Source organism: Balaenoptera physalus (assembly GCF_965194825.1).
Source record: "Balaenoptera physalus genome assembly, chromosome: 1".
In the NCBI taxonomy this organism is placed as follows: domain Eukaryota; kingdom Metazoa; phylum Chordata; class Mammalia; order Artiodactyla; family Balaenopteridae; genus Balaenoptera; species Balaenoptera physalus.
Window position 1 is genome coordinate 183,224,199 of NC_138882.1, and position 139,602 is coordinate 183,363,800.

Genomic DNA, 139,602 nt, shown 5'->3' on the forward strand with positions numbered 1-139,602 from the left:
TTCTTGTCTGGTTGGCTCTACTTATGTTTTATACCAAAATATCAAGGTTTAATCTCCTAGATCTTTTTAAATACATGACTATTAAGAAGAGGCTTTCAAAGGGTGCTTCGCCTTTCTGAAAAATCTCTGAAATGTACCAGATGATTTCTCATTTCCAAAGTTCTTTTACATAAGTGCTCTTGGCTCCCTGGACACACATACACTTTTGACTCTGATCAAATATCTTAGATTTAGGCCTCTTGGTTTCTCTATCTTCCTTTAAACATTTGTTGCTTCCTGAATCCTGGTTTTTTGTTTTTGTTTTGTTTTTTTGTGGCACCACGTGGCATGTGGGATCTGTGGGATCTTAGTTCCCCAACCAGGGATCGAACCAGCGCCCCTTGCCGTGGAAGCTCGGAGTTTTAACCGCTGGACGGCCAGGGAAGTCCCATGAATCCTGCTTCTTCCTATAGTGGTTAAGGAATTAATTGACTGCAAAAATCCTAGTACTCTAGCCATCTTCAGGAAGTTGCCTAAAGTAGGAATTTCCTTGTGCAGAATGCTTAAGGAAAAAGGAAGCCGGTAAAAATATTTGGTAGGAGACCAAGTGATACTGAGATCATAATGTAGAAGGGGAGACCAGGCCTGCCTCTTCACCTCAAGCCATACTGTTCTTCTCTCTCAACCCCACGGGACACTTCTCCCAGGAGGCATGTCAAGACCCCTGGACTTTTGTGTGTATGGCTCCCTCCACCCGCCCTGGAAAGTCTTCTCACCCCTGTTTATCTGTTGAGTCTTACCCCCCCTGTCAGTCACTCAGCTCAGATGATTTTTCTACAGGGATGCCTTCCCCGACCCCAGAATAGGATGAATTCCCTTGCCATAATGGTCCTACATATGTGTCACTTTGCAATGCTTATGTAGGGGAGAAAAAAAGCTTTCCTTGACCCGGTCCCTGGTTGGGTTTGAAAATTATGCTGAAGGAGACAGATTAACAGGAGAAAAGCCTACAAATTTATTTAAACCTAAGTTTTACATGACACAGGAGACTTCATAAGGAAATGAAGACCCAAAGGAACAGATCTGTGTATCTTTCTGCTAGTTTTGGTGAAGCCTGGACAGTCTGGAGAACTAGGAGAGGTTAAGGAGCTTGAGGCTAAATGTAGTGGTGGGGGGGGGGCAATTTAACAAGGCTTGTTTATCAGGATTCTTCTTGGTTTCCCTTTGTTTTCAGAGATAAGGATGTCCCTGTCCTCCTAGAACAGGGAGGGCATCTCTCACCTGAGGGTTTTATGACTGTTTTTTGGGAAGAAGGTCAGAATGACCTTCCTGCTTCTGCCGTTTTCTCAAAACCTCTTCAGTTGATTCAATATGCCAAGGTGGCATAATTTGGGGTAGCATGTCTTGAACCCCATCACTTACACTTGCAATTACTTGTTGAATTATCTTTCTTTACCGTTAGACTGTGCATTCCACTAGGGCAGAAATCTTGTTCTCTAGCTTTGTTTCCCCAGCATCTAGCACTGTGTGTCTTGCATGTACTGGGGCCTCAGTAAATATTTGTAAAAAAATGAAAAATTTCCATCAGAACTAGCCTCCAGTGCCTCCTTGGCTTCCAAATTAATTACTAATTAATTCGCTAATACAGCAAACCTTTATGTATGTAACTCTACCGTGTAACAGCACCTTGCTACATACTGGGGCACATCCATAGGCAAATAAAATAACAGTTTCTCTCTGCACAGGAGAAAATTATTCAAATTGTATTCATCTTTCATTCCACTCAATTAGGACACGTCCCTTGTTGGCGGATTCGTGAGCGAAGTAACTATTTTCCAGCGAGTGTCCTCAGGTGACCTGTCTAGACATGCCCAGGAAAAACAATCTAACACTCTCCTAACCCCCAAAGTAATCTCTGACGCGCTGGACGTGCTGCGCCGCCTACGAAACGCGCAGGACCGGGGAGTGAAGGCTGGCGGCGTGGCGCCCAGCGCAGGCTTCGGTGGGCCGGGCTGCCCCGCGGGCGAGGGCGGGGGCCGGGCCGCCGCCGGGTCCGCCGGCCGGCAGGGGGCGCGGGCGCCCCGGGACCCGCGCCGCCGACCCCGCCGCGCGCTCGCTTGCCGCCCGGCAGCACATGTGTTTCTGTTTTGTGTTGTAGCATTTGTTCTGGAAGCTTGTATTTACATTTTAAGTGTATCTAGTGAGTAGGCTGGAGCCCTCGTCTGGGCTGGGGAAAAAAAAGCGCTTCGGTTCGTCTTTTAGTCTCTCCTCTTCCTTTTTCTCTCCGGTTTCTCATCACTCCACGCAGGTAGGGGCTGAAAATGAAATCGACAATGATCAGTTTGCGGGGTCTGGGAAAGTTTTTTTTAAAAGAGGAGAAAAGGTAAAAAAAGAAAAAAAACCTGGGGGAGGTTGGGGGAATTGAATGAATAAAAAGGGGAAGGAAGGCGGATCCACGTGGTTTAATCGGAGACAGACAGAGATCCCATTGTTCAAAATCAATCAAAAAAAAAAAAAAAAAAGCAGACAGGACGAAGGCGCAGGGACGCTGGGGGAAAGTAGCGGCGGAGCCGGGCACTTTGCAGCCGGGATCGGAAGGATCGGCTGAGCCGCACGCTCGGGGAGGGGCCGGGAGAGTGTCGGGCACCATTAAAGTTTTTATTTTTCGTGTCTGTGCGAGCAGGTGTTTGGGGCCGGGGGCCGGCTTTATTTGCGCCACCACCCACCGCACCCTTCCGTGGGGGGCAGCCAACCCTAAGGGATTCGGCTAATTAGAGCCCGAGGTCGGAACCCCCAGGCTGGAGCGGAATTGGGGACTCAGGCGGGGGGTGGAGAGAACTGCGTTTGAGTGGGCTTGGGGAGGGGGGTGCGGAGACAAAAGCAGCAGGTGGGGCCGCCGCGGAGGGGGGAGTTCCTTCACCGGGGTGCCAAAAGGGGGTCTTTGAAGTGTCCCAAAGCCTTCTCTAATTAAAGCCTCGGGGATCAGAGACTTCCCTTTTCTTTCCCTTTACTTTTTTGGGGACCTGGCTGAAATTATGATGCGATGTAGGCAAACCTAACTTGAGGATGGGCCCGGGGGGGGTCTCCATTTTTTTCTTTTCCTGAGCGGATTGCAGTCGGGGACCTGGACTCCCGTGCGGGATTCCCCGGAGGAGGCGCGCCGGGGCCCGGGAGGGGCGCGATTTCCTCCCGGCTCGCCCCCTCTCCGCCCACCCCGCGGCCGCCACTTTGGGGAGGGCAGGGGAGGAAGTGGAGGCCGGTGGCTCGGCTGGCTCCCCTCCCCCCGCGCAGTTTATAACCCGTCCATTGTGCGCCGCTGCCCCGTGTCTCCTCCAGCGCGACCATGCCCAGGAAGAAGGCGGCGGCGGCCTGGGAGGAGCCGAGCTCGGGCAACGGCACGGCCCGTGCCGGGCCCAGGAAGCGCGGTGGCCCGGCCGGTAGGAAGCGCGAGCGGCCCGAGCGCTGCAGCAGCAGCAGCGGCGGCGGTAGCAGCGGCGACGAGGACGGCCTGGAGCTCGACGGGGCCCCCGGAGGGGGCAAGCGCGCGGCGCGGCCGGCGGCAGCCAAGGCGGGCGGCGCGGCCGTGGTCATCACCGAGCCTGAGCATACCAAGGAGCGCGTCGTGAGTGCGGGGCCGGGGCTGGGGGCCGGGGGGCAAGGGCCGTGGCACGTCACCGCGCGCGTCCTGACCGGGGGCGGCGGGGCCGGCGCAGGCCGCGGGCTGAATCATCGCCGCCGCCGCCGCCGCATAACAAAAGGGCGCGGGGCGGGCGCGGGCCGGGGCCTACCCGACCCCGCCGCCGCCGCCGCCCACCCACGCGGCCGTTGGCCGTTGGGGCGCGCGCCCCGGGCCCCCCGCCGGGGGAGGGGCAGCGGGAGCCCGCGCCCGCCCGCGCGAGGGGGTCATGGCCCCGCCCCCGGCGCCGCTTGAGCCGACTCCCTCCGCCTCCCCTCCCCCTCCCGCCCCGGGAAGGGAGACTTTTGCAAGTTGTCTGCGGCCGGAGGAGGGGAGGCGCGCACCGGGCCCGGGGCGCGGCGCAGCGTGTCCTTGGTCGCCCCTGGCCCCCTGCGGCCGCCGGTCGGCCCCGGCACCGCGGGGGAGGGGGCTGCCGGCGCGCTGCGGGAGCGGCGGTTCACGCCGGGGCTTTGAGGTTCCCGCCGCCTCGGCTCCGGCGCTCCGGGGGGGCGGGGCTTGGCGGTAGCCGCGCATGCCCCGTGCGGCCCTGCGCCGTCTCGCGCCGCCGGGGAGGCGGGGGTGGCGGGCGCCGGGGCAGGGTGCGAGGGCGCATGCTCTGGAGAGCCCTCTCCCTGGAGGTCGGGAAGGGCCCCCACACCCCTAGAGGTGTTTGGGCTTTGTTCGTCGATTGTGGTCTGAAGGAACGGGCGCTTGGTGTGGTCTCTGTGCAGCGCCCCCCACAAACCCCCGTAGTCTGAGTGGGCTTCAATTTGCTCATTAGAGTTGGGCCTTCAAATCTTCATTAAGATCGTGACCAATTTATATGCCTGCAAAACCCTGCGGAGCCAGAGATCTTACGTGGGGTCAGTGATGCTCAAACCCCACGGGTTTAGTGTGGGACTTGTGTTTAGGGAGAGGGTCAAAGCTTTCACCAGTTGCTCAGATAGCTCCAAAAGAGTAAGAACTTGCACTTAGGGTCTAGAGTCTCACGGTCTGGAGGGATCCTTTTCTCAGTCCGTACCAGCGTGATTTCCCCCAGGGGAGTTCAGGCAGTATTTAAATGGTTAAAAATAATTGCACTTCTAGGTCCACTTTATAGGTGCGAAAACTGGGGCACAGAGTCTAAGGGACTAGCCCAAGATCACATGGAGCTAGATTTCCACTGGGCTCCGGGTTTTTTTCTGATGTCATCCTTAACGCCTCTGCAAATTGTTCATGTGGAGATGGCTTTGTAACTGCCATCTCAGTGGAAAGGGCCAACGTGTTAGATGGTGGAGGAGGGTGATGTTAAGGAGAGCCTGTATCACTGAAACGTGTCACCTGGGGTTGGGGACCAGGCCAGGGCCATGGCCACAGTATTGAGAAAAGGGAGCGCAGGGACTGTTTTCCTTTAACAAATGTGATCTTCTGTGCGGGACTCCAGACATTTTCCCTCCAATCCTGGTGTTAGGAGGGAACTGAAAAGAAAGGTCAGCTGGGCTCTGCCTCTGCTACATTGTCTCTCGAGTGTTTCCAGTCAACCTTTTAGAGTAATGAGTTTTGTTATCAGGAAGTAAAAGATTCTTACCGTGATGCTGAGATTCACCCAAGGAGGTAGTCACGGAGAGAGAGCATGTGCAGTGGACTGGCCAGCACACCATGAGGAGACTGAGGGTCCAACGAAGGATGCTGTTCTGTGCTTCATGGAAAGTGCACACCTCAAGCTTTAAGTAACTTTCACTTTTAGCATCCGTTGGTCCAGGGTCAAGGCCAGGCCCAGGCTGTCCCACTGCGTTCCCAATGCCTTGCCCTAGGTGGGCATTGCCCCCAGTCCTGGGTGTATCCCTGGTCCCAGGTTCCTAGACTCCAGGGGAAGCGCCTGGGAAGTAGTCCTGAGAATCCTGTCTGCTGCCACAGGCCAGCAGCTGTCCCCAGCTCTTTTCAGAAAGAGAATTTTTACTGAGAATTTCGCAAGCCTCGCTGCTGTTCAGGGCTGTTGGAAGGAGGTTTGTAGAGAGCAGCTGCCATGAGTTGTCTGAAGCCGTGTTGCCTTCAGTTACCTCAGAGCGGCAGATGTTGGGCTTGTGAAAGATGAACCCCAAGTACTTGTATGGTTGAGGGACAGAGTTGCCTTGAGAAAAAGCTGTGTATTTTTATAAAACATTCTTAGGATTTCGGTCTCGGAAAATGCTCTCTCCAAGGACCTACAAAGGTTTCCGTGTAGTTGTATCAGATGAGCATTTTACGACCCTCTAGGGTTGATGCAGCCTGAATTCCCTGTGAACTTCATAACGCTGTAGGTAAAGCGAGCAGCCTTGGCTGACTCCTAGAAGACAGGTGAGTGTCACAAGCTGTCCAGGTCTTTGTAGTTCTTCTAGTGTTGGGTTGCTCAGGTTTTGTGGACCCTGAGACAACTCTGTCCTGTCTGAAAGGACCAAATAAATACAATTGAAAACTGAGCTTGAAGCCTGTCTTAGTTGATAGCCCACTAGGGAGTTGTCATTGCGGCCCTTTCTCTGAGTGGTCTTCCCTCCACGGAGAGTGGCAGCCTTCTAAATGGATGTATGTTAACGATTGACTCTCAGCCTCGTAAACATGCTCCTTGCACTTGGGCAGTAATTCAAAAATCGCTTTGGACCAGAAACCCCATTTTGTTGATTGAAGAAGGTCGGTGCGTGTGTCCCGGCCAGCGAAATTCACCCATCCTGTTGGGAGACTGTTCTCCCAGCTTTTCTGCCACATGATATTTAGACATGGGCAGTATGTCTGCTGATTTCATCCAGAAAACAACCTCTTGGCCCATCGGTGAAGCCCAGGTTACACCTGGGAGGGTCCCGTAACCTCTGGTGCTCACAGCCCTGGCAGCTGTCCCTGGGGTTTCTCTGGATGGAGCCCCCCGCATCCGGGGTCTCTCCCACCTGTGGGTGGGTTCAGCTCTGTGACAAAGAGGGACATGGGCTGTGTTTTTTTTAAATTTTATTTATTTATTCATTTTTGGCCGCGTTGGGTCTTCATTGCTGCGTGTGGGCTTTCTCTGGTTGCGTCGAGCCGGGGCTACTCTTTGTTGCGGTGCGCAGGCTTCTCATTGCGGCAGCTTCTCTTGTCGCGGTGCGCGGGCTTCAGTAGTTGTGGCACGTGGGCTCAGTAGTTGTGGCATGCGGGCTCTAGAGCGCAGGCTCAGTAGTTGTGGTGCATGGGCTTAGTTGCCCCGCGGCACATGGGATCTTCCCGGACCAGGGCTCGAGCCCGTATCCCCTGCATTGGCAGGTGGATTCTTAACCACTGCACCACCAGGGAAGCCCATGGCTGTGATTTTTAAGTGGGTGTTAGGAGTTCTGGTCCTTACTTGAATTTTTTATTTCATATAAGGTGGAGGGAAGAATTGAATTATAAGCAGCCCACAGCAAAGAGTTATATAGATGATGACATCTAACGTGTGAGGAAATGAGGCCCATGACATAAAAACACAGTTAAGGTACGGCTTACCACCCTCCTTGGACCACTGTCACTGGAGGAAACACAATTGACCAGTTGATCAAGGTTTCCCACAAGGTGTTTACCTTGTGTCAGAAGGCTTGGGGTTTTGTATAAATGCTCCGCTGGCTCGATGGGCCAGTACACATAAACCCTTGTCCACTTGTGCAGGTGCTGGCATCTCCAGGTCACAAAGGAGACCCTGCTCGTGCCCAGGGTGATGGCAGCTAGTTCTGGCAGAGCTGCAGGTCCCGCAGCAGCCAGCAGCACTGCTGACCTGCTGCTGTGCTGCGCGCACCTTGGTGTGGAGTGGTTTAACCGTCTCTGCCCACCTAGGGGCCGGGGGGGTGGGGGCGGCCTGGCCTGAGGTCACGGCTATTCCGGTGTCCTCTCCCCACCGTCTGGCCTGGTAGCTCATCCCATGGTGCTTTGGTACATTCTGAGTCTCTGCTGCCCCTCCACGCAGACCTGAGGAATAGTGGAGAGCAAGTCAGTATTGTGGGCAGAGACCCAGGGCTGCTCCTTCCACTGGGAACTTGACAATCCCCTGATGCTGTTTGTCTCCTGCAGTAGACCTGTAGAATGTTCCAGCCAGGCCCGCCAGTTAAACAAAGAAGGGGAGATAACCAGGGGAAACTCGGCTCCCATTCAAGTAATTGGAGTCTGGGTGCCGTGGGGTTGGACTACCCCGATTAAGGTCATTCTCTGAATAATTGAAATGTGGCGAAGTCATCCTCCAGCCCTGGCTGCTTTGTCGCCCCTTTGCATGCTGACCGTGGGCGCGCCCTGTAGATGGACCGTCTGCCTCCAGCCCTGTACTCTTGGCCGAGCGGGCGAGCATGACGGGACCGGGGGTGGGGTGTGTGTGTGTGTGTGTGTGTGTGTGTGTGTGTGTGCGCCTGTGACATCGGGTTTGGGTTGCCCAGAGTTCCCTAAGAAACGGAATCCCCCCCATGAGGATGTGTTCCTCTTACACATGCATGTACTGGGCTGCCAGAACGTACCGCCAGGGCAGTCACTGTGTAGGGGTTAGAATGACTGGATTTGCAGCTGTGTGGCCTTTTTTCCCTCAAAGCCTTCCAAGAACGCTTCTGTAAACCGAAGGAAAACTCTTTCTTTGCTTTTAACGTCCTGGGATGCTGATGATGTAAAGGATGAAAGCAGAACGGGAAGTTACTGCTTCCCTTGCCTGTGTGGAACTAAGTGGGGCCTTCAGAAGTGGATCTTTGACTAACAGTCGACTTTAAAGAGTGTACTGGGCATCTCAGAATCGAAGGGAAGGGCTGAGCACAGGACGAGAGCCACCCGGAATCGGACAGTGGCCTTTTTAAGTAGTACATGCTCCCCCTGTGACAGTGAGAGCGTGTGGCCCTAGTGATGGAGGATGGGGACTGAGTTATACTGGCGGGGCCGCTGGCCATCAGTCCCCTGGCTCTCGGCCAGCAGTGGGGACGAGCCCATCGGAGGCCGCCCGGTCAGATCCGCCAGCCCCCCGGGGGTCTTCCTCCCTCCAGTGGAGGAATGAACACGGGGCTCTGCTGTTTTCTCCGCGGAAGGCTCCTGGCAGCGAGGGCAGTGCACGGGGAGGATAGGAAAGTCGACCGATGTGATCTCTGTGCAGAGATGCCCCGGGGCCCCAAAGCCTTCAGGTCCACGTGTGGTATGCTGGGCTTGCAGTGGGAAGATGCAGCCTTGGCCCCGAGGACAGCAGTTTTAACATTCACTCCCTGTGTGACGCGGCAGGCCTATTGCAAATACCTGTACAAGGCAGTCTGCAGAGCGGAGGGGAGGAATAGCATTTGGCTTCTTTTGTAGGGTTTTGCCAAAGACGTTTTTAAAGAGAAAGGATTAAAACGACCTGGGCTTAACCAATGAGCTGCCGGGGCAGGTTCGGGATTCCACATATGGAAGGGGCTGGCGAGGTGGTGCTTATTTCAGCTCCCTCTGTCTGCTGTGTGAACCGCTGAGGGAGAGCATTAACAATGAATTATTTTGTTTCCTGCTGTCGATGGACAGATTTGGGAAGCTAGAAGCAGCGTTACAAGCTAATTCTTTCTCCCTCTCTCTTTGTCTCTGTAGAAACTTGAAGGGTCTAAGTGCAAAGGGCAGCTTTTGATTTTTGGGGCAACCAACTGGGACTTGATTGGTCGAAAAGAAGTGCCTAAGCAACAAGGTATGAGAAACAATTTCTAAAGAATAGAAGACGCTACTATTGATTGAGTGCTTCCTGTGTGCTAGGTGTCCAGTGTGATTCTGGTGACTGTCCGCCAGGTAGGTATTCTTTTTACGGAAGTGCTCAGAGAGGCCAAGTGATTTGCCCAGGGCCACACAGCCACTCTAGTGGTGGGGCTGGATTTGAACCCGGGTCTTGGGCAAGTCTCTCACTTGGGTACAACTCTGCTTTTGAAAATTCCATTGAGATTAAACAGAAAAATCTAAGTAGTAGCCTCAAATAAACCTCGACACTTTTTTCCCATCTTCTCATGTCACTTACTTTCATTAAAATGAAGAGGCTGGTGCTGTGGAATGTCAAAATGTCCTTGATATTTGTCACGTGTCAGATGGCGAACTTGTTAGACATTTCAGAAGAGTCCACGTTTCCTTGCAAACTGCCAAATTGTTGCGGGAACTGGTTTGACAGAGCAAGTAGCAGTCTGGAGTGGGGGAAGCAGGGAAATCCTAAGAAGTATCTTAGTTCCCAAATGTTTTTAGAAAATTGGTGTCTTTTCTCAGGAGAATACTGGCCCATCCAAGAGAAATAAGGCTGGTACTTTGCCGTATTTTATGGCTTCTTGATTTCATTTGGAAAGATTCCCAAAGTACTTTCCAGCATTGCCCGGTGAACAAATATTTGCACGCTGACACTCCCTGGGGCCTCAGGATGGGCAGTGGAGATCATCTTATTCCATGAAAACAGCGGGTGGGGTTTCAGCGGCACTCAGGGTCCAGATGAGTTAGAAATGGGTTTGAGCCATTTTCTTCCTGTTGGGGAAAGTGCCCAGCCTTCAGGACCAAGCTCTCAGCCTGAGCTGCCTGATGGCTGGTGTCACCTGGAACCTCTCCTGGGACGTGATAACATCAGTCTCCCTGCCGGCCCTGGCGCAGGTGTCGCATTGTTTCTCCAAGCTGTTCTGTAAATGAGTGGCCCACTTGCAATTAGAGACACTCAGGCCCCAAGCGGGAAGTAGATTCCAGAGGGGAACCCATGGCAGAGCAGGGCTGCCTCTAGTTGAAGGAATTTTGCCCCACTTGGGCTCATTTTAAGAGTGCCTTTTTGTCTTCTCCGAGGCCCACCTTTGCTTCCCAGATGTTTCTCCCTCTGAATGAAGTTTTATGTCATTAAACAAACATTTTAAAGTCTTTCAGTGTCTTTCGGCTCTCCGTGAACTTGCCAGTAGACATAATGGGAAGGGAGGGAGAATTTGTTTTCCCACGGGTGCCAAACATGAAGGGAAGAAGGATTTCCCCTCCCGCCCTCACCTTTCCCAGTCCCTCCCATTCTCGAAGCTGCCTTCCTTCTGACAGCCCATTGGCTCTTGGGTACGCGTCACTGGATCTCATGAAGTCAGCAGCCTCCTTCGTTTTCAAGATAACACAGTGATTTTGTGCTCCACCTCTGACTGGGACCAGGCCATGGGCATTAACGACCTCCAGGCAGGCCGAGTGGCCCGGGACTGCTGCTCTGCATTTTGTATGACTAGGATCCCTCTGAAGAAGGTTCCTTGGGAGGCCCCGAGAATCCCTGCCTCTCATGAGCTGATGACATCTTGGGCACTGACATTCGTGGAGCTCATGCAGGGAAGATGCTTTGGCAGATCAGACCATCTACTCACCTGTGAGGGGGTCCACTTAGCCACTCTGGGTCAGCCGTGGTGTCCCCTGGTGCCTCCTGGCACCGCGTGTTGTCCACAAGCACGGCACACGGCAGTCATGCCACCGTGATGAGCAGACGTTAGCATAGGTGTGAAGGCTGTCGTTTCTGGTTTGCTCTTTCCCAGGAAATTGCTGGGTCTTCTTTCACCATTCAGTGGCAGAGGAGCGTCTTCAGGTGGAGAAGCTCAGGGGTGCCCTGAATCATGGTGGGGAACTTCCCTCTCTTGCCTGACCCGCCCCAGGTAGTTAAACGAGAGGCCGCGCCTGGCACCCTCTGCTGGTGGGGTGCGGGCAGGGTGGGGACGGGCGGGAACAGTTCTACAGACTTTCGCGTGGAGCCAGGTACTTGATGGAGAAGTTGACCTCTCAGTCCGTTCCTGCATCCAGGTCAGTCTGACACAGTTGATTTCGGCAGCAGCTAGCATTTCATAATAGTCACCACGGACCTAAAAATGGGCTCGTTTTTCTGTCCTTGAGAGGCCCAAGTTGAGGAAATTAAGCCCCAAATCAGCCACGCCCCGTCCACTAACAAGGTGAAGTGGCGGGTATGATGGAGGCCGGGTGTGATGGAGGCCACTGTCTCTCCTCCTCCCCATGCCCTTGAATGGTTCCCAGTGCCCTGCCCCAGGCACGGGGAGGCCCTGGCCCTCGGGGCGGGAGGCACGTGAACTCAGTAGGATAAGTGCTGTGACAGGATTCACAGGGCGCTGGGGTCCAGAAAGCAACGAGTTGAAAGGGGGATGCGGGCAAGGAAGGCTTCCCAGAGCAGGGGGTGTTTGACCTGAGGTGCAAAGAACAGAGGCAGGGGGCAGGGAAGGGCCTTCCGTGGGAGCAAATACACGGGCGGAGCTAGGGGTCATGACTCGGCCAGCATGATGGGACCCCTGAGAAAGATGGCATGAAGGGGTGCAGGCTCGGGGTTGGGCCCCAAGAGAGCCTCGTGGCTGCAGGCCCCCAGCCTCTCCCCACCCCCAGGTAGAGGGCCGGGAGGGAGCTGTCGGGAGGGTGAGGGAGACTGGGGGTCTGCTACCTGCTCTTCTGGGTCAGCCCCCAGCCCGGCAGGGCTGCAGGGCGGAGGCGGTGGCACCTGCTTTTCGGCCACTGGCTTTTTGGCACATTCGGCAGGTGGGTTCGGGCCAGAGACGGAGGTGGAGCAGTGTCTGTTCAGATGGCCACTGACGGGTCCACACCGCTGGTGCGCTGCCCCGGGGGCCCCTGAGGGTGTGCTTTACGTGGGGAGTGGGGGGGTCGGCCCTCTGGCTGGTGACACTGGGGCAGCTCTCAGCACCCACCGGGGCTCTGCGACTGTTTGACGTGTGTTCCCTTTGCCTTCGCAGCCGCCTACCGCAACCTCGGTCAGAACTTATGGGGGCCCCACAGGTACGGGTGCCTTTCCGGGGTCCGGGTACGGACGGTGGTGTCGGGGTCATGCGCTGCCCACAGCCTCCTCATCACCACGGAAGGGAAGCTTTGGAGCTGGGGTAAGTACCACGGGGACGCGGCGAGTCCCGTGGCGCGGCCCGCGGGTGGGCTCCCTTCCTCCATCCCCTGGAGGGGAGACCCTCGTCCGCCCTCCGGGGCTGTGCTGCTTGCTGTGCGTTTCCTCGCTTCCTGATGCCCAGCTAGTCTGTGCCCCGTGAACACATCACTTCCTCCCCTCTTCTGCCAGGTTTTGGTCTGTACGTAACCCCCGATTTCTCTGAATCCTCTTTAGGCAGCCTTTTCCCGAATGTTCTGACTGACTCTGGATCTGATATCGAGGTGTGCCTAGTATTGAATTCCTATTTTAGGTGTGCTGTCCCCCCAGCACACAGCACAGTGTGACGTAGACCTCTGTTCTTGCCACTTTAAATGCCACCAGCTTTTACATCTGCCACGTGGTGACACCAGCCCGAGTCTATGCAGTCTTGTTCCTCTGTTTCCTGTTCCATTGCCCCAGAGAGTTGAGCTTGCTATTTCCAAGGTGATCTGCTTGCCCTGCCGCCGGACTCCCTCGCCTGGGTGCTGGGGGGCGCTGTTCTTGTCTTTTAGCCTCCCTTCCCTTTCAGGGTCCCTTGCAGAGTGCTTCCACACCGTCTGCCCTGTTTCCTCTTCCAGATCCTTCACACAGGTCCTGGCTGGGGCTCAGTTTCCCCCACACCCTCTGCTGGCTCCTGGACTCTTCTTCCCGCAGGAGGTGTTGGCGTTTGTCCTCACCCTTTGTTTCTGGCCCTTTGGCTAGCTTTGGGTCCATAAGACTGCATTTTTATTTCGGGCTGTTTGAACCTTTTTTTTGCAATTTCATGAGTGGCTGTACCAAAGTCCAAATACATTAACATCTGTTGTCTTCCCTGCACTCTGCTAATTTTGTAATTCTGGTGAAAAAAAAGCTAACAAGTGTGTCTGGCCCAAATTTAAACTTCGTAGTTTCTTGGTGACACGCTGACATTGCCACGATTTTCGTTTGCTCCCAGTTGGCACGGGGTTGTGTCCCTCCCCCAAAACCCCCTCCGGCTCACTACGCCAGCACTGAACACAGCCTCCCACGTCGGGGTTCCCAACTTCAGGTGTCCTCTTTCTGATCTCTCTACTGAATGTCACTTCCGTGTTGCTTCTAAAAACGTCCCCTCTGCTGACCCCCTGGGCAGGGAATGATTCTAAAAGCTGTGCGTCTGCCCTGCCCCAGAACAAAGACGTGTCCCATGAGCAGACTCGCCGCTGTAGGGGGGATGAGACACTGGGAGTGTCACGAGTCCACAGTGAGTCCCCGGAAGGCTCAGGGCCCAGTCCAGTGCCCGAGAGCATCAGTGCTGCAGCCCGGAATTCACGGGGTCTGCACCCGCCGACCACCTGGGCCTCTCGAGCCGAAAACCCGCATCCGGTGCTCGTTCGTGCCTTTCACAGTGAACCTGGGCAGTTTCCACTAGAAGCTGGTGTCCGCCTGTCCTGCTGGAGCGCCATAATCAAAGCCTGAGGACGGTTTTCCTGTAGTAACGGCAGCTGGTCGCCCCTTCTCGAGTCCCATCCAGGACAGTTGAGGCTCATCTTTGTGGCTCTGCTCCCCCTCTTTCACGACTGCAAGGTCAAAGTTCATTGTTGGGGAAGGATGTGGAAACCTCCCCCGCTTTCCGAATTGCCTGGCTTTCTGGCCCCATAAAATCTCCCGAAATGTTTGGTTACAAGTGTGGTTCTTCTCTTAGAGGGACCTGGGAGAGGCCCACTGAGGTGCTGAGTTTGGAACCCTTGTAACCTGTGTTGAAAACTAGGTACGGTTTAGGGGGGCCAGCCTTCGGCCCCCCAGCTCTCCACACCTGCTTTGAGCCGCAGGGCTGTGTCGGGGCAGAGGGCCTGGCAGGTCTCGGCCTCCGGCACCCGAACTCCCCCCCACGATGCCACGCCAGCGCAGCCCCAGAGCTGGAGGTCGGCCCGTGGCCGGGGAGGGCCTGTGTTCAGAGCAGGCCTGGCCTTTGGCCGTCGCTGGGGTTCACGTGGCTAAGGGTCCTGCGAAGGCTGGTCCGTGGGAGGTGGGCTTAGAGAGAAGGAGAGAAATACAGGGTCCACGGTAGACGCCTGGGGCACTGAGGGAATCAGACTCCTGTGAGGCAGGTGTTACCGTCTTAAAATACCTCAGAGTGAAGCGAATGAAGGAATTGGCGTCTGGCAGGTGCGGTGAGAACTGAGAGCTGTGAGCTTCCCTGAGCTCATCCGCTCGTGTGTGCCATCCAGGTTGAACCTGGCTTTCTTCCATTTCCCTCGGGGGCAGAGAGCTGGCGAAAGTGCTCCGATCTGTCCCAGCCACTGCCCCAGAAACGAGGGTCAGAGCAGGTGAGGTGGTGGCCGGCAGCTGCACGCCGAGGCGACTCTGGGGACAGCCCTGCGTATCTCATCTAGTCACCCGACCCCACCGGCAGCCTTAAGGCTGGCATTGCCTGCGGAGCCGGGCTTGCTGTCCCCCGGCGCTGGGCTTGTGGGTTTGGAGGGTGCCTGCTGGGAGACCCAGCCTCGCCCGGCAGCTGCTCCGGCCGCCCTCTCTCCTCCTCCCCGCTTTATCTGTCCTGCTCCTGACCCGCAGGGCGAAATGAGAAGGGCCAGCTGGGCCATGGCGACACCAAGAGAGTTGAAGCCCCCAGACTCATCGAGGGGCTCAGCCACGAGGTGATCGTGTCCGCGGCGTGTGGGCGGAACCACACCTTGGCCTTGACGGGTAAGGAAGGGCTGCTTCCCTCAAAATGGGGTCAGAGGCCAAATGGTCCACCTGGGGCAGGGGGTGGGGCTGCCCCCGTGACCCATGGTCATGATCAGAAAGATGCCCAGGGAGCCCGGTGGGCAGCTGCTTGAGGCATCGGGAGCCTCGCCCACGGGCACCAGTGGCCGGGACAGCGGGAGGGTCTCTGCTGGGGAGTGGGTCTGCTCTGAGGTCTCCGCCCCGCCCCGTTTTGGAGAATTGTCTCACTTGCATTCTTCCTGGCAAAGGAGCTGTTTTTATTATTTTAGAGCCTTTGATTCCAAGTCTAGTTCCGAATACTCAGCAGTATTTTCCCTTTGGTGATGAATGTTGTTCTTTCCTTCCAGAAACGGGCTCCGTGTTTGCATTTGGGGAGAACAAGATGGGGCAGCTGGGCCTCGGCAACCAGACGGACGCTGTGCCCAGCCCCGCACAGGTGCCCGCCCTCCTCCGCCTTCAGGGCCTTTGTTTCTCGTTGCTTTGGGGTTGGATTTTCTGGGGTGAGATCAGACATTCCTCTCCATTGTTTGAGTTACTGGTCCCTTGTAAAAGCAGGATCTCGATGCTTTGAGTGGGTCAGGTTTAGTAGATGGTCACAGTTGAAGAACATCCTGGAAACAGTTTTTCATTCCGACTGAAATAATTTGTTCCAGAGGCCTGTTTGAAGCCTGTTCTATTCCAAAGTGAGAATTGTTACATGGATGTGATTGGTCTTTATCTGAGAATACTCTGAGTTTTGACTTTGTAACAAGTCACCGGCCAGGTACTTAGAACACAAATAGGAGGTCGGTCGTCTCTTATTCCTGAGAAACTTTGGAGTCATTTGGAGGAGTGGGATTTATACCTGAAAAGTGAACTCCTGACATAAGGCAGCAGGATGCTACAAGTGAGTGTCTGACGAGGGAAGGGACTTGGGTTTCTTGGTCTTAAAAAGAGACCTTGACCTTGGCCAAAACGTACCTGTAGTCTGGAGGATTTTCGAGGTGTTGCTGTTTTGTTAGCCACTTGCTCTGCAGCGGAACGTGACGGTTTCCGGAGTGAGCCGGGGCCGGACAGAGCCCGGGACTCAGCATGCCCTCCCCAGCCGCATCACCTTTCCCCACGATTTCCCGCGATGTCGGTACTTCACGCCCTCCAGTTCCTCCAGTCTGGCTTTCCCAGACTGATTAGTTTGCAATAGCGAGTCTTCTAAGCACTTTCTCAGATTTGTTTCCAAATCCCATGTTAAATTACTCAGGGCCTTTGCTGTCTTCCAAGTTCCTAATTTCGAACCATTATATTTCTTCTTCACACCTTCAATTAAGGCTAATTAGCAAGTGGCTCTTACAGTAGTAAAAGAGAGTGTAAAACAGTTCATTTTACTGGTTGGCAATAACGCTTATAAAAGCTTTTCTTTTTAAAGTTGCCTGACATCAAAACTAGTGACTAGAGTGGGATTTGGGAACTACATGTGATTAGTTCTGTTTTCTGACACCTTCGTGCCCACGCCAGTCAGTTGAATTCAGCATTCACTGGGCACCAGGATGTGTGAGGCACAGCGTTGTGCATTTTGAGGGTTACAAAGACCCGGGGACATGATTTGCTTGTCTGAACTGACTCTGTGCTGGGAGGTGTTTCTTTACATACATTCTAAGCCTTTGCCTTCAGCGTTGTTGGGTCCATTAGAAGTCCTTTGTAGCCTAGTAATTGTTTCACACCAACCTGTGGGGAGGTAGAGACTTTATCAATTTAAAAAAAAAAAATGTCTAAAAGTCTGCTGTCTTTTCTTTTCAGATAATGTACAATGGGCAGCCAATTACCAAAATGGCCTGTGGGGCTGAATTCAGTATGATAATGGACTGCAAAGGAAACCTCTATTCCTTTGGGTGCCCTGAATATGGTCAGCTGGGTATGCAAAGTACATTTTTTAAAAGCTCTGTAATCTAACTGTATGTTTAGAACCAGAAGTCAGTGTGGGGCTGCACACACATGGTAGCAATGTGGGTAATTGATCGCAGATAATAGCCTTGATCCATTAAGTGGATGTCCTGTTTAGTGGGCCAGCATGTCGTAATTCATGGGGTTGTGGCATCTGACAGTGACTTGCCGTAATGAAAGTCAGGGCTTGAGTCTGACAAAGGTTTTTCTTCTGATTTGGGAATTCATTTTTGTATAAAAGGATTTCAAAACTTTTTTTTTTTTTTTTAATCAAACCACCTTCATTCATTTTCATATTTAAAGATTTGCCTTCATTGAAAGTGAGGAGATTATACAAGAGTAAGGTTGTTTTGAAAACCTCGGCCTGGGCCATTATTTCAGGTATACACGTGAAGAGCCCAGTATCATGAAAAAGTGGGATTGTCTTCCGGATTTTCATCCCTAAACAGAAGAGATGAAATTTACTTATTATTCATTGAGTAGAAAAGTAAAACTCAGAAGGTAGTTCTCATCTGTTCTCAGTGAGTGGAAAATGACTCTCCATCCTGACTTTACAAGGTCTCCATTTTCTTTTCCCATCTGACACCGAAGTGGTTTTTTTTTTTTTTTTCCCTTTCTGGCGTCTTCCCACCTTCCAGCTCCTTCCAAGTGGGAGGTGAGGAGTGGGCGCCCTCTGCTGGCGCCTGAGTTTCACGCTGCTCCGGATCCTCTGCAGCCCCTGGATCTGGGTTGCCTGGGTCTCCACGTCACTAAAAGCAGGCAGATGGAAGATAGTATAAATAGAACAAGGAGCATCTCGCTGGCCTTTAGACTTTAGGGAACAGTGACTTTGTGAAACTAAATATACCTAAGTCAGAAGTGAATAAGAGAGAACAACCCCATGTGCGTTCAGCTTTGGTTGCCAGGGAGTTGCCAGAGACTGTTGGAGAGACCGTTTCCATGGCCACAGGCCCTGGTGCCGTCCCCAGCCCCGGTCAAAACACTGGAAGCAAGTTTCTGGTTTACTTCTGGAAACGTGCGCAGCCCCCCTGCTGCCTGTGGCTGCCCCAGATCTGCAGACAGGCAGCTTGTCGCGGCAGGTGGATTTTCCTTCAGGGAAATGAAATGCCCTTGGCAATGATGATGACAGCTAACATTTAGTGAGCAGTTACCATGAACTAGTCCCCGTTGCAGCACTTTATACCGAATCTCGTTTGCTTGGTTTACACTTGTTTAAAGGTATTTTGAGAAGTTGGCTTGATTTATATCTACAGAGTCAGTTAATCTTCCCAGCTTATTTTAAAACCAGTTTTCAGTGTGATTGTCCAAACCCAGAGAGATCCCTTTTCAGAATTAGAACTTGACCTCAGAAGGTGCATCCCCAGCGTGCACTAGCCCCCACGCTCGCTCCCACGACGTGTTTACTGGGTCAGGCAAGGCAGAGGCGAGAACGTACGTTGAGTTTCTGCTTTAACGACCACGATGATGTATTAGGTTACTGGTAATTCATAAAAAAGCAAGCTTGGGAAAGTGGGTTGAACTTTTTTGTCCGTTCTCGGCCCATGCAGGGCTCCTTGAGGCCCCCAGGTGGGGCACAGATAAGACCATTCCTTTGGATCTGGAGCTTCCCACTTTTTTGGCCACAGCCCAACCCAAACGTAGACTCGCAAAGAATTTTCACAAAAGTCCTCTTTACAGATGGTGTCCTTGGGTGTTTCTTACTCTGTTCTATTCATTTTTCAAATAAAGAAAAAACTCGTTTCAACCCACAACACCGATTCTATGCCCCACAAGTTGGGTCGTGCCTCAGGTTGGAGGACGCTACCTTGGTTGACAGGAGTCCCCACGAGGACCTGCCCAGCCAGGCTGGGCAGGTGCTCTGTGCTCTGGCCGCTGCTGACGGCCGGCCCTGTGGTCGCTGCAGGACACAACTCGGACGGCAAGTTCATTGCCCGGGCGCAGCGGATAGAGTACGACTGCGAGCTGGTGCCCCGGCGAGTGGCAATCTTCATCGAGAAGACGAAAGACGGCCAGATCCTGCCGGTCCCGAACGTGGTGGTACGGGATGTGGCCTGTGGCGCTAACCACACGGTAAGCCTTGAGCGTTTCTGGCCTTTCTTCTGGCTTCCAGGGTGTCACCTCAGTGGAGACCCTTGGCTTTGCAAAGCCAGGAACTGACCCTGGCCCCCTCGACATCCTGCCCTCCTCAAGGGCTTCACACCCTCAGTTGTCCCGGGGCGTCATTCTCACCTGACTGCTTCTCCGTGGCGTCCACAGATGTAGCTGAACGTGCAGACGCTTTGGGTTGGGATCATACAGTAAGAGTTTTCCTGCTTTTGTCTTTTGTCTAATAGAACATCACGGATGTTTTTCCAGGTCAATAGACAATATCTCAGACGGGGTGTTGAATAGATTCAGTCGTTAAAGGTGTTTCCTTAAAGGTCAATCTAGATAAACGGCAATAAAATTTTGTATGTGCATCTTTTTTTTTTTTCTTGGCCGCTCGGCATGTGGGATCTTAGTTCCCCGACCAGGGATTGAACCCGTGCCCGCTGCATTGGAAGTCTTAACCACTGGACTGCCAGCGAAGTCCCTATATGTTCATCTTTTTATCTTAGTTGCCTTCCTGTGGTTATTTTGCCTGAAAATGCCTGAGAGTCAGACTTGGTTCTCGTCTCGCTTGAAGGACCAGGGCCGGGGCTGAGAGTTCAGAGACAGGTCGGTCTCCTGTGTGCAGGCAACTGGCTGAGTGACCTCAGGACTGGGAGCTTTCAGTCCCTTCAGGTCCAACAACTGATTCTCCCTTGTACAGCGTAGTCAGGAGAAATAGATCTTACTTAGGCCTTTGGTGTCAAATCATGTTAATAAGTTGCACATTCACATGATTCAAACATGAGACATCAAGGATGCTGTGAAGAAAAGAAGATGGATTTTTAAAATTTTTTATTTTTTTAATTGAAGTATAGTTGATTTACAATGTTGTGTTAGTTTCTGGTGTACAGCAAAAGTGATTCAGTTATACATATTCTCTTTCATATTCTTTTCCGTTATGATTTGTTACAGGATATTGAATATAGTTCCCTGTGCTATACGCTAGGTCCTTGTTGGTTATCTATTTTCTGTATAGTAGTGTGTATCTGCTAATCTCAAACTCCTAATTTATCCCCTCCCTGCTTCCCCTTTGGTAACCATAAGTTTGTTCTCTATGTCTGTGAGTCTGTTTTTGTTAAATAAGTTCATTTGTGTCACACTTTACATTCCACATATAAGTGATAGCATATGGTATTTGTCTTTCTCTTTCTGACTTCACTTAGTATGATACACTCTGGGTCCATCCATGTTGCTGCAAATGGCATTATTTCGGTGTTTCTTCATGGCTGAGTAGTATTCCATTGTGTATATGTGCCACATTTTCTTTATCCATTCATCTTTCCATGGACATTTAGGTTGTTTCCATGTCTTGCCTATTGTAAATAGTGCTGCAGTGAACATAGGGGTGCATGTAAGAAGATGAACTTTAAATTGTTGACATGTCACTGCACACTGCACCTGTGACCAGGTGGAGGTCACCTGTGTGAACCCGCCTGAAGGAGAATCCAAGGTTGGCGGGGCTTTTCCTCTGGGCTCTGTCTGCAGTTTAGTCAGGATTGAAATAGGAAGTGGAGTGCAGTGGCCTGCTCTGGAGACATCACCCTTGTGCTTCTGATGAGGGAAAGGGGAAGACTTGCGGCTTTAATAATAATAATTTGTTAGGAATGGAAAATGGTGTCCCCGGCCAGGAAAACAGCAAACATCCTCGCCATGTGGACCCGCTGCTGGCGTCTCCCCTGTCCGAGGCCGGTGTGGGTCATCTTGTGTGTTTCTGCCCTCTGCCCTCTGCCCTCAGCCCTGGCCACAGGCTCTCAGAACGGCAGCCACCCCACTTGTCCCCCGTCCCAGCGCTGCCTTTTCTCTCTCCTGCAGCTGGTCCTGGACTCCCAGAAGCGCGTCTTCTCCTGGGGCTTCGGGGGCTACGGCCGGCTGGGCCACGCCGAGCAGAAGGACGAGATGGTTCCGCGCCTGGTGAAGCTGTTTGACTTCCCTGGACGCGGGGCGTCCCAGATCTACGCTGGCTACACCTGCTCCTTTGCCGTCAGCGAAGTGGGTCAGTGCTTCCCCGTCTGGGCCTCGGGAGGAAGGCATCCAGGGCCAAGTCTCGGGTTTCCCTCCCTGGCTGTGTGCTCTGGTGGGGAGTCCCGTGACCTTTGCCCTGTTCAAGACCAGGGACCTTGACTTCATCGACCTCCCGGATTCTTCGGACAGAGCTCCTTGTGGTCACCGGTGCCAAGCGCTGTGCCTGGCGGGTCCCGATCCTCTTCCCTTTCTCCTTTGATGTTGCTGAGGTGAGCATCCAGCTCTTAAGATGATGGTGACAATGGAGACGCGTTTGTCTTTCCCAGGTGGTCTGTTTTTCTGGGGGGCCACCAACACGTCCCGGGAGTCCACCATGTACCCGAAGGCCGTGCAGGACCTCTGCGGCTGGAGAATCCGGAGCCTGGCTTGTGGGTATGTGGCTGTGTCTCCCGGTGAGCGGGGACGTCTGTCCCCGTGCCTGGCATGTTGGACACACCCGGGAGGTGCCCTGTCCCTTGAGGGCTCCACTCTTCCCATGGGGCGTAGGGCGCACCAAATTCTAGAGTCAGGAGGGGGAGGGGCTGTGCTCTGGGCAAGAGGGGTCGGGAGGTCTTAGAACAGGTGACTCGCTTTGCTGCTTCTGAGGGTTTCGTTCTTCGAAGGCTTGGTGTGCTCTGTTGGTATTGCAGGTTCAAATCATATTTAGTTAGGAAATTTTAGTTACTGTGATACAGTGGGAACAAGAAAGTATCCTCAGGTCAGTGATTTTCCGTTTATTTTGAGGACACCCGTTGAGCTCTGTCGCACCTCTTGATGAGGAGTTTGCTAATGTTCATCACCTGCCAGGTTTTGGGGAGATGACAGTGTAGTTGTTGGGGGTTCGGTGTGGTTTTAATCTGAAACCTCTAGCCCCGCCCAAGTCATCTGGCAAGTTCCGCCCCCTTTGGAATAAACTGTCACTTCATCCTGATTTGTTCTCTTCTCCTTTTCCCAGTGTGTTTGTTCATCTAAAAGTGACCCCCCCACCCCAAGAGCCCTAGAGCCCAAGTGGGGTGGGGCGGGGAGATCTGGGGCCCCGAGGCTCCTGGCTCTAAGGGCTTCTGCAGTTTGGGCCTGCGCGGGGCAGCATTTGGGCTTCAGAAGCAGCCCATTGGCCCTGTGCTGTGTTGTTTGGAATGGAGTTTTTAGTGGGACCAGCTTGATGTTAATGCTAGTAGGTCACACCCTGCAGGGAGCCCACGGGAAGTGCCCGGGGCTGCTGGGTGGCTGAGGTGCAGCGCTGGGCTGCCGCCCTCGGCGGTGACAGCCTCTGCCCTCGGCGGTGACAGCCTCTGCCCGCCGGTGACAGCCTCTGCCCGTTTGCAGGAAGAGCAGCATCATCGTGGCTGCGGACGAGAGCACGATCAGCTGGGGCCCGTCGCCGACCTTTGGGGAACTGGTAAGCTGGTCCGCGTGGCGGAGGCAGAGCCCGCTCTGGGTTCCCTGAACCACCCCTGAAAGCTCGCAGGAGGAAGGTGCGTGTGTGTGTGTGCGTGCGTGCGCTCGCTTGCGTGTGTGTGTGTTTCCTTGTTGCACGAAGGTCTGCGGTATTCCCTGATGTTTAGGTCACTTGAGGTTTCATGAGTGTTCCTTTGCTTATCAAATAATTGTGAAAGTTCTTTCTGTCCACATTGTTAAGTTGAAATTGGGAAGTTTCAGATCCCATTTCCCCTCATGTTTTGTAAACCGTAATTGTGGGATGATGTCAGTAGGAAAGAGGGTGGTTTCTCTTCCCTCTCCCCAGGAGAATTTCAGTCGACAGGAACAGCTTGTCCTTTTAAACGGTGGGGTCAGTTGTGACCATGCATTGAATCTTTCTGGTTTCCAGCCTCTTAGGTCTTTTGGGGACATTCTTCTCTTATTTTTCCCAAATAAGTTTGTCTGTGTTCCAGCTTTTAATCTCAGTTACTCGAGTGACTAGAACCCATGGCCCTCGGATTCCCCCACACCTTTGGCCTCAACCAAACATCTGATTCTTAGCTTCTGGGGCGTGGTGAGTCTTCATCAAGAACAGCGGGGCTATGGAGCTCATCCTGACGGTCTGCCTGTTCTACCTGCAATTTGATCGTCAGCCTGGCTCTTTTATTTCCTGCTGGGAACTCGGCCTATTTTCCCTTCCCTCTGCTCTCATGGGTAGGAGCTGATGGGGTGATGGAAGGAGGCGGGTGCTTCTTGACCCCCTGCGCCATCTCCAGGGCTGGTGGCCTGAACACGCCTTTTCCTCGGAGCTGTGCGCCCGCTTTCAGTCCGGTGGCTTCAGAGGGGGCCCCACGTGCCGCAGACACTGGGGGGCCCTTCAGAGGTGGCCCCATATGTGGAAGCTTGAAAGAGACTGAGAACCTGGCCCAGTTTTTTTTTTTTAATTTATTTGTTTATTTTATTTTTGGCTGCGTTGGGTCTTTTGTTGCTGCGCGCGGGCTTTCTTTAGTTGCGGCGAGCAGGGGCTACTCATTGCGGTGGCTTCTCTTGTTGGCGGAGCACAGGCTCTAGGCGTGAGGTCTTCAGTCGTTGTGGCGCGCGAGCTCAGTAGTTGTGGCTCACATGCTCTAGAGCGCAGGCTCAGTAGTTGTGGCGCACGGGCCCAGTTGCTCTGCGGCATGTGGGATCTTCCCGGACCAGGGCTCGAACCCGTGTCCCCTGCCTTGGCAGGCGGATTCTTAACCACTGCGCCACCAGGGAAGCCCCCTTGCCCAGTTTTTATGGGTTGTTCTTAGAGAAAGACAGATGTTCCTAGGGCCTATCAGAAATAGACTCTGAGTATCGATTTAGAGACTAGAGGGGAACGAGGGGGACTTTGGGGGCAGCCTCTCGGGTGAGGAGTTGGCGTGGCACTCAGCCGGTGGCAGATGAAGCTCACCTGCCATGTGGGCCCCTCTTTGAGCTGAGCTGAGGGACCTTTCCACCTTGAAATCGCCCATCTTCACACCACAGCATGTGACAGAACCCCCACCCCCACCCCCCCCCGCCCCCATTCCCCAGGCAGTCCTTGACCGTCCCTTCCATGTCCGGTGTCCTGGAGTCATTGCTAATCATGGACACAGGTGGGGATGGGGACAGCCAGCACTCCTTGTGACCTGGTGGCCCTGAAGGGCCGCAGTTGCCATTTCTTCCTGCCCTGGCCATGGTGTCATCTGACCAGTGACTCTCCCTAAAAGGTGTCCTTATCACATAAACCCCTATAGCTTACATCTTAGTGTCTCGGGCCTGGGGTTAGGAACCGGTCACCTGCTGGCACCTGTGGATTCTTGTTGCTGCCCGGGCCTGGCTTTGGGTCTGAGATGGCGGGGCTCGGCCACAGAGGCTTCCGGCTCCGTGGGCGGTCCAGCCACATGGTGAGGTTCCCTCTTTCTGACTGGTGTTGGTGACCCGGGTTCTGTGAGCATCCCTCTGTTTGCCTCACCAGGGCTATGGGGATCACAAGCCCAAGTCTTCCACTGCTGCTCAGGAGGTGAAGACGCTCGACGGCATCTTCACGGAGCAGGTGAGTGAGGAGCCCTGGGCCCGGGCGGAGCAGGGGCGCGGGAGCAGAGAGAAAAGCAGAGCCGAATCGTGCCTCTCCCTGCTTCTGCTGTTTGCAGCCGGCTTGAGCCTCATCTGACATCTCCTTGGGTAGCTTTCCTGTGCCCCGTGCTAGAGTTTTCTGCTGGGTGATGGGGAAGGCACAGAGGTGTGCTGGCTAGGCCCCGTGGCTGCTGTCACCCTGAGGGACACCGGCCAGGGTCCAGCCATAGCAGATTTGCTCCAGGCCGAGTGCATCACTCACGTTGGCTTGGTACCTTCACCCAAGCCTCTATACACCATTAGGCTGTGGGCAGCTGGTGGGGCGAGGCCTCTGCTGTTGCCGCACCAGACTGCCAGCCCTTGTCACCGATACGCACGTGGGGCTTGTGCCCTTGCACAAGGCAGGGCTGTGGTCCAGAGAGGCGGAGGGAACAGGGAGCACGGTCCCGAGTCCCCGCAGCCTCTGCAGGCAGTCGGCGTCCAAACACTGCTTGGGGGGGCCTCCTTCCACCTTGTCTCCCCGGGGCAGCCCAGAAGGCAGGCTAGCAGGGCACTGGTGGCAGGTCACATTGACACTGGTGGTCCTCAGCAAAGGGCTTTTTTGAGCTTTTCAGGATGCCTTTGTTTTGACCTCTATACTGACCCCCGTTGGCGAGCCCAGCTTCCTGGTGTCCCGCCGTCTGCCTTGGGCTTGTCGGCCCCAAACTCTGCCTAGCCGAAGCACCCTTGCCCACCCAGCGCTGGTTTGTCCCCCAGGTTGCCATGGGTTACTCACACTCCTTGGTGATAGCGAGAGACGAAAGTGAGACGGAGAAGGAGAAGATCAAGAAACTGCCAGAGTACAACCCCCGGACCCTCTGATGCTCCCGGAGCCTCTCCAGCTCCACACATCTCGCGGCAGCTGTCATTTCCACGTGCACTGGGACGGGAAGTCAAACAAGGAATTGTGAAAAGCAAAAGTTGACCGAAGGTGCATTTTTGTTAAGACTCCCTGAGGTTCCGTTTTATACGTGATTCAACGTCAACTACCTTTTCTGTATGCTTTCCAAAGTGTTTTTTTTTTCCCCCCTCTTAATGATTAATTAAAATATTTGCTCATAGTTGACTTACCATTCCTACAAAAGAGGCAGAAACTTTGAGCAATCTAGGTTTGTTTTTTGTTTTTTTGTTTTTTTTAAGTTTTCCTTTTTTACCCCCCTCTCCTACATACACTTGTCAAAAACACCCCTTCCCGGTTGTGATTAGCATTGAGCCTAGTGGGTGCTACCTGGGAGAGGAGTCACCACACGCTCAGAAAAAAATGTCCCTGTGGGAGCCGGCAGCATCTAGGCAAAGACCGTCCCTGGTGGTCAGTCTCCATCCAGAATGGCGCCCGTGTGCTCGGAAGCATCTGGGTCACTTCTCTCCTGCTTTTCCTTCTAGCCCGGCTCAGGCCGTGTGTGTTCTGCTTCTCCCCTTGGCTGCTTCTAAGCCCCCCGCCGCCTTTTGGCCGCGACATTAATAGAACCTGCCGTTTTCCCCCCTGGTGGGGGATCTGTGTTTAGCCATTTATATCTGCTTTAGCTGTAAAAGAAGTCCAAATGAAAATCAGGTGATTGTGGAACCAGTGGGGACTTGGGGGGGGGGTGGGCAGATGTGGGGACAGTGTATCTGGTTCCAGATCCGGCTCGAAGGCTCCTCTGAGCCGGGGCCGCCTCGCCAGCACTCGCCATTAAAGATTGACCAGCCAGCAGTAAAAAGTGCATTCTGGAGTCCTTGCAAAGAAGGATCAGCCCTTTGTGTACCAGCCTTTATCGCCTTTGTGCTTCTGTCTTTATTCCGACCCCCTTCCCCCCGCTGGATCCTGCTGGAAGGGGCCTGGTCTGTTTCTGAGGCCCGGGTTCCTGTTCCGCTAACCCAACTCTCTAGTCACGTTTGCTTGGCTGTGTAACCAAATAGTTGGGATCACGGAAGAAGTCCCCTTCCCTGCGTGTCAGCACAGAGGCTGTGACTGCCACCCTGGCTCCCCGCCAAGTGCCCTGTGCCCGAACCCGTCCCCGGCGGCGTGCTGCGTGAGTTATGAGGTGCCTTTCCCGGAACCCTCCTCTCGCTTGGACCCAAGAGAGGCGACAGCTCTGGCTGGGGCTCTTGGTTTCGAGAGGGTCTGGACTGGTTTGGGTGCTTTAAAATAGATTTTTTAGTTCAGTGGTGCTTATGGGGGAAATGGGAATAGAACTTCAGTGTGAGACTTGGGTGATGGGAAAGTTAAATATTGGTCTTTTTTATTATGAATTTTTGCTTTGCTATTGTTACCACTTTTGTCTCCATGTTAAAATGCCAAAAATGATCTAGTCGTTGTTGCTTTTTTCCCTACTCGTCCCCCCCGCCCTGTCGCTCCTGACAGGGGCTTCTGCCTTCGCAGGGCGCGTAACGGTATCTGTCCTGGCCAGTCCCAAGGCCTCGCGGGAGGAGGCCGGCCTGCCTCTTTCTAAGATTTAGTCTGACTTCATGCTCGTCTCAACTGTCCTGTGTTTATAGTCCAGGGGAGAAGCTTCTGCAACTTCAGAGCTTCTGCTAAACTAACCTGATCTGTCCAAATCACCCCCCAACTACCATTGCTGACTCAAGCTTCCCTGCATAGAACCCCTCGGTTTCCTGACAGACCTCTCTCCTGGAATGGGCTTAGGCGCACGCGCTCCTCGTACCCGTGCAGTCACCAAGAGGGTCAAGGGAGCAGTAGCCTGGGTGGTCCTGGCCTTTGCAGGAGCTGCCCTTGGCCAAGTGGGGCTTCAATCTTCAAGTGGACTCATCTGAAACCCACTGCCAGCCCGCTCTGGGGCCCCCTGCCAGGAACTGGAGCAGGAAAGGGATGTCCCTTCCACGTGGAGACTGCCCTGTTCTCTCCCACAATCGCTCCTTTGGGCTTAGAATTTTAAAATGAACTTCCTAAGGGGGAAAATCCTTTAGAACAAGGAGTGGGGGGGAGACGGTCCTGGGCTCCCAGAGGAAGGGACACAGCCACGGGGCTGGGGTGCGCTGATCCTTCGGGCTCCAGACGTGTCTTCCAGCTCAGGAAGGAGACTGGATGAGGAGGCTTAGCGTGAAGGGGAGAGTCCAAGGAGAGGTTGTGATTTGGTCGAAGGTGCCTGGTTTAGTGCTGTAATTGTCTTTTTTTATATATATATTTCTTGGAGTAAACATTTGAAATAAACGACATCATTGTTTACTCTGTTTTGGCTTCTGCACTTCTTTTTCAGCGGAACGAACGTAAGAACACGCAACGGCTTCTTGCGTGAGCCCGGCCCGGGCTCCCACTCCGGGCCCCAGGGGAGCGGGTCGTTTTAGCTTCTAGGCCTGACCCCTGCTGGGGTTGGGAGGTGAGTGGAGCTCCCAGCTCTGTTCCTGGAGATGTGTGACCCTCAGGGAGGCTTCAGCACCCCATTGGCCCAACTCAAAACATGGAGTTTTTCATATTCATCGCACTGGGGCTTTGAGAGGATGAGGCGGGAAAGCACCTGAAGAGGGCTATAAAACGTGCACCCTTCCCCACCCTCCTCCACCCACTCCTCATAGGGAGCCCTGTTGTCACTTCAGCACTGGTCACAAATGTGCCCCTTTCAGGCCGTGCTGGCCCCTCACTGGCAGTGTGGCGAGCTGTCCACGGGGGGGCGCCAAGCAGCCAGTCATGGGTTCAGAGGCCCCAGGCCTTCTCTGTTCTGCCCAAGTTGACAGCCTTTGCTCCAGGCCACCAGCCACCAGCATGCCAACACCGGTCCTGTTTGTGGAGCCTCTGGGATGCCGGCTGCTTTATGTCATCAGATCAGCCCCTCCCATAGGCACTGCCCCATTCCAGGCTGGAATGGGGCAGTGCCTATGGACCTGGACTGCTTGGAGCTTCCCATCGGCAGGAGGAGGGGCAGGGTGGGAGCAGCTGTGGTTCAACCTCAGGATCATTGGACTTAATAGCATTTTTTGTGCCATCAACATAGGGGTGGGCAGAGATATGGCAATAGGCAGCTTTGGGTCCTAGAGTGGGTGTTTGTTTCCTCTCCCCTGGACACTTCGGGCTTAACAAGGGTCCATGCAGGCCTGCGGGTCGCAGCTTGCCCTTCAGAGTCTTATACCTGCTGACGCCCGCTGTCCACAAGGCACGGGGGTCACTCTTCTTCGGGCCTGGCCTCCTGCAGCTCCTACCAGGCCGAGGGGAAGTCCTCTCCCTTCCCCAAGCCTAGAGTCTGTCACATTCAGCTCAAGCATCTACGTCCAGCTCATCAGATGCTTGAACTGGAGAAGAATTTGCATGATCCGAGCCCAACCACTTCACTTCTTCACTTCCCACTACACACAGAGACCTTAAAGACGAGGGACAGCAACTCCATGGTAGCCTGGTCCCCTGCCCCTCCCAGTGGGACAGCCTGACCACAGGTGTCCCAGCTGCTCCGCTTTCCATCCTTAGCCATTACCCCCTGCCCCGAAATGAGGAGGCCACGGCCAAAATGCAGTGAGAACGATTAGAGCTTTAACGGACATTCAGTAACTTCTCAGTGACCATTTTCCATCTTTTTCCAAGGGGCTCAAGCCGCCAGTATTGCCACCCCACTGAATGCTGAGGGATGGGGGTGAACAGGGTGAGTAAGGGATGTAGTACCCTGACTCCAGGCCCCTGAGCAGGGCAAGGGTCAGACACTGTTGAGTGGTGATAGTGGGCCATTCATGCTGGGGCAGGGCTGGCAGCGCTAAGTTGGGTCTAGGGCACCATCCTCCACCATTTGAAGGCAAAGGGCACCCGGCGGATGTTGGCACAGGAGCAGAAGTCTCCGATTTCAGTCAGGTAGCAGTCAAAGTCATTAATGAAGGTGCATTGGAATCCCAGGGGTTCTAGCAACTGGCGGATCTTTTCCTCCAGGCAGCAGGTACCATTGATCTGGGGCCCAAAAGGCTTGGGGATGCCCAGGTTCTGGCCCATCACGATCATCTGCAGCTGTCAGAGAGGCAGTGAGGATGAACAGGGGTCAGAGCCGTGGAAGAAAGTCCCCTGTCCCTCCTCTAAGGAAGGAAGGCCACTGGGTTCATTGCAAGGGAAAACCCAGCTGCCTCTGTGGTTGGGCTAGACCAGGAAAGACAGCACAGGGTACCCCTTCTCCAAGCCTGTGCTCAGACAGACATCGCTAATCCATCCAAGCAAACTCCACCCCGCTCTGCTTAACCCTGCATGACTCCTGATATATTTCTCAGTAGCAAAACCAAAATCTTGCCCAGCTGAGGTCTGCCAACTTCCCTGGTTCTGTCCTCTACTGCATTTCTCTTGTCCTGGCCTTTTAGTCTTGTTTGTGCCATAATCTTGCCTACCTCTACTGGAATGCTCTCTACCCCCGGCTTTGCCATTGGACTTCTGTCCATTTTTCACGTCTTAATTCTAGCATCTCTTCCTCAAAAGCAGCTTCTCCCACCATTACCCATACCTCCCTACCCCCAGGGCCTATGAAGCCTCCTACTGCATGCCCAGAGGGCCTCACTGGTCTTGTAAAAAGAACTATCTGCGATTGAATGCAGGGCCTGTGTCCCTGGGGCTCAGAGAAGAGGCCTGCAAGTGTTTAAGGAATTGATGAGCCCAAGCATCTCAATTCATTCTAAGCACCTACGTGATGGGTCACAGTGGTGAGAGAAAGGTCAGATATAGGCCACGGTTGGAAGGCTTGGCCTAGCAGGGGTCTCTCGTATACCCACACCCCCAAATTCCCAATTCCTGTTCTAAATAGGATGCTGCCCGGATACACGGACAGGAAGACCTCATCAGGGAGCTTGCCCACGGTCTCATGGCCAGCAGATGGCTCTACCCCCTCAACTCTGGTGGAGCCCAGCGTCCCCGTCTGTGAGGAGGGCCCTTGAAGTCGGTCCCTGTTTGGCAAGTCGTCCAGCCTGGGCCCCCGCTCACCTGCTCCCTGGAGGGGTCTTCCCTAACTGGGGGAGAGAAGGGCTTTCACCTCCCTTCCTCTCAGGCGCCACTGTCTGCTGGGCCCCGCCTCCGTAGTCTAGCACCATGTCCGTCAAGAGACCGGCCAGAGCCGGCCAGACTGTCCCCAGCCCCAGCCCGGGGACACCCAGCCCGTACCCTGCGCCCCTCACCAGGTCAGGGAAGTAGGGCCTCGCGTAGAGTTTCTCGGTCTGCTCGCTGGAGGGGATGTTGGCGATACGCTCCAGGCAGAAGAGCTGCGGGATGTCGATGATGTCCTGCTCCTCCAGGCCCAGCTCCCTTTTCAGGATGCTGCGGTTCAGGTCGATGCACTTCTGCGGGGCGGGAAAGGGCCGGGAGGGCAGCGAGTTTGTCGAGTACCGGGTACCAGCCCGAAGCAGCTGCATCTCCTCGGCACTGACTGCAGGCGCGGAGCCATGCAGGGCAGGGGGCCGGCCCTCTGAAGTCGGGGCTCAGAGCAAAGGCCTGGTCTCGAGAGGCCGGGACCCCTCAGCTCATCAGCGCCAGGGCAGCTCCTAGTCCTAATTCTACAGTAGCATGGGGCCCCTTAGCCCTCAGTCCTGGCCAGACTGGGGGACCTGGGCAAGGGCAAGAATAGGTCCTCAAACCCAGGCACTTGCTCGCATCCTTAGGAAGGGACACCAGCAGCGGACCCCCGGGGCACTTCCCTGCCCAGACCAGCTAATACCCGACGCCTGAGCATCTCCTAGGTCTTGACATAGGGCTCATGACCTCACACCCAGGGTGCGTGTCACCAGGGCTCAGAGATGCTGTTTGGACCCCCACCTGGCTGCTGCTCACCCTGCCGTGCCCGGAGGCCTCCCCTGTTTCAGCAGAGTTCAGGGCACAGAGCATGCCTTGGCCGGGAGCCATAAGGACTCAGCGGACCAAGCGATTTTGTGCTGACGGGTGACCTTGGGCCTGTCATCGTCCTTTTTCCAGGCCGTGGCTTCCCCGCTAGAAGTTGTTTAATTTCTGGAAAATCTGCTTCTCACAGCCTGTGACTCACATTTTAAGGGACCTGAGGTGTTGGGTGATTCTGACTCTGAGCTGAAGGGCCGCTTCATCCAGAAGTGTTGAGAAGGCCCTGGTGTGTTCTCTGGTGCCCAGAGCTTCCTAGAGAAGTCAGGGTCGGGGAGGTCCTCTGTCGGGAGGTTGAGCTACAGCACTGTCTTCGGGTCCAACACTAGATGACTTGGGGTTCAAACCTGGTTCCCCAGTTCATCGGCTCAGGCTGGAGGCTTTCTTCTGAGCCTTGCTACCCTCATAGACAAGGTGGGTTTACTTCATAGGGTTATTTTGAGGATTAGAGTAAGGTATCGTGTGTGATGCTTGGTCATAGTTATTGCTCAGTTAGGGACCCGTTGCCAAGGTGGTCACTGCCTCCCACTGCCTTTTGGAGAAAGTCCCCAATCCTTGGCCCCTACCTCCGCATAGTCGTTCTGCTTCCTCATGTTTTCATCAGCCAGAAGTTGATTGATGGTATTGGCCTCCCTCCCTGTAGGAAGGAGGAGAGGGCGGGCAGGCCTGTGGGCCAGGGCGTGGGCCACGTGGTCCAGGGCTGGGCAGACTCCAGTCCTGGGCACAGCTGACTGGGTATATTCTCTGGCCAGTGACGATGGTGGGTGGCCTGACTGGCCTCCAGGGACCCATTCTAGGTCAAACGTCACATGTGGGGACTCAGCAGGGTCCATGAAAGCCCAGAGAGGACTTACACCGCCACAACCGGCCACTCGGTCCAGAGTCGGAGGGGAGGAGCCTGGGATCGGGTCTGAGGCAGGCAGCCTGGACCAGGTGAGCAAGTGCCATCGGCCCCCACTCACCTGGGCACCTCTATGCCTTCTGTGTACAGCCTGGCTACCTGCCACTTAGGATCTTGCCCGGATTATTTAACTTTGTTCTTCAGTTGCTCCACTTGGCCATCAGCTGAGATAACACAAGGTCTTTGGTGTGTGACAGGTGGCTCATGCTCAAGGTCGCCTTCCATAAGCCCTCTTAGAACCATGAGGTCCTGGGCCCCACCTCAAAATTTGATCTGAAATTCTGCATTTCTCACAAGCTCCCAGGTGATACTGAAGCTGCTGGTCCTCAGGCCACACTTTCAGAACTTCACCACCCCCCCACTCCCTTTCTAGGTTTCCAGAAGGTTTAGAACAGAAGGGCTGTGGCACCAGGCCCCACAATCTCTGCTTGTCCACTTATGTCTTCCTGCAGGGTGACCAGGAGACCCTGAAGTCCCAACACCCACGTACTTAACCCAACCTTCCCCGAAGAGATCCAGACACCAGTGCTGGTAGCATCTGGTTTGTCCCCCACCACATGGAGCCATCCATGTGTTAAGTTCCCCCTTTGCATATATTCTAGCAGCCTCTCAGCCATCCCAGAATTTCTGGCTCATCTGCCTGTCCTGTCCTAGTACCACCAGAATTACCCTGAAAGAGAACAAGATGTTCTAATACGGTACATTTCATGCTTTTATGCTTCCCTAGGATCCTTTTCTATCAGGAGGAACCAAGTAGAAATGGTTCTCTAGAAAGGACATCTGGGACCGAGGAGCCGCCCTCTATTGCGGGGGGTGGGGGGGCTCCCCTTACCATTAGAAAGGAGCTGATCTTTTCTAATCCCTTCAAACAGATGTGCGTCTCCATAGCCCTCCTTCTGTTTCTCCTTGAACAGTTTGTAGCAGGAGCTGGGGCTGGCCAGGAGCAGCCGGAAGTCCTGGGAATCAAAGAACTAGGATCAGATTCTAGCTTCCCTTCCAGAAACTTCCAGAAGTCTCTGAAAGAGGGTGGGAGACATCCTCTCCAGCCCCTAACACAGACCTTTTTGTCCTCCACCTTGTACTGTGCAGGGATGAAGCACATGAACTCATAGGCATGGCCGATCATCAGCCAGTCGGAGAAGAGTTCCACTGGGGCCTGGACTTGCTGGGCGTAGAGGAAGTCCCGGAGGGTCTTACTCAGGTTCCGGCAGTCCTTGCTAAAGGGAAGATGGAAAGAACAGCCCGTGAGCCGGCATGGCCCAGGTTAGCTGCCAACTACTCGGTGAGTGCCAGGCTACCTTCGGGTAACTGGCTGCTCTACCCATTGGCTAGTCCATAGGGGGGTGGGGTGGTTATTAAGAATCCCTTACCACTGTATAGCACAGGGAACTATATTCAATATCTTGTGAGAAATCATAATGGAAAAGACTGTGAAAAAGAAAATGTATACAAGTATAACTGAGTCACTTTGTACAGCAGAAATTAACACAACATTGTAAGTCAACTATACTTCCATAAAAATTTAAAAAAGAATCCTTTACTCTGGCTCAACTCAGGACTGAGCCAATGGATTCTAGATAAAGACTGAACCCTGAGACACAAGTATTTCCTGGATTTAGATGAGTGGCCACCAAGAAATCTAGCCACACATCTTGTGGTAGTAACATCATGTTGGGTCAATAGGCCAACCAAATTTAGCATGCTTCAATTTAAACCCTGGAATCACCACTCAATGAGTGGTTTGTCTGCTTTTTCTACCTCTAGTCTCCTACATGAATCAAAGGCTCAGAGGTCCTGACTTGACGGTTTAAGGTCCAGAGCAGATGACCTGCTGAGTCCTGTGGGAATCAGGTGGGTCCAGGCGAACTACAAGAGTCCCTCCCTTTGGTTTTAAGGCATCTGGCCACCACCTGGCCTCTTGCCTCACCTGGGATAAAAGCTGCTGCCAATGAGGATCCTGCCTAGAGGGTATTCTTTCCCTTGGGCCTTGACAGGTGGGGACACCATCAGGTTCCCAATGGAATCTATGCTGGCCACCGTATGGTCCTGGGTGCGTTGGGTCATGTAGCCAACCCCAGGGCTCTGGAAGGAGAGCCAGCAGGGGCAGGGTGTTAGGAGGGACAGGCGTCAAGCCTCAGTCTTAACCCATTCCAGACTCAGTAGATTCCCACACCCCCTGCCCCCAGAGGCCACCTGGGCCCTCTCCCCTGGCACCCATCACTTCCAGCAGGCACCGGGCCTGAGAGGTTGGACCAAGTTCAGATCAGTCAAACCGAGCCCCCACCAGTGAGTATTTCATGGGGAAATCGTCGAGCTTGGGGAGCCGAGGGGTGTCGAGGACCAAGGAAATAGTCTTGTGGGGAGCCTGGGTATAGCAGAAGGCCATCTCATCCTGGAGGACACAGGGAAACAAGTTGTGAGTTTCTCTCACTCCATCAGCTGCTTTCCCGCATCCAGTGTTCCAGCCCCAAGTGCTCCCTGTGCACGGGCCACCTCCAGAGAGCAGGTACAGGGAGAACCCCCTTCTTCCTGCCACCTCCTGCTCAGCCCTCAAAACCCTTCGCAGGCATTCCCCCCCTTCTTGGGGATTTTCCCTGGCCTGTCCTTCTGTTCATCAGGTTTAAAACCTGATGAGTCACCTAAGATTCTTCCTCCTCTTGTCTCCTGCACCAAATCCATGAACAAGCCTTGTTGGCTTTATTTCCAAAATATGTTCCAAGTGGACTCCTCTCTGGTACTATTCAGGGAAGCCACCTGGGGAAGACCACCTCTTCCCCATGTGACTGTCAGGCCCTCCAATCAGCATCTCTTCTATTCCTGCCCCTTCCTAAGGCTGGCTCTCTATTTCTCAGCCAGAGGGTCTTTTTAAAACCTAAGTCAGAACGTTCAACTCCCCTGATTCATACCATTCAATGTCATCTTGCTTGGTTTTGTTTTTGCTGCACCAGCGCGGCTCATGGGCTTTTAGTTCCCCAATCAGGGATCGAACCCGGGCCCTTGGTGGTGAGAGCACAGAGTCTTAACCACTGGACTGCCAGGGAATTCCTCTCATCTTGCTTGGGATTGGTTTCTTCTCTTCCTTACCTTTGTGTAAAAGGTCCCCGATATATAATTTAGCTCTTACCTACCTCTGACGGTAGTTCACTCTGATCTGGCCACACCAGCTTTTCTGTTCCTCACATGGTGGATCTATCTTCAGTCGGCTGTTTCTGTGCCTGAAGGGCTCCTACTTCTAATCCACCCCCAACCCCAATCTTTGCACGGCCAACTCCTTGCTTCCCGCGTCTGAAGACGTTCCTGACCACCCAAAGCGCCGAGGTTAATCTAGTAACTCACTAGATCATATCATTTTCTTGCTTACATGGTACCTAGAGTTCTATCACGGCAAGATCGGGGGCAGAAGTCGGCCCCTTTCTCCTTCAGCGCTACTACTTAGTCAGGTCCTCGTCATTTGTGACTACAGACCAGACCTCAAAAGACTGGGCTCGACACTTCCTGCTCAGCCAGGGTCGAGCTGGACCCTGGGGCAGTGCCCCAGGCCGGCCAGCCTGTAGCTGGAGGCATCAGCCCCTCAGACACCTGGGCCTTAGGGTTAGGTGTTCTGTGGTCTCGAACGCATACGTTCTGCAATGGGAGGAGGTTGGACTCTAAGCGTTACCCCTTAGTGGCTTGGACTTGGGCAAGTCATTTCATCTCAGCCACCACTGACCTCCTAAGAACAAAGCCACCCCTGGTTAGTCTTAGCTCTGCTGGAAGGCTGAACAGAAGCTGGTGAAGTTTGTTGTATGTGCCGCACATGGTGTCTCCCCCACCCCTCCCCCACAGGTGGGGGGTTACCTGGAGCCACCTGCCCAGGCGGTTGGGGTCCTCGTAGACAGATGCCACCTGGATGTTACTTCTCTCGCTTAGCTCCATCACTGTGTTCACGAAGCCCTGGACCTGCAGCTCTCTGCCACGGGAGATAAGCCGGCTCTAGGAAGGCCTCCAAGGCTCCCCGACTGGTCATGACCTCTCTGTCCCAGGGGAAGGGGGAACCTCCTTCTGGTCAGGAGAGATGGTGCCCCTGCCCGTGAGGTAAGCAGAGCTGCTGTGCCCCCACTTCATGGAGCACCAGCTGCTAAGCTCAGGGCGTGCCTTGCCCGGAATCACTTGGTTTAGCTCACGGCAAAGTCAGGTCAAGAATTGCTAGTGTCTCCTTAAAAAACTAAAAACAGAACTACCATATGACCCATGATTATGGGTCATAATTATGATCATAATTCAAAAAGATACATACACCCCAATGTTCATTGCAGCACTATTTACAATAGCCAGGACATGGAATAAACCTAAGTGTCCATCAACAGAGGAATGGATAAAGAAGATGTGGTACATATATGCAATGGAATATTAACTCAGCCATAAAAAGAATGAAATAATGCCATTTGCAGCAACATGGATGGACCTAGAGATTGTCATACTGAGTGAAGTAAGTCAGACACAGAAAGACAAATATCATGTGATATCGCTTATATGTGGAATCTAAAAAAAAGGGTACAAATGAGCTTATTTACAAAACAGAAGTAGAGTCAACAGTTGTAGAAAACAAACTTATGGTTACCGGGGGGGAAAGGGGAGGAGGGATAAATTGGGATTGACATATACATGCTAGTATAAATAAAATAGATAACTAATGAAGACCTACTGTATAGCACAGAGAACTCTACTCAACATTCTGTAATAACCTATATGGGAAACGAATCTAGAAGAGAATGGATATATGTATAACTGAATCACTTTGCTGTACACCTAAAACTAACACAAAATTGTAGATCAACTATACTCCAATAAAATTTTTTTTTAAATTGCTAGTGTCAGTCTCTGCTCTTGTGTCCTAAGACCCTGCTTGTCCCTACTCTGCAGTCACATTGCACCCCCTGCCCCAGTGATCTAGGAAATGCCCCAGGCTCTCCTGCCTTCATCTACCCAGAGCGCTGACTCTTCTCACCGCAAAGGGGCTGTACTTTTCTCCCGAGAAGCCAAGAAGCCTAGTGCCCCCTTGAGATGGCCAACAAGGTTGTCATATTCATATGGTTGGCAGGGGTGGGTCTTGAGCCCTGTGGTCTTAGTGCCATCATGTACAGCACCAGGCTTACAGGTCCACAGTGTACATCCATTCCTTGTTGGAGAGAAACGGTGATGTTTGGGGCTGACATTGAGACCACCCATTTTACCAACAGGTCCTCATGAGTTGAATGCCAGCAAGGTCACCATTGGGAAGTGTAAAAAATTTGGATTCTAATCCAGGCCCAAAACTTGAATTGCTATTCCATGCTACTGTTCCAAAGAACCTATTTTTCGATTCTACACAGACAAGACTGCAGGGAACTGGCCAGCTTGACAAGGTCTGAAACAGTCTGAGATGTGTGCTGGGGGAGGAAGTGTAGCCTCAGTCTTGTACACCATCTGTGGCAAAGCTGGGTCAAGCCATGCCTGAATACCACCCTTATGGGAGAGTCTTAGACGATCAGAGTCTCAGTAGATGCCTCCTGTGAGTGAACTTCTGTCTTCAGATACAAAAGACAAGAAAGATCTTATACCTGGATATCAGTTGTCAGCAAAATCCCTCGAGCTCTTCCCTTTTACCTTCTCATTCTGAAGCCTGGTGTTCCTCTGTGGACCCTACTCCCTAGCAGCCCTCCCGTGGAAGAGCTATTTTTCTTCTTCCCCTCCACTGAGTCTGGAGGAGGGATGGACGTACTCCTTGCCATGAGGTGCTACAGCCAGGCCACCATGACCTCTTCAGATCCTTGACTTGACAAGGTCTTATTTCTACCCTCCCATCCTAATGGTCTCACCACCTCCAAGATCAACTGTCCAGTTCCATCACCTCCATCTTCCCTGCTCACTTTGGGCCCTGGGCCAGCAGCTTGATATCACTGTGATGCCTGGACCTCAACTGCTTTTATTCCCATCCCCCTGTGTCTTTGCTTTTCTCCTTATCCAACTTTGAGTCTGTGATGCATCATAATAATTATACCCTTATCCTTCCCCTTGGGCTTATCTGCCTGACAAAACTACAACCCTGGTTAGATTCAGTTCTACATTTCTTCTTCCCTAGAGCTCGTTACCAAAAATAGTTGGAGAAAAACCACAGTGACGGTTCTCTAAGTTGGCAGTTTCAACAGGTCCTTAGCACCAGACAGCATCCTACCACTAACAGTTGCTCTAGTCAATTTGCTCCTAGAAAGTGGGTGAGCTGTCCTACCTATTAAGGCCAATGTGACCTGTTCGCTTTTTCCCCACCAAGTTTTCCCCTTCTCTGCTGGATCACATCCATTAACATTATTCTTTGCTTCCCTTAAGAAACAGCCTTCCCTTTCCCAAATCCCCTTCAGATTTCTCTGGAGTTTTGCAGAGTACTCCCCTCCCATTCTTCCTTCGACGCAATTGTGACCCCACCGCACTTTCAAACCCACCACTCAGGATCAAGCTCTGCACGGTGGCCTCCATCTTGCCAAACCCAATGGGCACTTTATTCTCCTCTCGGAATTTCCCATGGTTGGCCCCTTACCAGGTATCACCCTCCCCTAACCTCTGGGTCTCCGCTCTCCTGGTTTTTATCTGAACTTCCTCTTCCTTCTCAGGCTCCTTTGCTAGGTTCTTGTCTGGAGCCAAGGGTTCGATGGCTCTAGAGCTCACTTCTCAGGCATCTTCCCAATATAGTCCCTCCTCCTCTGAGCTCAGCTAGGCCTGTGGCTCTGAATACCCACAACGTGCCAGGGCCCCCCCATCTCCAGCTGCCAGACTTTCCCTTGAGCTCCAGACACTTAGAAACTTAATGGGTGTCTCTAGCTTTATGTCTCCAGAGCGAAAGCACCAATTTACCCCACCCCAGGCAGGGGCACCGCCATTCATCTTGTTGCATACCCCAAACCCAGGGGACACTCCTGTTGCTTTGCATCCCATCCCCCAGGTAACTTGGGGGCGGGGGAGCCTACCTTCCAAGCAATCCTGAATCTAACCACTGCGCTCCCACCGCCCTGGCCCGAGCCATGGCTGCATCTGGCCCACGTGATCGCAGTGGCTGAACTGGTTCCTTTTATTTGTACCTCTGGTTTTCCACGTGGCCGGAGTGGTTGTGCAGAACCCTGGATGGTTTCCCACGGGTTTTACCTGCCAGAATCTTTTCTCCCTTCCTCCAGCCGCATAGCTAGAGATCGTTCCTGGCCTCCCTGCCGTTAGGTGTGGCCTGCGCCTCTTCAGGCCATTGGTCCGTGAGCAGAGCAATTCAGGAGCCTTCCAGACTCCAGCAGCTACAAATGGGTGGCTTTGCCCGGACTTTGGCTTTTCCCCTTTCCTAGGGGCCGGGCCTCAGATGTGCCTGTGCTCAGCCTGCATCAGAAAGATGAAGCTGCCGCCCCAGGGGAAGCATTACCACAGCCTGAAAGGAACCAGGGCCCCTGACTGCCACTGGGGGCATCTAGGTGGGAGAAAGTTGACTTTAAACCACTGCCTGGGGGTCCGTTACAGTCCCAGAGGCTACGCCCTAATACGCTGAGGCCCTGCTCACCTTGCCCTGTCGCCCCTCCCCCTCCTCTTGCCTGCTCCCTCCTGGTTCTGCAGCCTTCCCTGCTGTCCCTATAACAATCTCGTCCTTACCCCTCCATCCTTTTACCTGGCTTTATAGCCCTGGATCCTACCGGAAACCATGCTGTTTGTCTGTCTCCCCTTAAGACCAGAGGGGGACCGCCGTGGTCACGGCTCCAGCCCTAGCCTTGTAAGTATCCAAACAAGCATCGGATGGCTGCCTCAGGTGGAAGGACTTCACATTCCTGGTGAGAAGTCTAATCATCTTTACCCACCCCGCCGACAGACAGGAGAGCATGCCAGTTATAGAAACGACCCGGCCCAGGCAGCCTGAGGGCTTCTTACCTGCACAGGTATATCTCTAGAGGCATCTGGGTGCTGGGGACAAAGACACAAGGAGCTACCCGGAACACCACGGTGTCTTTGTACACCACGGTCTCTGGAATCGACTGCGATGTAAAACGAGGTCCTGCTGGTGACCTGGTTCCCCGTCCACCTTCTCCCCCTCCCCCCCCACCGGGCCTCCAGCTGTTCAGCCCAGCCCACCTCCGGGCCCTCACCTGTCCTCTACAGGGCTCTTACCCGAAGGTGACATGACACCCTAGCTCCACCCACCGTGCTCCCATTTTCTGTCCAGCTGTGACAGGTCCCCCTTCCCCCACAGTCCCTGCTCTGAGGGCCGCTTTTCTGCCTGGGGACGTACCGGGTCTGCAGACTCTTCCACCAGGGAGGCTGAGTAGGAAATCAAGCCCGAGAAGCTGGCGGATGGGAACTCTAAGGCTTCAACGTAGAAGGTTTCCTCCAAGTCATCCTCGACGGGGGCCAAGTTGTAGGTGTGCTGGTCAGGCCCCAGCACCAACTCGAAGGTGCTAGAGCTGTCTTCTAGGAAGGAGAGAAGGATAGGCCGGCTGCTGAAGGAGCCTGGTGCCCATCACCACACCCAATGGCACGTTCCTCAGGTCGGAAGTCAGGCCGGGAGTCCCAGGAGAGCGGGGGCCAAGATGGCTTTTCGGCCCCTAGGTTCCTGGTGTTTAGGGCTTAGTGGACAGCCAGGTGTTTGTTCACAAACGGGGGCCAGTTTCTCACTCTTCAAAGACCTGTCGGGAGCTGGGACTCAGATAAAAACACCTGCCTTCAAGAGGTGAAGGCTCATGGTGGTTCTACGCTTTGGCCAACTTTGGGGAGAATATCATAAGTCTTCAAGATGAGAAACTGTACAGAGATAGGCTTGGAAGCCTCACCCAAAAAGTCCGACACAAGCTGGGGCCATGGCCTGCTTCACCGGCCTCTTGCTCTGGGTTGCAACACAGTGATCACCCGAGTGGGGCTGTGGCTCGCCTCGCAGACGGGCTCCAGGCGGTTCTGCAGAAGAACCTCGTCACAAGGGCTAGGGGTGCTGGCTGCAGGCTTGGCCTTAGCGTGTGGCAGGGCCAGCTGGACAGCCCCAGCGCTGGGGATGTACCTATGTGGCCTCCTGCTTTGGAGGCTTCCTCGCTTGCCCTGAGCCAGACCTTGAGGGGGCGAGACCAGAGGACCACCCCTTGCATCCCTGCAGGGCCCCCGCCCAGGGTTCGCAACAGGCGTGCTTGGCGTGCTGCGGGGCTGGATAGTGACTGCCCACCATCGGTCTCTCTCCAGCTGCTGGGGGCCTTCCCTCGTATCTAGTCGCTTGCTCTTAAGCACAGTTAAGGTTTCTTGTGGACTTACTACATGCCGGCAGCTGGGGTCGGGGCTCGGACTCATTTACATCCTCACCATCCTTTGGGGCAGGTGCTGTAACGATCACCCTCCTTATACAGAAAAGGAGGCCAGAAGGACCAGCCACAACACAGTTACCTTTACCTAGAAGGCCCTTTCTGCCTTCGCTCAGCTTGGCTTAACCTGAGCCCTCACCACCTCCACTCCCCAAGCCCCTGCCTGGTACTTGGTTGTCTGTCCATCTGCCCTAGGCTTTGAGGGCAAGTAATATCCTTATCCTTCTAGAGCAGGAGCCCCAGGGCACAGAGTAAACACTCCCTTGAACCGTGCTCCTTTTTTCTACCTTCTATGTACCACTGGGCTTAGAGGTAGGGCAGGTGCCCTTTGATCTTCGATGGCACTTCTAGACCATCTCTTCATTCCTCAAGAATCCTATCCCTTTGAAGGACATGCTATCAGATAATGCCACCTGCCCCCTTCCTCGCTGTACCTGACTACCACCCTTATCATCCTCCGTGGATTGTTCTAGCACTGGCTTGTCTCCACCACTAGGGTGCTGGGTACCATTTACACCATAGACCAGACCATCCAGTCTGCTTCTCCGACCTTATTTCAATGAACTCGAGTTCTGCATCATCTTAGACGCCAATGTCAAGGCTCAAGGCTCGGATACCACCTCTAAAACAGATCTGGCATCTTCTTTTCAGTCTTTCCAGCTCATCTACAGTCTCATCCCGGCCCCAAACCTTTCTACACGGCCGATTCCCACCCTCCACCCTCACTCCCCTTTGCAGCCTCCTCACGTTCCAAGACCCATTACCTGACCCACTACCCTGCACACGCCGTCAGCTCCCACACCAAGACCTCAACCCTGGCATTCAAGCAGCCGGAGAAAGCCACACTGAAAGATCTTTAAGGATATGATCAAACCTCAGAGGGGGGCCTCAGCAGTATTTGTAAACACTGTTTTGTGGCCATTAACTCTCCCTCTTCCCATACTCTGAGTCCTGTGTATTCATTCCTATAATTTTCTCCTGCGTCTATTTCACCACCTCTGTTGGATGGGTCCCATCTGCACATGGATATGCTGTGTTCTACCATCTTCAGATACTGTTCCCCACCCCCACCCCATGCCAGGCTCCACCCAGTTATTACCGCCACATACTTCCCTTTATGGCAGACTCCTTCCATGGTCTGTGTTTGCTGTGCCTGCCCATTTTACTCTTTTTTTTTGGCTGCACTGTGCAACTTGTGGGATCTTAGTTCCGCAGTCAGGGATTGAAGCTGGGCCACCGCAATGAAAATGCTGAGTCCTAGCCACTGGACCTCCAGGGAACGCCCTACTCTTTTTTATCCCCACTGTTCTTATCAAGGTCACTAAGGACCAGCTTTGAAATCCAACTTTCCCACTGATCTGGGTATCTTAGTCACTCAACAGTACTGGTCATAGTTGATCACTGCTTTCATGCAAGTGTTTTCCTTTTTTTCTCGAACCTTATGCTGTGGCTTTCAATTTCTCTAGAAATTTCTTAAATTCCTTTGCTCTATCTTTTAGACAATGGCTCTCCAGCTTCAGCTCAACTCAGCTTCACCTGGAGGGTATGTTAACACAGTGTGCTGTGTTGCCCTGCCCTAAATTTTTGAATACTTTAAAAGGCAGGTAGGTAGCTTGAAGTATGGCATCTCGGGCAGGTACACACATTCCTGGCCTCCTGAGCAGGCTCCGAGGCCCATCCAGCCCAGCCCACCTCAGAGTTGCCTGGACATAGTGGGCTTCATAGGACCAGAACAGCCCTCATGGCCTGAACCAGGCCACCGTTTCTAAGGCTCATTTCTAGCCCACATATCAAAGGACCACATACAACCTGGGCTGCCTTCTCTGCTAGTCCCAGGTCACTTCCAATCCAGCTGTGACCTAGGTCTGCAGAAGAGATGCAGCAGCCGACTCGGAGCTGAGGCCCCCGAGCGTGGGTAAGGAGGGAGCTGCGGCACGCTCCCCAGTTGCCCAGCTGAAGCTAGACTTGGCTTTTAAAGAAAGTAGCAAAGAGTTAAATCTCAATTTAGAGGCACTGAATACTAAACCCATTTAGGGAAATCCAAAGACTTGTTTGTTGAAGGGTATTTTGCTGGAGTTGGGCACATCCACTGTCAAAGCCAGCAGCCCTCCACACTTTCATCTATAGAATAGGGACATGCCACCTGCCTGCCGCACGGTACCTGGGCTGTGTGGTACCTGGGCTGGATGTGCTAGCATAGTTGCCACTCTGGCTTCCCAGCCTCTGAATTCTCAAAACCTAATACAGCCAAGTCTCGGTTAAGAAACAGATGGATTCACCTGGCAGGAATACTCGGGAGAAGACATTAATCTATACAAGGCTATAGCCACCATTTCATCTAATGTCCACCTCTCTTCATCCAGCTACGAAAGTCCTGTAGGAGAGGCACGATCATCGCCCCCACTGGGGAAAGTGGCTTGGAGGTACAATGACTCACCCACGTGTATAGACTTACTCCATGGTGAAGGTGGCAGCCAGAGGATCCCAGGGACACAAGTCCGGCTGTGACAGACCCTGACCTGCTGCTCTCGGTCCCCAGCTGGCTTCTGACGGGGACCCTGCCGGGAGCAGGTGTGGCCACAACTGGCCCTGGCATGTTGAGAAACACTCACTTTGTGGCCGGTAGACTCTTGCCTTCTCCGACTCTTCCTTGGAGGTGTGGAGAACCACCCGACATTTCTTTAAAATGCAGCTGGGTCCCTGAACTCTCAGTATCATCTGGGACAGATTCTTTGTTTCTGAGCAAAAGACAAGGCAAAGGTTCAGGGGCTTCTGGAGGCCAGCGCTCCAGGGGTGGAGGGAGCAGTAGGGTCGGGGGTGGAGGGGCTTGTATACTGGAGCACCGAGGACCCTGTGCCTCCCTCTCTGGCCTAGGCCTGCATCATTGTCTCTGCTATTTGCTGCACATATGGCTACAGGCAACTTGCCACAGCTGGGGCCCACTCTGAGTGAGGGTGGCATCTACCCCATCAGTTGTAAGGGGTAGATGGTCCCCACAAACACCTGGAACAGGGCCTGGCATGGTCAGTTCAGCATGCGTTCCCCTCCAGCCTTGGTGTGAACCAGGACATCCCATTCTACTACTGGGACCTGGAATCTATGTCCAGACCACAGGTCAGGACCAGATCCAAGAGGGCTTTTGCTAGGACACCCAGGGTCCTGCCCCAGGCTACAAGAGGGTTTTTAGGAAGGGTCTCGCCTACCCCTTGTGTGTCTTCATTTAGTCTTCTCAACCACCTGGGATGTCCGTTGTATCATCCCCATTTTACAGATGGCAAAACAAGACCAGGGAAGTTAACATACTCAAGTTCATGGCCAGGAAGTAACTGTTTGTTATCTGACATCAGAGCCTGTGTTCTTGCCAAGGGGCCCCTTTCTGCCCAGTTACACGCTTCAAGCCATTAAGCCATTGAAAAGAGACTTGATGGGCCCAGAGCAGGGACATCAGCCTGGACTCTGGGTTTGCTGAGGGGTGGAGCCGTGAAGCCCCAGGGGAGGCAGAGCCCAGGGAGGAAAGTGGGTGATGGTCCTTGGTCAGCGGCCAGTTCTCACCCTCTGTAGAGAACACCTTGCTCTTCCTGCCCACGAGCTGGTGCGCGTCAGCCGGGCTGCAGTTCACAAGAAGGATGGCACCCCAGCCCTTGGGGCCCCAGACCCAGTTTTTCTGTAAAGAAGACAGGAATGTTGGTTCAGGCAGAAGCCAGGTTAAGTCCTTGGCTTTGCAGATGCTATTCCACCTCAGGGACAGAGCCAAGCCTTTCTCCAGGGCGACAGGGACCTCTAGATCAGAGTTTGCCCACTCAATTACCTACAGGGACAGGACAGTAACATCAGGTAAGCGGGCTGAGAGGAAGGCGGAGATCTAGATGTGGGTTACCAGTTTCCTACCTTTGCTCAGTGTCAGGGGAGGAGGGGTCTGGGGCAAACTGGAGGAGACATGCCCCATCTGAAGGGGGCAGCTGACCCTCCAGCCTAGTTGGTTACACGACCAGGCTAAGATGGGAGACTAGTGCCACCAGACATTCTAATGTTTTGAAAGAGCATCAGTTCTGATTTGTATTGTAGCAATTTGACACTAGGAAGGCCAAATTGAGTCTGTGGGCCAGATCTGGTTCCTGGGCCCCTGGCCTGCTTCCTGCCCCTGGCAGCCTCACCTTAGCCTGTTTGTCATTTGTGTCGAAGTGCCCACTGCGGTAGACATCCACGTCCAGGGAGAGCTCTGCAACAGGAGGGAAAGGTCTCAGCCACCTAGGCCAGCTGGATGCAGCCCTGGAGCTGTAGGTAAGGCCCCAGGGCTGCCTAAGGCTGGTATCAGGGTCCTCCAGCATTTGGGGCATGCTGCCGGCTTGGAAGAAAGTTCCTCAGAGGCAGACAGTGTCTCGTGAGCAAGCCCGGAGAGGCCCAGGTATTCATGTATCTCCCCCAACCTCCTAGGAGGCCACAAAACAAGTCCACTGTGGTCGTGAGGCCATTTGTGCCTCTTGGCTTCTTCCCAGGGGATTCCTACTTGGAAGGCCCTCCTCCCCAGCCTTTGGGAAAGCTCTTGGCCCTCTAGGACACAGCCAGGGCTCAATACACGGAAATTCCAAGCCCCTTTAGAGCTTAAGGATCTAGGCTTCTGCCCAAGTATCACCACAGAGGCTCCTCCTGGGTCTTTACATTCCACCTTCCACCCCTCCCCACCCTGCTGACCACTGCGTGGCTTTACCCTGGTTGTATTTTTGTTCATAACTCTTGACATTCAGCGTGCTATTTCTCAACTGGAATGTCAGGGCCAAGGGAACAGACCTCGTTTACTGCTGTCCACTCAGCACCTGGCATGGATGCTCAAGGATGCCCGTCACCAACCAGGTACTGTTCTAGGTCCTAGGGATACAGCAGCGCACAGGACAGGCCCTATCTTCTTTGATCTTAGGAGGTATGCGTGCGTACTCATGCACACATGCGGCAGTGGCAAGGGGTGAAGAAATAAGTAAAATACATATTATGTCCAATGGTAAAATGCTGCAGGGAACAAGGGGATGGAGGGGGTGTCTCAGTTTTAGATCAGAGAAGTCTTCTAAGTGTGAACAGAGACCTGCAGGAGGCAAGAAAGTGACCCGTATTAGTATCTGGGGTAAAAGCAATTAGAATAGGAAGTGCATGTGGCAAGTTCAAGGGTCAGAGAGGCCAGTGTGCCTAGAACAGGATGAACAAAGGAAGGGAAAGAGGCCGTGGGTTAGAGGTAGCGTGAGGCCAGCTCGGGTAGGTTGTGTAGGTAACGGTGATGCCAGCTTTAATCTGAGGGTGGGCAAGCGGTAGGAGGCTTTGATTGGAAGAGATGTTATCTGATAACCTTTTAGAGAGGTGCCTCTCTGGGGGCCAAATTGAGACTGGACCTGTAGAAGATCAAGGATGGAGCAGGGAACCGCACTGGGGACCTGTCGGTGACCCAGGCAGAGATGACCATGCCTCGGACCAGGCTGAGAGCTTTGGTAGTGGCTGGTGGCTGGATTCGAGCTAGACTTAAGGCAACACCGACAAGATTCATGATCAACACGGGCTAAGAGAAAAGCAAGGGCAACACCAAGGGCTTGGGCCTGACCAGCTGGGAAGGATGGAGATTCTAGCACGATGCGGAAGACTACTAGGAAAGAGGCACTTGGGGGTAGAGGGAATCAGTTCAATTTGGTGTGTATTAAGTTTGGTTCAGACTCCACGCTTCCCATGCAGGGACGCCGGTTTGATCCCTGGTCAGGGAACTGAGATCCCACATGCCAGCAGGGTAGGGCCAAAAAAATAGATAAATAAAATAAAAAGGAGAAATGTTGATCTGAAAATTGCATATCGCTTTCTCTGAAACACTCTCCTACGGTGAGTAATTTGATCTGGTTTAACATATAGGAAAACTGCCTATCACTCTCAGTATTCAACAAATGTTACCTGTTATTATAAAAAAAAAGTTTGAGACATTGGTCAGACACTCAGGAAGCTCTGTTGGTGAGTAGACCCCCAAGTTTATGGGCGATGCTGGGCTAGAGAGTTTTGCGAGTCACCTGTGGGCTGTATGTAGAGCCACGTGACCGGCTGCCTGAGCCCTGCAGCACTGCACTGACAGGCAGGGTCGGGGGGTGTGGCCAAAGGATCTAGCACAGGGATCTGAGAAGGAAAGACCAGCTGCAGAGGGGCAAAGCCGAGTGCAGGGTCCCTAAATGGCTCAAGAAAGGACCACCAGTGTCGTGAACACTGAGGACAGGTCCAGGAAGAGGAAGAGAATAGACCACTGAACTGAGTGCAGTAGAGGGTGTTCAGGGGCTCGATGAGGGCAGCATTGGTGGTAGGGGTCTGGTCTGAGCAGGTTCAAGGGAAAGTGGGGGAAAACTAAGGATGCAGAGAGGTGGGGGAGTGGAGTTTGAAGACAACATAGAATCAGGTCTAAGAACAGACATTATAGCTGGTTCCTTAAGAGAATAGGCATAATAACTTGTTCCTATTAAAGGAATAGATATAGTTTGTTCTGGAACAATCTAAAGAGGAGGGCAGGAGGGGTAGTGGCTTCCTACATCAGTAAGAACTGCTGAAGGAATGTTATTGAATGAGAGGGGAAAGAGTCTGGTATGGTTAGGATTAACTTGGGACCAGACACGTCATCCATTGCAACAGAGGAAGCGGAATGTAGGACCCTGACACAGGTAGGTGGATGAAGTGAACACGTGGGGTCCCGATGGCCTCTGTTCTGGTCAGAGAATGAGGTCAGCAGTGAGCTTTGAGGGACCAAGGGAACGGGTACTGTGTGAATCCATCTGTGACCCATGGGAGGCATCTCGTTACAGGGAGAGCCCCCTTCAGCTCCTCTCGCCTCTGCAAAGCCCACCCCTCCTCTCCAGGGCTGGGAGGACACTCACCAATGCTCGTGAGGTAGAGCACAGCTGTGGCCATGGGGACATCCTCACTGTGCTGGTAGTAGGAGACCGAAACCTGTGGAGACAGCACCCAGCACCCATGGGAGCATTTGAGGGCAGGGGGGCCGGAGCAGGACCCTGAGCCATGTACCTGAGTCTGACCGTTTGACCTTGGTCTTGAGTTACAGTTTCTGAGCTTCCGGTGCCTTGCTGTGAGCCAGTACAGAGTGATCGTACTGTAATAACCCCCGTGTATAACATGCCGTGACCCTCCAGGCCCTTCCACACCGAGGCCTCACAACAACCCATCCAGGTGGGCTCTGCCCACAAGGGCAGAGAGATCGAGGGACTAAATCATTCAGCCAGAAAAAAGGGTGGCATAGAATTTACAATTTTGGCTGTCCAGCTCTAGAGGTCAAGCTTTAAGTTACACTAACATCCTCCCCACTCTACCTGCCCCTCCTGGGACCCCACCTATTGCCCCATGAGATGGGCCATGAGGATGTAGGGCCTCCAATGGGTTAAGCTGCCCAAAAGGAAGCAGGACACTGGGGCGGGATAGTCTTTCCTGTGTCCCACACCAACCTCTGCTTCCAGAGGAGTCTTTAGACAAAGAACTGCCTTTCAGCCACTGGCCTTGACCACAGGCCATCACGAACCACGGAACTAGCCATTAGCTGGGGCCAGGAGTAAGCATCTCACTCTTGATGGTGCTGGAGGCTGAGCCCTGGGCAGAGAACATGTCTCAGATCCTCTAGGCTCAGCTGGGCCACATCACAGCCTCAACCCTTATCTGTGAGATGCTCAGTCTTACCTAAGTGTACTACCTGCCTGTTAGGGAGTTGCCTGCCCTGCGCACAGAGTGTTGAGGGGGGTGTGTACTGCCCTCAGTCAGCCCCGCTTAGTCCTCTGCTAACTACCCTCCAGAAAGTTCTGCCAACACGAGTCCCCTGGTCCTGAATGTGCTTCCTCAGCTGTTCTCACCCTCAGCTTCACATTGGAGTCACCTGGGAGCTGTGAAGCCCCAGAGGTTGATTTGATTGGCAGGGGATGTGGCCTGGGCGTCAAGTGGTTCTAATCACTCAGAACCACCACTAACCATTCAGACTGATAAGCCTGTTCTACGAGGTGGAAGGGCACCTCTCCCTCACAGGGGCTCTGTTAGGGTGACAGCCTGCCCAGGGGAAAGGGCACGGACTTGGGCTCAGATCCTGGATCTGCCCCATGGTAGTTATGTTATTTAGGTTTACAGGGGTCTCTCTAGCTCTGTTTCCTCGCTATGTAAAAGGAGGTAATGCCAGCCTCTGGAAATTCAACTCATGATACCTAGTACTCAGCGTTGAACTCAGCGTAGCTCTTAAGGTTCATTAAGAGGCTCCACATCTGGGAGATCAGTCTTGGCCAAAAAGCCCATTTGAGTTCTGCTGCTGAAACCTTTTAAGCCAGACTTCAAAAGCAGCTAATTTGGAAGCTGGTGTCCTGGTCAGAAGCACGTATGGAGGAGACAGATATGCTTGAGCTTGAATCCCTGTTCAGCTGATTATTGGCTTGGGCAGAGCACTTCCCTCACTCAGTGCCTCAGTTTCTTCGTCTGTAAAATGGGGTCACAGAGTGCCCACCTCACAGGTTTGTTGCAAGCACTGAGTAAGGTCAGATGTGCAAAACATTTGGCACTGAATTTCTCATAGACTCAGAGCTTAGGAAACGTCAGCTGTTAGAAGGGAGACCCCAGGGGTTGTGTTAGCTCCATCTCCTGGGGGAGTCCCCCTCACCTTCCCCCCAAGACCTACCTTGCCCTTGTCGTTGGCAGAGCTGGGGGATGCCATACCCACCAGCACGTTCGTGGGATGTGACAGGGGCCACCGGTTCATGGCAGCCTCCTCCCCGATCTTTACTGGGTCTGTGCCGTAGATTTGGACCACAACTCCTGGAGAGCTATCGACGGTGAAGGACTTGCACTGCTGCGGAGCACACCTAGGTAGCCCGGCAAGGAGATAGAGTTGGGGCACAAGAGCCTCACCTTCTCTGCCTAGAGTGCAGCTGGCGTGGACGGGGATGGCCCCCCAGCCTCTCAGGTGCTGAGACACCCTAACTTATGGTCAGGGCAGTTTTGGGGTCCTAACACAACTTCAGCCTTACTCTTACCATGCCCTGCTCCAAGGACCCCCATGTCCTCCCTCCGACAAGCTCCAGCCCAGACCCCATCCTCCCACCGACACTCTAGAAGTTACCAAGCTATTGATACATCTTATTTATAAACTCCTGACTTCCATGGAGGGGAGAGCCACTTGTCTCAGCCACAAGGGATCCCTATAGGGAAAAAAACATTGGGAGGTCTGTGCCGCGACCTGGGGAAGACATGGCCTTGTGAGTCACCTCCCCACCAAGGCTCCAGCTCACAGGAGCCTCCCTCACTCAATCCTCATGGCTGCCTTGGGAGCCAACCTCACCCCCATTTCACATGTAAGGGGACCAAGAAGGGGCAAGGCTCTTGCTTCTAAGGCCCCACAGCCCATGAGGGGCAGAAGCAGGACCGGGAGGCCCTTAAAGACCCAAACTAGGCCCCCTGAGATGAGGCAGGACAACAGGGTAATATACGGAGAATGGAGGTAACCCCCAACTCCTGCGTAATCCCAGGGCAGCCTCAGGAGGGAAACGAGGCACCAGCCCGGCCCCGCCCCCAGCTCCTCACCCATTGACATCTAAGTAGATTTCCATGTCCTGCACACAAATGGCATGGGCAGGGCTGTCCAAGGACAGATGGACAATGCTCTGGAAGGACATGGCACGGCTCTGCAAGCTGACCGCCCCCAGACCTGCTCAGCAACCCTCACACAGTGACCTCAGATGACCCCAGGGCTCCCCATCGCCCTGCCCTCTTATGGGCTCAGGGCCTCTCCAGCCCGCCCCCTCGTTAAGCAGCTACCCAAGTGTAACTGATTTTCTCCACGGAGGTTTGCCGGGAAGAAGGGAGGTGCCGAGGAGCAGCTGGGGTCAGAGCCTGTGCATCACTAATTTATGCAGACCTTCGGAGGCTGAGGCTGGCTGCCTACGTCTCTGGCCTCCAACTGGGAGCAAGAGGGGCTCTGGGAAGCTGGTGTCTGGGACTGGTCAACCTGGCCCTGGCGCTGGAGGCTTAACTCAGCTGGAAGCTGTCAGGAGCAAATATCTGTAGGGGGTGCATGGGGCAGTGGTCAGGAGGGGGGCACGTGGCAGCACCTCTAGGCTCTGGGGCCTGGATTCTAAGGTGTGTGTTTCTTGGAAATTGATGAGGTAAGGCACAAAGTGCTGGACCAGTGGTCCTCAGCACTCTGGTGGTTGCAAAAACGATTGGGGGATGGGGTCTTCTTAAAGTTGCAAATTCCTGGGGTGTGGTCCAGGAAGCTGCCCCCTCTCCCCAGGTGATTAGGGGGATCCTTGACCATAGCTGTGTCACCAGCTCCCAGCAGGGGCCCGGTAGGTACTGGTGGAATGAATGGATGAAAGAGCCCCACTGAGCACGGTCACCAGCTGCTCCCCATCTCTGCTGAGTTCACTGAGCAAAGAAATGAGAACACCTGTTCCAGCCCACGAGGCTTACCAGCTAACTTTAAAACTGTTCATTTTATGTTTTCAGTGTGGGTTGTAGTTACTTGTGAATAGCTATGACATTCATGGGTCCAAGTTCAAAAGGGGCTCCTCCTGTCTCTCACCCACTCAGTTCCCTTACGTGCAGGCAGCCAGAGGCATCAGGTTCTTCTAAGTCTTTCCAAATAAATGTTACGCGTCACCAAGCCAACATGAACCTATATCCTCCCCTCTTTCTTACATTTACGTAAATGGTAATATATATGCTGCATAGTACTCCGTACCTCGCTTTGTTCACTTCATCGCATTTATAACTCAGAGAGAAGTTCTTCGTATCAGTAGGTAAAAAAGCATTCTGATCCTTTTTTATGGCTGTGTAGTATTCTGAGGAAGGCTGTACAATCATATAGAAGCGTTTGTTTTCAGTCTTTTGCCCTGGCACACGATTCTGTGATGAGTAACCTGTGTGTAACTGCCTGGGGGACATAAGTTGGGTACCGTATGAAGGCTGCCGGTGAGTCAGGCTTGGTGGATTCGAGATTAAAAAGAAAACTAGCCCTCCTTGGAAGCTTTAAGCATGCAGCATAACTGCAGTAGTGGCTTTGTTTTGGGGGCTCTTGGAGGCAGGGGGTGGCCAGGAAGACCCTAAATGCCCCTCTGGTAGGAGGAGCCCATCATGTGTATGCTCTCACCCCAAAGGGCTCACACACACCCATCCCCCCATCTGCTCACACACAAGCCAGCCAGAGCCCGGCTGGGGGGAAGGGATGGTCTGACTTGGGAGGGGTCGAGAGGGCTGGGCTCAGGGTTTTGGAGCAGAACAGCATGGGAGTTCTGTCCCTCCCACCTTTGGGCAGCCCTGCCTTGTGCGGGCCTCTGAGTATGGTGGGGAGGGGCACCCTCGGCCTGGTGCATGGAGAACCTTCAGGGCATGAGAGGGGCTTGGAGGGATCTAGAGCAGGTCCTGCACCCCCTCTAGGGGGATTCCTGTTCACCACTGACTCCCCAGCACCCACAAGAGTCCTGGACATAGTAGGTACTCAATAAGTTTTTGTGGCCCAAATGACTAAATGACCCCCAATCCCTGCAAGAGATAACCCAGTGGGCCTCCCCAGGTCTCTCCAATGAAGCGAGGGGTTTGTAACCATACGGCAACTTTTACGTGGATTCCCATGCTTCCTCACATGCTGATTCAGTGGAGGAAGTCCTCCCTCAGCTCCTCCGTGATGTTTCCTGAGATAATCAACTCCCACGGTCACTTTGGGTTGCTGGTGGACATTATGGTATGCCACCTGACCCCTTCTTCAGGGTGGAGGCATTAATTCCCCAGCTGCTATGAGTGTTGGCTTCCGGCTGCTCACAGCAAGTCCCTTTCCGGCAATCGTCTACTGCCAATTCCCAAGGTTACGGTCCCTCCTTGGGGGCAGCTACATCCAATGTGCGGAGACAAAGGGCAGGCTGCTTGTCTTAATTCAGGACAACTCTGAGGGCCCAGCCCCAGAGCATCCCAGGGGATTACCCAAAACCTCTGTGGTCACTACATCCCAGTTCACCGTCTCCCACTGCCCCCCAGACTCCCTCCCAGGTATGGTTCCTAACAGCACCCTCCCACCATTCCCCCCACCCCCGCCTCCGGCCCAGAAACCTCCTGTGGGCAGAATCTGTTTCCGGGAACCAGACATAAAACAGTCACCAAGGGCTTCCCTGGTGACGCAGGGGTTAAGAACCCGCCTGCCAATGCAGGGGACACGGGTTCGAGCCCTGGTCCGGGAAGATCCCACATGCCGCAGCGCAACTAAGCCTGGGCACCACAACTCCTGAGCCTGCGCTCTAGAGCCTGCGAGCCACAACTACTGAGCCTGCGTGGCACACCTACCGAAGCCCGTGCGCCTAGAGCCCGGGCTCCACAATGAGAAGCCACCGCAATGAGAAACCCGCCCACCGCAACGAAGAGTAGCCCCTGCTCACCGCAACTAGAGGAAGCCCGCATGCAGCAACAAAGACCCAACGAAGCCAAAGATAAATAAAATAAATAAATTTAAAAAAACAACAACAAAAAAAAACAAAAACAAAAACAGTCACCAAACAATCTCAATTCAAAGGTTTGAAAGTTGAACCCCACACAAAAGAAAACCCCTTAATTTGCTTTTATGAAATTAAATCTACCCCCCCACAAAAAGGTGATAATTATGTGATGGGATAGAGGTATCAGCTAACACTACAGTGGTCATCGTATTGCAATATATAAATGTATCAAATCAACACGTTTGCACACCTTAAACTTACACAATGTATATGTCAATTATATCTCAATTTTAAAAAAGTTAAGTCTTTCCCGTTAGGATTTAATGCAGCTGCAAAACTTAGAACTCTGGAAAGGGGATGCTTGGCTTCTTTCTTCCCCTTCTATCTCTCCAGCTGGCAAATGGTGGTTCCTAACCTTTCGTAGGTTGAATAATAGCCCCCAAAAGATATCAAGGCCCTAATCCCTGGAACCTGTGTTATCTCATATAGAAAGAGTCCTTGCAGTTGTGACTAAATTTGCAGATGTGACTAAGAGTTTTTGAGCTAAGATTATCCTGGATTATCTGGGTGGGCCCTAAATGCCGTCACACGTGTCTTTATAAGAGAAGCAGAGGGAGTGACATACACAGAGGAGAAGGCAACGTGACCACACAGGCAGAGATTGGAGCGATGCAGCCACCAGCCGAGGCATGCCGACAGCCGCCAGAAGCTGCAAGAGGCAAAGAGCGGATTCTCCCCTAGGGCTCCAGAAGAGACCCGGCCTTGCAGACATCTTGACTTCAGCCCAGTGAAACTGCTTCTGGACTTCTGGCCTCTAGAACGGTGAGAGGATAAATTTCTGTTGTTTTAAGCCACCAAGTCTGTGGTAATTTGTTAGAGCAGCTGCAGAAAACTAACATGTGAATCCAGGAGAAGGGAGGGGAGATGGGTGTTAGGGAGGGGAGGCAGCAGGAAAGTTCGTGCTCCTGGGTGCCATCACAAGATGCTCTACGGGGCTGGTAGGACTTAAACTGGTGCTTTCTCTCACTCGGGCTCCCCTGGCTCCTTTACTGATGCCCCACAACCCCCATGAACGGTTGGAGGAGGCTCACTTGCATTTAGCTGATGCGAGGGCTGCTTTAGCCGTCAGCTCATCTCTCCAGCCTTCTGCAGCCCCAGGAATCTGGCGAGGGCTTCAGCTTTTGTCTACTGAGCTCATTCACTGCTCCAGGCTGCCCTATTGGTCAGGTTTATGGGGACAACTTCACACCAGCTTCCCCTTGTGCATGGCCCCCTTCTGTCCACGAGAAACACTTGTGCATCTTCTGCCTCAGCAAATTCCAAGCGGGCGGGGGGGGGGGAGCTGATTCTCTTCAGAGAAGCACATGGTGACCGGGTTTATGGATCCCTTTCTCCCTAGTCTGTGTGAGGGCAGACACTCTGGATGACCATCTTTTTCCACCATGATGTTCTCCACGACTCACCTGAAAACAGCATCTCTGGGTGTTTTCTGAGCATCTCAGGCTCTATGGAGCCAAAATCTGGCCTCAATCTTCAAGACCTCAAGTCACCAAGTTTTATTTTCTTCAGGGGAATCTTAAGTCCTAATGTCAGGGCCACAAAAGAAAACATATGAAAAGGACACAATGGGGACTAACAACCTCATTCCACGAAACCCATGGCTCCTATTCTGTGCCACGTCCAGCTAGGCAGCGTGTGGCACAGCAGAAAACAAGAGGGACAAGACTTCGCTTTATGGGGCTTTCTAGCTGGTGGAACGGAAATGACAAATGGGAGAGACAATGAGAATTTCATGATGTCTGAAACGTTTGCGTGTTTGAAACGACAGTCAGTTCTCATGTTCCCCTTGGGTTCTTGCATTCCATGTCTGTTGCCTTTTTTTCAAAGGACAGTGTGACCAGGAATTAGGCTGCACCTTTGCCCTTGAACCTGATAAATATCGCTCTGTGGTATACAGAGAAGCCTGAGGCTGACATGACTTCATCTCTGCTGCTCTTTCCTGCCGAGTGTCCCTGTGGTCCGGTCAACTTTTTATAACTTTATTTTTTTAACCATGAAATACAGAGGAGTGCATTTAACATACACACACATTAAAGCAAATAATCAAATGAGCATCCATATACCTCAGGCGGTTCACCTGGCTGGCTGTTTGGAAACTGACTTCAGTGCAGCTTTGGGGATGTGCTACACCCCTGGGGGGCCCGGCCCTCCCCCTCCCCCTTCACTCTCCCTCAGAGGTTCCTTGGGAAGCTTAGAATCAACTAGGCTCAGATCATAGAAAATTTTATAGACCAAATGTATGCCCGGGAAAGAAAGACATACGCAGGAATGTTGCCCTTCAATGTATCGTGGTCGAAACTTCAAGTTTGTAATATTCAATTCGACCATGACAGTGAGTGAATGAGTGAATGAATAAATGAATGAATGCCAGGAGCATTAGCTTGACCTCACATACAAAGTGACTGTAAAACATCATTGCAGCTTCTCACAGCAGAAGTGAGTTTTCAATGCCACGACCATGTTGGGGTCCTCGGTGAGGATTCCAGGGGCTGGGGCACAGGGGAAGGAATCAAGCCACTGCCCAGAGGGTGATCCCCCACCCCGCCCCGGGAGCCAAAATGTCCCCAAGAGCTCTTGCTGTGCCTCACTGCAGGGGACCAGAGCCTCTGGCCAGGAGCTTGGGGTGGGGGGATGGGCTCAGGGCACCATGCACCACCACTTGAAGGAGAAGGTCTGCCGACGCACGTTGGTGCCGCAGTGCACGTCCCCATGCTGAACATGGTAGGTGTAGAAGTCATCGATGAAGGTGCAGTGGAGGCCCAGCGGCTCCAGCAGGGACCACACCTTCTCCTCCAGGCAGCAGCGGCCGTTGATGATGGGCCCAAAGGGCTTGGGGATGCCCAGGTGCTTCCCCAGCACCAGCATGTTCACCTGCAAAGAAGTGGGAGCCCAGGTCAGGGGCAGCAGCGCGTAGCCTGCGGCACCATCTGAGGGCCCCCTTCCTCTTCTGACCTTTGGAAATAACAGCCCCACTTCACAGATGAGCAAACTGAGGCCCAGACCTGTAACATGAGCTACTTAAGGCCACCCAGCGAGTCTAGGACTTATACTCAATTCTGTCGGACTCCGGGGTCCACATTCTTAACACTGTTCTCTCCTTCCCCACTGCCACCCTCTGGCAAACTCGATTACTCAAGGCCCAGCTCAAGTACCACCGCCTCCGTGAAGCTGCCTGTGAATTAGTCATCCTCCTCTGTGTTTCCATAGCTCCCAGCACAGTGCCTGGCACAGAGTAGGCACTTAATAAACATCTGTTGATATGATCTGGTGAATAAGTGACTACCTATTTTGGGGCACTTTCCATATGTTGTACCTTATGTAAATGACTATGTTTCCTCCATTATATTGGGAGGTGGCCTGGTGAGGTGAAAGGATGAGGATTTTGGCTCCAGGCCAACATGGATTTGAATCCCAGCACTACTATTACATAGCTATGTGGCCTTAGGCAAGTCACTTCGCCTCTCTGAGCCCCATCAGCAAAAAGAGCCCAAACACATTTCCATTGCTATGACAATTGGATAAGAATCTGTGTGCAGAGTCTGTGCCAGCTCGTAGTAAGCACGGAGTCAGTCACCAGGGCTTATGAGTCACTGAAGGGGCATCTCACTGCTCAGATGCAGCCTGTGCCGAGTGCCTGGCACTCTTTGTTTCTCCGCCTGTTCCACGCCCAGGCCCACGCCCCCACCTCCCATCATGGGGCTCCTGGGAGAGTCATGGCTCAGGCTCCAGCTCCCTCTGGGGCCTCGCACAGTGGAGGTACCAAGTCAGCCCTCAGCATAGCTGATTACTTCATCTGAGATGCCTCATCCCCCAGCCGTCAGCATCAGCTTTCTTGCCTGGCTGGGCTAAACTGGAGAAAAACTGAAATGCTTGGGGCCAATTTTATTCCAGGGGTTAAGAGGAAGGTGCCCCCTCCTGTCTCGTTTTAGCCAAGGAAGGTTTATTCTAAACAAAATCTTCTGCAGCACTTCAATGCATGAACAGAAAAAATCTAAACCACTGCATTTGAGGTCCTATCTTGGAACCCCAGGGCCCTGGAGAACCCAGTTTGAGGACCACTGTGCCAGGGACTACTGGCTCTCCCCTGAACTGTAATCCGCAGCTGCAGCAGGAGAGGGGGCTGAAGGACCCCAGTAGTATTGGGTGAGGTTTCTGCCTGGCCTTTGGGTATTCTTGGAAGAGACAGAGCAAGAGGGCAGAGGGATGGGAAATATATACTAGATGCCTTCAAGATGATGCTGGGATCAGTTAAAAGTTCTCGACAAAAGTGGATCTCCCTCAAGTTCACCTTCAGACAGGTGAGTCCCACTTAGCCCAGGCAGTGCCAGCCTAACCTCCTCAGAGAGGCCTTCCTGGACCAGTCTGAAAAGGTGCCCCACCTTTATTCCCTTCATGGTACTTAATTCGACCTGAGAGCATCTTGCTTGTTGCTTGTCTCCCCCACCAAAACCTGCCCCATTCCTACCTCACCCACCACCTGAAGTCCACAGCGGGCAGTTCAGCCAGACCCCAGGCTCTGAATCCCAGCTCTGAATCCCACCTCTTGCCAGGGACCTGGTCTCCCTGGGCATCATCTGTAAAGTGGGGGTGATGATAGTCTTTGACCCCCAGGCGGTTGCCTAAAGCCTCTGTAAGGCAGATAGGGCCGTGCAAACCCCAACGGGTGAGGAGACAACCAAGCCTCCTGGACCCAGTGCCCAGCTGGCCTCTCTGACTTAAGGCTACTCAGAGGTCACTTCCTCACCATGTTTGGGAAAAAGGCTTTGGCCTTGAGGGTCCCTTTGAAGACTTTCTGGAGCTTGAAGAGCTGGGGGACGTCCACGATGTCCCGCTCCGTCAGCTCCCGCTTCAGCACCTCCCGGTTCCAGTCGATGCATTTCTGGGGGGGCGGGAGGAGGGGACGGCGGTGGGTGGGGCGGGGCTAGCAGGGGGCAGGGCGCGGGCTGCCGTGGGGGAGGGGCCGGTGGGGCTGAGGCCTGGCCAGGGGAAGGACCAGGGACAGGATCAGGAAGGCGGTGATGGGCACCTCCTTTTCCTCCCTCCTTCCCTCCCTCTGCTCAGTCCCTCTGCCTCTTGTTTCTGCTTCTGTGTCCCTGCCTTTCTGGTCACTCCAAAGCTTGGCCTATCTCCTGCCCCTGTCCCTCTGTTTCTGAGAGTTTCCCCCATCTCTCTCCAACTCCAGCTTTGCCAATTCTCTCTCTTCTGTGCATCACCTTGTGTGTGTTCCTGTAGTGGTGACCGAGGTCTCCTCTCTCTCACACACACATTGACCTAAACCCCAGGGCTGTTCATCACGGACTTGGGCCTCTAACCTCAGGGAAGGGGGCTGGAGGTGGGGGTGGGAGTGTCAGGTCTGCCCGGGGTGTGGCATCTCCTGGGCAGCCAGGCTAGTACCTCCACATATGAATTATGTTCTCTCAGTTTCTCGTTTGACAGAATGTCCTTTATTTTCTGCTGAGTTTTGTCTGTCATGGAGAAAAAGAAAAGAAAAAAAGCAGATGAATTCAGAGGTCCATTTTGCTCTTCCCAGCAGGTCCAGTCGGGGCTCAGTTTTCCCATCTATAAAATGGGGGCAGCAATGATTCCTAACATATAGGTTTATTATGAGCATCTGGGAGGCAGATGACTTTAATAAAATAATCTACCAGGGTAAGTTCTCATTAAGAGTGTTACCTTTGCTCCCTTAAATTCTCTTATCTCCAAAGGGATCCCGTTTCCGGAGGGGCAAACAGAGGTCTGACCATTGCCTGATGCTACAAGACATATACGGATATTAGGTGAAAACTCTCAGCCATGGTGACTTCAACCTCTGACTCTGGCCAGTGTCTGTGGACTTCACTGAAAAACATATTTCATTCTGTGCTCCACCCAGACTGAACTTTCTTCAGGTCCTCAAACACATCTTGCGTTCTCCTGCCTCTGTGACTTTGCTGTTCCTTCTGTCTGGAATATCTCTCTTCCTCCCATCCCACTGCCCCATTTGCATGGCTAACTCCTGCTCATCTCTCACGCTCATGCTTGATCTTCGCCTCCTCCAGGAAGCCTTCCTTGAGCTCCTCCCAGACACCCCTCAATGCCCCTGTGTTTAGTTGTTTCCTTCACTCACTTTGCCCCGGACTGTGGGTCCTGAGGGCAGGGAGCTATTCTGCCCTGTTCATACAGCATCCCCAGCACTTAGCACAAAGCCTGGTGCTCAGTGGCTGCTCAGAAGATGTCTGTTGCCTGAATGATTCCGTCTGGCAATAGGAGACCATGTGAAGGCAGAGGAAGTTTCCCAGGTAAAAGAACAGGCACGGCCAACTTACTCTTGACCCCTTGGAACAGCAGAGCCTCCCCATGGCCGTCCTTCATCCGCTCCTGGAACAGTTTGTAGCAGGACCTGGGGCTGGCCAGGAGCAGCCGGAAGCCCTGGAGGCAGAAACCCTGGGATCAGAGGTCAGCTTTGCCCCTGGGTCTCCTAAGGAGGAAGGCTCTGCTGAGGGTATGGGGAGTGTGGGCTTGGACCTGGGCAGGCCACCTCTTACATGCCCCCTCCTGGGGGTGAGGGAAAAACACAGTCAGGAAGGTAAGGTCAGTCACCCCCAGACAGAGGCAGAGCTGTGTTTGGAAACCCAAGAAGGAGGCATGTGGCTTCCTCCAGGCAGCCCCCCAGACTGCACCTTCTTGTGCACTGGAACGAAGCTCAGGAACTCATCCATGTGGCCCACAGACAGCCAGTCGGAGTAGAGTTTCACAGGGGCCTGCACCTGCTGGGCACTGAGGAAATCCTGCAGGTCCTGGTGCATCTCCTGGCTTTCCTTGCTGCCAACGCGGGGTTAAAGGGGTTATGGGGAGATGGGGGTGGGGGAGCCAACAAGGGTGGGGATTAACAAGGAAGTCTCTTCGGGACTGGGACTTGGCGAAGGGGTCAAGGTTCTCCTTCAGGGAAGGGATTCAGGACCCTGGGATGCCTTTTTTTATTATTATTATATCTTCTAACATCTGAGAAATTTAGAAATTGTCACCCCAGTTTTGTTGGGGAAAACTGAGGCATGGAGTCAGTAAGGTAAGTAGGACCAGAGCTTAGCTTCAGAAAGCACTGCCTGTTGACTCAGCCTAGATGCTGGTGTTGTGAGTAAACGTGGGGTCTGGAGCTGGTCCCACTGAGTCGGTGAACTCTTATTAGCTGTGTGCCCTTGGGGACATCAGTTTTCCTCTTGCTCTGACCTCCAAGGTCCTTTGTGATCTAGCCCTTTGCTCTTTCTCTTGCTCAGTCTGTTTTAGCCACTCTGGCCTGCTTGAACCCACTAAGCCAGAGGTCTCCAACCTTTTTGACACCAGGGACCGGTTTCGTGGAAGACAATTTTTCCATGGACGGGGATGGGGGGTGGCGGGAGATGGTTTCAGGATGATTCAAGTGCATTACATTTATTGTGCACTTTATTTCTATTATTATTACATCGTAATATATAATGAGATAATTGTACAACTCACCGTAGTGCTGACAGGAGGCAGAGCTCAGGCGGTAATGCAAGCATTGGGGAGCAGCTGTACATACAGATGAAGCTTCGCTCACTCGTTCGCCTGCCACTCACCTCCTGCTGTGTGGCCCGGTTCCTAACAGGCCTTGGGCAGGTACCAGTCCGTGGCCGGGTGCTGGGGACCCCTGCACTAAGCTATTCCTGCCACAGGGTCTTTGCCCATGCTCTTTCGTCTGCCAGGAACCCTCCCCCCCAGATCTCCATGCAGCCATGTCCTCCTTGTCATCAGACCTCAGCTCAAAAGTCCCCTCCCCAGAGAGGCCCTCCCCGGTCACCTTAACATAGTTCCCACTCTTCCTCTGCCCCTCTCTTTTGTGCTCTCTTCACTGTTTGAAATTATTTTATTTGTTTGCTTTTCTATTATGTGTCTCCCCCACTAGAATAGTGGCAGGGACCTATCTGTCACGTTCATGGCTACATTCCTTCCTAGCTCCTAGCACAGTGCCGGGCACATAGTAGGTGCTCAGTAAATATTTACCTACCAAAAGTGTGTAAGTGGCAGAGCTGGAATTTGAGCTTGGAACTGTTGGGCTCCTGAGCAGGTATTCCTTGCTGTGTATTTTGATTGCTCTCATACCCCCTCAAGTTTGTGGAGCCTTCTTGGTCTGGGAGCAAGTAGGGAAGGCTTCTGCTTTTCCCCAGCATCCCTGGGTCCTGGCCCCTCCTCTCCCCCCCTCCCCTCCTTACCTGGGGTAACCGCTGTCCCCAGTGAGCATCCTGCCCAGCGGGTATTCCTTCTCCCCGACTGTCACCCGGGGGGGCTCACTTCCAGGTTCCCAAAGGAGTCGAGGTCAGTAACTCTCCCTGTTTGGGGCACTCGAGTCATGTAGCCAAAATCTGGACCCTGAGATGGGAGAAGCAGTGCCAAGAGTTAGAGAACTTAGTCCCTCGGTGAAGAGAGGGTGGGGTCCAGGTTTAAAGATTAGCCTGGTCACAGGGAGTAACCTTTCAGCAGCTGGTTCAGAGCAGGTCTCATTATTATGTGTGGAATATTGAAGGAAAGCTGAGTCAGGGGGGCAAGAAAAGGGACCAGGATTTGTAAGAGTCCCTAACGGGCACCTGCTGCTTCATTAACCTTAACTCGGGTGTAATAATGAATCTGCAAGATCTCGTTTTTATCCTCATTTTCAGAGCAGAAACTAAGGTCAGAGTGGTGTGTGGCTCTTCAGGTTCCAGAGCCAGTTTGCAAGACTGGGATTTGAACTGTCTCTACAACAGGCCGTCTTGGTCCAATGGGGCTGCATCCTGACCTCGGGCTGGAATGAACCTCCCCAAATGGCTGTGACATCTCCATCTTCACGAGAAGACTGGTCAGGTGACACACCTCTCACCCCCGTATTAGTTTCCAGCTGCTGCTGTAACCCAGTTAGTGGCTTCAAACAACACACATTTATCTCTGACGGTTCTGAGGTCAGAAGTCTGAAATCAGTTTCACTGGGCTAAAATCAAGGGGTGGCATGTTGGTTCCTTTTGGAGGCTCTGGCAGAGAATCCATTTTCTTTCCTTTATCAGCTTCTAGTGGCCACGTCGGCTGGTCGCCTCTTCTTCCATCTCTTCAATGCCCATCACTCCAACCTCTGTTGCTGTCATCACATGCCTTTTCCCACCGCAACCCGCATTCCTCCCTCTCACAAGGAGCGTTGTGATTACATAGAGCCCACCCAGATCCTGAGAATCCCCATCTCAAGATCCCTAACTTAATCACATCTGCAAAGCCCCTGTTGCCATGTAAGACAGCCTCTGGTTCCGGGGATTAGGCCACATTTGAGGAGCCATCATTCGGTCTACGTACTGCACCTGTAACTCTGCTTCCTACAAGTCGATGGTCTGTACCCTGGGGCTTCATGGGGGCCACAGACTCCCTGAAAACAGATTCCAAAGAGTGAGCTAGGGTGCGTTTTTCTGGGAAGATGACTAGTCTCAAGGAGGTCTGTGATAGCATAAGTCTAAAAACCATCATTTCCAAATCCTCCCTTTCTCTCTAAAACCCATGCCAACCTGACTTCCTCCCCGGCTGGGCCATCAACACTGCTCCCTCGAGGTCTTCGTGGTCACACAGCTAAACCCAGTGGGCAGTGCCCAGGCTTCCTTGTCCATTAGCAGCATCCGAGTCAGCTGGTCACCCCCACGTCCCTCCCACACTTTCTGCACTTGGCTTCGGCCATTGCTCCCTCTCAGCCTCCTGTGTACTGGGGGCCTTGATTCACTCCCTCCTTTGATGATCTCACCCAGTCTCATGAAATACCATCCACATGCTGACCATGCCCACGTTTATATCTCAGTCTGCATTTCCCTCCCAAACGCCGTACATGTGGTGCAACGTCCCACTTGGATGTTGCCTAAATATCTCACATTTGCCCCAAACAGAACTGCTGATCCCCGCTTCCCAGCCCCTTGTCCCCTGTTCCTCCCTCAGTGCTCCCATCTCAAGGGATGACACCTGCCACTCACAAGGGTCAAAACCTGAAGTCACCTAGGCTTGTCACTCCCTCACAGCATCAGGAAATCCTATTGGCTCTGTCCTCAAAGCATATCCCAAATCTGGCCGTTTCTCACCCCCTCCCCTGCTCCCCTGGTCTGCAACCCCATCATCTTTCACCAGTTACAGCACCAGCCTCATCCCCACTCTCCCTGCTCCCACCCTTGCCCCGCTGCCGTCCATTCTCAGTGGGCAGCCAGAGGTTCTCTTTAATAACATCAAGCAGATCATAATCATCCTCTGTTTAAGACTCTGCAATGATTCCCCAGTTTCTCAGATTCTAAACAAATGGCCTTACGATGGCCAGGAAGCTCACAGGATCCGTCTCCCCACTACACCTCATCCCCATCACCTCTCTGCCTCTCCTACCACTTTGCCTCTTGCTCACTCAGCTCCACCCCTTCAGGCCTCCTCGCTATTCTGTGAACATGCCAGGCATGCCCTGCCTCAGGGCCTTTGCACTGGCTGTCCCACCGCCCAGAACACTCTTCACCGAGATGTCTATAGAGTCAACTTCTTCACCTCTTTCCAGTTTTTGCTCCAGCGTCAACTTCTCAAAGAGGCCTCCCCTGACCATTTTATTTAAAACTGCAATCCAATCCCCCCACCACTCTGGCACCTGTGAGCCCCTTGATTCTGCTCTTTCTTTTTCTGCAGTACTTGATTTCACCTCCCAACATATAATGTAATGTATTTATTCATTAAACATATGGTACCTTGTCTATCTCTCTGGGCTAGAATGTCAGCTCCATGAGGGCAGGGGCCTTGGCATTGCTCACCAATGGATTCCAAGTGCCTAGAACAGGGCTGGGCACAGGGTATGTGCTCAAAGAACGTTTGATGAATGAATAGCAAATTCATCCAAGTCACTGCCCTGGCTGTCGCCATGAGAAGAAAGCTACCTAGGCTGCAGGCTTGGATTTCTGCAGGCGAATGAAGGGGTATCCATGGTCTGGAGAAGGGCCCCCCCCCCACCCACCCAGAGCAAGATGTGCAGGAGATGCTCACATGTGCTACTTGCTACAGGTCCCAGCACAGGCTTAGAATGTGTCCAAGTTCTCCTCCAGTCTTTCTGGTTCATCAAAGATGAAAGTCCCAGAGTGGGAGATGCAAATCCATCCTTAATACCGGCTAACCTCCCGTCTTAACAAGCGGAGGGCGAAACCTGGTTCAGAGTTTTTGCAGTCATTTGTGTGGAGCTGGATTTAATAGCACTCTTTTGTTTTCATTCTGTGTAACTTCAAGGTTCAACGCTTCTACTTATGGCAAGTGCTACTGGTGTTCCACTGACCCATTTAAAATGTACTGACGTTGTCTTGTGGGAGAACAGCCACCACGTGTAAGCTGCGTGCCAAGTGCCTGGTGTACAGTGACGGGCACTACGGCCCAGGCCCTGCCCTTGTGGTGCTTCCAGTCTAGCAGGGAGACAGAGGATGGAAAGTAAACAGCCCGGTGATTTATAACAGAGACTCCAGAAGGAACCAGCAGTGCTGCAGTGGAGAATGCCAGGGGCGCGGATGTGTCCTTCAGTACCAGGATGGCCTCACTAAGGCGGGCATTGAAGCTGAGACCTGAAGGTGGAGAAGCAGCCAGACGTGTGAACCGGGAAGCTAACCGGGAAGCGGGAACAGCATGTGAAAAGGCCCTGGGGCAAGCACAAGTTGGGTACATTTGAAGAACAGGAAGGAGGCCAGTGGGGCTGGAGCCAGGTGAGGGACAGGGAAAGTGGCCCATGATGGGGTTGGAGAAGCAGATGGGGCTGTTGCCTGGTGAGGAGTTTGACTTTTTTTTTTTTAAGCATCTTTATTGGAGTATAATTGCTTTACAATGGTGTGTTAGTTTCTGCTGTATAACAAAGTGAATCAGCTATACGTATACATATATCCCCATGTCCCCTCCTTCTTACGTCTCCCTCCCACCCTCCCTATCCCACCCCTCTAGGTGGTCACAAAGCACCGAGCTGATCTCCCTGTACTATGTGGCTGCTTCCCACTAGCTATCTACTTTACATTTGGTAGTGTATATATGTCCGTGCCACTGTCTCACTTCATCCCAGCTTACCCTTCCCCCTCCCCATGTCCTCAAGTCCATTCCCTACATCTGCGTCTTTATTTCTGTCCTGCCCCTAGGTTCTTCAGAACCTTTTTTTTTTTTTTCAGATTCCATATATGTGTGTTAGCATATGGTATTTGTTTTTCTCTTTCTGACTTACTTCACTCTGTATGACAGACTCTAGGTCCATCCACCTCACTACAAATAACTCAGTTTCATTTCTTTTTATGGCTGAGTAATATTCTATTGTATATATGTGCCACATCTTCTTTATCCATTCATCTGTTGAAGGACAATTAGGTTGCTTCCATGTCCTGACTATTGTAAATAGAGCTGCAATGAACGCTGTGGTACCTGACTCTTTTTTTTTTTTTAAGGGTTTTTTTTTTTTTAATTATGTGTAACACAGACAAAGTTATTTAAGTCAATAAATTTTTAAGGAATTTCACATGTTCTGATTCTTTCCACTGCCAATCACCTTAGTTCCTCCAAACTCACAATCTTCAAGATAAAATAGCCCTTTCAAAAAGAAGTTATCATGTGAGTCAGCCCACAGTTCTTTTAGTTAGGCTTCTTTGATCTCCAATGAAATATGGACACACTTCAAAATTCCCCACCTGTAATCTTTGGGATCCAGTTTCCGCAAGCGATTTACTGTAGGACCATGTTTAGGGTCAGGGATGGATCTGCCTGGTTCTGAATTTGACACCCTCTAAAAATGTATTAGGTTCAAATCATATTCACTCCTAAGCCATCACACCCTAGAACAGTACAGATCATTGGGATATGCCAATACCTAAGATAAAAAGTTTGTTAGGTTTTTCATAGTTTACTTGGCAGCTCTGTCTTGTAGTTCTTTCCCACAGATCTAACAGGTAGTTCTATGAGTAAAGGAAACCACACAGTTAATCTATGAGGCGTTTCCAACGATGTAGGTTTACAGAAAAAGCCCCATCGGAATAGACCTCAACCATGACTCTTCTGAATTATGGTTTTCTCAGGGTATATGCCCAGTAATGGGATTGCTGGGTCATATGGTAGTTCTATTTTTAGTTTTTTAAGGAACCTCCATACTGTTCTCCATAGTGGCTGCATCAATTTACATTCCCACCAACAGTGCAAGAGGGTTGCCTTTTCGAGGAGTTTGACTTTGATCCTAATTCTTTTCCTGAGTGATTTGAATACCCCAGACGAGCGTGGCTAAGAGACCGTCGCAGCCCCCCTCTTCCGAGGCTGTCTGTGGGTTGGGTGGGACACCTGTGCTGCGGTGTCTGTCTGTCTGCCTGGCAGCTGGCTGGTGACGTCAGAGAGCCTAGCCTTCCTCACTCTTCGAGACATGGCCACTGAACACAATAGGAGTGAAATCAGCGAGAAGGGCCAAAGTCTCAGCGCAGCTGGCAAATTCATCCTGTTGCTCCTGAAACAGGATTAACCTGATTCTGTGGCAGAGAGATACCAGTGACCCCCAACTAAATCCCCTCATTGGCACCACTCAGCACAGGAGAACAAGCGAGTTAAACTCAAGTTTCCTTTCAAAGCCTCCTGCGTGGGCAGGGCCGCTTCCTTTCCCCTTGGGGCACAGGGTGCTCCTTGGAAAGCCATTCCCCACAGCAAACCTTGCACCCCGCACTCTTTCCTTTGTTTTCCCTGGTGCCTGAGGTTAGGGGGCTGTCCAGGCTCAGATCGCAGGCCTGGGGTCTTACTGGGAAAGCAGGGAGCAGGGTGCTCATGGCCCAGTTTGAATTCTAGCTTCACTCTCTTTTTGTGTGACCTCGGGAAAGCTCCTCACCTCTCTGAGCCTCAGTTTCTTCATCTATAAAATGGGCCTAGTGAGAGCATCTACCTTAGAGGTTGTTAGATTAAATGAGTCAGCTCATGTAAGAATTTAGCCCTGTGACTGCCACAGAACGCGTGCTCAATAAATGTAACCATTATTATTACTATTATTATTCTTCTTCTTTGCTGAGTTTGCCCGAAACTGACAGGTTAGTCAAGCATGACTCACTAATATGTCACCCTCGCCCCACCCCCCAAACACATGTAGAGACCTTGGCTGATAAAGTCACACCGAGGAAATGACCACTCTGATCCTGAACATCCCCATGTCCCAGAAGGAGCCCCCCAAAGACCAGACTCCCACCCAAAAGACAGAGCCTCCAGCTGGACATTGGGGAAGGTTCTGGTCCTGGCCCTACCCCCACCTTCCAGCAAGAGCATCTTTGTTTTTTTTTTTTTGGCCGCATTGCACAGTATGTGGGATCTTAGCTCTCTGACCAGGGATGGAAACCGTGCCCCCTGCAGTGGAAGCGTGAAGTCTTATCCACTGGGCCGCCAGGGAAGTCCCAAGAGCAAGAGCATCTGTGGGGAGGACTTATGTCCTCGGCAGGGTTTTCCTGAGGACAAAGTGAGCTCATGGCCAGAAAGGGCTTTGGGAAAGGAAGAGCCAGATCTCATCACATAACAGAAATGCCCCGGCCACCTGTGTGATGGCTGCTTGGGCAGGACGCACACCTGCAGGGCGCTCAGCAGCAGGAGGGGGTGGGAGACAGAAAATGAGGAAGGAGGCCTCAAGGCAAGGGTTTCAGCGCTGGTGCCCATCCCCGCCTAGTACGTACCAGCACGCATTTGATGGGGAAATCCTTCAGGCCTCTGTTCCTTGGGGAGTCAAAGACCACGGGCAGCATTTTGTGTGGGGCTTGGATGTAGCCGATCTCCATCTCATCCTGTGAAGAGCGAGTGGAGGGGAGGCTGTTACACACGCTGCCGGGGTCTCAACCCCCAGCGCAGGGATGGGGGTGGGGAACCATCGACACTCTCCCCCTTGCAGTCAAGGGCAAGCGCACGTGGGACATTCAACTCCAGAGGAGGGGCTCCAGGAAAGCAGAGCTTACTGTCCTGTGTTTGAACCAACGTGTAGTGGAAGCAATGGCGTGCCCTTCACTCTCGCTCCTGGTGAGTGCCGGGCCAGATGCCAGGTACCCATGGTGTACGAGCCTGTCCTCGAGGGGAGATCCAGGAGCTGGGCACTCACCACCTGGTGCTAGGAGGTGATGGGAGGGAGGTGAGGGGTCTTCGGGAACACGGAAGAGGGACTCCTGATTCAGTTGGGACGGGTCAGAGGAGAGTTCTTAAAAAGAACCTACTTTATAGCACAGGGAACTCTACTCAATGCTCTGTGGTGACCTAAAAGGGAAGGGAATCTAAGAGAAGATATATGTATATGTGTAACTGATTCACTTTGCTGTACAGCAGAAACTAACACAACATTGCAAAGCAACTATACTCCAATAAAAATTAATTTAAAAAAAAGAGAAGGAGCGTTGCTGAGCTGAGGCTGGAGGGCAGAGGTAGCTCTGCCCCAAAGGAGGGCAGGTGAGGCCCCAGCCAAGCCCATGGGGCAGAGACGGGGAGGGCGCAGAAATGAATCGAGTACACATCCTGCCTGTATTTTAGCAGGCAGGCGTGATGTTGGACACATCACTATTAGCTGAACCATCCGAAATTGCCATTCTTGGAGGTAAAAAATGGTGGCATATCAGCCATTTCTTCTGGTTCAACCTGATTTAACACAGATGGAAGGATGAGAAAGGAAGAGAGGGTATTATTTGGAGGTTTAGAAGAAAGAGGAATGAATTCCCCGCTGGAGGGATTGAGGACATTTATGGAGGGGATTCGAGCTGGGATTGGACAGGACTGATTTGGACGTGGGGGTGGGAATGGGGAGGGCGGCTGGAGAGAAGGAGCAGGGCTATGGGATGGGGTGGGAGCAGGGCGGGCAGCATGGAAGGAGAGGCACGGAGGCTCGGTCAGCCCGCCAACTGCCCACTGGCACCACCCAGTGCCAGGTTCTGGGTGATGAGCTGAATGAGACTCCCTCTCTGCCCTCAGGGGGCTCATGGCACGACGGGGTGGAGGGGGAGCCTGGCACAGAGACGGAATGGTGATCCAGTGTGGCCAGTGTGGGACAGCCAGATTGAGAGGCAAGCTGAGGAGGAGGAGATGGGAGCCATGGAAAGTGCTGGAGCAGGGGTGTGGCCTGGCCTGGTGGCCGAGCCCGGGAAGGCTGGCTTGGAGGGAGGTTGCTAGGGAGAATGGTTGAGCTCCAGCCCCCTGAGCTTTGCAGCATTTCCTCAATTTCCTGAAGTTGTCTGAGACCTTTCAAGCAGGAATGTGGTCATCTTGGTGACCACGGCGGGCATGACGTGGCCGCGGAGTCACTTGCCTGAGCCCTCCGTCTGCGAGGACCCTCAGAGGCTCCTAACCCCCTGCCTGTCTGAGGAAGGGTGGCCAGCCAGGTGCTCGGCCGAGCCCTAGGAGCCCAGGTCCCCGTGTCCCTTGACCCTCAGGGATGCGCCTCCTGTGCGCCCGGGCCACGCACCTGCATCCACCGGTCATTCATGCTCTCCTCCTTGGCACAGACCATCAGCTTGCACCTGACTTTCTTGGCCAGAGCAGCCCCTGACTTCAGGAAATCCTCATTTTCAAATAACCTAGAAAGAACAGAAAGAACAATCTCCTTAGTGGCCTTGGCTGGCCTCCAAGGGGGCAAGCTGGACCCCTGGGGTGTCTCTAGGGATGGAGCAGGAGCTCAGGGCTGGGTGGAGTGGGGGAGGGGCACAGCGGGTGCTCCAAGACACCTGGAGCCTGGACAGAGACCGCAGCTCACCCTGTCTCTTTGCTCTTAGCGAGCTTAGCTCATTGAACTCTGGTAACAACCCAGGAGGAGAACTAGCGGGCAGCCTTCCACCGAGGAGGAGACAGAATGAGGAGGTCAGAGGTCAAGGTCACGCCATCTGGATTCGAACCCAGGCCTTGCTGGCTTCCAGCCTGCATCCTGACCACGGGGTTACATTCTCACCCCTTCTGCCCCAAAGCAATGGGAAGAGGAGAGGGGAAGGTCCCCCTGTGACCCCGCATGGTTAGCAGGGGCTCTCAGACTGCGGGAGGGATGCCGAGCCTCCCCCGGCAACTTGCGAAAACACAGCTGGGCCCCGTCCCGCCCCCAGAGTCGAGACCCAGCAGTTCAGAGGCTGGCCCGGAACGTGCATTGTAAATGAGTGCCCAGGGGTTCCTGGTGCAGAAGGCTCACAGGCTGCCCTCTGAGGAACCCTGGAGGCCTCACCCAGGGACTCGGGGTTCTCATCTTCCAGGTCTGGCCAACTCTAGAGGCCCCCAGGAGCTAAAGCAGCCCTTGGCCTGCCTCAGGGCAGGATAGTGACACGGAAACACCACCAATAATGATTTTCCTGACCTTTTTATGGTTCTTAACAAGCCTCAGCCCTCAGCAAGTCATAGCACAGATGTCACCTTTTCCCCATTTACACAGCAAGTGCGTGATGGGCTCCTGGTCCAGGGCTCTGCCTGGGGGTGTGTCTGTGCCCCGCCCTCAGCCCTCCAGGGCCCCTCGCCTGCACACATACACCCCCTTCGGGGGCTGAGTGTGGGGGTCATGATCCAGGGGGCCACGTGGAAGACCACGCTGTCGTGGAAAACCAGGGCCTTGGGGAGCTCCTGCAGGGGGAGGCGCAGGGGAGGAGCTGTCACGGCAGCCAGCGCCCAGCACCTACCGCTTCCCAGTGGCTGTTTGGCGCCCCTCCCCAGCTGGGCCAGAGCCTGGAAGCCCAGATCCCCCCGCTTGGCCTACCGGGTTGGACGTGTCCAGCGGGGACACATTGAGGGAAACGAGCCCTGGGAAGCTGGCGTCTGGGAGAGCCAGGCCCTCCACATGGAAGTCTGTGCTGTGATGGCCACCCTGGAGCTCCAGGGGGTGACAGGGGTGCTGTGGCCCCAGGATCATGCCGTACCTGGAGGGCTGTTTGTCTGCTGGGAGAGAGCAGGGGAGGCTCAGGTCTGCGTCCCTACTTCTGAGACCTTGTCTTCTTGGTGTGTGATGCCTTCCCAAGGCCGTGGCATCTCACCCCTAAGGACCCCTCACAGCTGGATCTGGCAGGAGCCTCCCCTCAGGAGGAAGGGAGTAAAGGCCCCGCCCTCACCCTCCCGATGGAGGTCCAGGAATGGAGTGATGAGGTTGCCTGAGTCATTCACAACTTTACAGAAAGTCCAATATACATTATAGTTCATTCATTCGTTCATCCATCCATTCACTCCCTATCACCTGCTCTCAGCTGACACCTGGAAAGACCAGGGCGACTGTCACTGTCCTGGTCCCCAGGGAGTGCACAATCTCCTGGGTAAGTAGGGAGGAGCAAAGACAGTCAAAATTACAGAGAGTAGTAAGTTCTGGAAGGTCAGGGAAGGCTTCCTGGAGGAGGTGATACCTCCACAGAGGCAAGGAGTTGGTTTGTGGCCAAACCAATGTCAGTCTAATCGCTGTGGTTTGAATGGAAGTCAGATCAAGTTGCGCCTCTGCACAGCCCTCAGATGGCCCCCCACCTCCCACAGACTAAAAGCCACAGTCATTTCCTGCCTCCCTGTCCCAGCCCCTTCCCCTCTGGCCTTTCTTCTCCACCCTCATCCCCCGCTTAACCCTTGCCTGATGCACTCCAGCAGAGCCGGCCTCCCTACATTCCTCAAGCCCATGGGCACATCCTACCTCAAGGCCTTTGCACTTGTGGTTTCCTCTGCCAGGAGTGCCCTTCCCCTGGGTGTTCCCACACCTCCGTCTGCTCAATGACACCTTCTGGGGGAAGCCTTCCCCGGCCCCCCTTCCTCACACCCCTCGTTCTCTTCCTCTTGGCTGTTGCATCCTTCTGTGTAGCATTTAATGCCGTCTGAGGCACTAGACACTTTAATGATTTTACATATCATTGCTCTCAACCCGCTGAGATGAAAGTGACATGAGGGCAGGGACTTTGTTTTGTTCTTTGCTCCGTGCCCTGTGCCTAGAACCGAGCCCGGCGCTCAGTGGCAGGTGCTCGCAAGCTGCTGAGAAGTTACTGATGTCTCTGATTAGCAGGTTGTTGGAGAACAAATTATTACATGTTACAATTACTATGTGCAGTCAGCTTGGATTCAAAAACCTCTGTAAACAACAGTCCTGTGTATGTGTGTGTGTGTGTGACAGAGACAGACACACAGAGAACAACTACAACAGTCCTTGGGAGGGAGGTCATTTCCTTCTCAGTGCTCATCCAGCCCCAGACATCATCTTGTTTGCCTGCATTTTGTCTGTGCCCTTTCTACAGGGTAACGGGCAGAGGTGTCCATCTTGCTCACTGCTGCATCCTCGGTTCTTAGAACCTGGCACAGGGTAGGTGCTCGGGAATTATTCACTGAAGTGTGTGTGAAGGGGCTGAGTCCCATTGGCTGGGGTGGGAAGGGAACACCAAGGTGACGGCCAAGGGCGACTCACCTTTGGCTCGAAACACCCTGACTTTGTCCATCTCAGATTTGGCCACATGGGGCACCAGCTGGTGCTTGCTGAAGAAGTCCCTGGGTGTCTTCGTGCTCAGGGTCACCAAGGACATGTCCTTCAGGTCTGGAATGAGAAGGGCGTGGCCTGAGACGCAGGCCCCTGAGACTACGCCCCCCTCACCAAGACCACCCTTCATCACGTCACCTGGCTTTATTTTCCTTATGCTCTTTCCAGTATTTAAACAATATTTTTCATTTTAGAATTAAAGGAATTCAAGGTTTTGGTCCTCTCCCACTAGGATGAGCTTAGGATGTACACTCGCCAAAGCAGAAATTACATTTATCTTGTTTGTTGCTCTATTCCCAGCTCCGAGAAGCATCTAGAACAATGCCTAGCACAAGGCAGGTGCTCAATAATTATTTGTGGGGTGAATGAGTGGAAAGGTTTCTCCCCGGGGCCTGCGTGGGAAGTGAGCCAACCTGAATAGTGGCCGGCAAAGGCTTGGGGAGATTGAAGCTGGACGAGAGTCAGAGGCTGGACAAGAGTCACGTGGTCAAGGGCACTGGAGTGGGCGGGGTTTGAACCCTGGATCTGTGTGAGCTTGGGGAGGTATTTCAGCTCTCCATGCCTCTGCTTCCTCGTAAATACACAGGGCTAAGCGCAGAGCCCACGCGGAGGGAAGGGTACAGTCACATGTGTAAAGTGCATATTACAGCGCCCAGCATCCTGGGAGGGTACATACGGGCTGTTTGATTATTACTGGGTGCCAGGCACCGTGTAGAGGCTGCTCCCTGGCATCAGGCCAGGCCAACTCTACGCAACTTTAAAATGCATCCATTTCTAGGCCATTCTAGCAACTCCCCAGGAAGGCGGCAGCTGCTGCCCTGGCCAAATGATCCCGCCCCCCCCCCCCCCCAGCGCCCTCCTCCAGTGCAGGTCTTCCACCCGTGCAGGTCTTCCACCCTGGCCACGCCTCAGAGGTGTGCCAGCAGGGACTCTGCGCCCAACTTGTGCCCCTAAACCTGCCCTGGTGTTGGGATGCCCAGGTTCAAATCCTGAGCCTGTGACTTACTAGCTGTGTGACCCAGAGCAAATTGCTTAACTTCCCCATACCTCAGTTTTTCCATCTGTAAAGTGGGGGTGAGGACCATACATACTTCTGAAACTTGAGCGGAAGGATCAAATGAGTTAAGAATTCTGAACTGGTCCGAGCAGTGCCCAGCCTATGGCAGGGGCTCAGGGCTGCTCTGAAGTGAATTTGGGGCTCTAGTCAGGCTTTCATTTTGAATTATTTTGGGCCGAGGTTTGACCCAAGAGCAGAAGTTTGGGTTGGTCAACGGGCTGGGGATGGAAATTGGGCCCTGGAGGAGGCACTGGGAGACTCAGCATTGCTCCCAGCTCTTCCCTGGCTGCTGTGTGACCTTGGGCAGGTTACTTGCCCTCTCAGGACCCCTGTCCATTCCTTCACCTCCATAACGGGCATGTTAACAAGAACACGCTTCCAATAACCCTGGTTTCTGAGGGTTGTTACAAGGCTCAGGACAAAAGGCTTCACAAAAAGGCAAAGCTCTATTCCCATTGGTTCTTGGGGGGTCTTTACCTTTGCTGTCAAGCTGGTCATCCTCGCAGTCCACAGTGGAAGATATGGGACTGTCTCTGTCACAGTTCACAAGCAGGATGGCGCCCTGCCCATGAGGGCCCCAGGTCCAGGTCCTCTGTGGACACCCAGCAGAGATGGGGCACACTTAGGATCCTGTGTATGTCCCTCCAACTCCTGGGAAAGCCCAGCCACCTTGCCCTAGCACCTCGATACCCTTGTGTGATTTACACATTTTGTTCCCACATCAGGTAATTTTTTGGTCCCAAGAGTGGATTTTTGCCTGCTCCAAAAGTCATAAACAAATTCCATTCATCCACTTAAAAAAAGGAGCCCAAGACAGTAAAATTGATTTCAACAGCTTTTAAAAACTGTTGGATTAGCAAACCAAACTGAGCTAAATATTTGTGTCTAGATTCAAATCTAAATAGCTCCTCTTCTGAGAACTCTTAATTACTCGTTCACCAAAGTGTGGGCACTGTTCTTAGCAGCTGGTTACTGTCTGCCCAAAGATGAAAGCAAATTGAGCAGCCCCTCCCAGCGGGAATCTAATAGTGATGACATCTTCTGTTTGTAGGAGAGCATTCTCCCCCAGGGAATGACTGCGTTTTGGGAGGGACCCAAGGATGAATTCCACTCCCAGAGCTATAATTCTTCCCCCCACTTTTGACTGACCCCACAAAGGGATCTTAATTTTTGACAGGTCATATCATCCTAAAGTGCACACCAGCATATGGGGAATTCCCTGGCGGTCCAGTTAGGACTCGGAGCTTTCACTACCCGGCCGGGGAACTAAGATCCAGCAAGCCACGCAGTGAGGCCAAAATAATAATCAATCAATCAATCAATCAATAAAATAAAATAAAATAAAGTGCACACCAGCACAAAAATGTGCAGGCAGCTTTGGGGTTTCAGGGACACCCTGAGGTTTATCCACGCACCCCAGTTAAGACGATTCATCACCTGCATACCACACCACCCTATATTTCTGCAACATACATTCCCTTCCCCAACCTGGCTCCTTCCCTCCTCCATCCCCTGCTTCTTTTCTCTATTATTCACCCCATGTGAACCTCTCTCACTAGTCGCTAAAGTCTAGTATAGGGGATTTTTTTTTTTTTTTTTTTGGCTGCGCTTTGCGCTTGCGGGATCGTATTTCCCAGACCAGGAATCGAACCTGTGCCCCCTGCAGTGAAAGTGTGGAGTCCTAACCACTGGACCGCCAGGGAATTCCCCATAGTATAGGAGATTTTTGAGCCAGAGTTGAGACTTCCCTGCAAATTTTCTCTCTGCTGTGCATGAACTGGGTGAGTCTAGTTTCCAGTTTGTGGGACAACACATTCTCTGAACCCACAATCGTGAAAATCTAGTTTTGTAGGATAGATGGGACCTATGTAAACCAAAACGGTAATGGTATTCGTGATTTTAATTTTCTTTTTTCTTCCTGTTCTTCTTAAATTTGTGTTTCTTTTACTGTTAACATGAATACATGCGACAGACCGCTGTTCACCTCATCACCACCAGGGGGCGCGCTAGGAGAACCCAGTGGAGTTACGGGAGCATTTGGGGTGCCGGACAAGGTCGAGCCATACCTGGTCCTTCCTGCCTCCGGTGGACTTCATTTGGCCAGTGGTCCGTGTTCAAGGAGATTTCTGAAATCCCGGGGAGTAACAGGAGAGGGTTAGCGAGGGTGCAAGGTGGGAGCACTCAGTCTGGTCCCAGATGGACAATCCTTTCCCCAGGAGACCTATCTGCACAAAGGCTTCTTTCTCACCGGTTCAGAGGAGACACAGGTTCTAAGACACCCCCATGTCTCCCAAGAAGAAGTCTGGCTGCAATTCTGACAGCAGAGCCGGGGCTTCTAACCACACGCATTCCCCTCTCATGGAGGACCTGCCACAGCTCTGATGCCAACCAGACCCTGCCTGTCTGGCCACCCCCAGGGGTCTCAGAAAGAGTTCCCGGCTACCCCAATGGATGTATGGTACGAAGCCCCTGCAAGGACACCTTGCCAGGCTCTCAAAGGCCTCTGGCCCCAACTCCAGCCCCCAGTGACTTTGGGGTAGGGGACACAGTGGTTATTCCAACCCCACCTAGCTCTTTGTTCTGTGTAGTGTGACTGCACCAGGGACAAACCACAGCCCCAAACATACCCTGCTCTGTCCAAATGGCATGGCTGAGAAAGCATATGTTCGCTTCTGAATCCTTCCCCTCTCATCAGAACGCATGACTATACGGTCATTCCAATGACATCGTGTAGTGACCTTGTGAGCTCACAGAATGAGATTGACCTAGATGACCTTTTAAACATATCCATAGCCATGTATCAATGCTGGGCCATAGAGCATAGCGCTTGGTGGCCAGAACTTCCTGGCTCCTTTGCTAACCAGCTGTGTAATCTTGGGCAAGTCCCTTTACCTCTTGTACCTCAGTTTCTTCATCTGTAAAATGTGGTAATAATAGTGCCAATTTCATTGGATTGTTGTAAGGTTTAAATGTAAAGGCTTGGCACCCTGCCTGGCATAGAGTAAGTGCTATATAATAATAACAACAACAATAATAATAATTATTATGAAAATGTGTATTAATGAAATAAATGAATGAAATTCATTAATGAAAAGAAACCTGAAGCTTTCACATGCTGTTCATATATTTAATGCATGTTTAAATAGTAATAATAATATTATGATATTATTGCCCCAGATGAGGTCAAGTTAAAAATGTACTTTATTTAAAGAAGAATGCTAAATAAATATGAGTACAAGCAGATCACTGATGTGGCAAAAATGGTGAAGATGGGATGTAAATAATGGAATTTGGGGAACACTGGTCTATATTATTGTGTAAAACAGTCTTATCATCTACTTTTTCTCATAAATATTTGAGGTTTCAAAAAGGTATAGAGATTCATATGTTGAAAATCCACGTACCACTTCCTAAGCTGAGAAATAAAATTTTGAGATGTAATTGAAGCTTCCTGCAAATGCCCTCTCTCCCCAGCTCTATTCGGGGCTCACTGACTGGGGAAGGAATACTTATGAACTACCAGATGCATGACTGGCTAGAAATTATCCTTTTCTCTGCTCAGTCTAAAGTAAGCTTCAGGGTGTAGTTTCTCCTGGAGAGATGCCTTGCATGGGTGTGTGTGTGGAGGGAGAGTGGTGGTGCTCCAAGATCCCTGGTGTCACTTACCGACCCTGGTGATGTAGAGCAGAGCTTCAACTGGAGTGGTCTCAGGTCCATAGTATGAAACCTGAACCTATAGGACAGGAGCAAACCACTAATGATTTCCCTTAGTCATTCAACAAACACTAACTGGCCTGCTATGTGCCAGCAGGGTGCTGAGGAGACAAGGAACAGGCGCCCAGCCTGTTAGGAACACCCCAACTGGTGGGAGTGGAAGGGGAGCAAAACACTCAAGTGACTATGATGTATACAAGAGGGTCCTTTGGGGGACCAGGGAGGCAGGGGCTTCCTCTGCCTGCATGGTGTCAGGGAGGTACCCTTTGAGGTAGATCTTGGAAGGGCAGCAGGAGTTCAGCAGATGGGGATGTGGTGGAAGAGGCATTGGAGGGAGAGTGGCAACACCAACTCCCACTGCCCAAGGTTAAAAATCCAGGAAGAACCCATCTGATTGGCCCAGCCTGGCCAGAGGAGGGCAGAGTGTCAGGAACCACACTTCTAAGCAAGATGATGGAGGGGAGTTCCCCAAAGCAAAACCAAAGAGCTGCCACCAGAAGAAGGGGAGCTCCTGAAGGTCGCACTGAGGTGTCTCGACCTGTCCTGCAGATAGTGGGAATCCAGGGAAATGTCACAGCCACTGTCACCTTGCATCTGGACCATGGCATCAGCCTCCTGACTGGTTGCCCTGCCCCCAGTCTGCTGCCTAGATCTAACTGACTCACTACACTGCAGCCAGTGGGTCTCTCTAACATACATATGTGGTCTTGTTACTCCTGGATGAAAGGTTTTCATTGGCTTCCTGTTGTCCTAAGAGAATGAGGTCTCTGACGCCAAACCCTCTAATACTGGCTCCCTCTCTCCCTCACCTTCCCTTCTACCTTCCTTTCTTTCCATGCAGCTCTTCCTCAGCTTCCCCAACACACATCTCACCCTCTCTTATCCAGAGTGTGCACACAGGCCACATCCTCTGTGTAGAGCTCTCGCTCCTCTTTTCCTCTCTTAAGCAGGTCACTGATACCATCCATCAGCTTGCCACTTCTCCCAGGAAGCTTTCTCTGATTGCACCCTTGCTGACCGGCTTTGATGCCCAAGGTCTGTATTCTTACAGCAGGCAACAACTCTGCCCCAGGAGGTATCCTGCTTGGCCTGTCCTGCTGGGAACAAGTAGTTGTTATCCCAGATCCCTGTGGGAATCCTGGAGGGTCCTGTTGAGTCCATCTATAGTCAATGTGGCTACAGTGGGTTGAATGGTGATTCCCCAAAAGATATGGCCACATCCTAATCCCTGGATCCTGTGAATCTGACCCTATTTGGAAAAAAAGATCTTTGCGGATGTAATCAAGGATCTTGAAATGAGATCATCCTGTATTATCCAGACAGGTCTTAAATCCAATGACAAGTGTCCTTATAAGAGTGAGGCAGAGGGAGATTTGACAGGTTGAGGAGGAGGTAATGGACCACGGAGGCAGAGATTGGAGCGATGCGGCCACAAGTCTAGGAATACCAGCAGCCACCAGAAGCTGGGAGAGAAAAAGAACTGATTCTCCGCAGAGCCTGCAGAGGGCTGGGGCTCTGGGTCGATTGAGTGGCTGACCTGTTATGACCTGCTGACCTCCTCCTACACATCCCAGCCCACGGCTGCCACACTCACCTTCCGGTCACCTGTGCTGTCGCTGGCAGCTGTCATCTTCAGGCTCACCTCCAGCCCAGGGTCCAGGGGCCACTTGGAGGAACCTGTGAGATTCTTCATGGCTGGAGGGCGGTGGGCAACATCCACGACCACTCCTGGGGAAACATTGATGCTAAAGGATGTGCAGTCCTTGGGGGCAGAGCTGTGGAAGAGACAGATGGGGAGGACAGGGGGACACGGTGAGGCAGTGCCTGGCCCACTACTGCTCTCCCCAGCGTTCTTCCTTTTCCCACCAGTGTGGACACCAGAAGGCAGGCAGACTGACCCTGACCATGGGAGTGAGTACTGGTAGGTTGCCAGGAGGTAGTGAGGAACAGAAAGAAAATCCCCTGACCTGGAGAGGTTACGCTTGAACTAGGAAAAGACACACACACACAGATGTGTGCATAGAGTGATGTGTGCACCCAGAGGTTTATACTACACAAACATGCACACACAGTGTTGTGCATATATGAAGAATCACACAAACAGTACAAACAGTACTCTGAAGGACCTTCCCCTTACAAAACAACTGGATCATGGTTAGAATATACTTTTCAAAACACTGCTGAGATGTGAAAAGTAAGGGAAATTGCCAAGAATTCCCTTCTCTGCATACACACACACACACACACACATACACACACACACACACATCTCACTGTGGTTAAGAATACCAAAGACAAACAGATCTTAAAGGTATCCAGAAAGAAGAAAAGTCAGGTCACCTATAAAAGAATAATAATTATCAATAGATTGAAAGTAGACTTCACAACAGCAGTAATGAAATCCAGAAGAGAGATGAATAATATCTTCAAAGTATCTTGAAAAAATAACTATTAACTTAGAATTGTGTACATAAAAATTATATTTTAGGGCTTCCGTGGTGGCGCAGTGGTTGCGAATCTGCCTGCTAATGCAGGGGACACAGGTTCGCGCCCTGGTCTGGGAAGATCCCACATGCCGCGGAGCAACTCGGCCCGTGAGCCACAATTGCTGAGCCTGCGCGTCTGGAGCCTGTGCTCCGCAACAAGAGAGGCTGCGATAGTGAGAGGCCCCGCGCACCGCGATGAAGAGTGGCCCCCGCTTGCCGCAACTAGAGAAAGCCCTAGCACAGAAACGAAGACCCAACATAGCAATCAATAAATCAATAAATCTTAAAAAAAAAATTATATTTTAATAAAAACATTTTCAGATGAAGAAAAACTGATATTTTAAAACCAACACACTTTCACTAAAGCGACTTCTAAAGACATACTTTAAGAAGAAGATACCTAATGTCAGAAGCATCTGGATGCAAGAAAAAATGGTGAACAAATAACATGGTAAATATTTTGGTAAATCTAAAAAATATTGTCTGTATAAAAAAAAGTTTATAAAAATATCAAAATTGTGAGATTAAAAAAAAGAGCAGAATGTAAACTGGTAGAGGTAATGATAGTTAAAGTGTTATGAGGTCTTCAATTGCAGAGAGAATTAAGATAGTGTTTAATTCTAGATTTTATAGAGTTAAAAATTTATTATTAAAATGTAAAAGTATTCACCAAAAGAATAAAAATGGAGTTCATAAATTTCTATACATGGAGAAAATGCAATAATTTTTAAAAAGAATAGATAATTCCATACAAAAAGGCAATTACAGAGAAAAAGACAACATAGAAAAAAATAGACAACTAAAAACTAAAAAGCAAATGGTAAAAACAAACTCAAATATATAAATAATCAAAATAAATATAAATAATGTTACTAGTTAAAAGAGAGTTTTGGACTAGATAAAGAAATAAAATCCAGCTCCATGCTATTTATAAGAGATGAACCTAAAATACAAGGGTCCAGGAAAGATGAAGTTTTAAAAAAAAAAGGAAAAAAGATACATTAAGCCAATATTAGCCAGAAGAGAGCTGGGATGGATACATTAATATCAGACAAAATTAATTTTTAGACAAAAACCACACTATTAGCATATAATTTACATTAGGAAGAAATACTGTAAAGTACCTAGGATAAACCTAACAAAAGATGTGTAAGGCTTTTATGGAGAAAAATGATCAAACCTTATTGAAATCAATTAGAGAAGACCCAAATTAAAACAAAGAAATACCATGAACATGGTTAGGAAGGCTTAATATCATCATGGTATGAATTCTCTCCAAATGGATTCATGTGGTCAGAGAAATTCTGCGGTTTTACTTGAACTTGACAAGTTGATTCCAAGGTTTACTTGGAAAACCAAGAGGCTAAGATAGTCAAAGTACCTTGTAAGAAAAAGAAGCAAAAGGTGAGGGACTTGCTCTACCAGGTATGACTTACTGTAAAGTCATGGATTGTGTTGTAATGGCTTAGGTAAAGACAATGACAGATGCAACTTAAGAGAGATTCTACTTGATCTATGACAGAGGTGGTCTTGCAAATAAACGGGGAAAGTGAAGATTGTGTAATAAATGGTGCTGGGACAATTGCTTATCCATATGGAAAATGATTACATTGAATAAATAATTAAATTGATCCCATCCTCACATCATATACTAAAGACTTAAGAAAGACAGAATTTTGCATCTTTTTAAAAAAAATAGCTCATTTTCTAGAGAAGTTTTAGGTTCACAGCAAAATTGAGAGGAAGGTACAGAGATTTCCCCTATATCTCCTGCGCCCCAACTCATGTATAGCCTCCCCTATTATCAACATCTTCCCTCAGAGTGGTACATTCATTAGAATTGATGACCCTACACTGACACATAATTATCACCCAAAGTCCACAGTCTACATTAGGTTTCCCTCTTGGTGTTTTACATTCTGTGGATTTGCACAAATGTGTAATGACATATATCCACCATTATAGTACCATATCGAGTAGTTTCACTGCCATAAAAATCCTCTGTGCCACATCTAAAGACGAGTTGGCTATATCTATGCATGGCCGTTTCTGGTCTCTATTCTATTCCATTCTTTCATTTGTCTATTCCTTTGCTAATATCACATTGTCTTGATTACTGTAGCTTTACAGTTAAGTCTTTTTCTAAAAATAATTTTTATTAGGGTATAGTTGATTTACTTTACAGTAAGTCTTGAAGTCAGGTAGTGTCAGCCCTCCAACTTTGTTCTTCTTCAATATTCTGTTGGCTATTCTGGTTTTTTTTGTTTTGTTTTCTTTGTTTTGTGTCTCCATATAAACTTTAGAATCAGTCTGTTGGTATCCACAAAATAACTTGATGGGATTTTGATTGGGATTGCACTGAATCTACAGATCAAGTTGGGAAGAACTGACAATATTGAGTTTTCCTACCCATGAACATGAAATATCTCTCCATTTTTTTACTTCTTCTTTAATACCTTTCATCAGAGTTTTGAAGTTTTTCTTGTACAGACTTTATACATATTTTGTTAGATTAATACCTAAGTATTTAATTTGGGAGGGGTCAAATGTAAATGGCATTGTGTTTTTAATTTCAAATTCCATTTGTTCATTGTTGGTATACAGGAAAGCCATTGACTTGTGTTCTGCAACATTGCTATAATTGCTTACTAGTTCCAGAAGTTTTTTTGTCAGTTCTTTGGGTTTTTCTACATAGATGATCATGTCATTGGTGAACAAAAAAAGTTTATTTCTTCACAGTAGGTATCCCTTTTATTCCCTTTTCTAGTCTTAACCATTAGCTAGGACTTTCCATATTGTGTTGAAAAACAGTGGGGAGAGGGAACACATTTGCCTTGTTCTTGACTTTAGTGGAAAACTTCAAGTTTCTCACCATTAAGTGTGATGTGAGCTGTCAGTCTTTTGTAGATATTCTTTATCAAGTTGAAGAAGATCTCCTCTATGCTTAGTTTACTGAGACTTTTTATCATGAATGAGCATTTGTATCTTTCAAAAGATTTTGGAGACATCTTGATGACCTTACTTAAATAAGACACAAAATCCATAAACAAGAAAGAAAAGATTGATAAATTCAACTAGATGAAAATAAATAACTTCTGTTCATCAAAATACTCTATACAGTGAAAAGGCAAGCATAATCTGAGACGAAGATATTCACAGCATAAAACCTACAAAGGCTTAGCATCCGTAATACTTAAAGAACTTAGGGACTAGCATTCAGAATATATAAAGAATTCTCAGAACTCAATTGTAAGAAACAACCCAACTAAAAAATGGGCAAAGGACTTGAACAGACACTTCACCAAAGAAGATACGCAGGTGGCAAATAAGCACATACACAATGTTCAACATCGTTAGCTATTGGTGATGCAAATTAAAATGGCAATAAGGTACCACCACGTACCTTTTAATTTTTTTTTTTTTTTTAATGCTATTCTTGTCTGCTTACATTCTTTTTATGTATGTATGTATGTATGTATGGCTGTGTTGGGTCTTCATTTCTGTGCGAGGGCCTTCTCTAGTTGTGGCAAGCGGGGGCCACTCTTCATCGCGGTGCGCGGGCCTCTCACCATCACGGCCTCTCGTTGCCGAGCACAGGCTCCAGACGCGCAGGCTCAGCAATTGTGGCTCACGGGCCGAGTTGCTCCGCGGCATGTGGGATCTTCCCAGACCAGGGCTCGAACCCGCGTCCCCTGCATTGGCAGGCAGATTCTCAACCACTGCGCCACCAGGGAAGCCCGGGTACCACCACGTACCTTTTAGAATGGCTAAAACAACTCTGACAATACCAAGTTCTGGAGAAGATGCAAAGCACCTGGAATACATTGTTGGTGAGAAAGCAAAACGATAAGCCCACTCTGGAAAACAGTTTGGTAGTTTCATATAAAGTTAGACATATAATCTAGAAATCCTACTTCTGGTTATTTATCCTAGAAATAAAGACTTACTTCGCTCAAAAAAAAAAAAACAACAAAACTTAGGCTACTCAACATGAAAAAGACAAACAACTCAATAGAAAAAAAAAAGGGCAAAAGATACAAACAGGCATTCACAGAAATTGAAACACAAGTGGATGATAAACATATAAAGAGGTGCTCCACCTCACTAATAAGGAAGGAAATGAAATATTAAAGCCTTGAGACAGGGTTTTACACCTATTTGATTGGTGAAAAACAACATCATAGACTATATGGTTCAAAGGCAACTTTAACACACTGCTCATGGGAGTGTCAAGTTAAGCATTTTGTAAAAGAACTTGCTGTTATCTTGTAAAGTCAAACATTAGCCCACCCCAAACCCAGCAATTCCACTCTTGGAGAATCTTTTGCACACGTACACCGGGAGACACGTTCAAGGATGTTCAGAGCAGCCCTTTCTGTGACAGTGAATGACCCACAGACAGCGAAATCCCCACAGACAGAAGGGCTAATAAATTGGAGCAGATTCAAACCGTAGTGGAAACAACTTAGAGAGGCAGCCCTCACTCCATCATGTCACAAGACATGGATTTTATGATTACACTTTTCATTTTTATTTTTGTAATAAAGTTCTTTGTCTCCATATCAAAAGCTGTAGGTATCCCTTATAGAGAATTAGGAAAATACGGGAAAAGTACGTGGCAGGCAGGCTTCTGAGATGTCTCGGATAATCCCCACCCCGGGTGTTCACGCCCTTGTGTAACTCCCTCCCCTTGAGTGTAGGAAGTCTCCCCAGAGACTTCCTTTCAACCAACAGAAAACAGCAAAACTGATGGGCTGTTAGAAAAGACCTCTTCCCCTGCCCCTCTTTTTCTTTCTCTCTCCTCTCTCCCTCTCTCTCCCCCGCACTCTCTCCCTCTCCCTCTCCTTCGCTCACCTTGATGAAGCCAGCTGCCACGCTGTGAGCTATGGAGAGGCCCACATGGCAGGGAACTGGGGGAGGCTTCCTGCCAACCACGTGAAGGGAACTGAGGCCCTCAGTCCACAAGCCCACGAGGAGCGCAATCCTGCCAGAGCCACGTGACTGAGCTTGAACGCAGGGCTGCCCTGGTCAAGCCTCAACATGACTTTAGCCCCGCTAACACCTTGATTGCAGCCTTTGAGCCCCCAAGGCAGAGGGCCCAACTAAGCCACACTGGATCCTGACCCACAGAAACTGTGAGATCATAAACGCTATTGTTTTGAGCCAGCACGTTTTGGGGCAATTTGTTACATGGTGATAGATAACTAATACAGGATCAGTCCTTGACAAAGATACCATTCCACTTCTGCTAAATTCTAACAGCAGGTGTCCCTGTGTGTCCCCTGGTGCAGGCACTGGCTTTCCTACCTGCCCCCACCTGCTCCCAGCACAACAGTGGCCGGGGAGCAGGATGGCTGGGGTGTCGTCCCTGGGAGGCACTGACTGTCTGGGTCGGGGAGACAGCCAGGGTCAATGTGGACGAAGTATACAAACTATGCCTGCCACCACATCGAATAGCCCAGGGGCCAGTCTGTCTACACCAGCCGGCTACGGCACACGCCTGTGGATGTGGTGTCTGCAGCCGGCTGGGGCTCTTTGTGATCAGACACTTGCCTGCAGACTAGCGGGGACGCAGGGGCTCAGCTGCCCATGGGAAACCTCTGCCAGGTCAGCCCGGGAACAGCAGGCAGCCTCAAAGGGCTGGAGAGTGGCGATGGGCTTGGGCCACTTCTGACAGGCTGTGTGACCTTGGCCTAGGCACTGACCCTCTCTGGTCTCAGTTTCTTCCTCTGTAAAATGGGAATAATGTTTACTACGATGATGCTTTCTACGATGTTGTGCAGATTGAAGGGCCCACGTGTGGTGCTCGCCCCTCTTCAGTAGCTAGGTAATAATATCAGAAATGAAGGGACATGATAGTAACAGTAATAATAAAGAATGCGTGGCCCTTGCTGGAGGAGAGTTCACGTCCAAGGGATGGTACAGCAGAACAAGTGCCCCTCTGCTCAAGTGCCTCAGTTGACCCTACACCTCCCTGGCCAAACCAAACCTTAAGAAAGGCCTTGGTTTCTCTGCCAAAGCCTGGAGGCTCCTTCTCTGCTCCATGCGCAGCTGTTTGCCTTTATGCTCACAAAGCCGAGGTGGGAAGCTGGGCGTCCCCAGTTGCCCAGGTGCTGTGGCAGGAGGATGGGGATGGGAGAGGGACACGCCATGTGTCTGTTACAACACGAGAACGAACAAGCGGCTCAAAGAACAATGGGGAGACAGAGACCTGGAGACAGAGACAGTGGGGGACAAAGCAGGATGCAGGACCTGCCCGCGGGGCGGTTCCGCTCGGCTCGCTCTGCCCGGCATGGCTTCCTCTCCAGAACCAAGAGAAGGGCGTGGACAGATGGGTCTGCCACCTGCTGGGGCTCTAAAGCCATCCTCTCTGCCAGATGGGAAACCGAGGCTCAGAGAGGTGAGTCCCTGCTGGGAAGTGGCACCACTGGGATTTGATTTAGGATGCGTGTTCTTTCCTTTGGCTGTTTTCCAGACCCTCTCAGGTCCTAAACAAGGGACTTTCATAAACACACAAGGGTTTTTATTGTGTTGGGGGCTGGGGGACCCGTGTGCGCTATTATAAGATAAACCAGAGCTGAATCTTCTAGTAACTTCCAATAGCCTCATAGAGGCAGCACCAAGAACTTGAGCCCCAGACAAATGACATCATTCCTTCAGCTCCTGCATCTAACATTTCCTTACAACGATCACCAGCTGGGCAGCAGCGTCTGCAACACTCTCACGTGCAACAGCACATGCAATCCTTACAGAAAAGGGGGACCACTCTGCCAGACTCTTGGCATGCATTTTATAATTTAATCCTCACTGCAACTCAGCAGGGTGGGTGTTAATTTCCCCATTTTACAGATGAGTAAACTGAGGCTCAGAGACACTAACAATCTTGCCCTGCTCCCCACTGTCACACTGAGTGGTTTTCTCACCCCAGTGATTGCAGCTCCAGAATGCCCACGGTCCTCCGTGGTTGCCACCTCCTGGACCCCCCACCCCCACCCTCACCCCTCCGTCCTGGGACCCCCTGAATCCTGCAGTTTCTGACCCCCATGTGTCAAGCCCCAACAATGATGCTCACCTCAGGCATAAAATTACCTGGATCCCGGGCAAAGGGGGGGAGGGGAAGTAGGGGACACTCCGATGACCCTCCTCAGTCCCTGCGGTCCTCGGTGCCACGGAGCTCAGACTGGGGAGGTATCCACACAGCCTCTGGCTCAGTGCAGGGCACCCAGGAGCGGCCCCTCACAGGATGGCTGGTCCCCTTGCCCTGCTCCGGGGGCCTCTGTTCTGACTCTCACCAACTCCGCTACTTATTAATCATGTGACTTCAGGTAAGCCACGCCCCTTCTTGGTCTGTTTCCTTGTCTGTAAAATGGGTTCATTGAGTCCTGCCCCACCTGCCTCATGGAACTCCCTGGATAGGATAATTCAGACACATGGATGGTAAAGATGTGGGGGTGATGGAGGGAGCCTGTCCCCGGGTGTCAGGCAGCTCTGACACCTGAATTCTAGCCCTCCCACTGATCAGCTATGTGGTTCCAGGACAATTACTCTGAACCTTGGTGGCCCCACCTGTGAAGTGGGGATCAGACCCTGCCTCTCAGGGCTGTTGTCGGGGCTGGGGGAGGTCACGGCTGCCCCATGCTGGGTGCATGGCCAGTGGTCCTTAAAGGGCCAGTTTCCCAAAGTATCGCTCCCGACATGGAGTGGGGACCTGCCACCCACACGACAAGGCCTGGTTCCCATCACCCCTTTAGGGGGCATCCCCTGTGCCCTGTGTCGAGGGACACCCGACTTCTCCCACTTTTTAAATCCGCCCCTGCCCTGGGGCCAGAACACTGCCTCCAGCTGGGTCTTGGTCTCAAAGTTAATGGGCAGAGAGAGGAGAGGAAGGGGAGGCATCCTGCCTCTGAGAAGTGAACGGGGTCAGGAAGAGAGTGGGTTAGGGGAAGGTGAGGCCCCTGGGGAAAGGGGTCTCCCCAGGCAGCGGCTTCCCTCCCCCATCTCTGCTTTCTCTCCCTCATTCAGAGTATCAGAGACCACGAGTCAACCCTCAGCCTACAGATGGGGAAACTGAGGCCCGACACAGAAGAACTAGGACAACTCCTCCCTTCACAAGGGGTCCTGGGAAGCAAGAGAAGGAGCAAAGGCTGGCTCCTGTTCAACACTAGGAGGAAGGTGCTATGATTATCCCCATTTCACAGTTGGGGCAACTGAGGCCCAGAGCGGTGATGTGACTCACCAGCAGACTCACAGTTTGTGTTTGTAAGTTGCAGAGCTGGCTGGCTCCAGGGCCAGGTGCTTACCCACTGTGCTACCCTGCACTCTGGATAAAGAGAGGGCACTGGGCCCTTGTGGAGTGAGATCACTGCCTCCCCATCACTCCCTCAGACCAAGGGACCTGCTTACGTGACTGTCATTGAGGTCGTTGCTGGGAGAGTTCATGACCACGATGATCTGCAACCCCGCATCAAAGCACCACCGCGTGGTGACTGCATGCTCCCGGTCCCTCTCCACTCCAGGAGAGATGTAGATGTCCACGCCGGGGGTTCCGTAGACCTCAAACATCTCTGTTCCCTCGGGTACTGACCTGGGAAGAACAGGGAGCCACAGGAAGTGCTAGAGGGCAGCCCTTGTTCAGATGCTTGGGCTCTGGCTCAAACTCTTGCTTCCTCCAGGAAGCCTTCCCTGACTACCCCAGGCCTCTCAGATTCTCACAGCAAGCTCCTGGAAGTCAAGCCTGGACCTCACACACAGATAAACATTCTCACATTCTAAGGTTCTGTGTTCATTAACATTTCCCTTGTGAGTTCTCCAGGCATGAATTGTAGGGTTAAAAATTCCACGCTGTTCTGTGGCCCTGGGACCTCATTTCCCCCACTCCAGCTAGTCTGGGAGTCCTGCTTGAAATCAGTCTGTTCATCCTCTGATTGTCTGTGGGGTGCCTACTGTGCATGCTGGCACTGCTGGGCTGAGGAAGATACACCCACTGCCCCCGAGCCTTCAGTCTGGCTAGGGAGCTGAGGATAGCACTGCCCAGGGCAGCCAGATGGGATTCAGGGTGACGGGGTCAGGGGTCAGTGGGATCCCATGTAGGGAGAGACCACTGTGGGCCAGAGGAACCAGAAGGCTTCCTGGAGGAAGCAGCACACACATCCAGCTGGGGGATAACAGTAGCTGACTTTGGTTGAGCCCTTGCTATGTGCCAGCCCTATTTGAGTTTCTTTATGTGCCTTATGTCATGTAATCCACTCAAAAACCCCAGGAGGTAGCGACTATTATTGTCTCCCGTTTTACAGGTGGGAAACTGAGGTTAAAGTAAACTGTCCAAGGTCATGGAGCTAGTTAGTGGCAGGACTGGGGTCCAAACCCAGGTCTTCTGGTTCCTGAGTCCACATTCTTACCCAAGAGTAATAACAACAGTAATCATAACCCCCAGGGCTCCCATCCCCTGAACATTTACCATGACAGGCTTGGCTAAGACTTTCCAAATATCTGCTCATCTAATCCTCAGCACAGCCCCAAGAGGAGGGGATCATTACTCCCACTTAATGTGGGGAAACTGAGGCTCAGGATGGGCAAGAGGCTTCCCCAAGCTTGCACAGCTGGCCACAACCACTACCCAGGCCCTTTCCCTTCCCTGCCTCCACGTGGAAGAAAGCAGACCTCCTCCAAAGCACCCTCTTCACTCCTCTGCCAGCATGAGTCTGACACTTCTCAACATGCCTTTCCTCTAAAAAAAGAGAAATAAATGAAGCCTAACTGTACTCCACCAGGCGGGTCCCACTCCAGGGCTTGGCCCTGCCAGGTATCTTCACCTGGTGGGAGGGGCTGACACACCTGTGTCTCATTCCAAGCAGGGCTGCCAGATTTAATAAAATACGGAACACCCAGTCGAACTTGAATTTCAGATAAACAACAAACAATTGTTTTAGTATAAGTATGTCCCATGAAATATCTGGGACATACTTACACTAAAAAATTATTCATTGTTCATCTGGATTTCAAATTTAACTAGGCATCCTGGATTTTATCTGGCAACCCTACTCCCAAAGCTGTAATTTCCAGGGCTCTGTCCTATTGTGCCCTGGATGTGTGAGAATCTAGATAGAGAGACATGGGGATACAGAGACAGCGACAAAGGGACATGAAAAGATATGGAGAGACAGAGACTCATGGAGATAGACCCGGGTACGAAGGGCCCCCCGGTATCCTCCCGCCAAACACAAGCTAGAGCGGAGCGCCTTGGATGGTCCTTCTGGTATGAAGCCCACCCAGTTCCCAGGCCCCAGCCTCTGGTTTGGGGTATCTCAGCCCAGCTCCCCTGCACCTCCCTGGCCCAGGCCTTGTATGAGGCACCAGGGGACCCCTGATGAAGACAGAAGTGCCCCTGCCCAGGAGGGGCCCAAAGAAGCTGAGAGCTTGGTAGTGCCAGGACCAAGGTCAAGAGTCAGGTTCTAGACTGGGCTGGGTTGCCCATCAGCCAGGTGACCTTGAACAAATCACCTAGTCTCCCGGGGCCCTGTTACCTCACCTGTAAAGTGGGATAATGACGCCTACTGGGCCAACCTCACAGGCAATTGTGAGGCTCAAGCACGATAGTAGATGGGGAATTCTTGGAAAACTACCAGCCCAGGACTGGGGAAGGGGTTACGAGGGTAAATTAGGGCACAGGAAATGGGTGGATGGGAGCAGGTTGAGAGGGTGTACTGGGGTGTCTGGGGAAGGCTTCCCGGAGGAAGGCAGGTAAACCGAGGACAAGGAAGAGACACATCTAAGGGGAAGGGGTTTCCACTGCAGAGCCTTAGGAGGTCAAGTGCAAACTCAGGCTGCAACGAGCTCATTTTCATTTCACCGCTATGTAATGGGAAGCCAGCGACGGTTCCTGATCAGGAGGGGCAACCCAGTGGAACCAGGGCGAGGTGGTTAAGCCTGTGGACTCTGGGGCCAGGAAGCCTGGGTTCAAATCCCAGCCCCACCACTCACTAGCTGTGTGACCTTGAGGGAGTGACTTGGCCTCCCTGTGCCTCAGTGTCTACATCTATAAAGTGGGGTGATGAGAAGACGAAAGGAGTGTGAGTAAACACTGGGGATGAGTAAAATTTGGAGGCACCTGAACCCATGCCCCCATTTCACGGATGGGGAAACTGAGGCCCAGAAGAGGAGAGACTAGAAGACAGGGCCCTAGACTCCCAGTCTAGCGCTCATGCTCCATCATGCAGCCGTGTGTTAGGAAGATCTAAGGAGAGGCTTCTAGGAGGAGAGCCTGCGTCAGGTACAGGAGGATCTGGATTCCCCATTTCCTGGTGGACAGGGAAAGCGGCCAGAGGCTCACGTGGATGAAGTTCTTCCTCCAGCCAGGCCCCCCCGAGTGCAGCATTCTGCTCTAGACAACATCCCCAGCCCAGTCCTGGGGGCACTTGTGGCTGGGGGCCTCGTCCTCCCCCAACGAGTGGGACAGTCCAAGACCCTCCCCAGCACAGAGACCTTCTAGCCAGCCCAAGGGCCCAACTGATCCAGTGGTACAGCCAGCCTAGGAGCTGGTGCACAGTGGGGAAATCATGATGGGATGACCAACAGTTCTGGTTTGCCAGGGACTGAGGCATTTCCTGGGGTTCAGGACATTCCATGCTAAAACCTAGAAAGTCTTGGGCAAACTGGGACAGCTGGTCACCCTCACAGTGGTCAACTTCAGATCTAGCTATTGAAAATGCAGATTCCAGAACCATAAGTTCTGCAGTCAGAGCTCAGGAACCTGCATTTTAAACCACACTGATGCCCAGTGAAGTCTGAGGACCATGGCTAAGGATGGACTGTCTCAGAAACAGTGGACCCTGGTCCCCCGGGAGTGTGGGAGTGACTCAATGAGAGCTCACGCCCTCCTGGGAATCAAGACAGGTCAGGTCTTCCTTTACAGTCGTGCCGCCCCTTCAATGGTGAGGATGATGGTGGCGACAAGGGTGAAGACGGCTCTCCTAGTCATAGGACGTCAGTACTATTTCCCCCACTTTACAGATAAGAAAACGGAGGCCCAGAGATGACAGGTGACTTGCTCAAAGTCACACAGCTGGTGAGTGACAGAGCCAGGACTCACAGCCACTTCTGTCCCCACTCCCTTGCAAACCGAAACCCACCCTCTCCCTTCAAGGGCTCAGGGCCTCCACCTCTGGGAAAACAAAATCAGACATTTCAGAGCCGGGAAATTGACAGTAAAGGTCTTTGTGGCTGAAAACAGGAAAGTTGACAAGACGACCACCAAGGTCCCCAGCAAGTTGGCCCACAGGAGCCGAGGAGACCAAGGCCCAAACAGCTCAGGCTCTGGGTACCAGCTGCCCTTCCCTCTTCAGAGAGGCTCCCAGATCCCCGACTGCATTGGCCTCGCCAACAGAACACAATTCAGGAAGTCACTGCCCCTCCTTAATTCTACGTCTTCCTGCCCCTGGAAAATGGCAGTCACACAAACACTTTTTACAAAGTCCGAATAGTTAAGAGAGTTAAAGGTGCGTCTACCTCCCAGAGCCCAGCTCTCTGCACAGGCAGGTTGGAGCTTTACATCAAACAAAATCTGGTAGAGACAGAAGGGGAGCTGCTTTGTCAAATCAGGGAGGAGACTCAGAGGCCTCCACGAGCAGAGCTTGAAATCCACTCTTCTACGCCAACCTCCTCAGAGTACATATGGGGAAACTGAGGCCCAGGAAGGAGCAGAAAGTTACTCAAGGTGACATAGCAAAGGGTGAAAGAACTAGGGCCAAAACTCAGGTTTCCTGGCCCCCAGGTGCCCCAAGCCTTTTCTTTCTATTAGACCACGTCTGCTGAGCAAGGGGTGAGTTGTTTGCCCTTCCAGCTAGGGCAGCGGTTCTCAACCCCGGCTGCACGTCCAGCATGTGGCTCAGCACACCTGTGTATTACCCGTCCTTACCCTCCTCCCTAAGAATCCCTATTCAGGAAAGCAAAACCCCCTTACCAAGTCTGAGCCATCTCCAACTCAATGGAAGGAAGGAAGACAGGGTTTAATCCACTAGTGATTAGAGAGCCCCAATGGTCTTGCTCATCCTGCAAGGCTCTGGTTGGTGCCCTTTCTCCAGGAAGCCTGCCCTGACTGCTCAGCCTGTGTTAATTTCTCTTTTCTCATTTCCTCCTTCTCCCAGTATGGCTCAGAGTTTGTTCCCCAGCCATCTTGTGGATGGCAGGTTTGGGGACGCTTGAGGCTGTCTAGAGATCCAGGAAGGATACTTAAAATGATGATGATGGTTATAATGGTAGCAGTTACTATAATTGAATGTTCACATGCCAGCCATCGCCTACGTGCGCTGCATGCACAATCTCATTCAATCGTCCCAATGGCCCTTTGAAGTGTCAATCGTCCCAATAGCCCTTTGAAGTGAAGGCCAAAGTGCTCGCGCTGCATCCTGGCTCTGCCTCTCCTCATTGGTTGTGTGACATGGGGCAAGTGACTTAGCCTCTATGTGCCTCAGTTTTCTCATCTCTGCAATGGGGATGAAGACAGTACCCATCTCACAGAACGGTTGTGAGCATTAGTTAACATATGTAAAGCCTTTAGGGCAGTGACTGGTATGGAGCAGCCTCTAAGTATCATTGCCGACATTATTAGGACCTTCATTCTATAGATGAAGAAAGAGCAACTTGAGAGGTTAAGTGACTTTCCCAAGGTCAGACTTGAGAGGTTAAGTGACTCTCCCAAGGTCAGACAGCTGCTAGGTCGCAGAGCCAGGACTGAGCCACCACGCCTAGTGCCCTTTCTCTTGTTGGCCCACAGTCTGAACACCAAGGATTACTAAATCACTGTATCTCCGAGCCGGAAGGGACTTTAGAATTAGTCCAGTCCCGCTCCCCTTGCAAAACAGGAATCCTTTCCACAGCACCCCTGCAAGGCGGTCCAGCCTCTACTAGAACTGCAGGGCAGGTTCTCAGAGGGCAGGGACCACGCCCGCTTGTTCACCATTGTGTCCCCATGCCTGGCACGCACTAGACCCCCCAAAAATACTTGAAATACTTGACGAATGTGTGAAAGAACAAACTAGGAGCTCTCCCCCATCCCCAGTGTGGTCTGGTCATTGGAGGCCCAAGAGTCCCCCGTGTGAGGGTGCCAGAGGCTCCACCCCCCACCCTGTGACTGTCCCACCCACAGCTCCTTTGCAAACCCCAAAGTGGCCCATCTATCCACAACACCCCAAGATACTGCTGCTTTTGCCTCTCATGGCCCAAATCCTTCCTCCATCCTCTAGGAAGGTCTGCAGGGAAGGAACCAGCCCCCAGTTTCCTGGGGCAGGTCAAACTAGAGACACATCTGCCCCATGGGTGCGAGGAAGCCAGGGCACGAGGCAGCCATGGGCACACAGCACTGGAGGAGGCGGTGGTGCCAGCCGACACGGGTACACCTCCTCCTTCATCACCCCTCTGTGGCTGCCCCCTGCTTCAGGATCAGCTGAATCCCCTTCCCACTCCTCACTGCCCACCCACCCTCAACTGGGCTTTAGCTCCTCCTACTAGCTTGGAGGGCTTGTTCCAGACTTGGTTCCCTCCCATGACCAGCTCCTCACCCCCTGTCATCTAATGCCCTGGGACCAACCCCATCTCTGCTTCTAAGTTCACTCCAGTTTTTAAAGTCTTAGTCTGAGACACTCAGCTGGGGGTGATTTTCCCTCCAGGGCACACTTGGCAACGTCCGGAGATGTTTTTGGTTGTCATAAGTCGGGGGTGTGCTACCGGCATCTAGTGAGTAGAAGCCTCTCTACCCCCATTCAGTCTCCCACACTTAACACCCCCTAGCGGGGGTTATTTAAGAAGCCTGGCTGAGAAAGACGAGGACCCAAGCTTCCATGATTGGCAGCTATGCCAAGGCCAAGGCTCAGGAGAGGGCAGCCAAGTCAGGCCTGAGCCTTGAGGAAGCCCCACACAGCTCGCAGGGAGAGCCCAAGAGGTCAGCACCAGGGGCCTGCAAACCCCCAGGCTTCTGGCTCTTACCCATAAATGTCCACGAGGGTCTCCACGCCAGCCACACACACGGCACTGGTGGGATGCCCCAGGGACACTCGCACGATCCTCTGCAGAGACATGCTAGCCTTGGGCTGGGCTTGGGCCACAAAACCCCTGGCATGTGGTTTAAAAGCCCTTGGCCTTTCCCTTCCAGCCCAAGATGCTAATTCATTGGCTCCAGTCCTGGAAGCCCAGCCCCTTCCCAGAGCCAAGAGCTCAGGATTGGCTGGAAGGAACCCAATATTTGCATATGAACCTGTTGCTCCCACCCAGGCGCAGAGAGAGTTAATTTCTCACTTTAAGGGGAGCGAGTAAGTACCTGGCCAAGGCACCAGGACCCTGGGGGGCGTGCAGAGATGCAGGGTATGGACCAGGGGACCTTCCTTGCTTTCCACACTCAGACTCTTCACCCCTTTTTCTGCATTTTCAGAGATCATTGCTTTAGTGGGGAGTTTCTCTACCCCGATGGAGGAACTGATGAAAACGCAGATTCCCAGGCCCAGCCTCCAATCTGATAAGCAGCCTGGCGTCTGGAGTCTTTTTTTTTTTTTACAATTTTGAGGCACTTTGAGGAACACCAGCTTTTTTCTTAAGAGCATGGATTTTACAGGCAGGACTGGATTTCAGCCCTGCCTCAATTACATCCTGACTGGGTGACCAGGGACAAGTCACTTAATTGCTCTGTGCCTCACTTTTGGCATCTGAAAAAATGGTTGTTATGAGGGTTAAAGGGGAAAACGTGGGTGGAGCTCTAGTGCGGAGCTCAGTATTATTTTATTATGGACGTTGTTATTGTTATTATTGTTAGATGCCAAAAGCCTCTGGAAGGAGTTGGTGATAAGGGTGAAAACCCTCTCTGGCCAGGAGGAGCTTAGAATGTCAGAGTAGGAAGGCTCACTCGTTAGGTGGGGAAACTGAGCCCAGAGGGGGCATTCGGCCACCTGAAACGGAAGGAGCGAGGGCTCTGGGGAGAGGGGTCTCGGGTTTGGACCCAGGCTCCACCAGGCACTGGCTGTGTGGCCTTGGGGGTTATGTCCCCTCTCTTGGAACCTTGGCGTCCTCATCCGTAGAAAATGTGGCTAATCACCAGCCCTGGCAGAGATAATGGTGGGACACACCCTGTCCAGCAAGGCTCAGAAGGTGCTGAATAGAGGTTCCCTCCCTCCTCCCCGGTGATGCTGACAATCTTAGGCAGCGTGGGGACCAAGATCTGCTCCCCAGAGTCCCCGGCTAGTGCATTCACACCAGCTCAAGGATCTCAGCAAGACTCTAAGACTGGCACCCCTATATCCCAGGTTCTGGTAAGGATGTTCTTCTCAAGGAGAGCTGCTGGGCTGCTGGGCCCAGGGACAGCTTCACTTTTTTGGCTGTAAAACGGCTCGGGGGCTGACTCAGCTCTGGGTAAGAGTCAGCGTTCAGGAGGAAGCCCCAGGCAGGCTCCATAGCCTGTTTTGTGGGCACAGCTGGGGAACAGATACAGAAGCAGGGGCATTCCTCTGGGCACTGGCCCACTGTGATGGCGACAGGATAGCCTCCAGCTCAGAGCCCTGGATCTCCCTTTGGAAGTAGACTCATGCTTTCACTTCTCCCCAATTACTACATGCCAGCTTTTAGAAAGAGATTGGTGGTTCATTCAGACTAAAGTGTCCACGACTGATGGGCAGCAACTTTTTGCCTCTTAGTCCACAACAAATCTAAAATAAAGTGAATGAGTGAGTGAGTGAGTGTCAGGGGAGCAATCTGAGGCAGCACCGAGTATGTAGGATGAGAGGGGTGATAATTTCAGGTCCCTGAAATCAGACCACTGAGGCTGGGTAGCTTAGTAGCTTTAGAGGCAGGAAGGCAAGGGAATTATATTGGCCTGTGGCCCTGGGCACCAGTCCTGCTGGGGACTCTCCCACTCTGCCAATAGGGCCCAGCCTGCCTGCCCTCTGAGAGATGGAGGAGATAGCCCAGGGAAGGGAGAGGGATGAAGAGATAGGACCCACCCTCCCCGATAGCCATCTCAGCAGGGCAGGCAACCTCACGGCAATGGGCGTGTGCCAGCCATCCTGCTGCGTCGGCCTGCCTGCCTGGCACTGGCCCTGGGGGCTCTCCCAGCTGGGTAGGAGCTGCCCATGGCCAGTGGAAGTTGAGCCAAGGAGCTGGTAGCATAGTGGGTGGAACTGAGAGCACCTCTCCCCCCCTTGCCTCCCCTCCTCCCCACGGCTCAACGAACAGAAGCTAAGGAGGCAGCCGCTTGAAGAAATGCATGTTGACATTTTTATTAATCTGAAAGGAGGTGACCAGTCACCTGGAACATTCTCAGAGGGAACATCAGCAACGCACCCCCCAAACAGCCCAGCAGCAATTCCAGAGCTCCCCGCACTCAGTGCCACTCCCCGCATTCAGTGCCACCATCCCCATCTCTCTGCAATGCCCACTCCCCTCCCACCCGCAGCGCTGTCCCTGGGGAACCCCGGCTGCACACCCTTGGCCGCCGAAGAGATTCCTTCTCCTCTTGGCTCAGCCTAAGGGGCACCATGCTTATGAGCAGAAAGTGCACGGGCTGGACCAGGGGCTTGCAAATGGGGTTCCACAGAACCTTCTGGAAGGGGAGGATCCTCGTACACCACCCCCGCCACCTTAAACCAGAGCAGTTCCGTTTTCATCAGTTTCACATGCTGGGTCTCCGTGGTAGCCTCTGATGGCTAAGTGTTCCACAGCTAAAAGAGTTTAAGGGTAGATGGCTCAATCTAAATCTCACCAGGAGCCAGGGAGAAAACCCAGAAGGTAGAGGCCCAGGGGCTGAGAGTCACTGAGATGGCCCCAGAGGCTGTGGGAGAGGAAGGCAGGCTGGTTCCCTCCTGCCCATGCTTATCTGGGGCAGGGGCCACCTCTCGCCCTGCACCGGCCAAGCCAGCTTGCCTGTGCATGTCCCGGTGACCTCACCTGGGGCCAGGCTATTAAATTCCCATGGCAGCTCTGCCTTGCCTTCTATAGGAGGGGACACAGGCCTGCCACGGGGCTTTACTCACAGGTGAAACCCAAGCTACATGCAGGGTCTCTGAGTTGCTGAGAGAGACTGGGCGAGCCTTCCCTCCCACTGCCGGCAGAAGAAAGGGGGATAATTAACGACTATTAAAGGAAATTAAACCCCACCCTCAAAGATAACCTAATGACCCCCCCACCACCACCCTCTTCTAACATCTGGGCCCCCTCTCCTTGCTGCATCTGGAACAGCCAGACCCCATCACATCCAGAGTCCGACACTTAAAGCCTGGGAGGCCTAGGGCGCAGAGGCCAGGTCACAGGTTTTATCTCCATGCCTCAGCCTCCTCTGCCATCCTGGCCTCCTCCCCTGCTGCCCAGCCTTCCTCCGTGTGCCCTCCTCGGGCCTCACTTTAGCCTCTCAGCGTTTGTGAGCCGGAGGCAGCCAGCATGCGTAATTAAAGGCTTTCCAAACAGATAACAAGCACCCTTCTGAGGAGGGAGTCAGGTATTAAAGGGGTTTTGTTGCTTTTTCTTTTTAAAACAGTAAAGCAATTATACTCCAATAAAGATGTTAAAAAAAAAAAAAGAAACAGGCCATCAGACGCTGAGTTTTCCTGTCCTTACTTGCCTACATAAATATGGCTGAGGGGTGCTAGGAGATCACAGCATGGGGGCCCCCTGAAGGAGAAGATAGCCAGAAAAGGAAAAAGGGGGCCCCAAATCCCCCTTCCTGGTCTTACAAGAGCCACCGGTGGCCTAGACCCAGGGCCCTCACCCCAGGCCCCAGGCCCTGTGAGCCCCATTCCTGGTGCAAACACAAAGGGAATGTCAGAACAGAGGAGGGGCAACTCAAATTGGGGCAACTGCTGAGGCCACACGCTGCCATCCTTGCATGTGCTAAGGCTGTTGATCTTTTCCAGAACCTCTGGGAGTTGTGGATGGGGAAGAGGGGAGGGAAGAGTGAGAGCAGTCCTTCTTGAGCTGGCAGGCCACGCCAGAAGTGAGGATGTGCGGTGGCCATCCCTGTATCCTGGTACCCACGGTGACCAGCACACTGTGAGCACACAGGGGGAAGCGTCCAAGGCTCCCCCAAGAGGATGGAGGCCAGGTGGAGGTTCCTTATCCTGGCGGGATTCCCTGGCAGGTGGGGAGAGAGGATGGCGTGTGGGGAGCAGGCTCAGGGCACCATGTGCCACCACTTGAAGGGAAAGGGCTTCCGGCGCACGTTGGTGCCGCAGTGGATCTCTCCAAGCAGCTTGTGGTAGGACAAGTAGTCATCGATGAAGATACAGTAGAGGCCCAGGGGCTCCAAAAGGGACCGCACCTTCTCCTCCAGACAGCAGCTGCCGTTGATTATGGGCCCGAAGGGTTTGGGGATGCCCAGGTACTTGCCTAAGACCACCATGTTCACCTGTAGAAGTGACAAGGCAAGAAAGAGACCCGGTTAGCTGGGGATGTGCTACACCTGGGGCCCCTTCTGGGTTCTGGCTCTGGCAGACCCATCCCCAGGGCCTGTCCCGTCTTTGCCAGCATCTCCGGCCCCTAAGGCTGGCACTCGCTCAAGAACTAAGGTCTATGGAAGCAGAAAAGACGTAGATCCGTAGTTGGAAGAGAGGATTTATAACAGGCAGGGCTGCCAGTAACATACATGGTAACTTCATATAAATAAAAGTCACCCCTTCCTCCAACACTTTCCTCCACCTATCAGAAAAGTAGATTATAATGACTTTGTTAGAACAAGATTTTACCGTTATCTGCCAAAAACTTGTACAGCAAATGTATCCATCTACAAGGTCCACGGTGTGAATGTCGCAGGTGTGGTGCATTTATTTGTGCAGTACACACCAAGCTCAACCGTTCCTGGAAGCCCTGATAATTGTTACCGTTTATTGAGCATCTTCTACGTGCCAGATATAGCATCCGTAAACCTCACAGCCTCCCTCCGAGGCCATAGCTTGGACCGGTTAAGTAATATAATTAAGGCCACACAGCCAGAGAACAGGGAGACTGAAATTTGACTCAGGTCTGACTCATGCCAAAACTCGTGCTCTTTCTACGCTGCCAGAGTGTAGCACTGTGGCTGCCTGGGGCGCTAAGGAGTTGGGGCAAGGGGCTGGGAGCCCTTGGGGGCACCTGGGTTTATCTCCAATGGCACTTCTGCTTCCCCGGCTGGGGGACCTGGCAGGGGGCCCTAACACCAGGGAAGGGAAGTCTGCCCAGTGCAGGGTATGGAGGCTCCTTAGAGGTAACTTCTGGCCCAGTGGATGGCCAGAGGAGATGTCCTTGGTGTTCAGAGGGGACACTCTGACTCGCTGGGTCATCTCAGTGTAGGGTGGGCTGCCCTTACACTCTCCACGCCCCAGCCCCTCACCCTCAAGTCTGCCCCGCAGGGCCGTCCGCGGCTGGGACCAACATGGAGCTGGAGGGTCCCGTGGGGGTCTGTCACATGGCCTTGGCCCTGACCTGATTGGTTGCCCACTAATGGGCCAGAACATGGGGGGTGGGAGTGGGGCACACAGAGGGACAAAGGGCAGGGAGAGGAACAGGGAGCGGTAGTCAGGACCATTGCCAGCCTGGCTCTGCTTCCTCCTAGATGAGGACTCAGGAGACTGGAGGTCGGCCCATTTGCTCGCTGGAGACCTCGGGCAAGTCAACCACTCTCCTCCGAGGGCCTCTTTCCCCTTCTGACAAACGAGGGGTTAACTGAGTGTTCCCTAAGGGCCCTCCAGTGAGAACATGCTGGGATCCTCTAGCTGGGCCTGGACTGAAGCTGGGAGATTCCCACGGAGGGCTGTGTGGTGGGGAGGGGCTCCCAGCAGGGGAGGGCAAGGCCACAGCCCAGGGCTGACCACGGTCATGGGCCTTCCCCCACGCTCAGCCAGAACCAGAGGCAGGTCACCCCGTAGAGCTTCACTGTCTGATACGGTAGCCATCTGCCACATGTGGCTGCTTTTTACTTTCATTAAAATGAAAGTAAAACTTCCGTTCCTCAGTCACGCTGGCCACATTTGAAGCGCTCAGTAGCCACGTGTGGCGACAGCCACGTCATACTGCACAGATGTAGAACATTTCCATCACCCGAGAAAGTTCTGACAGCACCGCGCTGAGCAGTGGTTCTCAACCAGGGCGATCTTGCCTCCAGGGCATTTTGCAACCATCCTACGATGCACAGGACAACCCCCAGAGCAAAAGATTCTTTAGCCCCAAATATCGGTAGAACCAAGGTTGTGAAGCCCTGACTACGAGGTCTCTGCAGGGGCCTCACAGCGAGGGGTCAGGAGTGAATGCAACCCTGGCGGGGAAGCCCGACCCTATACACTGGCCTCCAATCAGGACCCCAGGATTCACTGGCTGGTCCAATGACAGGGATTCGAGTAAAGGCCCCAGGCTGAAGAGGGAGGGTCTCCCATCCTAGGGAACCACCCCTCACTGCTGCCCATGCCCCAACATCCTTTCCCAAGGGGTTACTGGGCACTATGGGCAGGGCTGTGCCAATAGCACCGCTCAGACCCCTCCCAGGGACCACATTGGTGAGATCACATCTGCTCATCTGTCTGTCAGGTGCCTGAGTTAATGACAGCCAGGGTGGCAGCTGCCACCTGCCATGCCTGCCCAACTCAGGATCCCTCTGGGGAGCAGACAGTGGGGTGCCAGCCTGGGGAGCAGAACAGGCAGCTGAGACCCAGAAGCAAAAGCTTGAAACATTGGAACCAAACCACGCTTCCATGTTCCACTTTGGGGGGGGAAGCCCTTAGTTGTGGGGCTGCCCTGTGCCCTGTAGGATGTTTAGCAGCATCCGTGACCTCCACCCACTAGATGCCAGTAGCACCCTCCTCGTGTGGCAATCAAAGTGCCCGCGGCGGGGTGGGGGAAGAAATCACCCTGGTTGGGAACTACCGATGGAGATTTTCTATATCTGCCCCAAAAAGCAAACACTGGCGAGGTCCGCAGGGCCCGTCCCAGCCTCCTTGCCACTCTGCCCCTGGATAGGGACGGCTTCTCCTCTGGACCCCCAACTGACCGCCCAGCAGGACCCCGCCCAGCACCAAGGATGGAAATGACCTGTCCTCCCTCCACACTCTCACCATGTCGGGGAAGAAGGCTTCTGCATAGGAATCCTTCAGGAAGAAGAGCTGGGGGATGTCCACAATGTCCCGCTCCGTCAGGCCCAGCTCCCGCTTCAGCACCTCCCGGTTCCAGTCGATGCATTTCTGGGGGGGCGGGAGGAGGGGCACAGGCACCCAGGGAACCAGGAAGGATCCAACGTTTCTGAGAGCCTGCTACGTGTCGGGCTCTGTGCACCTGACACGTAGGTGCCCTCTGCACCCTTTAGCTTGTTTGATCCTCAGAACAGCTTTGTGCCATTGCTACAGCAAATGGGGAAACTGAGGCTCAAGTGACCTGCCCAAGGGGACAGAGCTAGGAAGTAGCGGACCTGGGGTTTGGATCCAGGCAGCTTCTGGTTGCAAAAGTGCTTGCCGTCACCACACACTGTCCCAGCCACAGCCGGGCTTACGCTCCTGCCCAGCTCAGCTGTTTAGGAGGAAAGGTGTCGGGCGCCACTGGGGAGAAGCATGGGGCCTCCTCCCATCTACTGAGCAGGACTCCATGCCAGGCCTACACCAGGCACGTGGCAGGCATTAGCCCTGCCCCTTCCTGGGACCTCCTTCCACCCCATGTCCTCACCAGGTCACCCTGATTCCCACCCACCCCAGCCCTCGCCCCTACAGGGCCCCATTTCCCCACCACACCTCTCCCATCTCCCCAGATTTCTTGGGGAACTCAATTCTACTTCCGCTGAAACCCATCATTTCCCCAGAATGGGGGCAAGATCTCCCCCACCGGACTGGCACAGCTGTGTCTCTTCCATCAGACTGTGGGTTTCCCAAGATCAGAGGCCCTACCCAACCCACAGGTCTCAGCAGCCCCCAGGAGAATCAGAGGCCCAGGGCTGAACCCCTCACCCCCACCACGGCAGTTCCTGGGGCTGCTTCACCCCCACCCCCCTCACCTGTACATGGAGGTTGTCATTCCTGAGACGTCTGTCTTCCAGCATCTCATTAATGCTTCTCTTCGCCTGGTGCTTTAACCCTGCAAGAGAAAGAAGACCACAGCCTGCTCAGGGAGTACTGCCTGGGGCCACCTCAAGCCTGGGCTGTAGAATCCGGGCCAGGATTTTCCTCCCACCTCAGCACCAGGGTCTAAAGCAAGGACAGAGAAAGCCAGAGACTGGAAACTCTGATGGGACCAAGCTCTGGCTGCAAGTAAATCCTGGTGATGGATTATAAACTCCTTAGGAAGGGATGCCTGAGCGCAGAGCCTAAAAATTACAGAAGAGCTACCGTTATTGAACACCCACTATGCTCTGGGCCTCCTATTATATTTATTATTGATCTCTAAAGCAATGCTAGGTCAGGTTAGTTATCACCCCGCATTCAGAGAAGAGGAAATGGAGGCACTGGGAGGTTCAGAACACATCCTTGATCTCATAGCCAGCAAGTGGCAAGACCAGGATCTGAATCCAGGTCTATCTTTGCTGAAGGCTATGCCACATCCCTTCCAATGCTCCATTCCTCAGGTGAGAACACTGAGATCCCTGGTGGGGAAGGGGGAGGTGCTCAACGGGGCCAACCAGGCCCTTGGAGGGTCTGTCGATTCCCCGAGGAAGGTTCACAGAGGGGCCCCGACCACCGTCCTGGCTTCTCACCCCTCACTTTCTTGAGCCCCTGGCCCTGCTGCTCCCTGCTGCTTAGCCCTGGGCAAGCCACTTCCCCTCTCTGAGCCTCAGTTTTCTCCTCCATGAAAAGGGATGAGGAGAAGGGGGTGAACGATCAGATTGGGCAAGAGTATGAAAGTGCATGCACGGACAGGCACGTGGGAAGGCTCATGGCTTCCTGTTCCTTTCTTCCCCTGGGGTGCGGCCAGGAACAACCCAGTGTATGGAGGAGGCCACCCAGGCTTCCATCCCTGGCCCAAGAAAGGGAGAGCCCTCATCCTTTGCTCCCATATGAAGGTGTTGGGAAAATCAGTGATGGACTCTGAGCTGAGAGCCGGCAGACGAATGGCCTGTAAACAGAGCGCAGCCGTGACAGGCATCAATGGCGCCCAGGGCTGGCAACGAGAGGGCATGGTCTGGCAGGGTGATGGGCTCACTGGCACTCACCGTCAAACTGGGCCGCCTCCCCGTAGCCCTCCTCCTTCTTCTCTTGGAACAGTTCGAAGCAAGCGCTGGGGCTGGCCAGGAGCAGCCGGAAGCCCTGGCACAGAGGATGGGAGAGCAGCTCAGTGGACAGGTTCTCCCCTGATACAGGAAACCCCAAACTCAGGAGGGGCCAGAGTTCAGAGGCCAGACTGCACATGGCACCCCCCCCCAACCCCCCCCACCAGCCACAAAGGACTGTCTGTACTCCCCCCAATCCTCCAAGCCGGTTCACACCTGCAGGCCTTTGTCCATGACCTTCTCTTTTCCTGGAAGCCCTTCCCCATTTTGTACACCAGGGAGCTCAACCACTGGTCACTGAGAGGCCTCCCCTCCCAGGCTGCCTGCTCCCTGCGGGCTGTACCCTCCCTGATCACCTCTGCAAGGCAGTGAGTGGTTAACATGCTGGTCCCGAGCCCACCATCTTGGTCTGAATTTTACCCTACTAGTTAATTGCCCTTCTGAGCCTCGTTTTCCTTATTTATAAAATGGAGGAAATGATAATAGTACCCACCTCATGGGGTTGCTAGAGGATTAAATGCATTAAAACACATACATCTCACAGGTGCTCAGTAAATGTTACTAGTTTTTACCAGTGTCAGTCCTGGGTCTTGACTGAGAGGTCTGGATCAGAGCAAACACCCAGTAAGTATGAGAATGAGTGTATGAGAAGTGAGCGAACGAGTTCCCTCCTGACCTGGGCTCTGACCTCCTCCAGGAAGCCCCCCCCTGATTAACACCACCTGGCCCAGAGGGTACCCTGACTCCAAGCTCTCTATGGACAGAGGTGGTGAGCTAGTTTCAGGGGGCTTTGCCCTATCCTGACCCATCAGGATAGGGAGGGGCAGAGGTAGCTCAGGCAGGAGGAGAGGGGATGTACCTTCTGGTCGGAGGTGGGCACAAAGCTCAGGAACTCGTCCACATGGCCCACGTAGAGCCAGTCAGAGTAGAGCTCCACGGGCGCCTGTACCTGCTGGGCCTTCAGGAAGTCGCGCACCACCTTGGCCATTTGCTGCCCGCCAGACCTGGCCAGGGAGGGAAAGAGCAGGGTCACCTCGTGCCTGTTGTGTGCTGCTTCCCTGCAGGCACTTCCTGAGCCCCTCCCTGCCCACTGTCAACTCTCTGAATGGGTCTTCTTTGGTCCCTGCTTCCTGGCCCCAGCGCCCAGGTGCTCCCAGGAACTCGCTGTCCATCCTGAGTATCGCCCAAGAGAGTCTGTCCCTCCCTCACCTTAAAGCATCCTCCCCAAGGCCAGAAAGGTCCTGCCACCCCTTCTTGCAAAAGAGAGTCAAATGAGAGCCCTCCATCTGCCAAAGGGAACTGAAGACCCTCATCTCAATTCCTGGGACTCAGAGAGGTTGACTCTTTACCCAAGGCACCAAGCTTTTTGTTCAAAACATGACTGGGACCTGGCAAGCCACCCCCCACCCTGCTTAGTCCAGTGTTTCCCAAAGCGTGGGAATTGTTGCCCACTCCCCATGTCCCTCACTTTCTTCAGGTTTAACTCAAATGTCACCTCTTTCTCTATGTGGACTTTGGAAATAACAACAACCCCTCAACTCCTTTCCCAGCTTTATTCTTCTTTACAGCATTTGGTACTATTTGGCATACTTGATATCTTGTTTATTGCCTGGCAGCCCACTAGAATGTAAGCTCCAGGAGGGCTGGGATTTTTCTCTAGGTTCACTGCTGTATCCCCAGCACCTCTTATAGAATAGATGCTCAAAAATATTTGTGAATGCTATTAAGGCTTTTGAACAGCTGTGTAAGAGTCCACAGTCTATATAACTTGAATACATCCTCAACGAAACTAGAAGGGAGACCCAACAAGCAGTGACACAAGACAACACTGATTTGATTCAGGGGATGGGAATGCGGAAAATATTTTTCTTGTATTTCTGTTTATTTTAATATAATATTTAATATTTTAATTTCTGTTATTTTAAGTCCCTCCTTGGGACTCTGCAGCCCTCTGCCTGGAGGCAGGGGAATGGACCAGATGACTCCAGCCTTGAGAAGCATCAGACCTGGTCTCTGAGTCACATCAAAGCTGCCACCAGGAGGCAGAATTGTTCCAAGATCATTTTAAATGTGGGGAGCAGAGCTTGGAGAACCCAAGATAGTAGGGAACAGAGGAGCCATTTGCTGAGCACCTGCTGTGCGCCTGCCTGAGGCTCCTCACACTGGGTGTCTTGTTTAATCCCCGTGATAACCCTATTATGTACGTAAAAATAACAGGTCCATGTCATGATCTGAACTCTGCCAGACCAAGCTCTCTGACCTCATCCCCCCACACCCCCTTGTTCACTCTGCTCCAGCCCCACTGGCCTCCTTGCTGTTCCTCTAATGTCTCCAGCACACTCCTGCCTCAGGGCCTTTGCACTAGTTGTTTCCACTCCCTTGCACATTCTCCTCCCAAATAGCCACATCTTTAACTGTCTCATTTCCTTCAGGGAAATGTCAGCCTCTCACCAACACTTCTTTTACCTAACATACTAGATGATTTACTTATTTATTATGTTTGCTTATTGTCTGTTTCTCTCTGCTAGGATGTATGTAGGTTGTTTTGTTCACTGCTAAGGTCAGAAGCCAAGACAGGAACACAGGACAGCAGCCTGGATGTTAAATTTTAATTCGGGGTCCAAGGAGGAGATATGAATTCTGACTATTCCCCTAACTTGCTGTGTGGTCCTAGGCAGTAGCTGCCCCTCCCTGAGCCTCAGGGTTCCATCTGTCCACCAAGAGCTTTGTTCCTGGTTTTCAACACAATAGCCAATGGAGTGAGGCCCAGCTCTGCTAGTGACCCCCCACACGTTCCCATCCGGGGTCCTTGCTCTGAGCCTGGGATTTTCCAGAACATTTCTTTTATCCCCAGCACGGGGCCCCCGAACCTGGCATATAGGAAGTCTCAATAAATATTTATTGAATTGATAAATGAATGCATGAATTAGTGCATTCACTTCATTTAGCTAAGCCTCAACTTCCTCATCTGTAAAATGGGGATAATAGTCATCTCAACCTCATAGGGCTGTTGTAAGAATTAATGGAGGTAACATGGGTAAAGCACCATGTTCATGGCATGTAGGTGATCAATAACTTTTATCCATTGAGTTCCAACCTACTTCAAGGCACATCCACTGCCAGGGGTCCAGCTAAACAATACTCAAGCATTCAGAAGTTGGTTAATGTGAATCTTTTATCCCCAGTAACGGCTATTATATAGCTAGGACAGGGATTTTTTTATAAGCCCATTTCACTGAGGAGGACACTGAGGGATGACGTATAAAATAATTTGCCCATTTAATAATGTATCTTTGGGCTTCCCTGGTGGCGCAGTGGTTGAGAGTCTGCCTGCCGATGCGGGGGACGCGGGTTCGAGCCCTGGTCTGGGAGGATCCCACATGCCGCGGAGCAACTAGGCCCGTGAGCCCCAACTACTGAGCCTGCGCGTCTGGAGCCTGTGCTCCGCAACAAGAGAGGCCGCGATAGTGAGAGGCCCGCGCACCGCGATGAAGAGTGGCCCCCACTTGCCGCAACTAGAGAAAACCCTCGCACAGAAACGAAGACCCAACACAGCCAAAAATAAAATAAATAAATAAATAATTAAAAAAAAATAATGTATCTTTGCCACCTGATATATCCCTAGTACCTTCAACAGCGCCTGGCACATGGTAGGCATGCGATAAATATTTCTAAATGAATTAATCAAGCACCTACTATGTTCCAGGCCCTGCGGTAGGCACTAGTTAGGTGATGTACCCCAAATCATGTGGCCAATAAGTGGCAGAGGCAGGACTCGAACCCAAATCCATTAGTTTTCAAAGCTTGTGCTCAGTCCTCCCGGAAGCACAGAATGACCGCCCAGAGGTCTCAAGGCCCTTCTGCTCCCAGAGCTGGGGGCAGGATCCAGCCCCAGAGTAGTTCTGCACATGAGTCAGCAGCAAGGTGAGTGCACTCCTCTTGTCCTGGCCAACCTCAGCCCCGGGCACCCAGCCTGGGCACCCGGCTTCATGCCTGGGGTTGGTGCCAGGAAGTCTCACCTCACCTGATCCAGAGCCGTGAGGCCACCAAGGTCACCACTTGAGCCTGGGTAACCTTCCCAGGACTGTCTGGCTGCCTCTGGGCCCAAGACCAGATAGCCAGGGCTTGGGGACGCAAGCTGGGGCACGCCTGGGCTCCATGCCAACCCCACACAAACCGGAAGGCAACCTCCAGGGCCTGGGGTGGGCTTCATCTTTAGGCAGGAAGCAGGGGATCGCACTAGGACCCCTGTGCTACACACCCCATTCTTCGACTGCCCACAGGCTGGGTGGGGACCCACTCGGGAGATTTAGCAGGTGCTGTCATCTGTCTGAGCCCTAAACCCTAAATACCTTGTTTCCTGCTAGATGACAGCTGTCCAGGGTAGGACCTGTCAAGTTACCTCTGTCACCCTGGTATCCTGACCTGCAGCCTCGTGGTGACGGCTGTACCCTTTCTAGCTGTTGCTAGGACAACAGCTGTTTTGATTTCCTCCCTGGAGAGGTCAACGGATCCATCTCCTACTTCTGCCCTGGATTACACATGACCTTCCCGCTCTTCTGATGTTTCAAAAGAAGTCAGAAATCTGGCTTTTTACATGAAGTCTCCTGGTATATGTATATTTAATGTTGGTGACGAATTATGCTCATAAAATACTAGGCAGGGCAAAAGACCGTGGGCCAATAGTTTGTTTTTTCCTAAGATTCTGTGATCTTTCCAACCTATGATTCTAGGGCTCTATTCTAGGATTCCACGCAGGAACTTAAGACCATTTTTCAGACTGGAGAACTGTGTTTGCGGTGGAGGCAGGGGGGGTTGGAGAGTGGATGCTGCCTTGGGTCCCCCGGGCCCTCCCGTGACCTCCACCACCCTCCTACCCTGGCTTCTCACTTGGGAAAGCTGCTGCCAATGAGGATTCGGCCCAGGGGGTACTCCTTGCCCTCCACTGTGACGGGCGGGCTGACGTCCAGGTTGCCGAAGGAGTCAAGGCCAGAGACACCAGCGAACGGGATTTCCCGGGTTACATATCCAAAGTCAGGACCCTGAGGGAAAACCGTCGAGAGCCCCCCACGCCCAGAAGGAGGGGTCAGTTAGAAAAGGAAGAGACAGCTCTTGGGGTAGGGGAGCGAGGGGTGTTCCCGGGGGAATCCCACTCCCTGAAAAACAACCGCTATTCACTTTTCACACATCCTCCCGGTGCCCTGAGCATTGTGCTGTTAAAGCCAAAGCCAATAACAGAACAATAACTAGAAAATCCCTGAATGTTTGGAAATGAGGCAACATACTTCTAAAGAACCCATGGGTCAAAGAAGAAATCAGTGAGGAGGTTACACAGTATTTTGAAGTGAAAGGTAAAAACCACACAGCACGTTAAAACTTGAGGGGATGCCAGTAAAGTTGCACTTCTAGGGAATTGCCGCAGCTCTAAACACATATATTAAGAAGAGAAAGGGTTGAAAAATCTTAGCTTCCGTTTCCAGCTAAGAAAAGAACAGCAAATTAAACCTAAAGAAAGTAGAAGGAAGGAAATGAGAAAGACAGAGCAGAGAACAGTGGAAAAGGCGCTGGCCAGGTCAAGCCCAGGGCTTGGGGTCAGGCCCTTTGTTGATGCAGACTCACCCCACAGAGCTCACTGTCACCTCCCCAGGGACTCTTCCTTGATCCCTCCAGGCTGGGGTAAATGTCCCTGCTCTGTGTGCCCATGAGTTCCTGGACCTTCCCCATCATATCCCCCACCAGACCCTGGCATTGTCCTGGAGGTGGGGGACAGGGGTCAGTAAACAGGCAGAGATGTGAGTTCTGGGACCCGACCCACCTCAAAAGGGGGGTTAGCCTAGCGGTAAAGTTCAGGGGCCGTGGAGGCAGCCCCTCTGGTTTTGAAGCCACTGCTAACTAGCTGTGTGGCCTTGGGTAAGTTGCTTAACCTCTCTGAGCCTCAGTAAAGAGGGAATAATAATATCCATAGGAGTATGGATATCCATACTTATCCATAGGAGTCCACGTGGATTAAATGAGCAACTGTGTAAAGCTAGGAGGGAGGGCCTGGAACTTGGGACACGGTTGCTGGAGTGGCTCCTGTCGCCCTCCCGTGTATAGAAGCAGCATTGTGCCTGGCACACAGTAGGAGTTCAGAAAACATTCGTTACCTGAAGAGAGGACCTGGCTCACAAAACAAGAGCCATGAGGGCTCACTAAGGGTGCGTTGCCCTCAAAAGGCAGTTTGGTTTCCCCAGAGCTGACTCCTTTGTTCACTCCCCCTTTGGGGAGAGGAAGGACCTCAAGGAGGACTTTGCTGGCCTGTCCCTCCCAGAACAGGGGTGATTTGCATGAGATTTGCATTTCATTTACATATTCCTCCCAAACCTCCCACTAACTCCCCATTTGCCAGAACCCACCACCTGTGTCCTTTTGTAGCCCCTAAAGGACTAGGACCAGGCAAGACTGACTGGAGAATCCTATAGGAGGAGCCAGCCATGGTTTCCCCACTCTGCCCTTTGCCGCATACCAGGATACTCTTATAAGGGAAATACTTCAGGCGTCTGTTTCGGGGGGAGTCAAAGACCACTGGGAAGGATTTGTGAGGAGCCTCGATGTAGCCAAACTCCATCTCATCCTGGGAGGGGAGAGAAAAAGACCACAGTGACTGCCTCAGTGTAGTATTAAGAATGGGTTAATCCCCCCAGGCCCGGGGCGGGGCGGGGCAGGACAGTGGGAGGGTGCAGAGGCCAGGGAACAGAGGTGGAGTGAGGCCTCTCAGGGCCGCAGCCAGAGGAGGACTCTGCCTGGGACCAGAGCACTTGGAGGGAAGCAGGAGAGACTGGGGCGATGCAGGCAGTGGCGGGGGGGGTGTTCCCCTAGACTGCATGTCCCCCACCCTAAGTCCTGGCACCCAGGCCGGCCTGGCTTCTCTAGGGAAACGGAGGCCAGTAGGAGCCTGCGCAAGCCAGCTTTCCCAAAGCCAGTGTAGAGGATGGGGTTCAGGCCTCCCGGGCTGCCCTCCTCTCCCGGATTGCTCCCGCACCCACCTGGATCCAGCGGTCATTCCGATTCTCAATCCAAGGGCAGACGATCAGCTTGCAGTTGGCTTTCGACGCCAGGTCAGACATGTCTTTCAGAAACTTCTCATTTGAGCCATGGGAGTCCACGACACTGCGAAACACAGGGAGAGGGGAGCGAAATAATGACCGCTGACTGTGGCCTTGGCCTCAGGGCCAGGAGGCAGGGGATGGATGGGGTGGCCTTGATGCGGTCTGTGCTAGTCCCCGTGTGGCCCCTGGGCACAGGGGTTCAAACCCAGTCTCTGCACTAGAGACACTCATGGGCTAATGACAGAGACAAATAACGTCCCCAGATCACATCAGGTGGCAGGTGCAAGGGGAGGGACAAGCCCGGGGCTGTGGAGCCCAAAGGCAGGGCACCAAAGTCCTGGAGAAGGTGACTGGGGACTGAATCTCACTGGTTAAGGTGGTAGTGAGGGGGCAGGTAGCCCCATCTCCTCCTGTTTCTCACAACTGGCCTAAACAAAGGAGTCAGGGTGGGGTTAGTGAGCAAACAGAAAGAAAGAGTTCCCGTCTGAACACCTGGGCCCAGCTCAGCAGAGCAAACCTGTTTGGCCACACCCTTCCTGGCCTTTTGACTTATGTTCCAAGTCATCTATGGCCCTTTCCAGTGGTCCAAACTCTGATGCAGAGGCCCGGAGTAGCCTTGCCAATCCAGGCTCACCTGCCCATCAAGGGGCCTGACAAGGATTCTGAGAGATGGCAGAAGGACCAGGGACCCGGGCTGGGGCAGGGCTCACAGAGGACTTTGGAGTCTGGGTCCCAAGTTCTCTGCAGGCCCAGGAGTACACCCACATCTGAGCAAGGCTGGGTCTCCTGCAGCTGCCATCAGTCTGAACGGGGCCTGGCCCCACTGCCTGGAATAAATCCTGGATGTTCTGGGGCTGCTACATGCAGGACAGGGTAGGGCAGGTGTGCTGGACTTGAGCCATTGACCTCAGCCAGGGCCTTAGCTGCTCAGAGCAGGTAGGGCTGACAGGCCCAAGCCAGCCTGCTGCTATCCTATCCCCAGCTTGTGTCCGTGGGTGCCTGCAATGAATCCGTCCAGTGTGAGTGCAGGGCCAAGCCTGGTACGGCATTCTGTTCCTATCTCTATGAGGCCAGAGACGGTGGGAGAGCGGCAGGAGGGGCGAGGCCTCACCTGCACACATACAGCTCCAGGGGGCTTTGGGTGTTGGGGGTCATGATCCAGGGGGCCATGCGGAAGGTCACGGTGTCTGTGAAGTGGGGCACCTCAGACAGGGTCTGGGGGGAAAATGAGGACTCAGTGGGCCCTGCAGGGAGCCCCATCAGGCTTCAAGACCCCGCAGCCCCCAGTCTCCCAGCCCTGGAGCCTCCAAGCTAGTCCCTGAAGCCCCTCATCCCCTATCACAGCCCCCAGCGCCCTACATACCTTGGTGTCCACCAGGCTGACGCTGAGAGAGACCAGCCCCAAGAAATGAGCGTCGGGAAAGGTGAGCCCCTCCACGTAGAAGCTGATCTTCCGCTCCCCCGGATGCCGCTCCACTTCGTAGGACAGATGCCAGGGCCCCAGCACCTGCTTGTAGTCTGAGAGAGAATTCCCACCTAGGGGGAACCAGAGTCAGCACTGGGGGCCCAGTGCTGGGACAGGGGTGTGGGGCTGCGAGGATGCGAGGACAGGAAACCCGAGGCCAGGAATGTAGAGGCAGAACCACCTTTGTGTTAGATCTACTTGGACTCCTCTCCAGCTCTGCCATGTGCAAGCTGTGTGACCTCAGTTCAATGACTCAACCTCTCTGAGCCTCAGGTCCTCATCTGTAAAATGGGCTAATATTATGTTTCTCATGCGGTCAGGGTAAGCTTTAAACTAGATAAGGAAGTAAAAGCAGCTGGCACAAAAGGTGAAAACAACCTAAATGTCCATCAACGGATGAATGGATAAACAAAATGTAGTATGTCCATATGCTGCCATGTTATTCATCCATAAAAAGGAATGAAGTATTGATACATGCTACAGCACAGATGAACCTTGACATTATACTAAGTGAAAGAAGCCCGACACAAAAGGCCTCATATCATATCATTCCATTTGTACGAGATGCACAGAATAGGTACATCCCTAGGGACAGAAAGCAGATTAGCTGTTGCCTAGGGCTGGGGGTTGGGGGTCGGGGAGTGACTGCTAATAAGTACAGGCCTTTATTTGGGGGTGATGAAAATGTCTTAGAGCTAGAAATTTTGTGGTAGTTACCCAACATTGAGAATGTACTCAATGTCACTGAATTGTTCACTTTAAAATGGTTATCTGGGGACTCCCCTGGTGGCACAGTGGTTAAGAATCTGCCTGCCAATGCAGGGGACACAGGTTTGGGCCCTGGTCTGGGAAGATCCCACATGCCGTGGAGCAACTAAGCCTGTGCACCACAGCTACTGAGCCCGTGCTCTAGAGCCTGTGTGCCACAAGTACTGAGCCCACGTGCCACAAATACTGAAGCCCACGTGCCTAGAGCCCGTGCTCTGCAACAAGAGAAGCCACCGCAATGAGAAGCCCGCTCACCACAACGAAGAGCAGCCCCCGCTCGCCGCAACTAGAGAAAGCCCGCGCCCCTCAACAAAGACCCAATGCAGCCAAAAATCAATAAATTTATAAAAAAATAAAGTAAATAAAATAAAATGGTTAATTTTATGTTATGTGAATTTCATCTCAATTTTTTTAAAAAATCGCCTGGCACCTAGTAGTTCTGGCCCATCGCCTTTTCCCCTCCCCTGAGGGTTGTCTGGGAAGCGCCACCCTGGCACGCTCTTACAGCATGAAATGTTCTCAGCTCACTTACGGAGACTTTGCTTATGTTCTGGTATCACAGAAAGTGTTTCCAAGCCGGACTCCTGGGTAACATTCCACCATTGGAACATTCTGGTCCCTGCCAGGCTCATTTAGCTGGGACAAGTTCTGAGTCAGTTTGAACAGAGGAGGATGATGCGGAAGAAGGAAGGGGCAGGAGAGGTCTCTTGTGATTTATGAAAATGTAAGGGCACCTCAGGGTTAAGGGTTAGTGTTTTTGCTGGGGTTTTTTTTGTTTTTTTTTTTAATCCACAGACTTTGATTAATAAACTGTCAGAACAACTGGATTCTGAAGGCAGGCCTGGGCCTCAGCTTTGCTAGTCCCTGCCTCCACCCTACCCAGCCTGGACAGTGCTTGTTTTACATCGAGAACTCATTCCATGCTAACCGACCAGAGGAAGGATGGGCTCGGGAGAAGGGGCAAGGGTAGTGGAAAGAAGAGGGGCTTTGGTGCCCAAGAGACTGGCTTTGAATGCTTGCTCCATCCCCAACTGGTTGTGTGACCTTAGGGCAGTGAATTCACATGTCTGAGCCTCAGTTTTCCCCTCTATAAAATGGGTCTAGTTTGGGAACCTCTTTCTTGGGCGATATGTCGTGTCCTGATGGAGTGGCTGTTTGTAAGTGGTAGTGAGAGTTACAAAATGATGATGGAAGGAGGGAGAGAGGTGGATAAGAGAAGAATGGTTTGGGAAGCAGAAGATGGAGCAGGGAGGGAAGAGACCCCTCCAGGCCACTCACCCCTAGCGCAGAAGACCCCCACTCTCCTGGAATCAGAAAGCGGCACGTTCAAGACCAGCTTGTGGCTGTCAAAGAGCTCATCAGGGCCATCGCAGCTCAGCACCATTGGGGCCATGTCCTGCAGGTCTGGAGAGAGTGGTGCCCATGAGACAATCCTGCTCCATCCCACACCATCACCCTGGACGACCCCATACACCCCTTCTGGTGCTCACCATCCAGTGATGTCAGCTGAGTGTTGGCGAGGTCGATCCCCCTGGACCTGAGACCATCCCGGTCACAGTTTACCAGCAGGACAGCCCCATAGCCCTCAGGGCCCCAGCGCCAGGTTTTCTGTGGCAAAGCAAGAGGCCTTAGGGTCAGTGGGACCCAGGGGTCTCTGGGAAGGGGTTCTGGACATGGCTAGAGCTGTCTGCTTTGTTAACTTGGAGACTTCTGTATTCTGGGTTTGCTTAAAGATTTATAGAGGGATCATAGATTTGGGGAATGGAGTTCCAGGTCCCTACACCCAGAGCCACTCCACGCTTGTGCAGTGAACAACTTGAACAACAGCTCCTCCCAGCCATCACACTGGAAGAGGAAGGGTGATGGCACCAAACCCAGAAATGGCCTTTGCCAGTCTGCTGAGCTTTGGTCCTGCCAGCAGACTAAGACTGCCTCGCCCTGACCTTGATGGGGCTGGAGAATTCCTGGGAGACTCTCCCCATCCCAGTCCTCTCCTGGGGCCTGTCCCACAGTTTTCTCTGACTTTCACTTGAGATCCTGCAGGCCCTGCAAGATAGTCTGAGCTGAGAGGTGGGGAAGATGGCTGGAACCCTGCCTCTGTGATCAAAGCTCTTCCTGATGTGCTTCTTTTTTTCTCTTTTAATTTATTTGCTTATTTATTTTGGCTGTGCTGGGTCTTAGTTGCGGCACACAGGATCTTTGTTGCGGCATGTGGGATCTTTAGTTGCAGCATACATACTTCTTATTTGTGGCATGCGGACTCTTAGTTGCGGCATGCATGTGGGATCTAGTTCCCCGACCAGGTTTGGAACCCCAGGCCCGCTGCATTGGGAGTGCAAGTCTTACCCACAGGACCACCAGGGAAGTCCCCTTCCTGACGTGCTTCTACTTTATCCCCACTGGACTCTGCAAGGCAGGGCTTTTTTTCCCCATTTCACAGAAGAGGGAAAAGAGGCTCTGGGGTGTGAACCCCAGGTCACATAGATGGGATTCAAACTTGGATCTGGGGGACCTTACAGGACCACTGCTAACTTATATGGCACTCTTGTTCACCCCTCTGGGTAGATGCTTCTCTGTACACGGCCCAAGACATGATTTATATCATAGGCCCCACCCACCACCTTGCCCAAGCAACCTTGTGCAGTGAACAACCTGCACAGCCATCTGTGGCAGCCCTACTCCATCTTGTCCACAAAGTCTTATATATGATTCAGGCTTCCTCTCTGGGGTCTTTCCCTGAAAATCATATCTTCTACCCTCCCAGGATGGCTTTCAGATACATCCAGTGGGGTAATGCCTTGAGCCCACCTCATCTTCGTCCTCACTCTTCAGGATCTGTCAGTCACTTGACAAGTCACCTACCATGCTTGGGGGTCCAAATACAGCCCAGGAAATAGAAAAGGCCTCAAGAAAAAGAACCAATCCCAGTTCTAAGGTGGCACAAGAGAGACCCAGAGAGGGTAAGCTGTTTTCCAGGAGTCACACAGCATGTTGATCACACAGTGTAAGTTAAGGCCCATTCATGCTGATTTGGGAGTCCTCAGATGGCTTCCCTATACTGCTGGATACCACAGACCCTAGGAATCCATCACCCTTCTGGAGGAAGAGCCCACTCCACCCCAGGACCACCCCCAGGTTTGCCTGTCAACTCTGCCATCTTGGGGTAACCAGGAGAGTCCCACCTTGTCGCCTTGGCTCCTCTTCACCTTGCCCGTGCGGCCCGTGTCGACGTCAAGGGAGATGTCTGCAAAGAGATGTAGAGGGACTACCAGGGCTCCCCGGTCCCACCCTCGCACCATAATGTCAAGGTTGGGGCAAGCTTCGGCCCCTCCACAAGCTCTTGAGAACCAGGAAGCCCTGTTCTGGGGCCACACCCAACACCTGAGAGGCTCTTGTGGCAGCCCCCTGTGGTTCTGGGCATTGGAGGGACCCAAGCCTTTGGCTCTTGAATTTTTGACTCTTCTATGTGGGCTGAATTGCTAGCTCTTGGGGGCCCTGACTCTGGAGGTCGGGATCAGGCCTGAGGTTCTAGGTGCTGGTTCTGCGGTTCACAGGGCCAGCTGCCGGGGTCTGGCCGAAGGTAGCATGTGGCTCTCCATGGTTTAGTGATGTCTTGAAGTTCCAGTGAGTGTGATAGGCAGACTCTGGATGAAGGAGGCCTATTGTGGGTCTAGCTGGTGACCCATGGGCAGTGCAGTTTCCAGATTCTTATGGCCCTAAGTATGGCTGCGACTCCACCCCTGAGGCTCTAGAGTGGATGAACCGCCTCTGAAGAAGCCAAGCTCCTCGATGGGGGAGGAAGATGTCCATGGGCCTTGCACTTGGGGGCTCCCCTAAGACCCTCAAGCAGCCAGCATAGAGGGGTGGATGTACGGAGAGCCAGGGAGGTGGGACTTACCGGCGCCAGTGAGGTAGAGCACACTGTGGCCCAAGGCACTGTCCTTCTGCTGCCCGAAGTAGGAGACGTTCACCTGTGGGGACATGGTCAAGCCTAAGCCAGCACGGCCGCCCCTTCAGCGATGGCTGTGACAGGGGGAGTGAGGGGACACTCCGGCAGCCCTGCTTAGAGGCAGGGGAGGCATGGGGGGCCCAGCTACTCCCTGCTGCTGAAGGCCCAAGGCCCACGGGCTCCCGGCTTGGATCCAGAGCCCCCTTCTCCAGCTGGAGAGGCTGTGGATGCCTCCTCAGCTCCCAGGGCTGAGCTGAGGGGCCAGGAGGGCCAGATGGGGTGCGGGAGGATCCCAGAGGGAGCAGCTGGACCCTCAGGAATCCATGGGGATGTCAGAGAGAAAGAATGAGGGAAGGGACAGCTGTCACTAGGGACAGGCAAGTTAGTCAACCTCTCTAAGCCTCTGTTTCTTCATCTGTAAAATGGGAACAATGACCACCCCCCACCCCCTCCCCATAGTAGCAGCCCAAGCTCACAGAGCTTTCCCTGTGCCCTAGAACCCATGGCCAGGGCTCGACCCGGGCCATCTCAGTGGGCCCCCAGGATGACCCCAGTAGATGGGGCTCAGAGGTAGGATTTGAGCTCCAGGGCCCCTACTCTCAACAGCTGCACAGTCCCCACCTTTTTGGTGTCGTTGGAGAAAAGGCTGAATCAATGAATCAGGGGTCACTGTGTGTGTGGTGGGTGCCTGAGGGTGAGTGAGAAGGGTACCATCTGTGAGAGAGAAGGCTTCCTGCTTCCTTAGGTGGGAGACACACACCCTGGTATGTACCTGTGTCCACGTGCGTGCATGTGTGTATGGGTGCTGCCGAGGACTCCTTTGCTTGGGGTCTGCGTGGAGCTGTGTTAAAGGGGGCGTTTGTGAATTTGAGGGGGCGAGCAGGAAGGCTGTGCTTTTACGGGAGCATTCGTGTATGTGTGCGTGTGACGTTGGGGCACTGGGGTGGGTTTGCATGTTTGGGTGTCTGTTGAGTTGCATTAGGATGTGTCGCGTGGACGTGGGTGGCAAAGCCTTGTGGGGTTTGGTTGAGTGGGGGTGATGTGTGAACGGGGTATGCTTTGTGGGGGGCTCTTACCTTCTGTGGGGAAGTAGCCTCTTACCTTGAGATCGTTTAAAGCCTTACTGGCTGCGTCCACAGATATGATCACATCCACGCCAGCATCCAGGGGCCAGTGGGCCTTGTCTATGGGCTCTGTCACCTGTGCTGTGTTGTAGACCGTGAAGACCTCCACCCCGGAGCTCCCAGAGACTCTGAAGGTCTCAGCACCCTTGGGCACATCACTGATAGAAAGGAGAGAGGAGAGCATCCGGGGGCTCAGGAGAGAGACCAGCGGGGTAGTGGGCTGGGGCTACCCGGCTATGTAACAGCACCCCCTAACAGCTGGACTGGGGAGCGGCGGGGGGAGGAGGGGACCACTGGCCAGGAGACCAACCTGGTTGGGCCCCAGGGCTCCATTCCAGCTCTCCACTGATTCCCATGTGACCCACCCTGGACACGTCGTCCCCGGGCCTCAGTCTCCCCATCTGCAACATGAAGGGCTTGGAGCAGAGCAGTGGCTGTTGAGCTCTGTTTTAGTGGCAGAGCCCTTTCAGTGGACCTCTCATGGAACCCCAGACAGAAGAAGGACAAAAGGGGGCCGGGGGGTGGTGTCAAGCCACGGTGTTTAACCCTTCCACTCCCACCGCGGCCCCTGAGGCTCCAGAGAGCAGAGACTGAAAACCTCTGGACATCCTCAATCCCCCCCCCTCCCCCAAAGCTTCCTGCTTTTATGCTTCCAAATTCTCTAACCCAACAAGAAATCCATTCGAGACCACCTCTCACCTCCTCCACTGCCACCCCTGCACCCACCTAGAGCGCTGGGCAGCTTCCTAAGCCCACCTGTGCCCGCTCCAATCTGTTCCCCACTCAGAGCAGATCACGTTGTTCTTACGCTCAAAAGCAACGGTTCGCATCACACACAGCAAAGTCCTCACAATGGCATACAAAGCCCCTCCTGATATGCCCTCTGCCACCTCCCGGGAACCTCCTCTACCCCACTAGGCTCAGTCCTCACTCACTCTGCTCAAGCCACACTGACCTTCCTGATGTTCCATGAAGCTGCCAGGCTGTCGTGCCTCAGGGCCTTTGCACTGGCCGTTTCCTCTGCATAAAATGCTCTTCCCCCAGATATCCACAAGGCTCGCTCCTTTACCTTCTCCAGGGCTCTGCTTAAATGTCACCTTCTCAGTGAGCACCCCCTGCCCATCACTCTATTTAATGCTACACCTTGTCCCACCTTCTCCCACACTCTCCTTATCCCTGCCACTCTGCTCTGATTCTTTTTTGTTTGTTTGCTTGTTTGTTTTTAACATCTTTACTGGAGTATAATTGCTTTACAATGTTGTGTTAGTTTCTGCTGTGTAACAAAGTGAATCAGCTATACGTATACATATATCCCCATATCCCCTCCCTCTTGCGTCTCCCTCCCACCCTCCCTATCCCACCCCTCTAGGTGGTCACAAAGCACTGTCTGCTCTGGTTCTTAATCATACTGTTAGGTATTGTCCGTCTCTCCTGCTAGAAGGTCAGGTCCACCAGGGCAGGGAGTTTTGTCTGTTTTGCTCATTGCTATCTCCCATCACCTATAACAGTGTCTGGCATGTGGTCAGTCTCATAAACACCTGTTAAATGAATGAATGGATTCAGTTGCCCCTAGTCTGCAGGGGGATTCAGGCCCATCTGCACCCAGTGGTACAGAACTTGACTGAGGCCATACCCTGCAAAGTTCTCCCCGTCTACCTGATATACCACATCCACCCAATACTCCAGAGCTCTGGGCTCCTGAAACGGGGATCAGGAAGCCCTCAGTCTGCCAGGCCCCAGCCGGGGGCACCCATCTTCTGGGCCTCCACGCTACTTCTCAAGCCACCAGCTGCTTCCAGCCACAGCAGGTAGGGGCCAGCCTTCCTGGGCCGTAGACTCAGAGGGGTTGCTCTGCAAACTCGGGCTACAGGGCACCAGGAGCTAAGCCAGCAGGGCCTCTGGGGGCGCTTGTCCTTCTTCATCCCCTGAATAAACCTGAGCTGTGTGCCTCCCTGTCCCAGCCCTGTGATGGGCCCCAGGGTTCCATGAGGCCCTTGGCCATGTGGAACACACACACTGGAGGGGAAGCCAGAAGAGGGAACTACATGTCAGGGCTCCCCACTGCCGTCCCCCAGGACAGAGCCGTCAGCCTCAAGGCCACCACCCAAGGTCAAGTCAACTTGCAAACATCCACCCGACTGCAAAGATGCCAGGGCCACAAGGGTCCTTTGATGCATCCTCCTGCCTCCATCGTTTCCTGTATCCCTGAGAAACCACCCAAGTATTAAAGCCCCTGGAGAAACCAGACACCCCTCCCAGATCCCCACTGTGGTCACTCAGTCCCCACAAACAACTGCCCCCATTGACAATGGTGGTGATGGTCGTAGTTACAACAGTTCCAAGTCCCACGCGGGACCTGGCTCTCTGAGGCACATCATGGTCCCATAAGGCAATTATTATTCTCGTTTTAAAGATGAGGCTGGGGTGGAGAGGGACCCCTGAGCCCTGCAGGCTGCTGGCAAGACCCACAGGCCCTCACCCCACTCCTGGCCTCACCGTCCTCAAGAGGCACTTTCAGGCATCTTCCCACCTTACATGCCCTTTGCCTTTGTTTAGTCAGTTGCCATAGGAACCCAAGTCTCCCAGACTTAGAACCCCCATTTTCCATCTCCAGACTCAAAGCTGTCTTTTGAACATCTCTTTAGGGTGTCTAACAGGCTTTTTACATTTAACGTGTCCAAAACGAAACTCTTAGTTCCCCACTTCTGCCCCGTCCAAACCTGCCCGGGTCAGGCCACATCATCGGATTCATCCTGGCCTTCTCTCCTTCCCTCGAGCTCACATCCAGTCACCAGTGAACCCTGTCAGCTCCCCCTTCACAACATCACCTGCTGACATTCGCATCTCTTCCACGCCTAACGCCCTGGTCCAGGCCCCAGTTTTTTCCGTGTGGATTTTCACAATAGGCTGGTCCCCCTGCTTCTTCTCCTGCTGCCCACGATCTGGCCTCAACACAGCAGCAGAGGGATCCTCTTAACACAGAAGTCATTCAGCATCCCTTCTGTTCACAGCCTTTCCCCGGGGGCTCTGCAGTCTGCGCCGAGTTGGCTGCGCCCTTCTCACTCCTGCAAACCCAGCTCTTGCTCTCCCTCCGGTTGCCAAGCTCCCTCCTGCCTTCGACCCTTTGCACTTGGGTTCCCTTCGTTCACAATGTTCAGCTCCCGAGCACCCGCTGGGGGCTCCGTGCCTCGTTTCCTTCTCAGAGGTCTTCCCTGAATGCCCTATTTAAGGCTGTGTGACATGGGTGACACCACGAACCCCACATTCCCTAACCCCATGACCCAGCTTCATTTCAACCCATGGCACTTGTCACCTGACATGTCATGTTTATTTGACATGTTTTTCTCTTGTCCATCTCTCCTGTTTCTCCCTCTAGAATGTAGGGAACTTTCCCATTTTACTTTCACTAAAACTACTGTCATCTCAGCACCCAGCGTGGTGCCTGGTGTGGGCAAGGGGTACAAGAAATCCCTGTTTTATGGATGAGGGCAAGGCAACCCAGGAACGTGGAACTGTACCCGAGCAAGAACTTATGGACCTTCCCGGGACAGACCCCCCCCCTACCTCCACCATGTCTTGTGCCTGCCTCTTGTTTGTAATTTTAGCCTCCTAGGCCTTCCCCAAGTTCCAAAGAATAAATTTAATCAGAAAAATGAGAAAATGCAGAAACAATGGAAAACAGCCAAGCAAGACAAAATAATAATAGTTCAGCCATTAAACAAAGTCAAGGATCTTTAGTTCCTCCTCAAGGGCTATAGATAATATTGTGAGCCACATCCTTTGAGCTGTTTTGCAGATACTGAAGCCCCCACCACGTGGAAGAAGTTAACGGTATGCTGCCCACAAGCACATAGACCCCAGACCGGTTGGAACCAGAAGGTTGATGTTGTTGACTCCCAATTACCTCACCACCAACCAATCAGAAGAATGTCCACGAGCTGATCACACACCCCGAAACCCTCTCCCTTACCCTGTCTTTTAAAACCTTTCAATGAAGTTAGAACACTCCCTCTCATACACAAAAATAAACTCAAAATGGCTTAAAGACTTAGACATAAGACATGACACCATACAACTCCTAGAAGAGATCGTAGGCTAAACATTCTCTGACATAAATCGTACCAATGTTTTCTTAGGTCAGTCTCCCAAGGCAATAGAAATAAAAACAAAAATAAACAAATGGGACTTAATCAAACTTAAAGCATTTGCACCGCAAAGGAAACCATAAACAAAACGAAAATACAACCTAATATTTGCAAACGTTGTGACCAACAAGGGCTTAATTTCCAAAATATACAAACAGTTCATACAACTCAACAACAAAAAAACAAACAACCCAATCGAAAAATGGGCAGAAGACCTAAATAGACCTAAATAGTTTCTCCAAATAAGAAATACAGATGGCCAATAGGCACATGAAAAGATGCTCAACATCGTTAATTATTAGAGAAAGGCAAATCAAAACTACAATGAGGTACCACCTCACACCTGTCAGAATGGCCATCATTAAAAAGTCTGCAAATAGCAAATGCTGGAGAGGGTGTGGAGAAAAGAGAACCCTCCTACGCTGTTGGTGGGAATGTAAGTTGGTGCAGCCACTGTGGAAAACAGTAGGAAGTTTCCTCAGAAAAATAAAAATAAAATTATCATATGATCCATCAATCCCACTCTTGGGCATATATCTAGACAAAACTATAATTCAAAAAGATACATGCACCCCTATGTTCATAGCAGCACTATTCACAATAGCCAAGACATGGAAGCAACCTAAATGTCCATTGAGAGATGAATGGATAAAGAAGATGCGGTACATATATACAATGGAATACTACTCAGCCATAAAAAAGAATGAAATAATGCCATTTGCAGCAACATGGATGCAACTAGAGATTATCATACTAAGTGAAGTAAGTCAGAAAAAGACAAATACCATGTGATATCACTTATATGTAGAATCTAAAATATGACACAAATGAACCTATCTATGAAACAGAAACAGACTCACAGACATAGAGAGCAGACTGGTGGTTGCCAAGGGAGAGGGGGGTGGAAGAGGGATGGAGTGGGAGGTTGGAGGTTAGCAAATGTAACTGTTATATAGAGAATGGATAAACAGCAAGGTCCTACTGTATAGCACAGGGAACTATATTCAATATCCTATGATAAACCATAGTGGAAAAGAACATAAAAAGAATGTATATATATGTATGTATAACTGAATCACTTTGCTGTACAGCAGAAATTAACACAACATTGTAAATCGACCATACTTCAATTTAAAAAATATTGGAAAGAAAAAACATACCCCACAACCCTCTCTCTCACCCTGTCTTTAAAAACCTTTCCCTCAAAGCCATCAGGGAGTTTTGGTCTTTCAAGGACTAGCTGCCTGGACTCCTTGCTTGGTGCCTGCAATAAACGCTGCCCTTTCCTTCACCATAACCTGGTGTCAGTAGATTGGTTTTTCTGTGCGCGGGCAAGCGGACCCAAGTTTGGTTCAGTAACAGAATGGCTTTCCCCAGACTGCCCAGCTGGCAGGTTGGTTGAGCTGGAATTTGGATCCAATCTGCTTGGCCGCAGAGCCCTTGCCCACACACCCCAAGAGCAAATAAGCATGAGCCCAGGGCACCCAGCTGATGGCAGAAGTGTTTCCAGCTCCTGGGAGACCCCTACCCCCACCCCACTCAGAGACTGTCATCGCTGACACAGCCCTTTCAAGGGGAGCAGGATTCCATGGAGCCAATCCCCAGCTTTGGGCAAAAGATGACATTTCCAAGTCACAGCCCTGGCCATACAACCTCTTATTTGGAGTGTTGGTAGAAAATAATAATAATAATCGAAGATGAAGGAGGAGGAGGAGGAGAAGGAGGAGGAGGAGGAGGAGAAGGGCTACCAGAACCTTTGGAGCCCAGCCTGGTCTCCTGCAGTCTAGATTGACCTCCAGCCTTGCTCTGCAGCTCACACCTATTTCACCCCTCTCTGGGGTGCTGGGATCCTGGTCTCAGCTTCTTTCTTCCCAGCAGGTGCCAGGTGAGTCCCTACAAGGAGACCTTGGGGAAAGGAGGCTTCCTGCAGGAGGCACCTGATGGGCAAGGCTGAGGCCCAGGGCAGGTCTCACCTGCCCTCTGGGAGGGGTCTGTTCGGGTCCTAGGCCCCCTGCCTTCCAGGCCCCGTCAGCCCATCCAGGTCACTTCCCTCGTGCTGTCTCTCAGGGTGGAAAAGGCGAGGGGAGCTGAGGCTATCCCAGCAGTAGCTTTGCAGGCTGCAAGGGAGGGGCTGCTGCTTTCCGCTGGCGTCAGAGCTTGGCAGGTTGTGCCAGGCAGGCACCTGGCAGCCTTGGTTCTCATTCCCTCAGCATCCTACCCCCTCCCCTGCCCCCGGCCCTGGGGACAGGGTCCACACCGCCTTTCCTCACCTCTCAGACTCCCTGATCTGTGGGTGGGGCTGTGGATTAAAGGTTGCTCTTGGGGGCTGTAACAGGCAAGTGTGGGAGTTGGGGTGAGCCCCGGGCTGCCCCACAGTGGGATTTGTCTCACTGGTTTCCCCAAGCTGCTCTGTGGGTTCCTCCCAATCCACGCACCGTAACCACCCCCAAACCCCACCACCACCCTCACACACCCACCCCACTCCCTCCTGACCCCGGCGGCTGCTTCCCTTTGATCGCATCTCATGATGCAGCCCCCAGACCCAACCAAACCCCGGTATGCAGCCCTGGTTCATCCCCAAACTCAGAGTCAAGTGAGGAAATGGATTTAAAAACACTCCTTTACTTTTTTTTTTAATAAATTTATTTTATTTTATTTATTTTATTTTTAGCTGCATTGGGTCTTCATTACTGCGAGCAGACTTTCTCTAGTTGTGGCGAGCGGGGGCTACTCTTCGTGCCGTGCACGGGCTTCTCACTGCGGTGGCTTCTCTTGTTGCAGAACACGGGCTCTAGGCGCACGGACTCAGTAGTTGTGGCTCGCGGGCTCAGTAGTTGTGGCTCATGGGCTCAAGAGCACAGGCTCAGTAGTTGTGGCACACGGGCTTAGTTGCTCCACGGCATGTGGGATCTTCCCAGACCAGGGCTCGAACCCGTGTCCCCTGCATTGGCAGGAGGATTCTTAACCACTGTGCCACCAGGGAAGTCCCAAACACCGCTTTATTAAATGAAGGGGACGAAGTCATTGCCATACTAGAGCCTCCCAGTCGCCCAGGCAGTAGGTGTCATCATTGTTATTATCTTTATCGTCATTTCCTTTGTTATTATCTTTATCGTCATTTCCATTGTTATGCTGATGATCCTGTGAGCTGGTGCCAGCACCCTGCCTTCTTTCTGCCCCCTCTCTGCGGAGGTGGGATGAGGATAGGGATGGGGAGGGGGCCGTCTTCTGCATTCTTGGAGACCCACTTCAAATGCCACCCCTTCCGTGGAGTGGAGTATGGGCTGTGTGTGGAGTATGGCCTGGGACCTGGTCACTCAGCTGCTCTGAGCCTCGATTTTCATCCTCTGGAAAATGGATATAATCCAAAGAGCTACTTCCTAGGGCTGTTGGGTGGTTTCCATGAGATGGTGCATTTAAAGTGCTTGGCGGGCTTCCCTGGTGGCGCAGTGGTTGAGAATCTGCCTGCCAGTGCAGGGGACACGGGTTCGAGCCCTGGTCTGGGAAGATCCCACATGCCACGGAGCAGCTGGGCCCGTGAGCCATAATTACTGAGCCTGCGCGACTGGAGCCTGTGCTCTGCAACAAGAGAGGCCGCAATAGTGAGAGGCCCGCGCACCACGATGAAGAGTGGCCCCCACTTGCCGCAACTAGAGAAAGCCCTCGCACAGAAACGAAGACCCAACACAGCCAAAAATAAACAAATTAATTTTTTTAAGAAGTGCTTGGCACACAGTAGGTGCTTAATAAGTGTTAGATGCCATCATCGCTGTTACTACCACTCTTCCCAGAACCCCCAACAGCCCAAACCCAGTCAGGCCAGGACCCCATGTCCTTTCCTCTGTGTCCCCACAGCACTGGTCCAGACCTTCCTTGCGGCCCCTTCACAGCCTGTGTCACCCAGCGTCCCGACTCATCCTGTCGCATCCCCAGCCCCGGGCCCAGAGCAGGGCCTGGTTCACCAGGTTAATAAAGAGGCTGCAAGGAGAGTGGAGTCAATTCTTAGAGAATCTCACAAAAGGAAGCACAGAGGATGGGACGGGGAATTTCCAATCAACAGGAAATTCCCAGCCTTGCCCACTTGCCTTGGCAAGACATGTGCCCACCCACCTGGTAAGGCATAAGGACAGCATGTTTCACAGGTCATATTGGGTAGGGTAGTATTGGGGTGGCATTTTCAAGCACCTACTATGTGCAAGGCACATGCTCAGCTTTTGATGCCTCATCTACACTTCACAACAACCCTCGCAGGAACATGTTGCTGTCCTCGTTTAGCAGATGAAGAAATCTTCTCAGAGAGGTTAAGTAACCTTCCTGGAGTCACACAGCTGGTAAAGGATGGAAGGAGCAGCAGGTTTGTCTTCTATGTTATGCTGTCCCGCTGACTTGAAAATGAGTGTGTGTGCCTTGAGCGTGTCCCCAGCGGGGACAGGAGGAAGGAAATAGTCAGGGAAGATGTAGGAAGGAAAAAGGAAAATGTTGAAACTTTGCAACACAAGCTCCTCAGTGTGATCCCTTGGGAGCTGGCAGGATGTGGGGCACTGAGGCAGGAAAGCCCTCTTCCCCCTCCACGCACCTGAACTTTGCAGGGGTGAAGTCAGTGCAGACCAGGAAGATGGCACCCATGATCTTCTGGCCCCTTTCTGCCCTAAGACAATGAGACTGTGGAGTATCTTCATAGGCCTTGGGTCAGAGACGGGTCTCAGAGGTCATCCTGGCCAACTCCTTGCCCATCGCAGAACTCTGTGCTTGAACAGGTCCTGTGACAGGCAGCTCACTACCTTACAGCCCTCTGTGCTTTGACAGCTCAGGTAATTAGAAAGCTTTTCCTTTTACTTGGCTGCAACCTGCATCCAGAAGCTTCCTCCCACTGGGGCTCCACAGGCCACACCTTATCTCAACTACTCGGAAGTTGATCACCTGGTCTCTAGGGAGAAGAGAAACACAGCAGTCATGGAGTCCCTCCCATGCCGTCCATCTTACCTGCTACTTGGATACCACCAGCCCCTAGGGACGATCTCAGGGGTCAGGGGACCCCTCTGCCCAGCCTAGGGTCTGGGCAGGGAGGGCAGAATGGTGCTGACCCCGCCTCCAGCTAGGGGAGTGGGTATGGGGGTGGCGGCAGAGGACTTGTCCAGGGCATTGTGCTGGGGGAGAGGCGAGGGCAGAAGGGAGAATAATGCAGAACTGGATGGAAAGGCTGAGGAGCAAGCTGACGGGCAGCCCTTGAGCAGACCAGGCCAGCCAAGCCTGTGACTCCCCCTTCACACTTGATCAGCCACCTGTCTGCCCAGAGCCCCAGAGGTGCCACTCTCCAGGTGTCCTGGACTTGACGTTCCCTGGACTGAAGCCACAAGAAATGCCCTGGGACCAGCCAGCAGGACCTGGCAAGTCCTCTCAGGTATGACCAGCTCTGTAGTCGCTTCTGCCAGGAGCCAAGAACTGCTGTGGCCAACAGTCCCACGGAGCTGGCCAGACCCCCACAGGCTCCAGCCCTAAAGAACGGCAGCTCCGGGGAGCACACGGAGTCCTGTTAGTGCTGTCGGCCGCTCTGCCTCAACATGCATTTCCTGAGCACCTACTGTGCCACCCTGGGCACCAGGACAGAAGAGATGAGTCACCCCTGGCCCTGCCCTCATGGGATCCACCCAGGGCAGGGACATCACGGTCCCCAAAGTGCTTTTACTCCGTTCTGATTCCATCCCCACGGTCCCTGCTTGCTGAGCAGAACAGTTATTCTTCTTCTCCCCATTTTACAGATGATGTGAAATTCAGAGGGAGGCCACATGCGGGGCGACAGCGGAGAGCTGAGATGTGACCCCACTCAGGGTCTGACTCCAAAGCTCATCCTCTGCCCTGCCTCCACCCACCCCTCGCACCGACCCAACAACGTAGAAAATTCCGCGATAATGGGCTCTCTTGGGGTTGAGCTCATAGAATTTGGGATCAGGCAAACCTGGGTTCAAATCCCAGATCTGCCATTTGTTGGCTGTGTGACTTTGGGCAAGTCTGTTGACATCTCTGTGTCTCAGTTTCCTTGTCTGCAAAATGGGGATCGTAGTAGTCACTACCTCATAGGCTTGTTGTGAGATTTAATTGAGATAGTACAGCAAGCACTGTGAGCTGAAGAAGGTGCTGTCACCATTGTCATTACTGTCACAAGGGGCATGGGGAGCAGGCAGACCCTGGGGAATAGGATTCTTCCATCTCCCTTCACTCTCAGACCTGCCCCCAAACCCGGTTAGCGATGCAATTGTTAGCATCCATATTCTGAAGGTTTTTTAGCTCCCAGACTAAGATGGGAGCCCCTCGGGGGCGGGGGTGGGTCGTATCATCTCCAAGTGCCTCAGCCAAGCACAGAGCTGAACAAGGAGCAGGTGACCAGTAACATTTGTTAAGTGACCACAGCGGGGCAAAGGTCACAGAAGGTTCAGGCTCCTGTGTGGCTCCCTCCTTGGTCCTCCCTGGTTGCTGGCTGTGGCCGACAGAGGTCGGGAAGGCGATGGCCGACATCACATCACAGGCAGGGATTTTCCCCTAAGTGTAGAATCACACTGGGTGTAGCTATGTCTTCTCCCTCTTTCCTTCCTTCCCAGAGATAAGAATCACGGGTGCGTTATGCCTTGTCATTGCTCAGCTAAGGCCACACCCAGAGAGCCTGCAAGGAGGGCCCGGGCTGGCCAGGCCTTCTTTCAGTGGACCCCTGCCTGCCCAAGGATGGGGGCTAAAGATGGGGGGTGGCAGCTTTCCACCCCGGGCCTTCCCAGCAGAGGCAAACAGGAGCTGGGGGTCAGAACACCCTTAAGAGAAGAGCCCTGAATGGAAAGCCAGAATCATGAGTCACTTCTCCCCTCTCAGCCTGTTTCCCCATCTGCAAGATGGGAAATTGTATGGCTGTGCTCCGTGGATTATGCAATTCTCATCTGTAAAACGGGGGCCAAATTCACAGGTACAATCAATGGGTGATATTATCCTCATCTAGCATGGGAGGAAACAGGCTCAGAGAGGCTAAGTAACTGGCCCAAAGTCACACAGCCTGCAAGGACCAGCCTGACCCTAGCTGGTGGTTATGACTGGTTACCAGCCGTCTTGTTCTCTGCAGTCATTGAACTGACTCTCGGAGGCCCCATCCCAATGGAGCTTCCTCCTCTGGGGCCCAGGCTGCACAGAGCCCAGCCTTCCTTCTCGTCCAGGTCCGGAAGCCCCAGCCCACCCTTTCACTACATCTGGCAGCCTGGCTCAGACCACACCCTCTGCAGGATCCTCCTGAGGAATTTCTGGCCTTCCCTTTGCCCACCCTCCCAGCACGGCAATGGAGACCCAGGTGGGGGTAGGCGAGGTCATAAATGTGGCAGGGAAGGTGTGCTGGAGAAACACTTGGCAGGGCTTCAGGTGGCCTTGGTCTTAAATGCAGGGTGACTGGGTTCTCTGTTCTGGGGCCCAGGGTGTATTTGGAGACCCAACTCAGGTCTGTACCTGCTGCGAGGCCAGGCTCCTGAAAAGTTCCGGCAGGTCCCAGCTCCCTCGGCACCCGCCCCTGGGTGGCAGCATTCGGAATCACCCCACTGCTCCCGGCCCACAGCTGAGGTCCCCCTCCTGGGCTCCCCAGGTGGCTGATGTCCTTGGCTGGGTGTGGATTTGCCAGTTCCTTCCAGCCTCACCCCCACCTCCCACACGTCTTTGAGCATCAGGACCACTTGGCAGAGCTGAACAGCTGCTTAGAAGCCACAGCAAAGGGAATGGAAGCTTCTCTGGACATAGCAAAGGAGAGGACAACACATCACAGGGAAAGCATTTTGGGGGTCAAGGAGGCATCTGCATCACGGGTGAGCGATCACCCCTCCATTCCCTGCATCTCGAGTCTTCTCTCGGGGTCCACTGCCTGGCCCCGGGCCCGCCACCAGGAGAGGAAGGCGGGGATTGGGAGGAGGAGAGAGAAGTGGAGTTGGAAGTGATGGGAGCAGGAGGGGGAAGAGGAAACGGTCAAAGATGAGGAGAGATTCCAAGACCAAAATGATGGGAAGGAGAAGGGGGGACAGGGAAGGGGCTATAGGGCCAGAAGAGGGGAGGGAAGAGTGACGAAATGGATTCCCAGGTCTCAAAATGGGAGTTAGCAACGAGGACCAGGGAGGCAGGGACATCTGTAGACTTAGGGGGCGACTGACCTCTGGTACCCTCTCTGAAGCTAGTACTTTACGTTTCAAGAACTCACACTGCCCCATTTCACATCCAGATCCTGTAACTCCCTGGCCTCCCCTGGCTCCGTGGACCTTACAGGGGACCCCGGCCTCATAATCTCCAAGAAGCCTCGAATCTAAACGTTAACATCACTTCCAATAAAGGAATGCGATGCAGCAACAAGACGGAACAACTAGGAGAGGAGATCCTCACCCGGCTTCAAATCCAGGTCCCAGCCCGTCTCTTGGAGCCTGTCAGTCATCACGAATTAGTGTTGGCATCAATCCTGTAATTATCCTGCGAGGAGCACGATTATGTTTCATTGTACTTCTTCGCAAGTTAAAAGCATTAATTTACTCAATGTAAACATCAAGAATATATAGATTAGGACTTCCCTGGTGGTGCAGTGGTTGAGAATCCGCCTGCCAATGCTAGGGGACACAGGTTCGAGCCCTGGTCCGGGAAGATACCACGTGCCGTGGAGCAACTAAGCCCGTGCACCACAACTACTGAGCCTGCGCTCTAGAGCCTGCGAGCCACAACTGTTGAGCCTGTGTGCTGCAACTACTGAAGCCCACGAGCCTAGAGCCCCTGCTCCGCAACAAGAGAAGCCACTGCAATGAGAAGCCTGCGCACTGCAATGAAGAGTAGCCCCTGCTCACCTCAGCTAGAGAAAGCCCGTGCGCAGCAACGAAGACCCAACGCAGCCAAAAATAAATAAATAAAATAAATCTATTTTTTTAAAAAAGAATATATAGAACACAAGTTTTACAACTCTGTTTTGGCATTTTGGGTTTTTGAAATACAGGGAACCCCAGAAAACAGAAACGGTCTGGGTCTTTGGCTCATCTGAGAGGCCCTACGGAGACCCCCTTCCCTGTGCTCCTGGAATTCTAGTCATCTTGGATCTAAGAGTCTATTTGGCTTTGAGGCTTGTGTAGGGCTGGGGGTGGCTTAGAAAAATCCAGGAGATCATCCCCGGCCCCACACAGCCAGCCTTCTCTTCCATCCCTAAGGATAAATGTTCATGTGATCTCCAGCCTGGGGCTCTGATCTGGCCTCTGGACAGCCAGGGAGCGCCAGGCTGGACCACTAATGGATTCCCCATGCCACACCCCCTCTTTTTTGGCATAAGTCCTCTGGGGACCACCTCCAAGAAAAGGACAGAGACAGCCAGGGCCGTCTGGCCAAACCCAGCGGGTCGCGGTGGAGAGCTAGCCCGCTGGGGTGAGGGTGTAGGATCTGCAGCGCATGCTGAGTCAGGGGATTTCTAAGGTTCCTTGGGCTGGGACACCCTGGGGCACACAATTATCCCCAAATAACCAGTCTAGAGAGCACATGGGGGAATTAATCACATCCCATGACGTCACTGCCACAGGCCCATCTCCACTGGCTCTGGAAGGCTGGGACTCTGGGCAGCTCAGGTGACCAGCATACCTCCTCTTCTGGGGGGCTTCCGCCTTCTACCAGCAAAGCCAAACAGAGGCCCCTTGCTCGGCCTCAGCTGGAGCCAGGCACCTGGCACTGGGGGTGGGAAAGCCCCAAGTTCATCATCAAGTACAGCCCCTTCATCCTAGCCAGACAAGGCCCTGGAGTGAGCTCCAGGCTCCTCTTAAACCTTCCCAGGTTGTCAACCCACGGCCCCCTTCCTCCACCTGTCTTGACAATTCTACATCGCCTTTCTCCACCTATCAGAGACCTCAGTGGCTGGAAGTTCTTCTTTAGGTCTACTTTTAAACCAACTTGCTGCAGAATAAACTTCTGTTTTCTAGTTTAGAGATTCTCTGTGGCTATGACGCTAGTCACTACCAACCTCCAGGGTGAAGTTTCTTGAAGGGCTCTTGGGTACAGGTCCCTCACGGTGCTCACTCAGGACCCCAGGGCAGCCCCTCTCCCAGAGTCAACCAGAGCACAGACAACCGGGCGGCTTCCCCTCGGCTGGGCCACGGCCCACACTTGAGGATGCTAAAGCGCTTGGCGATCCCAAAGGAGTTTACAGATGGCATCGCCCCGTGTTCCCACCACACACCCGCTGATCTATCCTCTGCTCCTCCCACCCTCTGAGACATGATGGGAAGAACAAATAGTGGAGGAAAGGGAACCCACAGAGCTGTCAGAGCTGTAAGCACTTCCCACTCTCACAGAGCAAGGGGCCCTACACATGCATGCTCACCTTCACCCTCCCCCTAACCCATGAACATCAGTGCTATTGCTTCCCCATTTGTCAGATGAGGTAACAGGCTTAGAGAAATGCAGCAGCTTGCCCAGGGTCCCACAGCCACCAGTGGAGCTAGGATGAGAAGCTGAGTCTGTCCAAGTCCAGAGTGTGGGTGTTTTACCGCCACGCTGAACTGAATAGGGGGCTCAGTTCATCCTGCCAGGGCCCAGAGAGGGCCAGTGGCTTGGCCCACGCCAGACAGCAAGTCAGCGGCAGAGCCAGAACCAGAACCTAAGTCTCCTGGCTCCCAGTCAAATGCTTCTGTCCTCAGTCAGCAGCACAACCTATCATGTCGGGCCTGAGGTTCTGAAATTACCTTCCAGAAATAGCCATCCCCTGGGATGAGAACAGGGGTCTGGAATCGGGAAGATAGGGGCTCACTAGAGACCTCTTCCCTACTCTTGATGTTAAAGCAGAGTTACCAGATAAAGTACAGGATGCCTAGCTAAATTTGAATTTCAGCTAAACAGCATTAAAAAAAAAAAAAAAGTACGTTCCATGCCATATACTAAAAAAAAAGCATTTTTTAAAATCTGAAATGTAAACTTAACTGGGTGCCCTGTATTTTCATTTGCCAAGTCTGGCAACCGTATGATAAAAGGGCAGCAGAAAATGGGATCTCTATTGGCCACCCAGATGCAAGAGAACCAGCCCCACGCCAGGGCCCCCAGCATGACTTAGAGCCGAGGTCTGGCCTCCCAGGGCTCCTGGCTCTCCCTCCCCAGCCCCAGGCCACTGCCCCAGAGAGGGAGGCAGGGAGGTCTTCTGGGGCAGAGGCTCCCCAGAGGCCAGGTGAAGCTGGGCCCAGCGCAGTTCCCACCTTATAACAGACCTCAGCCCCCACCTACTCTGGGAGGGAGACTCCCACCTTGACTGCCCCCTCCCCATCTGCAGGGGCTCTGGTCCCATCCGATCCAGTAGGGATGGAGCTCATAGAGAGTGTGTCGAGTTGGAAAGACCCCCAGAGACCCCCAAGACCAACTTCCTCAATGGCCAGGTGGGGAAACTCACACTGGGCCAGGTCCCTGGACCTCCATCTGGGTAAAGCCAGGCCAGGGAGGATTGGGACCAACAGGGGAAGCTGATGCTTCCACTGCCCCTCAGGTGCCATCATTGCCATAATCGCCATCATCCTCCTGGCAAACACAAGCCCCGGGCTTGTTCCAAGTTCTTTTCCTTTATTAACAAACACATTGAAACGTAAGCCCCAGGCTTATTCCACTTCTTTTCTTTTATTAACACATTGAATCATTCCCTAACCACTCCCTCTTGATCCCAGTTGCCCTGGCTGGCCTTCTAGGATCAAGCTGCACCACATACACTGCCCCTCTCCACCTCAGAGAAATGGGTCACTGGCAAGAAATTGAGGGCAAAATCAGGGGAGGCCAGTCCTGTCCCCCGTCTTGAGCAACAGTTCATTCTGATGCTCCACACAAGTCCCACTGGGATGTCAGAACGCAGAACCCAGACCCTAAAGTCTGGCCCCAGGGCTCAGAGCTGCAACCCTCATCCAGTGGCTTGAGGCCAAAGACTTGACCATGGTGCCAGGAGCCAGAGCCCCAAGATGGACCTGATAACCTAGCCCCTCTGCTCTGCTGTCAAAACAAACTCTTGTCAGCATCCTCCAATATGCCCCATTCGTCCACCAGGCGCCCACCCCGTTGCCGCGGGTCCTCCAGCCCAGCCCAGCCCTCTGCAGCCAGGTGGGTGCTTTCGGCTCTCACCTGTGAACATCCACGTACGTTTCGATTCCCACCACACACACAGCGTAGGTGGGCTTCTTCAGGGACAGCTGCACAGCTCTCTGTGGGGCCATCCTTTCCCCCGGACTCCAAGCCTCCGTGCGCCCTGGCTTCCTAGCTCCTCTCCCAGGCACCTCGTCGCCAGGAAGGAGCGTGAGTTCTGAAGATTCTGTGCTTTCCTCCTCCCTTTTTAAGTTCACACTATAACCTGATTAGCCTGCCTGAGCCCGTTCCCCACCTCCTGGCTCCATGCCCATCCCTCCTCGCTTGGGCCTGTCAATCCAAGAGGCTGAGGGTGGAGGCACCCAAGGCCTCTCTGGGGGATGGGGAAGGGGGGACCCCTGGTGGATCAGGGCTCAGCTGTCAACAGAAGACAAACTCCCCAGCAGCCCCCGTCCCCCTTTCTCTAGCTTCACCTCTGTCCTCAGACTCTCAGTGCCTGAATCCACACGGTAATGATGTCAGCATTTTCTGAGGGCTCTGTGCTGGCTAAGTGGCTTGCAGATCTTATGTCATACATTAAGGGATCAGTTAGCACATAAAAGCACGGTGCAATCAGACTGTTCCTGCTCTGCCACTTACAACCTATGATCTTGGCAAGTTCTCCAACCTCTCCGTGCCTCCGTTTCTCCACGGAGAAGAAGATGGCAGTTGTAGCCGTAGTACCTATTCCATTGGGTTGATGTGGGGATTACACGAGCTATGTGTAGGAAGGTTAGCACGTGCCTGGCACCTAGTATTCACTAGAAGAAAGCCTGGCAACTATTACTAGTCTCCTCATTTTACAGGAAGAGTCTGTATGAGGGGACACAGTCCCCACCTCCAGAAATGCCCAGCCTGATTAGGGAGATGGGAAATACAAAAATGGCATAGACTTTTACTTGGTTACTTTGGATTTCGAAGATCTTCCTGGAATGATCTTTCTTACTGCCAACAGACCTGATTGCAAATGTTCTTGATCTGCAAAGTTCATTACACCCAAAAGCACTGAGGCAGAGTCTAGGTTTGCCACATGGATACGGAACCCAGCAAAACAGCACTTCAAGGACGCGCGATGATTTTGTTTCCATCACTCTCACCCCTCCCCATTAACCAGGACCTGAGCCATTTTGTTTATCTGTAACGTAATGTGGGGTGTATAACACAGGTTCCTGAAGAGCATGTGGGGATATTCCCATTAGAGGAGGATGGATGGATGGGTGGATGGATGGATGGGTGGGTAGACAGATCGGAAAGAGGGAGGAAGGCAGGTTGGTGCATAAAGAGCTGTCTGCAAAGATGATGATGATTACGGTGATGCCGATGGTGATGATGATGATGGTGATGAAGATGACAGATGATGGTGAGATGCTAGCAAACGCGTCCATAGCCCTCACTGTGTGCCAAACACTGTTCTAAGCCCCTTCCATGGATTCACTTATCTAATCCTCACGACAGTACTAGTTGGCAGGTACTGATTAAGCCTGGAATCCCAAGTTCAAACAGACTATAGCTTGGGTGTGCAGGAGGTGTGTTTTAGGGGTTGTGGGCAGGGCAGCGGCCTGGGCAGGTCATGGTGTCTTAAAAAGAAATGTACTCAGAGCTGGAGGAAAGAAGGAGGCAATAGCAGAGAGTGGGCAGAGAGGCTGAGAGGAACACAAATATCCCCATTTCACAAGAAGAAACCGAGGCACCAACAAGTTAAAGACCCTCTCAAGATCCGTAGCTGGAAAGCGGTCAAGCCAGGACTTGAGCCCAGGCCATCTGACCCTAGAGGGGCTTGTACTGTGGAGGCTTCTACATGGGAGGAAGAAGAGCGTGTCCTTTTTACCTTCTTCCTCATGCTTCTGTGTAGTGTTTGCTCAGTTTTTATGAGCAAATCTTTTGACCTTTGAAAAAAATAAAGTCTCTCTTGGAAGAAAAATAAGAAGAGTTTCCAGCTCTCGGTCTCCCTGCCCACCTTCTGCAACTTGCTCCCTTCCGCTAGTTTCTTCTGGTTCTGAGAACACTTAAGACACCACGACCTGCCCAGACCCTTGCCCTGCCCACAACCCACAAAAGGCACTTCCTGCACACCCAGGCTGTGGTCTATTTGAACCTGGGATTCCAGGCATGATTGGTCAGGTTTGGGAGGAGGAGGGGTGGGGGAGCCAGATGACATCATGGCCTCTCTTCCTTCTGGCAGGTACAACACAGCTGGGTTTGCCTCCAAACACAGCGCTGTGCAGGGGCAGAGGCCTGGGGGTTGCTGGGTGACTGTGAGACTCCAGCACAACTCCAGGACATCCCTGGAACCACCCAGGGAAACTGTAGCAGGGAGGGGATCTGGGGCTGGTGCTACCAATGCCTAACGCCTCATTTTCCCCATTCTTCAACAATTTTTTTGAGCACCTACCATGTGCCGGGCATTATTGTGGCACTAGGGATACAACAGTGAAACCAAGTCCCTACCCTCATGGGGCACACAGAGCAGCAAGAGGGACAGGGAATAAACTGGGAGGCTAGAGACTGGGATGTCAGGAGGTGATGAGGACAAACAGAGCAGGGTACAGGACAGAGAGGATAGGGGTGCTGCTTCGATCAGGGAAGGTCTCCGAAGAAATGATAATGGGACAGAGATCTGAACATGAGACCTTCGTGATCTCAAGGGCTCTTCCAACCTCTAGGTCATCTAGGATTCCATTCTCCCTTTCCAAAAAGCAGGGCTGTTGAGCGAGCTCAGAGTTTCCAAATGCCTTCCGGGGTCAGGCAGATAACATGTGTGAAGCTACCAAGTGCAAGACAATGGGGACAAGTGGCAACTGTGGCAAAGGGAATAGAGCCTGCTTTGACCAATGTATTGAAACTCAATGTTTCTTAAAAAGCAGAACACTATGGTTCAAGCAAAACTAACTCATTTGTAAGTCAGACCTGACCCTTGGGTCTTTAGTTAGAGACCCCAGCAGCACTGACTGTTTATGAATTGCTGGGTAAGGAGGGTATAACTCTGGTTGGGGAAGTCATATGATGCCCATGGGGATAAGCTACCTGGGCCCAGGTGAGCCTTGGCACCATCGGGGCATGGAACCTGCGTGTCTCGGGCCTTGTGACCAGTCAGAGTGGGCTCTGAGCTGTTCCCATGATAGCTGACACCAGCTGTGGGCTCTTCCACTCTGGGGGAGCCCCCCCACCAACACACACACACACAGTCTGTGCCTGAGCTTTCCTAGGACAACAGTGGAGGGAGTGAGGGAGGGAGGGAGGACCTGCAGAGCTTAGCTCCTAGACACCCTGCCCGGTGGCCTTTCTCCACGCCCCACACCCCTGAGCACCACGGGGACAGTTCCCTCTGCTTTCCAGAATCCTCAACTTCAAGCTGGAAGGGTCCCTGGAGACCATCAGACCAGCTCTTCCATTTTCCAGTTGGGTGAGCCAAGGTTCAGAGAAGGGCAATGACACCCCTGAGATGACACAGCAGTCACTGGATCCAAGGTTTTCCTTCCTTCCTTCATTTCTTCATTGAAAAAGCATCTATTGGGCCCTTTTTGTATATAGGTGCTGGTCTAGAAATCAGAGTTCTCACCACCTGTTGAGTCCTCTCAGTTTCTTATGTGGACACACCCCTCTGGGACCTCCCAGGTCACCCCCAACACCCTTCTGTGCCCCTGATACCCAGAGCAGGATCCTGGACCCCCAGGTGGATGGAGGAAGGGCCCCGAGGGCTCTGAAACCACTAGGTGGCATTTTGGGGGGCTCCGAGGAGCCCCGGTTCTTTATGTCTCAGAGCAG

General features: G+C 52.7%; 4 protein-coding genes and 1 long non-coding RNA gene across 8 annotated transcripts; 1 reads left to right on the top strand and 4 right to left on the bottom strand.

Annotated features, from left to right (window-relative positions):
* Positions 1-970: 970 nt before the first annotated feature.
* On the bottom strand, positions 971-5,216 carry LOC309638536. Its single transcript, XR_014251188.1, has 2 exons — positions 4,000-5,216; positions 971-2,294 (listed from the first exon to the last, which is right to left on the bottom strand). It is a non-coding gene; the product is annotated as an uncharacterized lncRNA (long non-coding RNA).
* Positions 2,146-27,939, top strand: RCC2 (regulator of chromosome condensation 2). Of its 2 annotated transcripts, none has more exons than XM_082412648.1 (13): positions 2,146-2,287; positions 3,316-3,601; positions 9,188-9,281; positions 12,319-12,462; positions 15,033-15,164; positions 15,533-15,621; positions 16,959-17,073; positions 19,006-19,172; positions 21,045-21,225; positions 21,521-21,626; positions 22,560-22,632; positions 24,637-24,714; positions 25,491-27,939. In XM_082412648.1, the coding sequence occupies exons 2-13, from the start codon at positions 3,323-3,325 to the stop codon at positions 25,593-25,595; spliced, it is 1,563 nt and encodes a 520-aa protein (XP_082268774.1). In that variant the 5' UTR covers positions 2,146-2,287; positions 3,316-3,322; the 3' UTR covers positions 25,596-27,939. The 2 variants fall into 2 exon arrangements, with proteins under 2 accessions (XP_082268774.1, XP_082268775.1); XM_082412649.1 differs by lacking the exon at positions 2,146-2,287 and adding an exon at positions 2,746-2,762.
* A 1,271-nt stretch (positions 27,940-29,210) lies between these two features.
* PADI6 (peptidyl arginine deiminase 6) lies at positions 29,211-51,618 on the bottom strand. Its single transcript, XM_082424175.1, has 16 exons — positions 51,346-51,618; positions 50,444-50,627; positions 48,657-48,729; positions 45,927-46,132; positions 45,325-45,436; positions 44,385-44,510; positions 40,722-40,900; positions 40,364-40,467; positions 36,287-36,398; positions 34,734-34,841; positions 34,377-34,531; positions 33,510-33,666; positions 33,282-33,405; positions 32,115-32,185; positions 30,840-31,001; positions 29,211-29,694 (listed from the first exon to the last, which is right to left on the bottom strand). Exons 1-16 carry the CDS (start codon positions 51,435-51,437, stop codon positions 29,461-29,463), a joined length of 2,199 nt encoding a protein of 732 aa, XP_082280301.1. The 5' UTR covers positions 51,438-51,618; the 3' UTR covers positions 29,211-29,460.
* Positions 51,619-51,678: 60 nt separating this feature from the next.
* On the bottom strand, positions 51,679-80,661 carry LOC309642538 (protein-arginine deiminase type-4-like; the record flags this gene model as incomplete). The annotated part of the gene is given in 18 exon segments (XM_082424180.1): positions 51,679-57,176; positions 59,050-59,184; positions 59,700-59,770; positions 60,611-60,713; positions 60,965-61,106; positions 62,513-62,577; positions 62,580-62,669; positions 68,972-69,079; positions 70,735-70,846; positions 71,765-71,798; positions 71,801-71,867; positions 72,001-72,179; positions 73,669-73,794; positions 75,272-75,386; positions 76,861-76,898; positions 78,461-78,527; positions 80,103-80,495; positions 80,620-80,661. Coding segments are annotated over 18 exon segments (2,121 nt in total). The 3' UTR covers positions 51,679-56,942.
* Positions 80,662-98,223: 17,562 nt separating this feature from the next.
* PADI1 (peptidyl arginine deiminase 1) lies at positions 98,224-138,102 on the bottom strand. 3 transcript variants are annotated; one of them, XM_082409799.1, is made up of 16 exons: positions 135,838-136,489; positions 119,550-119,730; positions 118,398-118,470; positions 117,682-117,743; positions 115,990-116,107; positions 115,778-115,903; positions 113,630-113,802; positions 113,378-113,481; positions 112,204-112,327; positions 111,684-111,791; positions 110,069-110,220; positions 106,038-106,182; positions 105,122-105,215; positions 103,970-104,049; positions 103,044-103,169; positions 98,224-100,369 (listed from the first exon to the last, which is right to left on the bottom strand). In XM_082409799.1, exons 1-16 carry the CDS (start codon positions 135,927-135,929, stop codon positions 100,136-100,138), a joined length of 1,992 nt encoding a protein of 663 aa, XP_082265925.1. In that variant the 5' UTR covers positions 135,930-136,489; the 3' UTR covers positions 98,224-100,135. The 3 variants fall into 3 exon arrangements, with proteins under 3 accessions (XP_082265925.1, XP_082265926.1, XP_082265927.1); XM_082409800.1 differs by lacking the exon at positions 103,044-103,169 and having other exon boundaries at positions 135,838-137,618; XM_082409801.1 differs by lacking the exon at positions 98,224-100,369 and having other exon boundaries at positions 103,046-103,491; positions 135,838-138,102.
* Positions 138,103-139,602: the final 1,500 nt, after the last annotated feature.

What these genes read in the sequence shown, in the direction of transcription:
- RCC2 (XM_082412648.1), top strand. Translation starts at nt 3,323, where the DNA reads ATGCCCAGGAAGAAGGCGGCGGCGGCCTGGGAGGAGCCGAGCTCGGGC. An exon ending in CCACACCTTGGCCTTGACGG is followed by an intron (nt 15,165 to 15,532) that starts GTAAGGAAGGGC and finishes CTTTCCTTCCAG; the next exon opens with AAACGGGCTCCGTGTTTGCA. An exon ending in ATCCGGAGCCTGGCTTGTGG is followed by an intron (nt 21,627 to 22,559) that starts GTATGTGGCTGT and finishes GCCCGTTTGCAG; the next exon opens with GAAGAGCAGCATCATCGTGG.
- PADI6 (XM_082424175.1), bottom strand. Translation starts at nt 51,437, where the DNA reads ATGTCCTTCCAGAGCATTGTCCATCTGTCCTTGGACAGCCCTGCCCAT. An exon ending in CAAATGACAAACAGGCTAAG is followed by an intron (nt 45,437 to 45,926) that starts GTGAGGCTGCCA and finishes TCTTCTTTACAG; the next exon opens with AAAAACTGGGTCTGGGGCCC. An exon ending in TCCCCATGAAATACTCACTG is followed by an intron (nt 34,532 to 34,733) that starts GTGGGGGCTCGG and finishes CTCTCCTTCCAG; the next exon opens with AGCCCTGGGGTTGGCTACAT.
- PADI1 (XM_082409799.1), bottom strand. Translation starts at nt 135,929, where the DNA reads ATGGCCCCACAGAGAGCTGTGCAGCTGTCCCTGAAGAAGCCCACCTAC. An exon ending in ACGTACGTGGATGTTCACAG is followed by an intron (nt 119,731 to 135,837) that starts GTGAGAGCCGAA and finishes CCTTTCTATCAG; the next exon opens with TGATGTGCCCAAGGGTGCTG. An exon ending in ATTGGCAGCAGCTTTCCCAA is followed by an intron (nt 106,183 to 110,068) that starts GTGAGAAGCCAG and finishes CTCCCTGGCCAG; the next exon opens with GTCTGGCGGGCAGCAAATGG.